The sequence below is a fragment of the Carassius auratus genome, chromosome 50 (genome assembly GCF_003368295.1).
Source record: "Carassius auratus strain Wakin chromosome 50, ASM336829v1, whole genome shotgun sequence".
In the NCBI taxonomy this organism is placed as follows: Eukaryota; Metazoa; Chordata; class Actinopteri; order Cypriniformes; family Cyprinidae; genus Carassius; species Carassius auratus.
The window spans coordinates 6,888,153-7,032,331 of record NC_039292.1 but is presented as its reverse complement, the minus strand read 5'-3'; the positions used below and the strand labels follow the sequence as shown (position 1 = coordinate 7,032,331).

Genomic DNA, 144,179 nt, shown 5'->3' with positions numbered 1-144,179 from the left:
AATAGAAACTACCATAACCAATGAAAAGTATAACAAATAAAATAAAGGAAAAACTAAATGCCCAAATCACTTTTTATAAAATGATGTGCAAACGTTTCTTTATTTTGAAATATAACCTTGACGTCCCCGGAATGGCTGCTTAAAATGTTCATATTTTCGCATACTCTTGAACCTTGTGAAGGTGTTTTTCTTTGGTGTGTAAGTAGCAGGCCAGTGGCTGTTATTTGAGCCCCGTCCTCAGGGCTAGCAGGTGGCCTGAAAGGCAAAATGAGTGGCAGGAGGGACTGTGCTCAACATTCTTGTCTGGCAGAGGGTTTACCTTCCACTCACCCAGGGTGCTCCATCTCCTAGCGCCGGTGCCCTTATCTGTCTGTCTTTGGGAGACTCCTCACCCCCTCCCACAATCCACTGGGCCATCAGCCACAGAAGCTTGAAAGGAAACGTAGAGAGTCTCGTCTTCATCTCCTATCTAAAAGGACAAATTTATTTCGATTTTGGGTATTTCACGAATGTTCCACCGCCCTAACTGCACAGGAAGTGGTCAGTTCTCGATGAAGCCAAATTGAAATATTCACACTGCTCCGTCTCATTCCAAAACGACTAGTACACATCTTGCTGCAGTGCGCGAATGTATCCGTCAGTGTCAGATGTGCTAATAGCTTCTCGACGGCTTAAGAGTAAACATGAACTCGATAAAAACTTTGCAAAGAGGTGGCTCAAGGAATCATTATGAAATCCCAGCCTCTGTTTCCAGACGAGTGCAAGATTCCCTGGACTCGGTGCCCTCTCTTATTTTAGGGAACACAGCGGATGTTTAAAATACAGCCACAATAAATCTGTGCCTCTGGCACTCCCATTGGCGTAGCCGTCCTATAAAAGAGGCTCAAATAATCATATATTTTCTTCTTGTGCACACAGCTTTATTTCGATCAGAAGAACTGTATGTTATGAGTTATTGCACCCAATCAAATGTCAAGAGTATTATAAATTGCACTTTTTCATTTTAATGGTACAGTAGAATGATATAGTAGAATGATTGTTTTGCGTCAAGACACACAAAAATTTTTTTTTTAAACTAAATTTTAACTCAAATTCCTTTGTTTAACAAAGCTAGCATTCTAAATTCCATATGTAGGAGCATGAAACCTCACGCAATGGATAAAACTTCTAAGTTAAGAGGCATTTAAAAAAAAACATTTGGATTTCGCTTGAGCTTTATAAGATCGTAAAGAACGTAAAGCTTGTTCCTGTTACATTTAAAAAAAAAAAAACCTTGGATGATTTGTGAAGGACTTTTCAGAGAGGAATCTAGGCACTTTTTTTAAAACCTCCAAGGTGCTTATGAAACCAGTCTGCAAGCATCAAAAAATCATTTATTCAAACCCTTCAACTGACTGAATGAGCAACAAACACGTCTACTGGTATTAGGCACCAGGAATTCAGTTCACAAAGATGCCAGTGGGATCTGCTGCATAATCCCAGAAAGTCCCCTTCAAATAGAAACGTTTAGCAGCGAGTCATTTACTACAGAAGATAAACTCCCCCCAAAACACAATTCAAATTCAGATCCCTTTTCAAGAGTTAAGACTGTAAGTGAGCAGAAAACCAACCTTCAACTTCAGAATCAGGTTGTTCTTAAAGGAATTTTCCGGGTTCAGTACAAACTAAGCCCAATCAATCCAAAATAAATACAAATTTTATATATATATATATATATATATTTTATATATATGCCCCTTTTTTCGTAAAAAATGGAGGTTACGGTGAGGGATTTAAAAATGAAGACTGCGGAAATTGGGGCAATTTTTGGAAAACATTGTAGCAGACATTTGAGCTTATTGTATCAAAGCACATTTAATTCCTTTTTATGAAAATGAACTGTAAAGCTGTTAAAATATTATACATTTGTTTTTAAGGTTTGCTGAATCATGGCAACACATTTATTCATTTATTTACATTATAATCATGTAACGTTCAAATTTACACCTTGAAACTAAATGACCCCATTGTAAGTAACTCACTGGAACCCAGATTTTAAAAGAAAACGAGGAACTAGTTGAAATTAATCAACATTATGTGAGAAAGCCTATCGACGGAGCACAACTCGTATTAAACCCAGAATATTCCTTTAAAGATAATCCAGCATTAAAATCCAAAGGAAAACGGTTACAAACATCAATACCGTCATCATCCATCACGTACTCTCATGTGCAATTTCTCTCTTTCCCGTTTTGTTTTGACACAAACACATAAATTAAATGCATTTATCAAATGTTTAAACCTTCAAGAAATCCTAAAACGCGAGGAAGTCCACGATAATACATTGTGCTGTAGAATCTATACAAGTTCAGGTTAAAATCCATTTCACAGATACTTAAATAGAAGTACCACAGGCATTTCATATCCTGCTGGAGTAAACTTGCACTTTCCCATGGGGATGTTCTGCATTTCTGTAGATGTTCCAGATGTTTCGTTTAACGCAGTGTCCGTAAGGCGTTTTGAACATGCTGTACTGCCAATCAAAGTGAAGAAGAAAGTTTCACGAAGGAAAAATCATGCTTTAGCTGTCATTTATCATAGTTCACTGGAATGTTCTTGACCTCAATGGATTGCAAAATAGTTTCCAAAGAGTAGATATTGGTGTAAGAGTGTATTGTGTCCTTGTGCCTCTGATTTGGCAATGAACAAGCATGGCATGAGTTGGCGTTGTGCTGTAGGGAGAAGGCCTATGTGGCCTCTCTTCTGGAGATTTTTCAGCTCTTCTCTGTGGCTCCTCTCAACGGTGGATGGGTGGTTTGTTTTCGAGAGTGGCCGTGACCGACCGCAGCCACACCACACCCACCCAAGCAGAGGTGCTTTAGGTCAGCCAATGACAATCCAGCTCTGCTGTCGTCCATTCAGTGTGGCTAGAAGACCATGGCACCTGTAATGAGAGACGGCACAGTTTAAAACCAGGTTTTCTAAGAGCTCAAAGCCAAACGCTGCAATTTGAACCCAGCCAATGCATGCCAACTTGATGCATGATGTCAAATGTATACTATCATTATACCAAGCTTAGTCAATCTATGCAGTAGGAGGAATGGAAACTAAAGTGTAGTTTGATGCATGAAGAATTGAAACGGTTCTTTGTATGCAATGTAAAGAATGTAGTCTTATTCACAAATGACAAATTCGCGCAAATTTGATTCTTTATAGTGAATCAAAAACATACAGCATAACCAGTGTAAACGTATTCTTGAGATGACTCCTCTGAGCTTAGTCTTTTAATGAATAGTTACCAATTTGAATCTGTCTGAAACACGGACTTGAGAATTTATAGCTGAAATATATTTAAAATGATTGAAATCAAGATCTTGTGAATCAGAACTGAATCTGTATCAATACCCAGCCATACAGGGAACACATAACACATACGTTGGAAAACGTAGTAAAATCGGTTGCAAGCATCTTTGAACCTCGTCTGTTGTTGTGTCCGTTGCGAGCAGATGGGATTTGTAATCTCAAAACTCTTTAAAAGAGCCTTCCCCCTAACGCCCTCTCAACATCCCAATGCTTGCAGAAGATTTAAACTCAATCGCTTCCATCAGCTTCACATCCCACTAGTGAAGCTTGCCTCTAATTTAATTCTCATCACCTCCACCACATTGTAATTTAATGCTAATGCCTCCCCCTACAAGTGTGTTAAGCCACAACAATGAAACGATTTCAGCGTCTGCATTGAAAAGGCCTTCAATATATCCATCAAAACTGACTGACGCTTATTATAAACCAAAAAACTAAGTAAATATTTTGCAGATCCCAGCCGTGGATTCCACCAGATGAGTCCATCTGCTTTGATTCATTAAGTGGGAGATTCTGATCTGGCAGAATAGCTGCCACATGCACTTTAAGGGAAAACTGAGATGACTATAGTTTTAAAATACTTTGCAGATGTAGAAAATAAACCAATCTGCAGAATTGCATAGAAATTATGTGCTTATGATGTGCTGGTTAAGGTAAAATCTCAAGGTAAACCCCTGGGGGCAGGTGAATGGAGTGAATAATTCTGTATTGAGAAATACTATACTTGCATTAACATGCATTAAAAGTCTATAAATTCTTGATAATAAAAAATCTGATTGAACATCTGGTTGCAATATAGATTACTCTATTTCCCCTCTCTCTCTCAAAAAATAAATAAATAAATAAAATAAAATAAATAAAATAAAACGAGTAAAAAAAAGTCTTAAAAAAAGCACAAGGGCTACAACAAACCCCCACCCATAACTAAACATAACAAGCCTTTCCCTTTACTCATAAATGCAGAAAATAATTCATGTAGACACAACACAAAAGGATTAAGTCAACTTCCATTCAAAACATTTAAGTGGATTGATTGAAATGAAATTAAGTTACTGTGACAATGTACAATGACTGTTGCTTTTTCAATTAAGTAAATAGAACAAGCATCAAGACCCGTGCCAATTTTAGTCTGATTGATGTGCGTGTATACATGCTGGGTGAACCCAAGCAACAATCGCATTATCTAGGTTTGTTAGTCCAGACGATTTATTTTGGATAAAAGCATTAACCTGGCATTTAAAAAAGATAAATTATTACTTCAGTCCAACTGAAATGCAAATGTACTTGTTTGCTAGGTAATGGTGCCCCTACAGATGGGAAATGCGAATGGAGTTATGTGGTTCAACATTTCCTCAGAACTGGCATATAGTCAATGCCAATAACACCATTCTGTGTAGATCTGTTAAACATGTTGCTAACACTATGTGCTTTTGCTCATCAAACCTGGACTTAATGGTGGGGTTAAAGTAGACACAGCGTTACTCCCTAATACGGTAGTGCTATAGGATAACATTTAAGAACTGATAAGAGTAAAATCCAGGCTTTTGCTACCTGTATCAGCCTGTTTCCACCAGTTGGGAGAACTGTGGACAGTGCCAAAACGTCATGTTTCCTGCTTTAGTAACATACATGCCATAAAGCGAGATTAGATTAAAGCAGCCCGATCCGATTTATGGGCTCTGCAACAGCAAAACAATTAGCTGGTTTAGTTTTTCTAAAAGGGGTTGGGACGGGAGGTTGTGGTGTTTGGCAAAGGGTCAGGACTGTTCCAACTGGCAAATTACCTGGATTAGTTGAACACAATACTGCCCATTGAAACTGCACTGTTGGCAGAAAAAGCAGTAACTAAGTCTTATTGAGGACATATGGCATGTGCTAAAGCGAAGTCAAAGGGGATGTCATTATAGGTCAATGCCTGGATATTCGCTATTGTCTACCTGAAGCTTCTGGTTGTAATTATAGTCCTGCAAAGTCATCAACAAGTTTGATGCTACTTTTAAAAAGCATTACCAGCTCATACTTTGGAAACAATTATGGTATTGTTTGGGCAATTTCTGACTGTTGTTTATCTAGTGGTCACTCTAAGGCAAACACAAAACAGCGCCAGCACTTTCCTTCTGGAATTACACCCGCAAATTCTAGCTGATTCCATCAAACAGGGCATAGGGAGATTCCCAAACAGAAGTGGTTTGAAAAGTCCACGTCAAGGTGTAGTGCAGAGACCTGCCTTTGGGAAAGTAACTCGAAGGAAATGGCCTAAAATATTACTAATTACGTTCACTACACACGGTTACATTGGATTTGGTCTGTCCGAGCATGTCACACTTTTAGGGCTGGACCAGAATATTCAATTATTCGTTCGGTGGGTTGGCATTTGATTTTCAATTTTGAGATTTGAGATACAACCAGAAGCTTTTTGACAAACAGCCAAGTAAACAGCTACGCTACATTCAATATAAAAAAATATTAATTACATGCAGGTACTCTTCTCCTTCACCCTGGCCACTCCAGATTTAAAATGATTTATAATCGAAAGTGGAATCTCAACCCTGCACAGTCCTTTAAATCAGTCATGAAGCTCATTCTTCTATACGTTTAGTTTTTCATAATGACACACAGAGCCATTCCACCATGGAGACCAACAGACATTTTAAGTGTGAGACCAGAGTTGCACACCTCTATTAATTCTTCATACCTTCACTCAATAGGAGTTCTAAACCCACTTAAGTTATTTTATCAGTGGGCGAAGAGACAATGAAAATGTCAGAAAATGTCAGAAAAATGTCAGCTTAGATATAAATTTAAGCACTTTCCAATAAACATCTACTGTAATATGAGATATTTAAATGTTGTTATTTAGCCAAAATACAAAGATATTTTTGAATACTCAACTGAATAAAAAGAAAGTAAAAAAAAAACTTTTTGCAACCAGATGGTGGTTACGATGTCTACCAGCAGAGTCTAGCAGGGCCATGCTAACCAGCTAAGCTTTAACCCTTTGCTTGGAACACGTTTAGCCGTGTTTATGCGCTTCCTGTGGGCGTTTCTGGAGCACACCGCTGCTGCCAACATCCTTCAGCAGGCCTGCCAGGGCGTCCTTCAGACATTCTGATTTTGTGCCCCCTGGGGCTAATTATAAAACCCAGCTTTTGCTGGGCCACCTGCTTCACTGTGAAACGAATCGCTTGTGGTGTGAACGAAGTCGCTGGCTGATGAAAAGTGTTAATGATTACTCACAGAAGTAATCATTTTCTAATCACTAGGGGATGCAATGAGATGGCTCTGGACCCTCCCCAGGCAGTCTAATTTAAATTACACAAGTGAGAGATGTTCAGCTGACTGTTATGACGCATTCATAGAGGCCATTCGACACAATTGTAGTTCCTCAGCATTAGGTTTAAGCAGCAACTACTTTTGCTGTATACATACACAAACCAGTATGCACACACATCATCATTCAGCTCTGACTTCATGCTGAAAATGTAATGACTTCATGCAAATGTTGTTAGTCTGTAATGGCCTATTAGCCCTAGTCTTCATAAGTGCTGACAGAACAGATATTATGATAGCAGAAATGATGATGAGTGTAGGATGCCTGTAGAAGTAAAGTTATAACAAAGCCTAATGCATTTCATATAGTCAATTAGCATAAATTTTTTACAGTTCAATGTGCTCATGCTTTTGTTTGATAGTAAAAAAAGACTACATGCCAGAGAGCTTATAATGTAAAAAATGGAGAATTATATTGTTTCTTTGGAAAGTAAAATAATTGCAATTTATTAAAAACTTAATGGTAAGACACGGTGTAGTGATGAACTGAAATTTTGGCCAAACATTATTAATTCAAATGAGTCTTTGTTTGGAATAAATAAATTCGGCTTTATATATTTATAGAGAGGCTCCATTGGATTTTTTTGAACATTAACTCTGTACATTTAAAAATTTTGCTAATAACCAACCTTTAACTTGTCAAAAATACACAACAGATGGCAATGCATTTTCCATTTCGACAACAAAGGAGGCACGTTTTTTTAAGTAATCAACTTTTCTGCCTTCACACACAAAGTTTTTCTTCTTCTAATGAAGTATATAAATAGGTCTTTATTAATGCACCAAGAGCCAAAAAGATTGATTGCCTTTGGGCATGGGGACTTCAATGCACAAGTGGGAAATGCAAATTCTGCTAATTTACAATTGCATTCCAATTGTGAAACTGTTTCTGTTCACATTGTCCTCCGGGCAGTGAAAATATTCAGCTACTATTCATACCATAAAACAATTTTTGGCAGAAAAATCCCAGTGGCCAAAATTTCAGTGACGGAAAAAGAGCTTTAGATGGTACATTTAAAGGGAAACAAAACAATGTGGCATCTGTTCCGGCAACAGTAAGTACCCTTTCCCTAAATCTCTCCACATTGAGTCCCTCATTGCAGTCTGTAATTACAGAGATTAAACCACTTTGTGCTCTCACTCTTCCTAATAGCTAATTTGACAGTAAAAGCTTTGAAATGTAGGTCACAAATCAATATTTTAATGGTTCACTTGTGCTGACGCATCACTCCGATCCTAAGTAAAGACTCACTAGATGTTTAAACCTCAAACTTCAACCCTATTGAAGATGTTGCCTTTCAATGACAGCTGCTCTATAATACCGCTAAACATCCAGATGGTTTAACACACCAATTTTCTCTTTGCTCAACCACTCTCAAACCCTCAATAAGAAGGGAGCACTCAGCTGCTATCAAAGAAGGTTGCCAAGCCAGGTTTAGCATTTTGGCATGCAGTTATCTTGACATAAATCACTGTTTATGTGTCAATGTCGACAGCCTACTGACTTCAGTTGCTTCTCTGCTTAGAATTACCATTTAAGCAGTTTTCAAAGGAAGCACCTTCAATAAAAAAATATATTTGTGTGTATAAATCAGATAAGGTAGTCGAATACAGATACTTACCTTCAGAAAGAATAATACATTCAGTATACAGTATTTAAACTCACTAGAGCACGTCAAAACTGAGAGATATGCCAAAAACTTACCCAGAACAGATCCATACACTTCAGTCGGAGGCATCTAGGCAGGAAGATGTTTCCAGGTGCTTACAAATGCAGTTGGAATCAGTGAATAAGGCACGGTAGTGATGCTATTCCAGCTATCTGATGTGGGATCATAGCAATCCAGGGTTTTACACCGCTGTGCACCGAAATATCCGCCGACCACATAGAGTTTATTACCAGAGGCCACAGCATGGCAGCTCATTCTTTTAGAAGTCATGTCACCTACACGTGTCCATTGATTGGTCTCGCAATCAAATCGATAGGCAAATGCTGCTGTAAACTCTGTATCACCACCCATTATGAATATCTGACTGCCGAGGACAGCAGCGGCCGTGTATCTCCAGGGTTGAGGGCATTCGGCAGCTATTGTCCAACGGTTCTCAACAGGGTCATAGCACTGGACCTTTGAGGCCTTGTCCCGGTGTATGGTTGTTCCACCAAACACAAAGAGTTTTAGCTTGGCGCTGACCACTGCTGCATTGCTGACACCATCCCTAAGCGGTGCCATCATTGTCCATTTGTTGGTCAGGGGGTCATACCGCTCAACCTGTTTAAGAGATACTGATGGGGAGGCTGGGAAGACACCTGCTATAGCAGTGTGACCCCCAACAACATAAAGGCAGTTTTCAAGTTCAGCCGAGCCGTGTCCAAAACGTGCAATTAGCATAGGGGCACCTTTGGACCATTCTTCATGTACCGTGTCATATATCCAAACATCCTTAGACACTCCATTTTCCGACCCCCTACCTCCTGTCACGTAAACTTTGCAGCCAATGGCACATGCACTGAACTCCTTTCTCGGACTGGGAAGATCTGATTTAGGGATGATCTCTTTTGCTTTGTGATCCACTTGGTAGATCTTATCACACATAAATGTCTGACCCCCCAGAATGAGCAGAGTGTGCCCAGCTTTGCGAGGCCTGGCGCAGGGGCTGGTGACAATCCCGTCATTCTGCAGAATCTTTTTCTTGCACTGCATGGCCTCATCGACAATCTGTTGGCTCCTTTTATCTGACATCACAAGTTCCTCACATGCAACGGCCTCAATGAGGCATTCTGAGGGTAACAGTGCAAGGCGTAGTCCTCGCAGCAGTTCGGGAAGATAGTCTCTGCGACTGTCTAGGTCATGCCTAATCCAGCGCATGACTGCGTTGAACACAACCTGTTCATCTTCAACCTCCAGCTCATCGCTAAGGATGAGATCCAGAAGCTTGTCTTTCGAGAGGCCGCAGAAGTCTTCAGTGTCTCGAAGAGTCTCAAAGTGGATGAGGCACATCCTCCACGACAGCTCATAGAGCCGCTTGCACTGATGGGCGTCTGAGAGCAGCATCATCCCTAAGCAGTTGGATGCATGCAAATTCTTCTCCAGAAATTCTGCTGCTGCATCCCGGATGTCATGAAACTGCAGCATATCTCCAGCCTCGAGAAGTGACTCTGCGTTCTCCTCATTGATGATGACACGCGAGGAGTAAGCAAAGTCCAACAGCAGCTCCAGAACTTCTGGGTGAACACTGTCTCGAAAGTTAACCTCATTGTCAAGGCTTTCACGGAGGCCACCGCTAAACATGGCTTCAAAGTAGCGACTGCAAGCAGCAAGCACAGCTCTGTGACAGGGAAAGGAGCGGTCACCTGCCCATAGTGTCACATCTGTGAACATGCACTGCTTGCGCAGGGTATTCAGGTGGGTGAGCACACTGTCTGGATGAGAAGGCTTGTGGAAGAGCGAAATGTTCATGGAGCCTGTGCTCGTCCTGGATTTGCGGTTTTCATGGACGCTGACTGACATCTTTTCCAGCACGTCCAAATTTTCACCGGTTCCAATACCCCGAACTAAAAAAATACAAAAGCACAACACAGGAGGTTAGCAAGTGCTCTATAAAAGGTATTTTCAGTATTGGGATGACTCAGTGATGTACATGTTTATGCTTGGCAGTAAAATCACCACTGAGAAAGTGGTTACGTATGGTGCTGTATCAACAAAATTTAGAGCCAACTAGTGCAACATTAGTTTTTTTTCAGCTGCAGACTATTGGTCTTGGACTCTTGGATGATTAACATTTGCTTAAATGTGGCCATAGTGTTTGTGTTGAATTGGCAAATAAATATTTTTTAATTAAGATTCTTTCCTGTGTGTAATGTCCAGAGACTGAAAGAATATATTGTATGAATGACAATTTTACATCCTTCATAAGACAAACTTTGCTTGACATTTACTAGATATTCACAGCTCCTTCAGTAATCTTACTTAAACAGCGGAGTTCACTGTACTTAGAACTGTAATCCTTCTTTACACTGTTAAGCCAGCACAAAGTTCACAATTAATCAACTCGGTCTCTAATTGTCACATTTTATGTTGACAGATTGCGATAAATTTTAGATTCATAAATAAAGCAGTAATCTTTTGATTTTGGCAAACCTTGAAAACTATGCCAGAAATCCAATGAGATCAACCTAAAGATGAATTAAGAAGAGCATCTATAATAATCTGAGAAACCTAATTATTCATATTCTGTTTAGGGTCCCATCGATATATCTAAGAATGATATTTTCTTCATACTTAACCATGATCCCCCCCCCCCTTATTTGCATCAGTATATTTACATAAATTTTAACTGTATTTAAGTATTGTTACCAATCACTGACATGTTTATTCAATGCATTACTGGGGTGACGACAACTAGTACAATTTTTAATGCCCAATATACACTGTCTGTAATGCAGCAAAACTAGAAAGCTCCTACTATAACCAAAGTGTAGACTGTGTAAAATGGACAGGTTTGTTGACTTAACATTCTTGAGTTATATAATGCAATCAAAATGTGAAAAGCAGTTTTGTTTATCATGCTGCTAAGAGGGCCAATGAAAACATGACGGCAGTTTAATCACTTGATTTACGGTACAAAAACACAATTAGAAATGAAAAAAAAAATTTGGCATAGAGTTATCCCTGCAAAAATACTTTTCATTTAAATTATTTTAATCAAAATGGATTAAGTTTACAATTAACGAAGGGAAATAATTGACATTTACTGGATGACTTTTTCTTCCTGATGCATGCCCTGCTACAAAGAAAAAAAAAAACCCTAATATTTCAACATTTAATTTGTTAGGTGCAGCACATGATTTGGTGAAATACAGACAGTTCTGCCCTTTCTAGCTGACATTTGACATTTGAAAACTAAGGTTTTAGCAGCAGAGGTTCGATGTTACCAGTGGCTCTTTGAGTGAATGTGCTTGCATGTAAACTGGATTCTTTCATTGATACCATTTGAGATTATTGTGAAGAGAGAGAGAGAGGGGTGCAAGCATGCACAAACATCGGCAGGGTCTTTATGGATCACGCTCTCGGGTTGACATGAATCACAATGCCAGAGGTTGACCACAAAGGATGCAAGGTCACAGCTATCCATGCAGAAAGCTATGCAGGGGGATGCGAGCAGCTGGGAGGATGGTACTGGAAGGGTTGGATGCAGGGCTGTTGATGGCTGAGAGAACAGAGAACAGGAAGCAAGCAGGTGTCTAAAACCACTTACAGCGACAGAAACTGCCGACCCACGCACAGGCACTGACAGTGAGGAACTGAGGTGGGGTCTGCATTGGTCCCAAAAAGTAACCCCTCAACAGGCCAGGCCGACAGAGTTATCCTTTATGGGGCCAGGGAACAGAAAATGCAAAAGAGAATTTTTTTCACATAAAATAATGTAAGAGGGTCTCCAGTTATTCTTTTGCAAGATACAGTTTTGTATTTTTTTTGCAAGATACAGTCTCTTAAATGTTGCATAATTCCAGAACAGTAGTCAGGTTTGCAGCCCAATGAAAGCGAGAGAGCTGAAAAAGAAGCCCAACTATTATTTCACAGCTTGATGAAACTGCCTTGGAGTTCCTGCATGGTTCATCCCCATCACCCATGGTAACCATCACCCAACCACAGCATGATCCATGCCAAAGTTGACTACTCGTTTTATATGAACAAACTAACTACCTATCCATGCGGATATTCTTACCAACATGAATGACACCTTTTACTTGCATCGCCACTGAGAGGTTGAGGAACAAAGGTCTTTATTTCTTTCAATGTTCTTCCTGTGTAAACATCTAGACTAAATAGCCTTTTCCAGGTCCTTTTCACTGAGGATGTTGGTATTCCAGAGCTGTATTTCAGTTAGGCTACAGCTATTTGTGCGTTTGCAGAAAGTCAAAAGCTGGCATCCTCGCTGATTTGAAAAAGCTCAATGAATCACCGGCCTGCAAGAAGTCCGTCATCAGGACTAAGTACTTCTTTTAGCACTCAGGCTAAAACATATTTTACACAAGCATGTGGATGCAGATATTTCTCACTGCGCAAGCTTGATTTCTGCTTTCTCAATTTGTTGCAACATCCGCTGTAGCGGATGAATTTTGGCTTAACAAAATGTGCACAAACTGTACAACAATTTGTCAGTGGGGCAGTACCCTAAAGGGACAACTTTGTACTGACACCTTAAAAGGTCCACAATACTACTTCAAGTACTTTTTAGATACTACTGTGAACTTTTAAGGAGCAAATAAGGGATTTATGTCTTTTTGAGAGTACTGCCCCAGTGACAAGTACTCTTAAAGGTAACATTTTTCCACTTATTTTCTTTTTCAGAGTTATATTATTTATTTTATGTTATATTCACTTAAAATATTCTCATGGACACTAAATAGTTGCTACAGACAGTATTCACTGCTATTGTTACAGAAAGTTATAATAGTGTCCATACTGGTAATTTTGGCTCAAATGGAAGAAAGAAGAAAAAAAAAAAAAAACTTTTGTGAAAGCATGCGAAACAATCTTACGTTTTATTTGTTATTTCTAAACAACAGAAAACTGTTTCTCAACCCAGCAAAAAACCCTAAAACTGCACATTTGATCATCCTACACCAATATTTGACATCCATTTCAGGATATGGAGCCACTAAAATTGACCTGATGTGCTGAATCAGGTGTTTGATTAGAGAGACATCGAAAATTTTAAGGGAGCAACACAGATAACCACTGGTAGTCTAACATATGCACGTACCAGGCGAGTAATTAAAGCGAAAATAATTGTGATGTTGTAAGGGTCATGAACTCTTTACAGAAGTGAACAGCAGCCAATGCGGCAGACCGGCGCTTGTTTACTTGAACTATGATCAGTGCAGAACTAACTAGACTGAACTTCAAATACTGCCGACGTACATGACCCTGAGACCGTGGATGATACATTCACACAAAATTCCCTGACTTTTATATCATATAAACGTTTTAATTGGAAAAATGATAATGTAGAAGCAGGTGTTCTGTTGCTCAGGCTTGGGTTATGCAGTTTTCTGTCCGTCGTTACCTAAGTTAACCCCTCGCCTCATTACACAACGAAAAGTGGTTTTACGTTAACAAGCGTAGCCATTATAGAATTAAAATAGACAAGGCAATAAATATGGATATTTCGTAGTATACGGCGACTATTTTCTACGCCACGAGACTTCAGAAATGCGCACCAAACTAAAGCTACAGTTAGCCAGACCGCTAGTGCGCTAAACAATTTTAAAAAATCACCTGATTAAACTGATAACTTACACTGAGGTAAAATGTAATAGTACGATACAAAGTTAACAGTAACATCTCAAAAATGACAGATTTGGCTGCGCTTATGTTTTTGGCGACCGCTCAGTAACGATACTATGAATGAAAGGAGCTAATGCTGTTAGCGCAGAGTCGTAACTCCGTGTTTTGACATGCAGAAGAAACTCCTTGCGATTAGAGACACGTTAAAACGCTGCTCTCCCTGTAAGCGATCATTTTCTTCCGATTTACACTCATTACTTCTGGAAGAAGCGAGAGGTAGCCACCAATCCCTATTCAGCTCACATCTAATCCTGACTGAGTGTATTGGCTTTTCCAGCTCTGCCAAAAACAGGAAGAACATTGCAGATGTTGGTTAAGAGTTTTATTCATCTGAAGCTAATTTTTCTAAAACAAGACTATTTCTATAAAGACATGCATACTCACAGTGTTCTGGGCGCTAGTGACAAATCCTGACGTTGTGCAGTTTAGGAATTGGGGAAGGAATCATAGTTTTGTTCACCTCTTGTCTGGTTGGCTGTGTCACTTTGTTCACATTCCAGTCCTCACACTGATGATGAAAAACTGTGGAGTCTCTCAGGGTAATATCCAAAAGCAGGGGAATGGGTTGATTGACGTGCCGTTGACCAAACACGCAAGGGGAATTTATGCAAATATAAACTGTAGCCAATAGGGACGTTCCGACCTGAAAGCCTGCGCTGTTTTCTGTACAAAGCAGCCAATGGCGAAACAGTGGGAGGAGCGTCGCGGAAGCCGACGACAGCATATCACAACAATTAGCAGGGAAGTATTATGACTTTTTTATGTGCATATACTCTTTTTAAAAATTGCTACAATGACGAAGGTTCACCTAGATTAGCAGTGTTTTGGCAAATATGTAATTGTATTTGAATAATTGATCTTATTTTTAAACATAATTAAAAAATGACGTATTTTATTGTTATTGAATGAGCACACCTTTGTTTGTTTATGGGTTAATGACATCTATTGTATGCTTTCCATGTATTTTTATTTTATCTGTGTGAATGTAACAATTGTTCATTAGAGATGTTTTTTAAATGCAATGATTTTAGCTCCATCTAGTGTGTGATTTATGCTAAAGCACAACATACCTAGAACTGTTTTGTTTACCTCTCTGATCATAGATGTAGTCTCGTGTTCTAATGCATGTGTATGCATCCAATTCATTGTTTGATGGACTCTGCAGATGTAAACGCATATACTGACTGCATTTAGTATTAATCTTCGCAACAAAATTGTCTTGGTTAATGTGTTAGCTAGAGCAGGTGTTTTCAAGCTTTTTGAAATAAAAATGATCCTTGTGAGGGGAACTTTTGTGCTTCCTAAACAATAAAGTCATATTTCCATTTATATAAAATATAAATGAAAACCACTGAGCAAGACAGATCATATCAAGAAAATGGCATATACTTACTTTCATTTCTCACTGGTAATAAACACAAGTGTCTTTCCTTTTTGTGCAATATTAGGTAAATTAATTTACATCAATATTTTAGGTGGTTATATTGTGTGTAGGCTATCTATTTTATATTTATAATATACATTTATTTTCTTTATGAAATATTGTTTTATTATCACTTGTGAGTCTTTAGTTGCTATCTGATTTTTATTTTTATTCCACCGTTATAAGTTTTAATAATCTCTCTGCAAATGATAACTCTCTGGCATTTGATTTCTGGGTTCATCACTTATTTTCAAGTCTGTCCCTGTGCTGCTGAACCATGTGTAACGTAATCAAGTTCACTTGGATTTGAGTCTGAATGCATTTTCTGGGCCAGTGCATCGAGACCACTGCCTTGTCCTTGGCTTAGCTAAAGAGATGGTTGAATTTCATTGGTGGCAGTAATAAACTATGTTCCATCTGCAAAATCACCAAGGGATACTCCATTAGTTATCTAAATCTAATCCGGGACCAAAGGCTCTTTAAGTGTAGAGAAATGTGCTGATCTTTACTGCGATAATGCATGCAAGACAGCCAGAGTTTTACTGCATATGCTGTGGTCATTAGGAGTCAGATCATGAAATTGTAGTACTATAATAAAGCCACAGACTTACTGCAGCTTTTGCTGGGGTAAAAAAAGGTTTAGGACTTGAAAGGCATGCAATGTGAGACATATCTAATTTTAAATGTTGAATAAGTGCCATTTAAACCAGACAGGGATAGCCAGGTGCCAAAAGAGAGGATTATATAGATTAAATAATATTTATACAAGTCAAGTCCGATTTATTTATGAATATGAAAGCATTCAAAAACAATCAGAACTGCTAAATCTTAGTTTTGGTAAAGTGTCTTTTAAAAGATGGTTCATCATCGTAGGTATTGTGTTTCATGCGGTTTCAACTTGATGGATGACCCTGATGAGAAGACGGTCATGTCCCTCATCATTTTAAACTTTATGCACCACAGATATGCAGCTGGCCACTAAGAGGGTCACAGGAGAGACCCATGGGTTATCCCGACATGACAAATGCCCCCTAAAATAGCAATACTCTAATCCTGTTGATATTTGGTTTTATGTAAATTGCTCTACCCATGGTGCACTTGTTGCCAAACAATAAAATCTGAGCCGCATGACGTACCACTGGCGCTCTGAATTTCGAATCATATGTTCTCGCAGTGGAACAGTATGTAGAGAGGTTTCTATGCAACAGAGGTTAAGTGCGCTTGGTCATAACCCCTGATCTGACTGAAGGCCAGTTTGTTTGTTTCTAGCCAGGTTCTCTGCAAAAACACAAGCTGAACATGGAAGACACACGGGAGGAAGCATCTGGACCTGATGCCCCTGCACAGGTCACCCAGCCATGGACGTTTTCCAAATCATCTTTGATTAGAAAGCTGAGACAGCACTTAATCAGTTGTAAGTATATTATTATAATATTATTATTATATAGCCATTCGTGCAATATAAGATTGAGAATTAATTAATTAATTAAATTGTATTTATGCATGCATCTATCATTTGTTTTTCTACCTTTTTTTTTATTATATGCATTAAATATAGCCTATAATGGTATAGAAAAAGATGCATTCATTTAGCAAATGTGGCATTTATACACTAAAAAGTACAGTAATAAGGTTTATATTGTTACATTTATCATTTTGCATTATTATTACTATATATATATATATATATATATATATATATATATATATATATATATATATATATATATATATATATATATATATATATATATTTTTTTTTTTTTTTTATTATTATTTTTTTTTTTACTTTTTAGCATGCACTTATTTATTTATTTTGTTTGCAATCATTGTGGACTAGATGGTCTTTTGAAATCTTAGATATCTACTATTTTCATGGGAAGTAGACTAGTTTGCACCGTACTGATCCGAGTCTAACTATATGAGCGTCTTCTGTCTTTGTTGCCATCATATGCAACATTCTGTGTTAGAGCCCCTCGTGATTGGAACAGCCTTCCTGCATCCATTCGCTCGCTTAGATCTTTCCCTCTGTTCCGAACTGCTTTGTTAACACATCTTCAGAATACCTGTCTATGTTTTTAGCATTTCAAATTTGGGATCGACATGTGTCATGCTATGTTTGTGTGTATATATGAATATGCTTATGCATATATACGTACATATATAGTGATTGCTAACTTTGTCAGTTGTATTTGGGATTATTGTGTTGTATGCAATATGTTATATCAGTTGTTCTCAAACATATCACATCAAATACCCCTTCTTAAAACGCTTGACTTTTACTGAGTCCTAGATTAAAAAGGTTTTACTTTAAAAAGAGCTGTCGTGTTTTTTTTTTACAAAAAATTTCAAATTGTATCTACTCTGTTGTTCTTCTTTTCTATGTTGTTGGACATGATCCTGAGGACCTTCATGAAAACGGGATGTTTCATATCACGGGGTTGATCCTCTAATAAATGTTTATAAATAAATACATATGCGTGAAAGTTCATTTAGGCGAGCTGCTAATGGCGTTGTGTCTTTCAGCTGATGATGATGAAGTATTTCAAGCATCAGATGAGCCAGTTGTGGTTTTGCAGCCCCATATTTAGACATCTCCGAGTGACCTGTGTAACTGAATCATGTGCTGAGGACACACTGTGATTTGGCACAAATAATAAATAATAAATACATTTAGGAATGTGCTCAGTGGATCTCGGCAGCTATAAAGTGATTTTGTTCAAAATCTATGGTTACAACTATGCGGATGCTCAAACAGCATCCCCACATGTGCTTGGTGATTTCAAAACCGCGATGAGGTAATCTGATGAGAATAGTTTTCTGCCTTTAAACCTTAACTGTGCTTGACTTGGAATTATTCATTTATTTATTTAAAGAGAGCGATTTAGATGTAGGGGAGGGATAGATGCCACACTTTTTAGTCCAGGGAATATTTCTGAATCTTTATTTATTTACGTTTACATTTTGAAAGTTGATTTGTATGTAGACAGTTTGTTTTGCCACCTGAACTTTTCTGATAGGGGCTATCGGCACCTGGCTTGTGAAGCAACTTGATGCAGTTACAAGCTTCATTGCTTCTTTCTTGCAAAATATAAACAATAACTAAGCTCTTTATATAGTATTTTATGTGAGGCATCATGTGTGTCCGTTCTCATCATTTCCCTAGGGTCCCAGTTCAAGTGAAGCACCTTAATTAAAGTAAATGAAACCCCGTTTGAACTCAGTGGCTGTAAACCCGAGACCCGCTCTTCCCATTCCCTACGAGTCTCTTGTAAATCAATGTGTCCTGTCTGCATAAATCTCTTCTGATTGCTGCTGTTGTTAATTGCCCTGCTTATACTGGCCAGAGAGTTCTTTAATGAGCTGGGGCTGAAATACTACAGACCACTGAATCCAGCTGTGTGTTCTGTATAATGTAAGTAGATAGTGTTTACATGTTAATGCCATTTCCTGTCAGACTAGTCTAGAGTCTGGGCTATTAGCTGTCATGACCATGTCATTGTCATGAGCTGTCTTATCGCCCTTCTCCTCTAGTTTATGAGGCTGTAAAGTACAACGTGACCACAAGAGGGAGATAACAAGCCATGTATTGTAAAAAACAAAACAAACGTGTTGTAAATCAATGTGGATTTATTTTTATAACCTCCCCTAAACGTGTGTATACATGTATGTATGTATGTATGTGTGTGTGTGTGTGTGTGTGTGTGTATATATATATATATATATATATATATATATATATATATATATATATATATATATATATATATATATATATAGTTACATATAACACACAGTAGATATCAACTACATTAATGTACATAACATATAATACATTATGATATATTATGTTCTGTATTAGTGCACCTTATTGTCACTGCACTGTATTGCTCATACAGATGAAGTAGATTTGAAAGGAGTTTATTTGAATATTTATTTATTTATTTATTTATTTATTTATCTGCCCAACCCTCACCCCCAATCCCCCCCACTCCACTAACAAACTGATATTTACTCACCGTGTTCCTGCAGCTGCAGTTAATGACTGATGAAATTTCAGAAAGGCCCTTTGCTTACCCTCTCCTTCTTTCTCTTGCTCTCTGTACGTTTACTTTTTTTGTTGTGAGGTGGTTGGTGCAGAATTTGAGTAGATGGGTGGGCGGTAGGACGGGATAAGGATATTGGATTGGGGTGGGAGAACTGGCAGTCCGTCTTAAGGTCAGATTTCAGTGCCCTCTCTCTGCGTGTTTTATGGAAGGTGCTATTTCATCCATCCCCAGCATGCGAGTGCCAGTGCTCGGTCGATTGCTCGTGTTACAGCCGCCGTTTGAGTGACAGTCAGACTTTCTGGCACAGGAAAGAGCCCAGTGGAAAATCCTGAGCCTGGTTGTGGCGGGATACTTCCACCGTGCAGGTCCTGTTGCGTTGGGAACAAAATATAAGATGCACATCCCATTCAGGGTGCAGGACAGGTGGGAAAAGAGTCTGAGGTCCACTGTGGGAGACACGGAATTGGCAGCGAACGCGTGCCCTCCAACCTCGCCGCTCTCCAAAAATACCATTAATGGCAAGAAAAGATGCTTAACGTGGTATTTTAAGTTACTGGACCATGAGGGAATGAGTCATCCTCTTTAATTTGATGTTGAGATTTGCAGATGGCGATTAGACTCATGATCAGCAGTGTATTAAGCATTACTGGCTGCTGTCAAGTAAACAAATTTGACAGATTTTTCTGATAAATTAAAACAGCTAAAATTGGACACCAATCTTTGTGGGTATATATGGAAACCCTTTTCTGTCTTATGTAAAATTTCTTAGATCAAGTTTAAATTCTTGTCACAAAAATATGAAATAATGAGAAATAGTCACAATTTTGAGATATTAAGCCACAGTTATGGGGGAAAAACTGCTATTGTGATATATAGCTTCAATTATGTTTCTAAGTTGCAGTTATCTTGTAAATTATAATAAATAATTGACTTTAAATGCTATTTTTGAAAATTATTTTGACTATGATGAATATTTTCTTTACGAGGCAACTGTGAGGAGTAAATGTTAGGTTGCATGTATTTTAGTTATATAAATGATAATTTATTTACTTTGAGGTTTAAAAGGCCTTTTAAACCCATGGCTTCTCACTGAATCATAACCAAAAGACCTCTGCTTCCTTTGAGATAAAAATGGGAGCTAAAGGGCCAATCTCCCTTTTATGATTTGTTGTGATTACTGCTGTATTGCTCGCACATTTTGCCCTGGTTTTCACATTAAAAAAATAAACAATCATCCACTCTTAAAACCTGAGAGAAATTGAATCTGATAACTGGTGGGAGCAAGCAACTCGAGATGGCTGTCTACGTGCATTTCATACCGAGGTTATGTTTTGCTAAGCACACTAGATGACAAGTAGGCTTGCTTAAGAGTTTCAGTATCCACATTTGCGTAATTCCCCTGCAGGTCTGAGCATGGAATGAAAATTGGCCTGAGATGTGAAATTAAAAACACTGTTGTCATCACTTGATCAAACCGACCTCCTTTAAAAGCATAAGAGTTAATTTATATGTATACATATACATATATATATATATATATATATATATATATATATATATATATATATATATATGTATATGTATATGTATACATATAAATTAACTCTTATGCTTTTAAAGGAGGTCGTATATACTGTATATACATTTAACATTTTAATTAATGCATTTAGCAGACGCTTTTATCAAAAATAGACTTACAGTTCATTCAGGCTATAAATGTTTACCTATCATGTATTTCCGGGGAATCGAACCTCCAACTTTTGCTCTATACCACTTGAGCTACAGGAACTCTATTTATTATTTTTAATTTTGGCTTTATAGTTTTGAGTGTGTCCTTGGTGAGACTTTTAAGGACTGCATCCAGCCCATAAAGTTTATCAATATTTTCTTGATGCCCGCTGTATACTAAATTTTTTCTCATTCACTTATGGATTTCAAGAAACAAATGCTTTAATGCTCTTTGTTTCCCTCTCTGAACCACAGAGTTTCTAACAATGTTTGTTATACTTTTTCTCTGTATCATGCAAAACATTGTAAACCACAGCATCATTTGTGGAGTGTTGCACAAAGAGTGTTGACGAGTCTTGAGGCAAGATATATATTTTAGTTTTTAACCTGGGAATGGCTTGGCATCAAGACTTAAAGATGGATTGTTAACTGACAGCTTCGAGTGCTGCACACTCTTCCTGGCATCCTCAGCTCTGCTCTTATTTATTTATGGGACTCTGAGGAGCTTGGCATAGAAGTATGTCATAGGTGCCCTGCATCACTCGGGCTGATAACTTATTTAACATGTTTGTGCTCCGAATACTAGAAGAACAAGTGCAGTGTTGTTTCTCTGTGTAAAGAGGGTGATGCCACAGGGAAGGTGAAGGAGAAAGAGGAGGAGTGCTCTCTGCTGTTTAGAGATGAAGATAAACCTGTCTCTGTGAGGGACTTGAAGGAGTCTACTGAAAGGTATCCCCAGAAAACATGATTATGCTCCACCTGCTTTGGCTGGGATTAAACTATCCATGGCTCCCAGCTGGCTGCTGGCATAAGCCCCTTGAACCTCTCGAATGTTCTTGAAAGAGCATGTGCACCTTAAGCTCTATATATATTTTGCCCCACTCAAAGACAAACAAAAGCTACAAAAACTGCCCCAGGTCTCACGCTTGTACCATTGAAGCTGCATGCCTATCAAAACCATCTTCTGCTCCCTTTGGTAGGTCTTGAAAAGGTAAAAGCTTTACTTTAGATTATGCATGTTCTCATTTTGAACTGATACAGAGCTTCAACATTCCGTGCTTATAAATCTATCTTGTCCATCCGGCCTAAAAATAATTTAATTGAATTTCCACTCATTGCAATTGTTCTTTGCATTCATTTAGAATTCAAGAAATTCTGCATCTTGTTTACTACCTGAATTCAAATACAAGAATTGAGTTGCAGTTCAAAAGCCATTCTTATTCATTTCTAAATGGTGCACAACTTCGGTAGCAAGGTTCAAACATTTAGCATCTTGCTAGATTAGAACCCTATTGGCGACACCAAAACACTGCTGGTAAACCTTGAAAGTCATCTAAATACATTGGAACTGCAAAATAGCTTTCACTGTATTATCCAAAAACATTGAGACATTTTTCAAAATGCATCTTTTGTGTATACTTTTTTTGCCTTGCAAGGATCTGTGCTTGTGTTTTCTGGGTCCCGAGCTGAAGATAGCTTTCAAAACCTCTGAAACTCAACTGAAATCCAAAATGTAAGGACTGCAAGTAAGTGGTTTGGAAAACAGGACCTAGAGACCAAAAGAGATTTGGCCGTCTGACAAGTTATGCAGCAGGCAGAAGTCACTCTCCCAATGTAAAGTGTTAATTAAAAGGTTGGGAGAAGGCCAAGCAGTTGTAAATTTGTAGTTGTAGGCAGCCACCTTTACAATATATGCTTCTCTAAGCTTCCCGTGCATGTCTAGCTGTGGCATTCAACTGTTTTGTTTCCATCTTGGCAGGCTAATTTTTGAAGTTCCTGTGATTGTTGCAACTAAACATCACTGTCTGAACTTGGCGACCAAGATGACACTAATGGGGACTTTAGATGATGATTTACAGCTGTTTTGCTCTGATGCAGTTTAGCAGCACTCATGGGAAAATAATAATGACCTGAAATGTGGACAACATGGATAGGGTAAGGACGCACACTTGTGCTGTGGTGATACATGTTGGCTGTTGTGTCATGCCGATCAAAGGGATCCCGTTGCATGCTTGCATGAATAGGGTTTATTTTCACTTATACATTCCCGGCATAACATGCTATTCATATTGTGTGGTGTGGATGGACACATCAAGAGACCGAGACTAGTTTGGATATCCTCCACTGACAGGTTCTAAGTCGACCACACATGCAACACCATAGACACACACATTTATAAACCCTGCCATAAGCTTCCTAAAGAAGCTGATTAAAACCACCCCAACCCCCCACAGAAAACCACCGCACCACCCTAGACGACTTGTGCACCCTGGACTGATTTACATCCCATTGGCCTCTACGGTACACTTGGCCCTGTTACTTTTTTGTCAGGCCAGAATCCAGTTGGGGAGTTTACCCAAAGGGAGGGGAGGGCGTTTAAAAAAAAACGGCCAGGTGCGACTCTTACATTCAGGACTCAGTAAGTGGCCTAGAGGCAGAGGGAGGAGGTAAAACCAAACAGGAAAATATATTGTACAGTACATAGTTCCACTTTGTGTTACTCTTGGTCTTTTTTCTGGCCCTATTGACCATCCCAAGATGTACAGCTACAGTAAACCAGGTCGCTTCACCTGGACAGCGACATTGAGGGAGCGTGGAAGCTTCACTGATGGGGGTAAGCGAGAAGATGAATCTCTGCAATGCTCTAAATGCACATCAAGGTCTGCACTTAGCAAGAACATGCCATGTGTAAAGGGAGCTTGCACATGCAAATGTCTGTTTTACTTGCACATAGGGAGATTTTCCAGCCTTTTTCACAGCTTTTGACCAGGTTGCATGAACTTAATGCATCTAGCCTTTTAAAATAGACACAGTAGAGTGATTTGTGATAGGGTTTTGTTGTAGAGGATCACATGGGTACATTTACAAAATTTACAATAGTCATCCTTTAAATGCTCGATAATCGGCCGACTGATGTAGGCATACTGTTGTTGACATGCAAAAATTTGCATATGAGCTTAAGCACTACCTTGAGGTTGGTGGGCCAATGGGATGGGTCTTTGCCATCTTGATCTTGGCATTTCAGATAGAATTTGGGCAACCACATGGAATGTCTCAAGCCCCACCTGCTCTTTCCTTTTAACTGAGCTTAAGATGATATGAGTTATTTCCATCATCTCAAGACATTGCACAACGGCTGTATCAGGGTTTTATTTCTAAAATAAGCTTGACCTCCTCTCTTCATGTCACAAATTGCCATGTCAGTCCTGTCAAAATGACAATATTTATATCTTGCAGTCTCAACATCTAACTCAGCAGTTTTCGATATTTGTCCTCCTTGCCCCCTTTGTATGGTTAACGATCCATAAGTTTGCCTCTCTAACATTGGGATATTTATGGTATAATGGAAATAAACAAAGACCACTGAGTGACAGTTACATCCCACAATGCATTTGTGCCAGGAGAATGCCATTGAGAGAGAGTGAAGGCGCTAAAGCTCTTGTGGCTTTAGGAAGACCCTGTCCCACAGGTGTAAGTTATAATTTATAGACTCTGTCAGTCTGGATTAGAGAGGGATTCAGTGGTATTGTGTGTGATGAAGTCACCTTGCCACTTATGGGGTGTGATTTCTGCAACATTTGATGCCATTTCTTGGATATAGAACTAAATGTTCCCATGTGTTTGTGTGTGACACTCTAGATGTTGTTTATACTTTTCAACAATATTGGTAAAAAAAGATACGACCCCCCTCTGTGTAATTTTAGCCATGACTGTATTCACTGAGGCATTTAAATATTTGTCCATTCTGCCGTGCCATTAGAGGCTTTAGGGAGATTAAGCTGAAAACCCAGCAGACACTGCTGATGTGTCACTAAATCTGAACACTGCTAGGGGACTTCAGGGTCAAACTGTTTTTTTTATTTATTAGCATGTTATTAATGATGGTCAGACTTTGGCCTCTTGAAGAGGTTAATACTTTTTGTACAAAAAAATAAAACATAAAAATAATAATGTGATAATCAGAATTTAATTGAATTTAGATGCTAAAATGGAATGTTTGTTTCTGATGTAGTGGAATAGAATTGTGCTAATGGCACTTTTCAAGTGGACACGATTAAAGTGACTCAGACGGAACAAATGCCAGGCGCATTTTTTTTTCAAAGGTTTCTAGTTTCCTACTTAAGTTCATGGATAAGTCATGCCATTTTCACCTTCCCTTCATGGTGCTTACTTTAATCAGCAGCTGTTACCCTAATGGCAAAAAAAAAAAAGAAAAAAAAAGCAGGAAGTCTTGCTTGAGGCGGAACTTTAAGTGACTCTTAGTAGCCAGCAGGTTGGCATTTATGGTATCTATCTGGCTGTATTCCCACAGCATTAGGAATTATTTACTAAGGACTGAAATAAACTTTTATAGAATGGACATGGCGGTGGTATGGCACAAGCAATATTGTGCAGTGAAAACTTTAAAAGTTTCAAAAAAATTACTGGACAAAACATGGCACGTGATCATGATTAAGGCCCTGACATTGGCATTCTCGAACTGGTACGTGGGTTACTGGTGGTCAGTGAAGGACTGCAAATCTGCAAGTTAAATTAATAAATATTCTATATATAAAAAATATTATATCATGTTTATATTTAAAAAAATATTTAGGTGGTCTATCACTGATCTAAATCTCCATCGCTGACTAGTCCTGCTAATTTACACTGATAATTATTGAATTAAACATTCACTTGACAACTGCTCTTTTTCTTCTTTTTTTTTACGCCTGAAGGTAGAATCCAAGGTGTCAGAATAAGAAAGTAGTGTTTTATATTTATTTATTTATTTATTATGATGCATGTGTTATCAGATGTGACAGTTGCTAAGCGATGAAACGTTGCCCAGGGAACAGTCAATTTGGGAGAATGAGGCGCTGGAAAATCTTTTTTTTTCATTTCGTAATTGCTGGATTTTGATGTAAGAAATGCTGCTGTGCTTCGAACTGAGGAAGGATGAATCATCAGATATTGCCATGCTATTGGAAAATAGATCATTCGTGTCTAGAGTTAAAATTTTGGTTCGGGAACACCGTTTTAGGTAACAACTGTAATTTGCCTCTTAAACATTTTGTTTACAAGATAAGTCAAACAAGAGTTTGTTAGTAACAGGGTATTTTTTTTTTTATCTTTTTTTCACAGCTGTAAAGACCCCATGAGTCCAAATTGGGAGTTTAGGCTAAATGTCGGTTAGCTTTGAGGTCATCTATATGCTAATGTTTTTTTCGAACAGCTTTAGCAGATGCGCATTTAAAACCTACAGTCTTTACCTTCTGGAAAAATGGACTAGTGATGACTGATCTTGTTTGGAAATATATACACATTATAAAAATGCCAGTAAAATGCTCCCTATAATGAGAATGTCCCATCCTCCTACAATCATTTGCCACCAATTAGCAATAGCATGAAACTAGCACATCATGGGTCGTTAGTTTAGCTTTAGCAGTTAGCTTCTGCTGATATTTGTGAAACCACCAGTTACAGGGGGAAAAACTTATGTTTCTCTATTGGCAGCAAATCAGAAGTCGCTTTAAGCACCCCTTTTTTAACATATTAGTTGCTGAAAAAAATTATGTTGTCCTCTTTGCTTTTTCTGCACAGGAACATATAAAAGCAACTGGCTGTAAAAAAAAATGACAGCTTGTCTTGATCCATGATGTTTGAATAGGAAATACGTTAAACCAATTCTTTGAATCTTTTACTAGCTTTTACCTTTCACTCCTCTTAAAGATAGCAAATACTATAAAAATAGGGATGTGACTTTATTTTTCTCTGAATCACAATGTTAATATCACTTAATGGCAGTTAGTGGCATAATTATATATATGAATATAAGATGTAATGGGAATAGAAGGCCCTTTTATCAAGCTGATTATGATCCTGGTTTGTAAAAAACCTGAGTAAGGCCTGGAACAGTTCAGTTCAATCTAGGTATGCAGTGTTGCCATCTTTGGTTTAGTCTTGAAAGTGTATGCGAGGGTTGAATGACCTGTAATATAGTTATATCTCGTATGAGCAGCTGGCCTTTTTAAGCAGGTGCGTTTCTAAGCCTTTGACTCCAGGTACGTCAGCATCGAGGGTCAAGGATCAAGCATGGCTGCCTATAACATTCATGGCTGATATTTAAAGGCATGAAAAAAACGACATGTTCACGTGCAAACTGAAGACTTTCATTCAGAAAGGTGAGAGATAATCTCACAATTCAGATTTTCCTTCTTGCATTCCTAAATATTTAATTTTGCCGTGCCTTTTTTTCCTGTGTTTATATATTGCAATTTTCAATTTTAATGTCAGCTATTTGTCGGTTATCAGTTGTAACATGAAAATAATCTTCAGTTTTAAGAGCATATCTTCAGTTTTACTTCAGAATGAATGCATCTCTATCTAATAAACATAAATGGACCTAATTGTATTTATTTATTTTTACCATCATTGATTCAGGAGTGTGGAGAAATGTCAACACGCACAAGTCCATAACTTCTCTAGCTCTCTCTTGCGCACGCTCTCAGTGGCTCATTACGCTCGGAGCACAGGTTTATCTCTTTTCCATCTGTCTGCCACAGCTCGGTGACTCCTTATTTATCATTCTGGTCAGTAGTGAATGGTTGGGTTTCTTCTTTGGATCTCAGTGCTTAGAATGGAATATCAACTCTTTATGTTGTAGTGTAGTAAGTATATTGCTGGAGTATTTTAAGAAAGCATATGCAGTTACTGACATGCAATATAGGCTTCTACCATTGATCCAGTGTGGGCCTGGAATTTCACTTGACATGATTAATGTTATCGATGAGAAAGCTGATTTTCCATAAATCCTCTGTTGATGATTTATGATTGACATACTGGTTTGCTTTGTTTATGTGGTGTGCTTGAGTTGTGTTTGCATGCATCTGTCCATATAAAATATGCCATGTGTCTGGATGAACCTGTGTCCTTTAACTTGACTCAATGCCGAAGTTTGGCCGCAGTTCATTGGCACTCACTGTACTCCCAGCGGCTCCGTACAAGTTATACAGGGAACCTGTGAACTTCATCGTGTCCTTTCCGTTACAGCTGGAGATGACCTGATAATCCCAACCTATCATTTCAGATTTGTCTGTATAACAGAGGTGCCAGCCAGAGCCTCCCTAAGCACTTACTGAAAGAAAAGTCCATCTATGCTGCACACACGTGTGTCATGCCCAGTGCCCATAAGTGGTTTCAAATAATAAGCAGCTTGATAAAAATCTTTAGCAGATTTGTAGTTTCCATATATTTTGTAGTTGAAGTCAAAAATGTCAAAGTATTTTGACAATAACCAATACATACAGATTGAGCAGTCAGGTACGATTTGTGAACAACAAATTTTAATGAGGCTATCAAAAAGATTCATGAAATAACGCATTTAAAATCTACAGTCTTTACCTACTGGAAAAATGGACCAGTGATGATTGATCTTGTTTGGAAATATATAAACATTATAAAAATGCCAGTAAAATGCTCCCTATAATGAGAATGACCCATCCTCCTAAAATCATTTGCCACCAATTAGCAATAGCATGAAACTAGCAAGTCATGGGTCGTTAGTTTAGCTTTAGCAGTTAGCTTCTGCTGATTTTTGTGAAACCACCAGTTACAGGGAAAAAAAAACTTATGTTTCTCTATTGGCAGCAAATCAGAAGTAGCTGTTAGACTGAAGTCAGTGGATCATTTATAGCCGTTAATGAGTTCACAATTGAGTCAGTATAATTATGGCCGATTCGAAATAAACCAACTATGGCATACGTATAAATACATATAATAGAGAGGATGCACACTAAATGTCCCAGGTCCCTTCATTTTAATGATGGGTAGTTGTGCATGAATGGCAACTGAAAATGAAAAAGGCTAAGTGAACAACAGCATTAGCATTGGTGGAGGTGTGGGAGGCAGCTGGCAGTGGAAGGGGTGTTTTGTTTCTTGTCTTAAGCCTCTTACTCTTTAGCCCAGTCAAACATGAAGGTCAAAAATGTTTTTAAATAGATCTCCGTACTCGAGGGAAATGTCGAGTAATGCTGAGGGGGAGGCAAGATGTAAATAGAGAACATTTCGCACCATCATCTAATTAGTGCAGTCTTTTGCTCTGCATGCGTCAGAATTGATGGCAAGTCTGAGAAATGCTGCGCTCATTAGATATTAGTTTTCTTGTTCATCTTGTGGCATGATAATTTATTTGAAATGCGTTGCAAATATCCATGGACTCAGTACACTGATTTTGACATGTGTTGTCACTGTGGCATGTTAAGTCATGTTTCATATACTGCCCTCTAGTGTTAAAAGAGAGGTTATAAGTTATAAATATATATATATATATATATATATATATATATATATATATATATATATATATATATATATATATATATGTATGTATGTATGTATGTAATATGTATGTATGTATGTATGTATGTGTGTGTGTGTGTGTGTGTTTGTGTGTTTGTGTGTGTATGTCTATGTGTATGTATGTAAATATGTATGTGTAAAGAACAAGCAATTTATCAACATTGCAAACTCAATTTATTAGCATTAGTTTCATAGCCAAGTCGATGTTCATATATTAATCCATATTCAGATGCTATTTTCAGTCTTTTATTGTGATGTAGAACTACAACTACATGTCTCCTCTGCGATAAAACTTCCACTGTGTTCCACTGGGGGTTAATTCACAAATTCTAACAGTTTGTTTTACACATGGTCGACCACAAGACCATATTCCAACGTTGAATGTTATGCCAAGCTTGTTGCGCTCATTATAAAGGTTCATTTTAGCCAGCTAGACTGATTTTCCTTTTTTTTTGTTTTTTTTTTCTTCTCCTTGTAAGCTCCCAGTAACTGTGGCATGGTAATTTTAATTCAAACTGTTCTTCCAAACAAGCTTTAATTGTGCAAAATAGCCAAATTACAGCACGCAGTGTCAAACTTGAACCCTTAGCAGTAACCCTTAGCACAATGCCTCCTCATAAACTCATGTCAGTTCAGATGAGAATTGCTTTCTGAACAATCACAATCATGTTGTCTGTCCACAAATAAGAAAGAAAATAAGTATATATTTATGAGAGTACCAATTACCTCTCATGGACTTGTGCCGTGATCACTGCTGCAATTAGCAAGAGCTGCTAATTCTTATTTTAGCCTGGGAACAAATGGTGGGGTGGAAACTCACTCGGCTCTGAAACCTGAACTTGCGAAAGAGATCTCAAGCCGGATAATGACTGACCGGGTCATTCGGAACAGGACAGAGGTGAAGATGGATGCTGTAGCAGGAGCTGTTGGTAGCATGTTCTATGTTAGCTCATCACTGGACGCCTGGGAAAGAATCAAGCTCCCTTCTTGGTGTCAGGCTACTGCTACCTTAAAAACAGAACCACAAGTCTGGGATCACTAATTTTAGTTTTCTTTGCAATTAATAACACACAGCTGACTGGGTTGAAAATACTTACTACAATTCCACTTGAATGTGCAAAGTTGTGTGTTGATGTCCCCTGTAGAGTGTAAATGCTGTGGCACTTACAAAGTTCCTCTGCTCGTCTGAACATACAGACGTGTCAACCTGTTGATCAACCATTAGCATAAGTCTAGAGAGATCACCAGTTTCTAGAAGATTTTTTGGGACTGAAGTGTTGGTAGAGGTGTGTGACTTGGCAGAATTATAATTATTCTTATTATTAGTCTTATTAAATGTTTAGCTATTATTATTATTACTATAAAACTGTAAATTTAATTTTTTATATATGATTTTAAATTTCACTAGCATGATTATGTTTTTATAAAAACATAACAATAATAATAATATTATTTATTTATAATTATTACTATTATTATTACTGTTGTTGTTATTACATTATTAATTACATATCAATACTGTATTATTATTATTATTATTGCATTATTAAATGTTTAGCATTATCACAACAAAGCATCTGATATTTGTTTTATATTTAAGTGTGATTCTTCTTAATTGTAATAAATTCTCAATAATAACAATAATAATAATAATAATAATAACCTTGATCTTAATAATAATAAACTTCTGCCAAGTAATATGCTAAAGTTAAATTTATAGGTCGAGTCCGGCTCATCCAAATTTAGAATCCATTTTAAGGTTATTGTTGTTATTATTAATTTCAAATTAATAAACCATAAGAAAAATCCCCCTGACTGTAGAGGAAGGACTCAGGTTACTGTCAGCAAATCTGCTCATGAAAACGACGCTGACTATAAACATTCTTCTTTGGACCATTAATGCAAAGCGGTTTGATGACGCACTGCAGATGGAATGGCATGACAGGTGCTGCTGCCCTTGTTGTTGTTTATGTTAAAGACATGATCTGTGTTAGTTAAGCCCTATTCAGACGGGCCTAGTTTACCATAAGGTGGTCAGGTGATTTAATGTTTCGCAAATGTACTTTTCAGTTGAGTGATTTTACAATCTCAAATAAGTTACAATGCAAATAAACTATAGATGTCCTCTTTTACTAACAGCAATTAAAATGGAAAACCTACCCATGTGGAATAGTCTTTAATTCAGGCCAGCTTTTTCTCAGTCTGGTCGAGTTGGTTTGCAGTGTTGCATTTGTAGGATGCTTATTCTCGCTTTGATTTCTCTGGACAACATCTTGATCTCATCAGTTGCACTAGAGCTGTCATCACCCCGGATCCAGGTCCTCTTCTGACGATCAGTGTCCTAGTGGTATAAATAGCTGTGTGTTTGCAGCTGGACACAATATGCTTGCTTTGGCCTGATGGGACATTTAAGCCATCTTCTGCATAATAGTGTAGTCGGCAGATTAAATTGTGCCCATGATTGAGATAATTATAAGGTCTGAGAGATGTAGGGCAAGTGTAAAATTGTAGAGGGAGGGGGGATGGGGGGTTTTAATTGTAAATGCGAAGTGTGAACTGTTTTAGAGTCCCGGGTCATGCTCATTCATAAGGTTTATTTATTGTTTGTTTGCTTATATATTTATTTTTGTATATATATGTATGTATTCATATAAATATATATATACACATACATATATTTATGGTATATGAATTAATGAATGTTATATTACTTAGGCACTTAGGCTATAGTTTGACAATCTTTTAATTCAACATGCCATGGGAAGTTGATCTACTGTAACTTAAAATTTTCTAATATTGATAGTTTATTTCTTACTCCTTAAAGGTGACCTAACAAACAGTTTCACCCAATCTCATGTTAATCTTGAGTATCTATAAAGTAGTATTGCATCCTTCATATCTCCAAAAAGTATTAAGTTTTATAATATTTATAAAAGAAAGATACAGCTTTAAGATTCTCTCTGAAAAAAGCTGAGCTCCTATAGGTGCGCTGTGGGCGGAGCTAAAGAGTGACGAGCACTTGATCACTGATTGCCAACAAAACACAGACTCTTTTGGGAGAAGTGCCCATATAAGGAGCTCCTACCTTCAGTATGTAATGAAGAGCCACGATCAAAAAATACTTTCTGAAACTTGTAAGAAACCCGGAGGGGTGCATTTGGCACAAATATGTCCAAATCGGGTTTTTTTTTCTTTAAACTTTGGCCATGCTTAGCATGAGAATCCAACTTTCTTGTTGCAAAACAACCATCTCATTGCAATTTGTTAACACAGAATGTTGTTATTTTTTCTTAAAATGACTTAAATGCCTAAGATTTAACAAACCTACAGTATATTTCATACTAAAACACATTTTTATAAAGTGCCTAAATGTCAAAATTAGTACAATATCTTTATTGAAAAATTCTAATATTGAACACACTATTGACTCATATTTTTGTGTTGCTGTCTGCTCTAGCTTTCTCCCTACAAAAAATTCATTATCTGTCTGCTAAATTTATTCATGTAACTTTACAATCAATAATTATGCCCTTTAGCACAGTATTCTGACTGATTATAATAATGGAGTGCTCCTGATAGCCTAACAGCAGTTTCATAGCCTACTCAACTAGGTTAATAAAGACAAAACTACAGCTTATTTACTGATGAAACTGACCTGCAATTTTGCTACATTTCACTACTTTGTCTGGCCATTGTAATACAAATCTATAGGGAAAAATCTATTCCCTTAACAGATTATCTAGACTAATATAAATTCTACAACAAGTTAGATTAAATTTTACACAATAAATAAGCCTACAATAAAACATGATAAATTCTAATTAAGGTGGTCTAGAGTAGTTTAAAAAGTTATATAATGCATGTTAGTTCTTATAAAAAAGTTATATAATGCATGTTAGTTCTTATAAAAAAAGTTATATAATGCATGTTAGTTTTATCCTCACTTCATCCATCTTTTTAGTTTATTTGCCTTTTTTTAGATACTGCTTGACTTTCTCCATTGCATTTTAAAGTACCTGTTTCTCTAAATAATTAAAATAGATCACATATTTGACCATCAGCTTTGTGATAGGAACGGCTCGAGCAAATCTTATCACACTTCTCTCACGCGTCGGTAAACATTACAGAGTATAGTGTGATCCAAATTACTACCCTTCCTTTTGTGACTTTCTTTTTTCCATGTAACACAACAATGAGAATTGTAATAATTGTGGTCATTTTTTCCTATATGCGGCTACTATGGGGATGGATGCTTTCAAGCTTACAAGGGCACAAAAGCACCAAATAAAGTATGATTAAAAAAGTATTCTAATGAGTTATATTGAAGTTCTTTTCATTGTTTAAAATGCATTAAATCACTGCGTTGAGGTTCTCCAAAACTGTAAATATTGGGGTATTCACACCTTTCTTGTTTGACTTGACTCAATTGAACTCAATTTCGTTTCCCCCCTTAGTGCAGACCTTTTGGGCAGATGTGAATACAACAGTCGCACCAAACAACCGTATTGAGACCCAGCTGAAGAGGTGGTCTCGGTCCACTTCCAAACAAACTCTGGTACGGTTAAATGGAACCGATGTAAGGATGACCTCAAGCACATGTGTGGTTTTGTTTACAGTTTCTGGTTCACTTGTAGAAAGGTCAGTGTGAAAGCAAACTGCAAAAAAAACAAAACAAAAAAAAAAACAACAACAACAAAATTTCAACATTTTATTTGGTCCAGACCAAAGCAAGTGAACTAGTGGAAAATTGGAATATTGCATAAATCATAATCACCGTAAAAAATAAATAAAAATAATCATCGTATCAATGCATCGAGTTCAAAGAGAACAAAATCGACACTTCCTGATAAACTGGCACTAAATATCACTAATAAAAGTAGGAGTAGCCACTGAATATATACATTTTCATAAATAATAAATTACTTGCACCTCGTAGCGAGTAAATTAATCACAATAAATTCTTTCAGAGGTGGATGCTGCTGTCATGTAAGACGGTTCTGGGAGGCAATTAAACAGAAATGCCTTGAAGACAGATTTTGCCTGGGCATTGAAGAAAGACCATAACAAGATTTCAGATGCTGTGCAATAAGATCAGTCCTCTGGTTAGTCAAGTTATGCCGTCCCATAGTCACATGACTTTTTTTGATGCGCATAAAGGGATTTATTTGCAAAATGTGTTTCCGTCTCCCATTATTCGCATTGACTCTTTTTCCACACAAGTCAAAAAACACCAAGCAAGTGTAAAATCTTTTTTTTTTTTTTTTCAAAATTGGGTGTTTCCATTACATCACACGTTTCAGATGTGATACTTCAAAATGCGCATAAAACAGGGTGATGGAAACATAGCTATTGAGTTAAACTCCAGACCTCCAGAACAGTCATTCAAACCAGATCTGTGAACTGATTTATCTGATTCAAATGATTTGACTCAAAAAAAGTCATCGCTAGTTTCTCATGAACATTAAGAAGATTTTCATTGTATTTTTGATGTAAGCTACTGAGTGTTCCTGAAATTAAAATTTGTGTATGACTTGAAGATTATACATGAGTTGTATGCTTTTATGATGCATTTATGGTGCTTTCTTGTCATCTGGAACTTCCCAACCCATTTTAATTGTTTGATTAATTTATAAATTCATCATTGCGGCTTTTGCTTATGAATGTCTGTATGTTCCACACATAAAATGTTTGTATGACTTCAGAAGTTTACAAAGGGGTCATGTGGACCACGTTTATGATTCCCTCATGGTGCCTTTTGCTTATCTGGAACTTTCCATCCCACTTTCATTATATGAAAATGAGCGGCCAGGATATTCTCCAAGCAAATTATATAAAAGACAGTTGAATAGGTCTTGAATGACATGACAGAATTTTTGTGCATTGTTTAATATTGGAAGTGCTGTGTGCATGCAAATTTTTACTGCTGCAAATGGCTTGCAAAACCTTCCTACTGCTTGAGTTTGAAAGCAGGAACTATCTTGGCATCGATTACCGTACACAAACCGTCCTCCCGCACACTTCTTTTCCACTACATGTAGCTTTGCCAAAAAGCTGTCAGTCACGAGCTTTGGAAATGTAAGAATGGCTTTGCTCGCTTTTTTCCCCCCAAAGCGTCAGCATTTTGTTCTTGCATGATCACACACTGAATACGCCAATTCATGCAGTAGCAGAACCCAAGAATGTGTGGGTGTAGTGTAGAAACACAAAGCTGTTACAATAACCAGTTATCCGTGTGCGTTCACACATTGCAGTAGTCCTTTTATAGTTTGAATATTACTATAACTAGTTAGATTATAATTTTATCATAGGTTTCCATATGAAAGCTCCATTTACATGATATATTCCATGGTGTTGTGTGTACACTTATGAATCTTCTAGATAAATCAATAAGCTACTTGTGTATTCATGTGTGAATGCATGTTTGTGTATTTATTCCATGTTAAAGCACTTCATCATATGTTGATGACACTAGTGGCACTGCATGTGGAAAATTATAGCTGTAACATAACTCGAACACAAGCATCTGTACTGTAATAATATCTGAGCTCTGGGAATCTCTGTATAGAGATCTTCTGACCTGAACCTGCTGTACAGACTGTAGCAAATTACAGGTATTGGTTTTCTCTCATTATTTTCCTTTAGATGTATGTGCAGCGCTTACAACACAAGTTTATTGCTCTTTCATAGCTCAGGAGGCTAGATTTCTCTGATTAGCTTCATTTTAAGTCAGTTATGTTTTAACTTTTCTTCAGAGCAATACAAATAGAAACAGAAGAGACTATTGTTGACATACGTGTACAGTAAATCTGGAAGACATGATCCAGATGAACGAACAAATTATAAAAAATGACACTGCGGTTTGAAAAAAAAAAAAAAAATAATACATTTGCTGTTGTGAGATATGATGTCCCAGTTATACTTTATTTTTAGTTTTACTTCCATAGATCGGTTCACCTGAGAATAGTTTCTGAAACTAGAGGAGAATACTGGTGTCTTTTTTAGGAGGAAAGACTTGATTTGCTCTCTGTTTTATCTTACTGTAGTATTGGAGAAATTGTCAAGATACTGAAGATGTCTCATTTGTAATTTTTCTTTCTGATGGATTTGTGTGTACTTTTATTTCACATCAAAGCAAACGTGCCAGCTACATTTTCATGTTCTTGAAGACTGTCCACATTCGAAGTTTGGGGAACTTTTAGCCAACTGTTGACATTCCCATTTGCTTCGGCATTTAATTTCTCATCTGTAAATCACTCTGGATAAAATAATCTGCTAAATGCAAGTATTAGTCAGAATGCAATAAAGCAACTATAATTGCAAGTCACAACATATTTGTGACTTTCATCTTAAAATTTACTTTTTTTATTCTCACAATTGAGTTTACATTTCGCAATTCTGACTCTTTTTTTTATTTATAAACTCACATTTGTGAGTTACAAAGTCAGAACGGCATGCTAGAAACTCAATTGCAATTTCAAACGCAATTGTAAGAAAATGGCAGAATTCTGAGCTGACTTTTTTTTTTTAACATTATTAAAATGTTTTGACAAAATTATTAAAGACCACCTAACTTTGAATGAACATTCTAATAGTGTTACAGAACCCTGGCAGAATGTTAGCCAAAGTTCTGACAGCGTTCCCTGTTAGCTGGGATGGCAACAAAAACACAGCTGTGAATGTGTATCCCACACTTATCAAGTTCATTTACTCCGTCGAGATTCATTTCAGGGATAGATCATCTTTTTAATGTCAGTGCCAGGCCATATTTAAGCACAGCCTTACTATATTAGCTCTCTCACGCATGTACACACATACTCGCTCACCTCTCTTGTTTATCACACACACACACACACTAGCAGAAGATTCCTCAGCCTCTTGGTATCCCTCCAGGCTCTGTCCTCTGTCCTGTGAAATGTTCGGCTTGGTTTAATCCCTGTGTCTCGTCAGGCCCTTTTAATAGGAGCCTCATCTCAATGTCCGTGCACAACTGGAGCAGCCCATGGGTTTATCTAAGGGAGATAGAGTTTCAGGCGACTAGCTGAACCCCTCTCGGCTTTACCCGTCTATTTTGTTAAAGCGCAGAGGGAGAAGGTGCTGCCTCTGTGTCACTCTAACTGCTCTTTAATTTTCCTTCCTCTTTCCGTTCTTCAGCACGATCAAGGCCCACCATGGCGACGCCGAGCTCCAGTGGACTCGAGGTGCTCCTCAGCACGTTGCAGGTAAGCGCACATTGTTTGTGAATGCATGCATCTGGATTCACTCTTGTTCTTTGACACGTCAAGCATAGGAATGCCCCACTGATGCAGGCAGGCACGCTGGGAACACTACCCACACATGCAGGACACTTTCCATGTGCTGAGTGAGAAAGATAAATGACACGGGCTCTCAGAACCATAAAAGTAGCATGGGATTAATGTTTACATATTTACTCCCCTTGAGGCGAATTTAACAACGTTTATTTTAACGTGCGCACTAGAATGCAGCCACTTAAAATTTCAGCTGGTATTTGCAGACTATTTGGCAATATTTTTGTAAGCGCTATTTTAAATAGTTCATACTAAACTACTTTTTTTCAAGGGGAAACATTGCACGTTTTTGCTTCTTTTGTTTTGTTTAAGTTGCATGCGTATTGGATTATACTAAGACCTAGTGGTTTAGAGGGAACATCACGCAAATACTTTAGTTGGAATTGACATTTAGAAATACACCTTGTGCAGACTTCCATGATAAATATATATTCCCATAAAAAATGTTCAGTTAGTGAGATTTCTTCATGTCAGTGAAGGTGAGAGGTGAGACACTCCATATACTGTAAAATCCAACAGCTTATTAATACTGATATCACTTTAAACATACTTTTTAAGTATACATATGAATCGATAGTTCATATTGGTCTGAAATAAAAGATGTTGTAGACCAGTGAACAACTTTTTTTGTTCACTTTTTTCCATATCTGTTTTGAGTAGATTTGTTGCACTCACAAAATGTCTCATATGAATCCAAATTGTACATTTAACTGTGGTTTTAAACCACTTCCACAGTTTATGGTGACTGATTTCATATCAGTGATTTGTTTCTATCAGTTGCTGCCGATGAACCGCTGAGGCCTTATATGATCACAGGTGGCCGAATAACTTTCTACCTCTTGCATGAAAATCAAACTCAGAAGGGCAGAAATTATTTAGTGTATGCATCAAAGCGATTAATTGAGAGTGAAAACCATAAGATGAGATTTATTCCCACTATGCTGATAAGAGTAAGGAAAAGGAGAAAAGCAAATGCAGTTTGGAAGATCTTTCTGATCTCACCAGAGGGAAAATGTGTACCGCTTTAAAGTTACAGATAACTTAAATACAAATCAAGAGTTTTTTTTAAAAGCCAACGATCCTCACTAAGATCATATGACTCAATAGGTTTTTTTTTTTTTGTGTTAGTTTTTATCTATTATGTAGTCTGAACTACAGTTTTGAGAAATTATGTATTTTTGGAAGTACTGCAATATTCTTTCGTGTCTGTTATTTCAGTAACAGACATTTTGAGTATTGAGTATAACTGAGTATGTAGGACATACATGAAACATGAAATAATCCCCATAACATACATAAAATCACCCCATAGCAGATCTACACTCAAAAAAAAAAAAACTCTTTGAACGAACATAAAAAATCATGGAAAGGATTTCCACATGATTAATTTGATTAATTTCAGCATTATGCAATTCTGTTATTCCCATCTAAAGTACTGACGTTGGGTCAACTTAATTTATTAAGGTAGATTCAACTTATTTACTATGGTTGGGCACAGCTTAATTTAATTGTGTCAGTGTAATGTTATATTGGTGGAATAACTTTTAAGTAAAGCTGACAATACACACTTTTTTGTTGAATGAACTAGATTAAATTAAGTTCACATTGTTAAATTAAATTTTTTTAAGTAATCACAACATGAACAGATTAAGTAAAATTGGCAAAGGTGAAAGTACATTTTTTTGAGTGATACAGGTGGAGCTGGGGAAGGTGGAGGGTTTTTGAAGCGCACCGCAACTGCTAGCAAGCACTAGCCAAGTATTCGAATGTTGAGCAGCATGTATATGGGCTGCTGATTTATTTATTTCAGAAAATGACAGTGTACATTAACATTCATGAATTATCCCCAAGGCTAATTTTCATTGGTGGTGCAAAAGAAACCATTTGACTTTACCTATCTACCCTATCCCATGTCATAAAGCGTGTTTGAACATGACAGAAAATAGCTGTTCATTTTGGGCAAAAAAAAAAAAAGAAAAAAGAAAAGAAAAACATACCTCTTTATGTCCTGTCAGTTCAAATAAGAATTGTTGCTGCTGCTTGGCATTGGCCATGTGGCTTCAGCTCTGAAGAATTGACTCCTTTATTACAACGCAAACTGACAAGGGTAGCTAGTAATACCCTCACGATTAGCCACAGCCAGCGTGTCGCCTTCCTCCAGCCATGACTGGCATCAAACGTAGCAGTTCCAAATTCACTGTCCTTGACATGAAGCTGTTGGTGCCTGAAATGGGATTCCTGCTAATTTAAATTGAGACTGACACAGAAGCTCAGGGTGCTGTGCCTGAGTTTTTTTTTTTTTTTTCATATTCTTCCTTTGCTTTTCTCTTTCTGGTTTATTACTTTCGTATCACCTTATAGAGACACACCATGTCCTGCATTTGGTGTCTAAGATGCACATAATCATTTGTAGGGGTGTCAGAACAACTTTTAGTAGATTTCCTGAGCTACTCAGAATTGTTTGGTCTCAGAGGAGCGGCTCCCCGCCAAAGCATGTTCCTAGCACCCTCTTAAAAGTTAACGGTTTGCACTGAGAGGTATTCAATGTTCCTCATTAGAGAATTAAAAACGAATGGGGATATGAAATGAGTTCCACTTCCAAGTTTAAAACTTTAAAAGATTGTTGGGCAAATAATGCTTTAATGATGTGCCAGCTGGCTGTCTATGGTAGTCACACTCATTAATGTTGAGTAATTAACATGGTTGCATGGAATTAGCCCAGATGGTGATGACGGGGCCATCAATTTCCAAAAAAAGAGCACATGCTCCATTTTACTAGTGTAAAAGTTCATCCTCAGTGAGTTGTAGTTTCTTCATTAAACAAGTCACCTTCAGGGTCAAAAATGAATGGGGGTATATGGAGCGAAAATGCTAATGTGACAAAAATGGCCTAGATATAAATTTTGGGAGGCTGAAAAATGTCTTCACAATGAATTCATTTGTTCTTTATTGGTAACATTTCATATGTTTCATAGTTACAGAGAATTTGCATAAAACATAGGTTTTAATTAAGATTTTTGCCATAAATACAGTATGTGCGTTTTTATGCTTTTATAAAAATGATGTCCTCGTAAAGGTCAAAAAAGCCCCTGAAATAAAGTTCAAGTAATCGTTCACCCAGTCACTATTTTTGTGCTCTAACATTGAAAAAAAAAAAAAAAGTACCATAAAGTTATAAAAGTGATCCATGCTTCCTTTGGGGTTTTGCCGAACAACTTCTCCTTAATTTGCTCCCGTGTACAAAATGTAAAGACAAAAAGTAAATCTAGATATGCATATGTTTTTGCTAAAATAATATAAGTCATGCAGTATTTTCTTCTCATATCTCCAGAGTCAAAATCGTTTTTCATTCATTGAAATACAAATAAATAAACTAACTCCTAAACATTACTAAATGACATAAAAAATAATGAAACTTAAACCGAAATGAAAATAAAAGCTAATTAAAAATATTATTCAGTTCTATAATAGTATGTAAATAACACTGTCCAGAATGCATCTGTTATAATAGACCCAAACGATACATCTCCACACCCACAGAAACTATCCCCGTTGACTTTTAAAGTCCATGTATGACTGCTCTACTGACCCTGCTCTCTTTTATCCGTTCACTAATGTGGGTAAGAGTGACAGCTCCCTGACAGGACACATCTCTTTGCGGTGCAGTTAGCTGTGAAGATGCCTAATAGGATTCAATGGCTACTGTCAGAAAGACACGGCCAGCACAGATGCAGGCAGGACAAAGTTGTGTTCTCTCTCTCTCTTTTTTGCCCTATAATGAGAACAGAAGCTTGAATCCCCAGCTGTGAAGTTCCTTCTCTGAGGATAACAGCCTCCGAGCACCTACCCGTCAACTGCTGCTGCTTTTAACCACGGGGCTCCGGGTCCCCGCCGGGGTACCAGCCTCACTGCGTTCTGAAAACGGACACAATGTCGGATGATTTTTGCTGTGCCAGCCAGGAAGCACTCAACACTTTATATAACACATGGGGCGTCAATAGTGATGTCATCTGTGAATGCTTTATTGGAGTTGCTAGATTGTTTCCTGGATGTTGAGCCAAATTTTGTGTGGACGCTATAGGAAGTCTTAATGCAGAGGTTGAGCTTTTAACTGTGCTGCTCTTTCTGTTCTGTTTTCAGAATGCTGGAGATGTTGAGAACATGCTTAAACATCCTCAATGTCCTGGATGAACTGTTGTCAGCAGGTGAGATGCCCTTTCTTCTTCAGCCAAATGTGTTGCTTCATATTCTGTCACATCCCTGCACTGATTGCAAGTGTGCTAAAATTAGTTTCGTCAACCATGAGTCCTGAAACCACTTGGTGTGTCCAATAAAACATCTTTATTCAAATATATTGGCTGATTTATAGGCGTTTCTTCAACTATGGGCACTTGTATGTCCAGGGGATTGGTTTGTATTAAGTTAAATATATATTAAAAATGTTGTTGGAATATTAAATTATTTATTCAATATGTTATTTGTATTATATATATATATATATATATAATATATATATATATATATATATATATATATATATATATATATATATATATATATATATAACAATAATTTAAATAATATTAAAACACACAAACTCACACACACACACACACACACACACACAGACACACACACACACACACACACACACACATAATAATATATATATAATATATATATATATATATACATAACAATAATTTAAGTAATATTAAAACACAAACACACACACACACACACACACACACATATATATATATATATATAAATAATATATATATATTATATATATATGGATATTGTGTGTGTGTGTTTGTGTGTGTGTGTGTGTGTGTTTGTGTTTTAATATTACTTAAATTATTGTTATGTATATATATATATAATATATATATATATATATGTGTGTGTGTGTGTGTGTGTGTGTTGTGTGTGTGTGTTGGTGTGTGTGTGTTTTATATTATTTAAATTATTGTTGAAATATATTCTTTATTTGATTTATTTATTTATTGATTGATTTAGGTCTCATTAAGACTTTTAATCTTAAAATATATGAACACATCACAAAATGTATCATTATTATAATTTTTAAATATGATAATTTGAACAAAGAGTGAAATAAACAATTTAATATCTATTGCACACTATTATTATAAAAAAAATCAGAAGTTATTGTATTTGGTTATTAAGGAGACAACAGCATCATTTAACAGCATGGTTGAGATTAAATATGAGATGTAAAAAATAAATAGCACTTTTTTTTGTCTGTCATTTCTAAACATGCATAAAGTGTAAAAACATTATTTACTTGTCTGTATTTATAATATACAGAATGCTAGGTATAAAATTATGTTCAGCAAGACACAGAAGCCTTTTAAAAAATAATAATTTTAAAATATTATTTCTGCTAGGTAATACGGTTAAGTCAAAGGGCCAGAAATGCTTGTAGCTGAGAAAACATTCACATAGTTTTCTCATGCACGTTTCAGTTTGTATCTATGCATGCGTGAAGAAACTGTAACAAATCACTTTTCCTCATTTGTAGGTTGCTTCAGATAAAAGCATCTGCTAAATGAACAAATGCAAATAATGTACTTGATTAAAGTCAAGAGAACATGAGATCACAGGAAAAAAGACATGAAAATCTGCAGTAATCCAGAGGCATTAACTTCGAAAGCAAATCTTTTAAAGCAGTCTTAATAAAGTTGAAAATACTGGGGAAAGGAGACATGACGTCAACACACATTTCTCCCAGGATCTAATTATACAAAGTGAGCTGTTTCAGCGCTATTTATTTCCATATCTTGGTCTTATTCTTGTTTATTATTCACCAACAAATCTATCAAATAATACTCTTGTAGAGGTGGAACAGTACTATACTAATCCTGTAATCTGAAATTAATTCACTGCAAAGTAATTAGCCAAATGTATTCACCTGCCTCCAGCACAGAGTTCTAATCAGGACTAATTTTCATAAGTTCTGAAAGAAAGTCGAAAATAAACCCAGACATCATCTTGCGAAAATACGCTAGTGGCAAAGATGGCACCGCCGGTTGGCATCCGAGTTGTTATCAGCCTAAGTTTGACATTTTGTGAAATGATGGCGGCTGTTTCCTGTAGGCACAGACAGACGGATTCATCATATGATATCAAAAGGAGGCAGCGAGGCTCTCCTGACGGCTCTGGTGAACTCAGCCGCAGCTTCACGCCCAACTACACCATCCTACTGCCCCTGCTGCACCTGCTGGCCAAGGTGGGCTACCGAGGTGAGTGATGGAGGAGGAGGGGCTAGGAGAGCAGAGGGAGGAGACAAAGGAATGATTGACAACGTGTTCTTTATTTTATAAAAAAATGTTATTCATGATGTTATTTTACTGGTGACAATGATTCATTGATTCAAGCACCATTAGCTGTAATTTAAAACAGGCAAACATTCTCTAAACTACTCAAAACAACTCCGATACAAATAACAGTGTTTATGTAGTAGTATTTTTTATACAATTATAGTATTATTAATATTTTAATTAGCTTTTATTTCCGTTCAAATTTTAATCTTTAATCTTCAAATTTCATCTTTCTGTCTTTTTATTCATTTATTTTTTAAGTATTCCTATTTTTTTTCATTTTAGTTTTAATAATTTTAGTACCTCAACTTAATTAAATTATATGTCATGTACTTTCATGTAATATATATTCATAAATATATATTTTGGAGGATATATATATATATATATATATATATATATATATATATATATATATATATAGTAGTTTTAGTACTTTGACTTATTTCAATTATTTAAAAAAATATATATATTAATACTATTCATTTTTATATTAAGTCTTTTTTCAGCTTTGTGTCACAGAAAATACTTTTTAATACTTTTAGTTAACTGTCACAATGAACAATAAATAGTGACTTAAATTTCAGCTTGTAACATAAAATATCCGTGTGAACATTATTGAACATTTCCATTTTAAAAACAAATAATAGAATATGGGTTTAGAAAAAATAAATAAATGAGGATGCATAAATAATAATGGCAGAATTTCCATTTAAGCTGAAGTAGTCCTTTAATTGTGAAATATGTTCTGATTTTGATTGTCATTTTGGGCAAACGTTTCAGCTTTTGGTGTGGACCAAAATAAAATAACTGTCTCCAGAAACTTGATTAAGAGACAGTGTAGTGTCCTCAAATTGTTTCAACTCCAGTTCAATTTCACGTTTTTCTTCATCTCTTCATTTCAAGCGGCTCACACTGCAGGATACAGCCAATATTTTTTCATTCTGGTTTATAATTTAATCATCTTTAGTGCTGAGTTCTTTGCTGGATTGCTATAAATAGCACCTCGCCAAAAATAGACATCTCTAATGTGCAGAATGCCCATAAGTCACATCTCGTCTGAGGTGCAGACAGCATGTGTAGGGTCACTGTCGGGTCAGGTAAAAGCCCTCAGTCCTGAGGGGTCAGAGGTTGTAGTTTGAGCACAAGCACGGCCAGTGTTTAGACGCTGTGTAACTTAAAGAGCGAGAGTTTGATCCCTTGCTGGATCTCATGTCTGTCAGCGTTCCACCCTTGCACTTTGATGTCTGTCCTAATGAACCCTGAGTCAAACCAGCAGGGCATGTTTTCCTTCATCTTCACGTCTCCCTTTACCACTTAGACAAAACACGTCTAAAAACAAACTCCATCTGTTGAGAACATAAACTCATCTGCTAGTGGGAATTTATTTTCTTTTTCTTTTTGTGCTCAAGCTGTTTTTGTAAGCACGTGTAGTCATGGTGGGCCTGCGGGATGTTGGGTTTGAATGGTTTCTGTGGCATTCCTCTTTAGGTGGTGGGTTTTTACGGACAGTATTTTCCACCCCACACTGTGTTTTTAATAATCTATTTGCATGGTGCATGGTGCAATGATCTGCACTGATTTCCAGATCCATAAATAGTTGATGTACTGTATGGAAATACTGTAACATCCTACAGCGTTTTCATTACTCTGCTTTTTCTCATCTTTACAAGAATAGTTTACCAAAAGATGAAAATACTGTCATCATTTACTCATTGTTTCGTCGTTCTGAATCTGTGTAACGTTTTATTTGTGGAACACAAAATGAAAAATGATTATGCAAGTGCAACTAATTCACTTTCATGCCTCAAATAAGAGATAAAGTTATTTTTGAGTGCAACCTTATGTGGCTTTTGCATCCCATTTGACTTCATGTGACAAGTGACTGATAATCAACAGGAAAAATCAGAAAAATTGATTGTGGAAAAATTGGCTCTATGAAACCTATTGGAGGAAATGGATGAAAAAAGTGATAATTAAAAAAAAAAAAAAAAATTGTTTGAATAAATGCAAAGTATATCTATATACAGTAACACATTATAATGAATGTATTATTATTTTACATTTATATGTACAGTTATAATTTGGATATTTAATAGTGCATGCATGTGCATTTAGATTGCCATAATCTGATCTTTATTTAAAATAAATCTTTAAAAACACCAATGAATTAATAACAATGTTAATATGATCTTTAGTCATTTTCAAAATGACATTTTGTGTATGTACATTTAAAAATTTCATGGCTTTATTTACCTTTAGCACTTAAAACTGATTTAACATTTTAAACTGATTTTTTTTAGACATATTTCTATAGAAATATAATATCAACCAAATGTTATCTGCCATATAATGGAAAAGAATATTGGCTTTTTGGAATCTTCCATAATTTTAATATTGGTGCATTATTTATTTATTATTATATTGATTTATTTACTAAGGAATTTTGCACGGTTAGTTTAAATTTGCAGATTATGATCTTATATTAATGTTAAACTGTTGGTCTCGTGTATCACTCCAGTGCTTGTGTTCACACTTAGAATGAATCTGCATTAGTGTTTGATTTCGAAAAAGTGATGATGTCCCTTTGATATACCAATTTCCCTATTAGTCATCCCAGTGAATGTGGTTTTGATCTTCAAACTGTTTCATCGCAGCTGCCAACTGCTCAAAAATGTTGCCTTCCCAGATCCCTGTAGTGAGCAAAACACTGTCAGAACAAGACATTACAAATGGACATTTTATGAAGGTCAAAGAGAACCATCATTTTCTTATTTGCCTCAGATCGTCAGATTGGTCTGAAAGCACAGAAGGCAGATGCAGTTCTGGTGGTTCTGGGTTTGCTGCGGCAGAATACAGAGAAGTCCCAGAGAGCCGCAGCCTGTCTTTGGGTCCTCAGAGTCTTCTGCTCCTCTGGTGAGTCGGGTCGGGTCTCAGATCAGTTCAGTTTTGTCTTCCTAAGCTACAAGATCAAGTCATGATTTAAAGTAGATGAGATACAGTCAAATAAGTGCAAACAACTTTTCTGACTCAAAAACATTGAGTGAATTGATTTTTAATCAATTTTGCATGAATGAATCTTAGTATGAATCATGAGAAGCAAACTAAATAAAAACTATTTTCCATTTTTCATATTTTTCAACTTTAGTTTCTACCTGTGTACCGCTGTGGTTTAATATAATCCCTATGAAACAGCTTCTTTTTGATGCACATCTGCTCAATTTCTTGGTATCTGTAGTTATCTTCCCATCTTTCATAACACATTTTCCACCTATGAAAAGTGTTCAGGTGAAATTGCAAACCAAGCATTAGCACTTATTGTGCTGTTTGTTCTGGAACTGCATTATAAATGTATTTATGCACCCACTGTATTCATATCTAAGTTAAAGAAGAATATATTGTGTTATTGCTCTGCATGGGGCAGGGGGAGGTTGGCCTCCACCTTTGATTTACTCTTTGTGTGCGATTCCACCAGTGCTTGTTTTCATGGAAAATGTGATAACGGGTAAGCAGCCATAAAATGCAAATTGTTGGATTTGATTTCAAATGCAGTCGTCTTTTTTGCTGTATGCAGAGTTGATAGTGTGGGGTCTGTTTATCAGTTATGTGACAGCTATCCTGTGAATGATACCGGCACAGGAAGTTTAGCTCTCAGGTTGTGACCGTGAGAGATGCACCTCTGTTATCCTTCCGAAAAGGCATCCAAAAGTCTTTTATGGTTTATCATAAAAGTAGAAATATATATTTTTTTGAAACACTAGACGTAAAAGCTGCATACCCTGGGACGCCGAAGAGATTTCACCGTAGCGGCCATCAGCGTTTATGATGTTAGCTAGCCTTGTAGCATGCACAATGTATTAATAGAAGAAATATCATCCGGGCACATGCTTTTTTTTACAAGCGTGAAGTTTGGACTCCGGTGGTCTCTTAAAGTTCCCCCTTGAGTATATCTTTGTGGAGAACGATCACATCCCCCACCCCCCCAACAAGATTGACGGGGGATCCAGTATATGGTGCTATGAAATGCTATCTTTACAGTAGTGTTGGGTTCAGCAATGTTGCCAAGACTTTTTATTGTTGTGTTAATCAGATATCTGGTGTTTTTAGTGACCACGGCTGACCTGGTGGGGAAGAACCGAGGGCTGGATGTGGTCTTCAAGCTTATATCTCCACACACCACCAAGCACTTACGCACCGTCAAGTGAGTATCACATATCGTGTGGGTGCGTCATTAGCTTACGCTGATCTTGCTTGATAGTATGAATAGTTCTGCGTGTTGAAAGCGCTGGCCATTACATTAATCACACGCTTGCTTACATTAGTCTAAATAAAGACGTTTGCCAGCACAGACTGCTCTTATTTTGATATTAAATTGATTATAATTAACTATAATAATACATTTAATATAATAGTAAATATTACTGAGTTGACTGGATTTTTTTTTGTTTTCTTTTTTTTAACAACAACAACAATAATAATACTACTAATAATTTTATGCTTAACTCGCATAAACTAAAATAATAATATTTTTGTATTATTATAGCCTTAATAATAATAATAATAATAATAATAATAAAATAATCATTATTATTTTATTTTATTTTAACTTTTGTCGATTCTAAACACCGGTATCATCTGGAATCTGTGTGATCCACTAAATGTACAGACATAATTTGACTTTCTGTGATATAAAATTCTTCCAACACCAGAAGGTCAGTGGCCTGTATCACGAAAAAGGCCGGTAAGTTTGCGTTTAGCGGGTTTCGCCACCATGGTAACTTATGCTAAGGAATTACGCTGCTCCCGAGTAGGTTTTTTTTTCTGGGTTCGAGATCGCAAACCCAAACTGGACCAATCAGCTGTGAGCAAAGTGGCATAAAGCCACTCCTCCATCTCTTGCTTCAAATTAAAGCAGTTTAGAGTCAAAGAATTTTACAGACAAAATTGACAGACTTTTGTATTTTTGTATTTATATCTGCCAGATAACTAATATAATGTATTCATATAATTATTCCATGAAGTGGCAATTAACTTTTAGCTTAGAATTTAAATCAATTAAAATATATTTATACATATAAATATGCTTTAATATGCCCAGCGTTTAAAATGACAAAATGTATGTTTTCCTTTTAAGCCCTGGGTGAAACTATATAAATAATTAAATTCAGTTGATTCATTTGCAGTCAGATATTTTCTTTGCTGCTGCAGCAAAAGTTTGAGAAGACAGCAGTGTTTATTATTCCTGAATGGTAAATGCATTTAGATTCATTATATTTTTAATAAAGACATCTCTTAGTTTTTAGCAAAAAGGTAAAGTTCGACTGAATCATGCGAGAAGTGAATCAAACTGCCGCTTTGCTGACGCTCTCCACATGTGCCGTGTGATTGGCTGTTTGCTGCACGTGTCACACTTTCAGGTGCATGCCCGAGTAATCACAAACTCTGGCTCAAACTCTGAGTTGACTGAGAACATTTATATCAAGCTTTGTGATCTAAACTAGGTTGGATTTATTTGGTTTTGTCAACTCTAAACTTACTCCGAAACTGAGTTTGTTAATCTTGCTTCATGCTACAGGCTACAAAAGGACAAAGGACAGTGTGTGGGTTCCTTTGAAATTAGCTGGCCGACTGTCGAGCACTGTGCGTTTGTTTGCTGCGCCGCATGTGGTGTGACATATCAAACCAGAAATGCTAACACAATCATAAGATGCGGTCCTCGGTGCGCTGGCCTTGTATAATTAGTGTCTTATTTTGTAACTCTTAGATTAAATCCTGTCCTGGGAAATTTGCATGCGCGATACAACTCACTTATAGCAAACATGCTCATTGAAATGCTCAGAACATGCTTGTTTACTGGGGTCTGGCAACTGTGCGCTGCATAGATATGTGTTAGCCAGGTGCTGATTGGCAGTTACTAGCCTGACTTGGATAAACAGTGCTTGACCTGCAGTGACAGGGAATGAATTCCCACATGAAGTGTGCAGCACTTGTTGAGTGTGACCTGATGCTGCTGCACATAGCAGCAAACCCTGATCCAAGCTGCGTTCCAATTCAGAGACTCCCTATGTAGTGTTCACTGCTCCCTACACACTTTGTAGGGGCAATATCTATCTGTGTGTCTGTCTGTTCTTTGTTTCAGAAATAGTAGTGTGCTGGTATGCCTGTCTGCGCCTAGTCTCTGAAGGACCATGATATCTCGCCTCATTGTCTTGTTAATTTGCTGCTCACTGCCAACAGGTTAAGTGAAGCATCAGTGTCTAATTGGCGGCCTGACCAATTAGTGGCCAGAACTTCTCCTGATTGTGTAGCTGCTCTTAAATCGGAACTAAAGACTAGAGCTAATCAATGGCTCTGTGAGTCCGTGCGATAACCTGAGGACCCTCTCTGGCTGCTTAACTCCAGGAGCACAGCTCTGCTAGGCAGATAAATCAAATTAAACTGCAATATTGAATGTAAGGCTAGAACTGGATTACACCCACATCTGATACATGTATTTGTCGGCTTGGTGCACATGCAGATTTTCTCCTCTAGTGCGTCCATGCCAGAATTCCCACAAGAAAAGGAAGTGTACAGGAGAGCGAGAATTGTAATTAGATGGCGTTCTGCTGTAATCCGCTGTATGTGTGCAGGGAGCTATCAGCAACACCATATGGAATTGGTCCAGTTTTCCAGCAGCTGGCAGAAGCAAGTACAGCGCCCTCTCTAGGCTTTCCACAGTTACCTGACGAGGCTTGTGTGATGCCAACAGCATGTGTGCTGTGTTTTATCTGCCAGATAATGATATTTGCAACAGTTTCAAGATCAGAAAGTCTTTAATGGTTCAGCTTTTCAGCAGAAGGTCATTGTATGCCACCTGTTTCTGCAGATCTATATTGAACTAGATATCAACATTAAACTGCAATTACCTTACGTAGCATAATTGAAATTGATGCATTGTTTAACAAACTATATTATCATAATTAGAATACAAAAAAATGTTAATTAATAATAATAATAATAATAATATTAAATGGACAGTTCACCTTAACATTTTAAATGTCATCATTTATTCACCCTCAAGTTGTTTCTTACTTCTGAAAATATTTTGAAGAACCAAACAGATGATGGTAGCCATTAACCTTTATAGTATTATTTTTTTTTCAATACCATGGAAGGCAATGGCTACCGTCAACTGTTTTTTTACCAAGATTATTCTTTTGTGTTTAATATTTATTACAAGAAGTAATAATAAATACTTAGGCAAAATGTGTAAATGTAGTAATACCACTAATAATAATTATTATTATTATATATTGATTTTATTGTTTATTGTTACTCCTATTAATATTTATTTTACTTATTTTATCAATTAAGTATTTTTATTAATAAAAATTAAGCAAAACGATTGTGTGCACATGAACAAAAGTTGTTGTTTTTTTCTGCAAACGTCACTTTTGGCTATCTTTTGCATGCAGTATTTACTGCTCACTAACCAGTTTAAGCAAGAATATCATTTTTATATCTTTTAAACACATATAAAAACAATACTCAGCGCACAGGCAACAACAGATCTTCCATATTTTCAAATTTGTCTGCTTTGGCTTTCTGCTGACAGCTCAGCCTCGTTGCTCAAATCCCTGCAGAACATCTGCGCACTGATGCTCGTAGTCCTACCGACTGATACCGCGTGTCATTTCAAAGAAGCGACAAGTCGTTAGCGTGCGGAAACAATGGCATTTGCCTCTGAAATTGCAATATGCCACTGTTTGCATTAACGTCGGCAGCATGGCTCAAAGACTCCGACAGCGTCAGAGGCGAGACATGATATGATTTCTTTATGGAGCTCCCAGTGTCCACAAACAGAGAGGCTGCGGGTAAAGCGGCCTGACTATCCTGAGGACAGAATAGCCGTTTTTGCGTCAGCGAGCTTCTGTCTGCTCCACCGCTGGGCTGTTTGTGCTCTCTTGCGGTTGGTGAACAGGGAGTGACATATTGTCTCTGTGATAGAGACTTAACAATGTTGTGCACTGTAGGGGTATGGCTACATACTGCACTAAATCAATGAGCTTTTCAAGATTTGCCATGCCATGTGACCAGAGAAACAGAGATAGAGAGCCTCTGTCTAAGTCTTTCTCTCTGTCTGTCTATCTATCTACATGTGTATCTATCTTTATCTGTCTGTCTGTTCCTTTTCTTCTTTCAGTCCATCTATTTACCACAATTCCGTGCATGAATTCAGACATTCTCCATTCATTTGAGTTTTTTGAGTTTAGAATTTGCCTATTTTATGTGGGACATTCACCAGATGGACTGTGAACAGACTGTTTGAGTCTGAGACTACATGGACAGCAAACAGTAAGTTAGAGTCTGTTAGTTGAATGACAAGAGCAGCATTTAAAGCCAAATACCCCCATGTGGATAATAGGCCCATTTCTGATGCTCACGGTGCATGCTTTCTCAACACATGTGGCGTTGACATTGATTTGCTCAGTGTCTTGTCTTGATCCCAGTGGCGACGATAATGCTGTCCATCGCTGCAGTGTGACCCCTATCAAAAACTCTCAGAGATGATTCCAATTGTGATGTGTTGAGAGCTGAAATTGGCTTGATAGCACTGTTTGTGCAGATGGCACAAAGGAGACCATTGCGCCGCACAAGAGAAGGACCACGTGTTTTTTTTTTTTTTAGTTGAAGAAAGAGAACCCAAGTGTACAATAAGATGCACAATGAAATGATTAATGATGTGAAATGAGAGGTATGTTAGAATAGTATGTCTTCTTGACTGTGCTAAATGGGATTTGCACAAGGGAGAACATGCTTCTGGCTCTGAAAATAACTAGTAATAGCTCTGATTTTAGGGTTGGGGCTTTGATTGGTTGGGTTAATCGAAGTGAAGCCTTTCTTTGGTTCAGTCTCAAATGCACCACTTGATTTGGTCTTACACAACATTACGTGCGGCAAAGCGTAGATGTAGAAAGCAGAGCGCCTTTCTGTCTTTCTTTCTTGATTAAGCTTTTTCTTAATCTTTATTCCCGGCTTTTCCATCTCAGAAGCTCAAATATGTAGCTTGCTCTCTCCTCATATTTCAAGGCATTGGATTTTGTCAAGCCGACAGGCCGTTGGCAATATTTATTGCCAGATTGTTGCAAAGCCATTCATAATTGTTCTGCGTTTACCCCATGCGTATTGGGGAGAGGAATATGGAGACTCTGCTGAATCAGCAGCCCTGTCGCTGCTAAGTAAATGCTCATGATCACAATGACAGGAATCTTTTTTTTTAATTTATTTTCTATATATATACTGGGCGGCAGCCTCTCCGCCATCCCGCCAATGCTAAGTGCCGCTGGATGTGTGCCCGCGGTACTTAGCTTTATGTGTCTTCGGAGGGAGATAGAATGGTGCACGCATGACACAACTGTAGAAATGAAATGGCTCATATACATTTTGTAACGTGAGATGTGTTTTCTGTTGTTTCACAGGGCAGCCGCTGACGCTTTTGCTGCAATGCTATGCTCAAGTAAGTTCCTTTTGCTTTAACTTTTGTGAACATGCCGGGGCATCACAATAATGTTTCAGGAGACAAATTCTCCCAGTATGCTGAGCTTCACAGCCCTGTTCCAAAGGTTTTATGTTTGTTTTTATTTATTTATTTTAAGGTTTGCTGTCTACTTTATGTAGCGTATATATATTTTATATAATATATAGTTTAATTTTGTTATAATATTCTAGTCCCTTTAAACATGTACATACATAAAGGTTATAAATTATTTATGTATGGAATGTATAAAATATATATTTTTAGTACTCTCTCCATGTATGTAGATGTGTGTGTTTGTGTGTACATAAACACACACACACACGCACACACACACACACAATATCTGTTCAAAAGTTTGGGAACAGAATGATTTTTTTAAGGAGTTTCTTATGCTCATCAAAACTGCATTTGTTTGATTAAAAATACAGGAAAATAATTGTTAAATATTATTATGATGTAAAAGAATGTTTTTTTTTTCTATTTTAATATACATTCAAATCTAATTTATTCCTGTGATACAAAGCTGAACTTTCAGCATCATTCCTCCAGTCTTCAGTGTCACATGATCCTTCAGAAATCATTCTGATATGCTGATTTATTATCAGTGTTGGAAACTGTTGTGCTGCTTACATTTTTTTTTTTTAACCTGTGATACTTTTTTTCAGGATTCTTTGATGAATAAAAAGTTAAGAGCATTTATTTAAAATATAAATATTTTCGGACAATATACACTACCGTTCAAAGGTTTGGGGGTCGGTCGATGTTTTAAATTGATAAGAAGTGACAGCAAAGATTTATGTTGTTAGAAAAGATTTATATTTTGAATAAATGCTGTTCTTTTTAACTTTTTATTAATCAGCAGTAACTGTTGCCAACATCGATAAGTCTAATAATAAATCAGCATATCAGAATGACTTCTGAATGATCATGTGACACTTTATACTGTAGTAAGGGCTGATGGAAATTCAGCTTTGCATCACAGAAATAAATTAAATTTTAAGTATATTTAAATAGAAACCATTATTTTATATTGTAGCTAAACACATTATGAAAAATTACAAATTTTTTTCTGTATTTTTGATCAAATAAATGCAGCCTTGATGAGCATAAGAGACGTTACAAATCTTACTGATCCCAAACTTTTGAACAGTAGTGTGTATATATAACAGTGTCTGTGTGTGTTTGAGTCCACGCTACCTGCAGTTCACCTGTCGTCCTGCAGGGGTCAGTGTGACTCTGTGAGTCCCATCCTTCTCTCTCCCATTGAGAACACAGCCACTGCACCTGTTGATGCTCTGCAGTCAGTGAGCCTGTGAATAATGTTATGCTCTGTGGGGCTTTTAGGAGCCTGCTCTAAGAGAAACACGTCTGGTCAGTGATGCCACAATTAATTCTCCTCCGTCGGGCAAAGCCAAGCTGTCTGTGCCTTTTGTCTGCACACTTTTTATTTCTCCGGAGGATGTGGCGAGAGCTTGATAATCATCTAATGTGGCCATATTTCCTCCAGCAAACTTTGCAGAAGTATTTTCATGTTTTCTACACATCAGATCTGCGCTGCAGCATTTGTCCCAGTGATTATAAGAATCTCCGGAGTCCACGATGGCACGGCATTTCCATATTCTGAGACATCATACTCCACTGTATTCACAGACCCTGCTTTAAACTCCTAGAAACCCTCTGGCTACATTAGCAGCAGCAAAGAATTCTTCAAGAAGTCCAAGCCTGACAGAAAACCATTGCAGATATTAATATTTCAGATTGCTGTACTTGTGCAAGTCATAGAACTGCAGAGTTCATGACTCCCATACTGGAAGGATTCAGGAAGGATACAAGCTAAAGAAATAGATTCACAACACAGGCTTCAGAACTACCCATTTCCTTATATCCTTTTGTTACTCCTTCACTGATTGTTTTGCATGCACGTGGAGGTAAATAACATTGACCTTCATATCGCAAACACGGCCTCCATTAGAGTCCACATTGCGATTGGCCACTTTCCAACCCCTTCATCAGAAGCAAGGAGACTTTGGGCCGAGAGTCCAGCGAACTCCCTCGCATGGAGCCCCCCTGCCCCTTCTCTCAGCGTCTTCGGCTGGAGAGATTTATGGAGGAACCAACTGAATACTGAGCTTGGAGGATTTCTTTTAAAACAAGGAGAGTGGAAATTCTTTTGACAGTTTCACAGGCGGGCTTTCAAACATTGATTTAATAATGTCACTTCAGTCCTGGAAAGAGATCAGCGGAAGACATGCAGTGAATCTGAAACCAATCCTCTGCTCAGATACTGTCGATGCAACCAAAATGAGCTAGAATTGAAATGGCTTTCAAATGTATCCCTTTTTTACTTGGAGTAATACACAATTATTTAAATACTATATTATATTTTTATCTTTGTTTACTGCGGGACTGTTGAATGCTTGAATCTGATTGGCTGATGAAAGTTCTGAGGTGTGCAATTATTTTCAGGGAATCGCACGGCGAACATAGTTCCAGGCAGCTCTCTTGACCGCATTACACTTCCATATCATTTCGCATAGTTGACTGTAATAAGTGTCATGCAGTCAAGAGTTCATATATTTATTAGTGTTTATTCTTTTCATATTTTATATTTATGTGTGGATGTCATTATAGATGTATTGTTATTCTTAACAAATAAAGGCCAAACTCCTTTTTCATAATGACAGCTACAACAAAGATGTATGATGCATGTTACATACTGTAGCCATGTTATTATACTAGCTACATTGTATGTGACCTCATAATTGCATCACGGGTAATCTAGTCATCAGTGTCCTAATATTTAGAAGAACAAGACCCTAGCTAGTGGCCATATTCTTGTTCATGATACACTAATTGCCAGCATGGAGAATAAGGCGTGCTGTGAGACATGACCGTGCTTACCTCAGGCACCAGACCTGTCACTGGCCTTAAAAACAGGAAATTAAGTCTTCGCCAAACGTGGCTCTTTTTCCAGCATCCTTGTTTTTGATCCATTTAACCTTTATGTGCCATACTGACAAATCTTTCGCATGCTGACAGGCCAGAGTCACATGCTTTTTTGATCCCTCTCCATCATCCCAGTGTTATTCGCATTCTGTTGATATGGCTCTTTAGTGCCCTGAATGATGTATCGTTACCTTATTACATTTTATTAATAAACAGGCCACAACAGAGCATGACATGAGAAAGTGAGAGCGAAAGAGAGGTCAATTTGACTATGAATATCATACAGATGCTTCAAATACATATTAGCCTGTTTCTAACTTTGCTAGGCTAGCTAAAAAAGAGCTTCTTTCCGCTCCAAAAAACACAATTCTGGCGTGTATTCATGGAACTGATATGCATTTTTTTTTTGTTACATTAGACAAATAATAACGCTAGTGCGCATGAGCAAGGATTTTTTTAGACTCATATTCTGCCAGCAGTGGTATTAAACAAAAGTAGAGTCATTTTCTTAGCATTAACAGTACTGCTAGCATAGAGAAAAGTGTAGCACTAGATAAACATGCTCCTATATTTACCATTCCAGGCAGCTCTCTTGACCGCATTACACTTCCATATCATTTCGCATAGTTGACTGTAATAAGTGTCATGCAGTCAAGAGTTCATATATTTATTAGTGTTTATTCTTTCATATTTTATATTTATGTGTGGATGTCATTATAGATGTATTGTTATTCTTAACAAATAAAGGCCAAACTCCTTTTTCATAATGACAGCTACAACAAAGATGTATGATGCATGTTACATACTGTAGCCATGTTATTATACTAGCTACATTGTATGTGACCTCATAATTGCATCACGGGTAATCTAGTCATCAGTGTCCTAATATTTAGAAGAACAAGACCCTAGCTAGTGGCCATATTCTTGTTCATGATACACTAATTGCCAGCATGGAGAATAAGGCGTGCTGTGAGACATGACCGTGCTTACCTCAGGCACCAGACCTGTCACTGGCCTAAAGAACGGAAATTAAGTCTTCGCCCATAGTGGCTCTTTTTCCAGCATCTTGTTTTTGATCTCATTTAACCTTTTGTGCCATACTGACAAATCTTTTCGCTCTGACAGGCAGAGTCACATGCTTTTTTGTTCCCTCTCCATCATCCCAGTGTTATTGCATTCTGTTGATATGGCTCTTTAGTGCCCGAATGATGTATGTTCTTATTACATTTTATTAATAAACAGCACAACAGAGCATGACATGAGAAAGTGAGAGCGAAAGAGAGGTCAATTTGACTATGAATGATACATACAGATGCTTCAAATACATATTAGCCTGTTTCTAACTTGCTAGCTAGCTAAAAAAGCTTCTTTCTCCTCAAAAACAAATCTGGCGTGTATTCAAATGGAAACTGTGTTCTTTGTTAAATGGATGTCAGCCTCTACTTTAATTATTCAGGAGCCTTCTGGAAAAAAAATTTGGATGGAATGATGATGAATGATATGCATCTTTTTTTGGTACATTAGACAAATAATAACGCTAGTGCGCATGAGCAAGGATTTTTTTAGACTCATATTCTGCCAGCAGTGGTATTAAACAAAAGTAGAGTCATTTTCTTAGCATTAACAGTACTGTTAGCATAGAGAAAAGTGTAGCACTAGATAAACATGCTCCTATATTTACCATATTTAGCATAGTGTGTTCAGTTTGTTCAGGTGGTTTTATTCAACTGGCTCAAACAGAAATTATTCTCTGATTCACAGAAGTCTCTGTTTGTCATATTGCTACTTTTTAGAGCAAAATATTTAGTTAGCTTTAGCTGTTTACAGTTTGTAGTGCAGCTAGCTGCTTTTGTTATGATTAGCATTTAGCTTGGTAAGCTACAGTTGTCTGCTAAGCATATCCTGACAAAACATTTCAGGCTGTTGGTCACACTGTACATCTTAATTGATAGTTAATTGTTTTAAATGTCAAATCAGAAGTAAAAAAAAAAAAAACATTTTTAATGAAGTAGGCCTACCAGTGTAGTACAACAATACATGCCGCTAACATGTGTTCAAGTCCTTTTTTCATATCCCTGATAGCACATGTACAGCACAGAGATGTCTGCTACAGTTGTAGTAGCTTCTCAAACGCTGCCTGTTAACCATATTCTCTGATGAAACATACAATTTTTAAGGCTGTTGGTTAAGCTCAACAGTAAAGATCAAATCAGCTGTTTTTCAGTAAACTTTGATCTGGCTTGAAACAATTCTTAAGGTGAGGTTTCATTAGCCAATTTTGAGCGAAATTTTTCGTCCTCACATAAAATTTCTAATCACGTGTTTAGATTTCACCTGCGAAAATTAGCAAATTAATGCTAAGTGTGACCACATTTTTTATTGCTTTAGGGTATGATCTTTATATTTCTGGGTCAAAACAAAACCCTTCCCTCTATCATAAAAAATACTGAATGTTCTCTTCATGTTCGTCTACAGAGGTCAACTGTCGGACTGCCGTCGCAAAAGGCTACATTGCAGATCTTCTGAAGCTGTACGAAGACTGGCACAACAGTGACGTCAACCTTATGAGCATTCCTATCCTTAGAGCTCTACTTCATTGTCTGCAGCGTGCTGCCAACTCAGTTGTGGGCAGAGATGCCCTGGTCGCTGAAGGTGGCATTAGTCTTCTCTTCCAGACCACTCAGGTGATATTTCAGCCCACTATTTGGTCCCAAAATTCTCATTACATCTCATATCATGGTATTTATTTGAGGAATTGAACTTTTAATTACATCGCTCTGTTCCTGATGCTTTAATCATTTAACTTTTGAATCGCACTGTGATTTTTAGCGGGACTTGCTAAGTAATGGCCCTAGACATTACCATGCTCTCTCTGCTAATGTGCTGTAAAGAAGCACATTTTTGCTTCTGATGCATATTTTGCCCAGATGAAATGTCACTTGGAGATCACATGTAGCGCCTTGAAGTATTTCTAACTTGCTGAATTTTGTCTGAAGAATTGCTTGACCATGAAAGGCCTCGAATCTCTGGTGGAACCAGCGATCCAGCTGATGAGGAAGTGCAATCCCAAAGTCCCTCTTCCCCTGACCTCAGATAAGAGCGTCTTCAGCTTTCCTCTTCCTGGGAGGCCTGTCGATGACCAGGATGCTGATTTAGGACTTTACGGTAAGCTTCATGTTCCCTAGGCTTATAAGCCAGGTTCTTTATTACACTGCCAAACACCCAACAGTTACTATTATTCTCTTCTCACATTGTGTCCGTGAGGGACGCTGAATCTGTCCCACTAGAGATATTTAGCCTTTACACATTGCCTCTGGCTATTAGTGCCTGACTAAGTCCTTATCGGCCAGGCCAAAATTGCAGTTGTTATCACATAGGCTCTGAGCATTTAATGGAAATTATTTCAATGTCAACGCATTATATTCAAATTTTCCTCTATTAGACTGTGATTGCAAGAATAGTGTAATGTAGAGAATGTGAGTTGGGAAAGTTCAAAGTGTTTATATCCAGACCACTCACTGATTCCTTCAAGCATCAAATTGTTTTGTAATAAATTAAATTCTTATATCATTATCTAAAGATTTAATTCAAAACAAATTAAATTGTTGACACTTTGCAGCTACTGAGTCTTTTTTTCCCCTTCGATATAACAGTTCCTTTTGGAAAATAAGACAAAACTGACTATAAGTAGCATTGGTTCAAAACTGCATTGTTGAGAGAAAAACCACATATAAGTTGCGTCAGTGTATAAGTCACGTTACTACATAGAATGTAAAATACTGGAAAATAAAACAAAATGTTTACAAACATTTTAAACCCTATAATTTTTTTTTTAGTTCAACAAATCCTTTCAATTTAACACCAAAAAACAGCATTAAACAACCATAAATTGTAGTGTAATTCATTTTAAACAACATTTATTATACATGCAACATTTATTCTATACAAATTTTTAAAGTGACTAAATATCAGCATGACGTGGGAAATGCGCAACACAAATAAACTTGGGCTCACATACCTCTCTATAATTCTATATAAAATAGAATATATTATATATATAGGATTTAATATAAAACAGATAAATATTTAAAAAACTATTATTTATATATATATATATATATATATATATATATATATATATATATATATATATATATATATATATATATATATATATATACATACACATGTGTGTGTGTGTGTGTGTATACATAATTTTTTTATTAATATTTCTCAATTTTATATTATATTCTCTCTCTCTCTCTCTCTCTCTCTCTCTCTCTCTCTCTATATATATATATATATATATATATATATATATATATATATATATATATATATATATATAATTTAATATATAATAGAATGATGTAATTTTATTCCTGAAATTTTGCACATTGCTTATTTCAGTTCATAGCCATACAAGCTCCCTGAACCGGTGAAAGCTGTAATTGTTCAGACCTGTGCTGTGAAGCAAATGTCAATACCGGTCCTTGTGAAAGCAGGCAATGTGAGAAATCAGTTGCTCTAAAAAACAGATTTAGAGGCCATTTTGATTTGGCTGCGTTTTTCCGTCTTATGCTGTATAGCAGTATTGTGCATAAATTAACTACCGTGCAACCCTCTCTAAGCATGCAGGTTTCTTTTTTGATTAGGTCATCATATGCAGATGTTCTCTTTGAACAAGGTGTGCGGCAGTAAACACTAGCACAGGAAAACAAAAAACGGAAGACATGCTTGGTCAGAGAGCAGCAGATTGCTCTTGGCTGACCCACAATACAATACAATGCTCACTTGTTTGCAAGGAGCTCTGAGGTGGTTGCCCAGGCAACCCTGCCCAATAACACCGTGGGTGCTGGACTCAATACCACACAGTGAAGTGTGTTAGCGTGCACGTCTGTATGTACTAATACTCCTTTCCTCCCAAACCGATGCACAAGAGTCTAGATTATTATTGTTGATCTACGCACACCTTTCATGCAATAACTTATAGATCCAGACACCACGCGGGAGTTTTCCTGCTGGGCCGTTCTCACTAATGAGTTTCCCGTTGCTTTTATCTCAAACAAGGGAGCTAGAGAGCTGGGAAGGCCGATATCAGACTGAACAAAATGATTATCCGTTATCGTAATAAATAGTGCGGTTTACTTGTTATATCCGGTGGGATGATGCATGTTGCCGGCACTATCTAGCTCTGCGACCCACCATGTTTACTAATCGAGGAGTTTTTGCAGGCTTTTAGGACTGTTATCATGCTAACAGCTAACGTTAGCATGCTTTCTGATGTCAGGGACTTCTAAACTGAAAGCTGCGCGTGGCACGAGTGACCCATAATGCCAAGCCTAGTTGCTGTTCAGTCTGGTCAGGCAGATAAGATAATGTTAATCTTCAAGACGTCCAGATTTTAAGTGGACTAGCTCTATCTTCAAGATTTGAGCGGACTAGCTCTAGCACTACCTTGTCCACTTCCAGTTGTGAAAATCACAGGAAAACACCCTCAGGTGATGTAAGAAATGATGGCAGCAGTTTAGTATCATCTTTCTGTGACATGTACAACTGTTTTCAAACCCTGCTTTAAAAAAATTGCTAGACTTAGGTGGTTTGCTGGTCTTAGCTGGTCACTTAATTTAGATGGTTTAAAGGGTTTTTGGGGCTTTGAGACCAGGTGAACCAACTTAGACTAGCAAGAGCTAAGCAAAGACTATTTAAACACGAAACTGGGTGTTCTAACAGAATCTTGTAACACCTAAACGTGGTTTTGACATGTTAGCAATGCATAAACCGGGTTGTACTACTTCACAACCTCACATTAAAATAAATGACTTGTCATAATTTATCGCATGATTAATTTACCCTGCATTCACGCCAGATCAAATACCTTGAACGTCATTATTTAAAACATTTTTTATATAAGCAGTCATTTGGTTTAGCAGAGAAGGTTGTAAAATTATAGTGATTTTAGTGTTATGTTTTGATCTTCAGTCATCAAATCCGATGAAAGCCCGTGAAGTTTATTTCAGTTCAGTTATTTCAGTGAATATTAATTTATTTAAAGAATAACGTTTTTATTTGAATGAATAGGATTATAATATATTTAAATAATTAATACCATAAATTATTTAGAATATTAATATTTATTTATTATTTATATATACATTTATAGATGCCAATTTAGTGCGTGTGTGTGTGTGTGTAAAACGTAATGGGTATGACACATAAAATTTATAGTATTTTATATTGTTATTTATTGTCATATTATATAATACTGAAAACATTTTATTGAATTAAATACTTTAATAATTTGTATTTTATCTATTGGAAATGAATGAATGAGTGAATGATGTCTGGCCTCTCTGGTGCATCAAACACACTCCAGAGTATGTCTGGCAGATGTCTGCTTTTATGTGAACCCATCAGAGGCAGAAAGAGCTAATGTTTGAGCTCTCTGGGCAGGTCCTGTTTGATCCTACAGATGAACTGCCATATTTTGCTCATCTTGACATTTACGTCTTAGTCTTGCATGTTGTTTATCTTTCGTTCTTTCTTCCTTATTGAAAGATGGCAGTTTGGAAGATGACAGTGACGAAGATGAGGAGCACGAGGAGCCAGACAACAGGGACTACGTGAGTGTTTTGAGATTTGCTCTGGAGGAAGACGTGAGCGGTGCCTTCAACACATGCATGCACAGATCGTGCTCCGTATGATCCTGCGCCGTAATGTTGACAGAGCAAACGATGTGTGCATAAATTCCACTGATTCATTCTCCCTCCTAAAATGTGATTGAAGAGCAGGGTCTGCGTGTGACAGGAGCCTGACACGAGTGACTTCCTGTTCTCACATGACTTCAATAATAGGGCCCCTGATTCAGCCATAAATCAATGATTTGGACGCCAAACCAAAGTGCTTCCTTCCTCTTCTGCACTACACGTACTCTTCACTGCTAATGCTTTTCTTTATTTCCATGTCTGTGCCCCATCGTCTTGCCATGATGGGGTGCTAAATGACTACTCCGTAGTGTAAATGCGTGAATTTACAGTGAGATATTATTCATTTTGGTTAGGTAAGGCCCTAATATGCCCATATACCTCATACCACATTATATTTTTATTAAAAACATATTGTATTGGACAGTCACTGAAGGTCTTTGCTCTGTGAGATGCCCTCAAATCCGGGAAATAATATTTTGGCTGGGTGGTTAATAACACATTTTTCTGTGGTGTGTCCAACTCAAAACACACATTTAATATTACTTTACACAGACTTTGAGTGTTGCAGTGAATACATAATTGTTTAAATTGTTACTGCATTGTGTTATTATTTTAGAATAAATGTTTATACTTAGTTTTAATAAAAATAATAACCTATTAATTACATTGTTATTGTATGAATACAAAATTGATTATCATTCTGGTTGTCTATGTAAAAAAAAAAAAAAAAAAAAAAACACCTGGATACATTATAATCCTGAATTATTATTTATTATTAGTATTATTTTCATTAACTGAAGTAAGCAGGCTCAGAGCATGTCCACAGTCTTCACCCATTTATGATGGTTGAGTTAAATAATAAAATAACATTTAAGCGGCTTTAAATATATATACTGTGTATTATTTTTATTAAAATGTCATTATGAACATATTTATAAAACATCTAGCTTAAATGGACATTGCAATTTAAATTTAAATGCAATTTAAAAGTAATTTAATTCATTAAAGGTTTTTTTTTTAAACATAAATGTATTCTTTGATTTAATACCCACTTTATTGGAAAGTTATTCAGATATCGATAAAAAAACATTATATATATAAAAAAAAAAAAAACTATGGTGGGCTTAAAAGGGTCACTTCTTGATTTCTGTTTTCCTAGTGGCACAGAAGAGAACCGCAAAAATCATTTTGTTTGTATGTATGTGTGAGAGTGACATTTACACCACAGCTGGAGGGGTGACCGCTTACATGTGCCTCACCTGGCAAATAAGGTGTGTAATTACTGTTTTTCTGCTGCTTGACCCACGTGCCATAGAGAAAGACAGAGTAAAGGTCAGAGGTCAGAGCATGCTGCATTCTATTGGCTGGAGTTTGTCACATGACCTCTGGTCCTCACATGCAGTAACAGGGGAAGATAGATTTGTTTCAGTCTGTAGTCAGTCATGCTTAAGACTGGACAGTGTTTATAGCTCTGTGTTTCTCCATGGCAGGAGGATGACCTGGAAACAGATGTGAACAAGCTGCGTCCCCGACCAGAGCCCGACCGGCCCCTAGAGCAGCTGGGTCAATATGTGCGTCTCTGCCCTGAGCTGCACCATGACTTCCAGGTGAACATCTTTGCCTTCTGCGGCAGTAAAGCATTTCACCTCCATACCTACATCAGCAGGGCTTACAGATGTCTAGTTAAGCTCAACTGACAGCATTTTTGACCAATTTCTCTTTTCTTCTTAAATAAATCTGGAGGTTACAGTGAGGCACTTACAACAGAAGTACAAGGGGACAATTTTGAAGGATTAAAAAACTAAGATGTGAAGCTTTTAATTTACAAAAGCACTTACATTCATTTTCTGTCAAAACTTTTTTAGGGTTTATGCTATTATTTTATGGCGATTTGATATAACTTTACATTAAAAAAGCTTAAAATGTGATTTTATCACACTTAAATCAAATGTATATTGATTTCTTTATTAAATTACTTGTGGCTGTACTATTGAAATGGTGGATATTTTCATGTTCTGTTGACTTTCATATTATTTTATTCTATGTTTTTTTTTTTTTTGTGTATGCATCTATTTATTTTTAAAGAAAAGGAAGGACAAGTGGAAATTAATAATTGTGGTGATCAACATTATTGTCCAATCTTTTGAAACTTTACAGACAACATTATAACAGAAATAACTTAGAAAGGGATTTTATCACACTTAAATCAGATGCATATTGATGCATTTTTTATTTTATTACAATTTTCTTTTTACCTCAGCTTGTGGCTGTATTAGTGAAATCTATTTTTTTCACTTCCATTATAAGTGCCTCACTGGGACCCTAAATATATATATACTGTATATACACTACTGGTCAAAAGCTTGGGATTAGAAAGATTTTTAATTCTTTTTAAAGAAGTCTCTTATGCTCATCAAGGCTGCATTTATTTGATCAAAAATACAGAAACAGAAATATTGTGAAATATTATTATGAAATAAATATTCATTAAAATCTAATTTGTTCCTATGAAGAAAAGCTGTCAGTAAATTATTTCTCTTTTTTTTTAATAAATGAAAACTTTTTATTCAGCAAGGATGTTCAATTGTTTAGAAGTGATAGCAAAGATTTATATTGTTAGAAATATTTATACTTATTTATTTATCAAAGAATCTTGAAAAAAGAATTGCAGTTTCTAAAAAAAAACAAAAAAAAAATTGGCAGCACAACTGTTGCCAACATTGATAATTCTAATAATAAATCAGCATATCAGAATGACTTCTGAATGATCATGTGACACTTCATACTGTAGTAAGGGCTGATGGAAATTCAGCTTTGCATCACAGAAATAAATTATGTTTAAAAATATATTCAAATAGAAACTATTATCTTATATTTTAATAACATTTTGCAAGATGACGTTTTTTTTTTTTTAATCAAATAAATGCAGCCTTGGTAAACATAAGAGACTTCTTTAGGCTACAATGCATTTTAGACTTTAAATATACGGTTTGTTAATACAGAAAACGTTGTTTTTCTTTGGAACAATATGGCTGATAATTCATGCACAGTAAGGCCAGGAACATGCATTGAGAATGTAAATGGGGTGAATTTTGATTTCATGTTGAAAAGAATCCACTCTAGAGAAATATTTCAAAGAGGGTTTTCAAAACGATCAGCATCTCTTGGGTTTAGTTGTTGCAGCCTGGCGTGAAAGTAGGAGTTGTACTGCTCTTAATTGCAGACAGCCAGGATAAAGTTTATATGAAGTGTCTCTAAGTGCTCTTGGGGTGAATATGGACCTTGTGTGGAAGCACTAAGAGATTATGATGGGAGCAGGATGTGCTATAATACCTACTGCAACGGCACCACCATGCAGCTTAAGAGCACAGCAGGGACATGGTTTGTACTGAAAACTACCTCATTGCACTCCAAAAAAATCAGACACTTGTGCTTTGGCTCCTTATAATGGCGGCATGTTTGCCTCACTCTTCATCTTAATAGAGGGATTTTGTTCCTGTTTTTGCTGACCTGAAGAGTTCTGGGGAAAAAATGAGGAACATTTTGTTGGCAGAATGTCCACAGGGAATGATTTATCTCATCTCTCAGAGGTCACAATAATTATGCGATGACTTTTTCACTCATTAGTCAAAAAAAAAAAAATGTGTGTATGTTCACGTCACTTGTTTTCACTAAAAAACATCTTGAAAAAAAAATATACTTAAATATATTTAAAATATACACCTTTGGCTCCAGAAACAACTGAATATGTGTTTTCTCATGTAAATTATTATTATTATTATTACTATTATTAGTTGATTAACTAATATGTAAGAATATTAGAATAACTAAATATTAGTGAATATTTAAACTTCAGTTTGTGAATTTGAATGGTCATATATGCTTAAGTTATATATTATATATTTCAAACATTATTATTATTATTATTCAATTTAAGTAATTATACATTTAAATTAAACAAATTATAGTGATCTAGGGATAGTGATGCATCTTAAATATTTCTTTAAATATATCGAAAATGTTTATTTTCAGATTTTATCTTTTTATTTTGAATTTTATTTTCAGTCTGGACATTTTGGCCTTTCAGACCTTTGTATTGAATTAGAATTATTCATCAATGCATGAAGGATCATAAAACAATTTGTACAATAACCATTTTTCAAAATCTCTGGAGATTTTCTTCTGCTGTTAACCCTGCTGTGGGTCAGCCAACCGTAGAGCCATTGACAGAAATGAGTGAAGACATTTCAAGTTGCAGAATATGTTCAGTGTGTCTCTTCATTTTAAATATGTCACCACCCTTCCCATCATGAGTGACTGCTATGGTCTTGATTGACGGCTTCTCTCGCAGCACAATAACGCGCCTGCGGCTGTCTTGCAGAAATCCCTGCGTGGCTGCTTTTAGCATGCGGATGAGTTCAAACTAATAGAAATGTCAACACACCTCCGGTTCATCGACGTTCCACTCCCTCCTTATTCAGATGTCGCCACTATTTTAATTCAAATCATATAACATGATGTACTACTGCTGCTGGAAAGCAGCTTTTCCTCGGTTCATTTCCTGCCGCACATATTGATTTGTAATTCAGGTCCCCAAAGGAAATGACAAGCTACTAATTCACTTTTTTGTTTCAATTGAACATTTTTTAAATCAATTCAGTCTGCAAATTCTAGACAGCTATGTAGTTCTTAGAAACACCTGCTTCTTCCTCATAATGACAAGTTATTATAGGAATAATTCACCCAAAATTGATATGTCATTATTTACTCATCTGCACATTATTAGTCCCATTTATATGTGCAATTAATCTTATTGGTTGACTACTACAGCTGCATTAAAGAGATTAAGTATAATTTTTAATCACGGTAAAAACAACAACAACAACAACAAAAAACAAACATCAAAAGTTTAAATCTGGGTTTTTAGACATTTATTTTAGTAGTGTATGAATTTTACACTTGTTTTTAACCGCAACTTTTACATTTCAATTTATGAATTTGAATTCTCATTTTTTAGAAGTTAAGTTTTATATAACTTTAAATTACACTACATTATATAATGTATACACATTTTGGTCACACTTTGTTTTTGGGTCCAATTCTCACTATTAAATAACCATTAACTATGACTTTTGCCTCAGTTAACTCCTTATTTGCGACTTATTAATAGTATATAAGGTTGTTGTTAAGTTTAGGGTATTGGGTAGGATTATGGATGTCATGCATTATATGTACTTTATAAGCACTAATAAACAGCTAATATGTTAATAATAGACATGCTAATAAGCAACTAGTTATTAGTGTGAATTGGACCCTATACTAAAGTGTTACCCACATTTTAATATTCTAATATATTTTATATTTAAAATTATATATATATATATATATATATATATATATATATATATATATATGTGTGTGTGTGTGTGTGTGTGTGTGTGTGTGTGTGATTACAAGCCCTAGTATAAAAATTATTCACAAATAAAAATTCAAAACCTATACTCGATAATAATGTGCGTCAATTTGATTGTTCATTATGCATTATATCATTATTTTTATTTCAGTTCGTTATATGTTATGATATGTTATGTTTTTCTGTGATTGATCTGAATGCTGATTAAGCTATTTTTCATTTTCTTTTGGTTTCTGCTCAGCATGGAAGCGAGCCGTCCCCACTCCCCTATGTGTCTTTGATGTATTTCTCCCATTATCATGAAATGCCTTTGTGATCTGGAGATGCTGTGACTGGATTGGACGCAGGGGTTGTAATTACATCGCTGCATTATGCATGCTGTGCAAAATACCAAGATGAAAAGAATTTACAGCAGGACATTCATGCCAATCAGTTCCCCGCTATTAATCTTGCATGACGATGATGCTGCACCTGTAATCTTCGGCCCAAAACAAAGTCCCAGATTAAACGGGTTTAATTCATAAAGTCACGCTAGGACTCTGTAGAAGAGAACACTGGTAAAACTGCAAAGCTGTCAAAAAATATTACAGGCTAGATAAAGGGTTAAGACGTGAAACATAAGCCTGAGAGAGCGAGATTGGCACGGAGCTTGTGCTCTCAAAGGGAGGGGAACAGAAAGGTCTCTTCCCCTGAGGACTCGCCTCGGGGAAAAAAAATGTTTCTCTTTGATCTGCAACTGATACTGTACAGGACAGCCAGGAGTTGAAAATTAGATGTGCGTTTCATTCAGCATGACACCAGCATACCTAGTTCCTCTGACTAACCTCAAGACTCGACATGAGTGAGTCTAATTGTTTTGTTCCTCCGCAGTTCCTCAGTCAAGGCCTCACAAGCATTACTGTGCAGTATTAACCTGTTAACTGTCACTCACGTTTTTGAAGATAGACATGAATGTGCATGATACAAACCTAAATTTTTATAATTCATGACTGAAAACATTTTATAACATGATTTGATGTGCCATTTACATCGTAATGCAATGGTTGATTTTAAAATGGGTTTTGAAGGATGAATTTTGAGATTTTAATGTTTTCAAGTGATATATAACTTTCTGATGATTTCTAATTTAGATTTTGTAATGTAAGAATTTCTGAGGGTGCACTCTTGTTCATAAATTCAATCTATTACTTTTCCTACATAACAGATTAACAAAAATATGGTAACAATATATATTTGGGAGTCTAGACTTTCCAACGAATAATAAGTTTGTACAGATAGATTAGATTTGATGTAATATAGTATAGTCAACGTAGGGCGTCCGTATAGCGGACGGGGTAACATTTATAGGTTAAATAACCTTATTTTAATACCTTTAAGTATTTGCAGTGATAACGGATCGTACGAGTTTCAATATTTAGTTTAGTTTCGAATGTATTTATATATTATTTATTTTGTCTAATGCTTTGAACAGATAGCAAAAGTCTTTTTGTGTTTGTGTGTGTATGATCAATATCGCTGAAGCTGTAATTCGGCCGTATGGTAATCATAACGTCCTGGTATACAGCCATATCGCATATATTGTTATCAGTGACAAATTGCATTTATACAACAGAACTACTTCCGCCGTGGATTCAAATCTCAGTTTGACAGTTTAACGGCTGAGCCCAAGCCCATAGATATTTAAAGGTTGATGCGTCATTTGACCGCTCCAAGCACAGAGATGTTCCCATCTTGCAACGGTCAACTTGACGTCATCACATAATAATATATTGGAGATGCCAATCCTGCACACCGATGTTTGTTTGGGATAACCTTTCACAGGTGAGAATGCGTGAATGCTAATTATTATATTGTATATATAAAATAGCTTCAGTGTAACTACTTTTTAATAGCTTTTTAAGAGAGTAGCTTAATTGAAGTTTAAATACACTTTCCAGAATTGTTCACAATGTATGTGGGAACTCAAATTCTGTGCATTTTGAAACTTATTAGCCAGAAATATCTGTTTTGAAATGAGCTTGCAGAAAACTTGCCCAAATGCGTCACAATTGCGCTAATTTTCTGTTATTTTACATGCTGATTTCAAAAACGTCAGGCATGAGTAGCTTTTGGTTGGTGGATTGTGTAATTGAATTGACCTCAAACAGATTCGTTCGTTCCCTTTTTGAATTGAATCTCTGCTTTTCCTTCTCACCCACATGTAGGAACAACCGAGCACACATTCCCAGAGTCCCACTCCCAAAGCTCATCAAAAGGGCCGTTGTACTCGTCTGTATCAAGTTCACGATTAAAATAAGTCTTTGAAAAAAAAAAAAAAACATCTTGGTGCTGCTACATTGTTTTAGTGTTATTTGTGGTTTCAAAAAACTAATATGACAAAGCATGCCTTCTGAGATGCAATATACAGTACTGCCTCAAACCCGAGACGTATTTATACTAATGCATCCCTGCTGTTGGCATTCATGTAAGTTGTTGCATTTTTGTGCTTACACATATTTTTAGAAGTGTGAGGAGGGGGAAAAGTGAAATTTTAAATGCAACGAGATAGCAGATCGTGGGGCAGCACTGAAGTTTTGTATCTAACGAATTCACTTTGATGGTATACCGTTTATGTGCATTGCGGTACAGATCAGAGCCAACTCAGGACGGCGTTCAGAAACTAAGATCTTCCATAGGGAGGTGTGCGCAGATGATGGAGGCTTTTATCGGCACGATGTGTGCAAATTTTTCCCCCAGTCAGCACATCGTGTCTATCATGTTTCTTGGACATTCTCACATTCACCTTAGGGAAGAGCCTGGGAATTTGGCCAATTTAGGCATTTCTCCCCACTACATTTATGGAAATGTACAAGGCGTGGGCTTAAAATGTTATTTTGTTGCTCTGAAAGCAGCCAGGGCCATTGGCTATTTTGATACAGTTCATTTTATGCCTGTCAAAGACTGTAATTAGACGACCCTATTTGCTGTCAGTATCACCCTTTTGAAGTCAATAGAAAGCTGGAAGTGATGTGCACCACTTAGGGCTGCATCCTCAAAACAAGTCCTTATCCTTTTTTGGCTTTACTCTGTCAATAGTCTCTAAAAAAAATGCTTTCATTTCCTTCACGGTTTATTTTGGGTTGTTATTCTGCGGTACCGCATTGAGTGGTTGACGGTGCCAGGGGGAAAACAGGATATCTTGTGGGTGATGTTTACTGTAATCTCTTTGTCTCCTTTTTTTGCAGTTTTTCTCCTACACCTTTGATTTGAGAGTTGCTGATGTGGCCGAAAATGTAAAGAGCTGACATCTATGGATGCTCTTGAATATTTTCCCCCCTGAAAATTTAACATTAGCTTTGCAGCTTCCTCTCTTACAGTTAGACAATCATGTCTTATAGGATTTGGACTCCAGCTCTGAGGTCGATGAAAGCTCAGATGATGACAGCACTCAGGAGGGAGACTTGAACGACAAGATGCCGAGTGAGGAGAGAGACACCGATCTGCCCTTTGACAGAGATGAAAATCACCTACGGACGAGTGAATTCCATAAGCATTACCTCAACTGCTCCAGGAAAGGCCAAGAAGGCCACTCTAGTATGGTGGATAGGCTTCTGGAGAAGTATGGGATTGTCACTCCCAACCACGATCCACGTCTCTACACTGCCACTGCAGCCAATACAAAGTCTATAGCTGGATACTCAATCCTAGCCTTCCCTGACTTCTGGGGACACCTGCCCCCACAAGAGCAAGAGCCCATGGTTAAAAGACCACCACATGTGCAGAGGTGAGGAATCATGGCTTTTATTGTAATTTTGTGCCGCACAAGGAATAGGGTGGATGCACTGTCTAACATAAAGGTTGTAACAACTGGTTCTTCACTCAAGTGGAAACCCGACAAAATTGCTTTCCATACAAAAGGAGCAAAATACATGCACTGACCCAAAAATATGAAAAATGAACATTGCATTGGTTAAATATCAAAAGTGTTTTCAAAATAAATGTGGAAAATAATCAAAGGATTCATTTCAAGAATTAAAATGAGAATGTTTCAAAATGAGAATCAATGTTTAAAAACTACAACATTAAATTAGAAATATTTTGCATTAAGTCAAATTACGAGAACATGGAACATTTAAATGTAATGTAGAAGAAGAAATAAAAATAAGGAGTAGAAATTTAAATGTAACATTTAAATGTAAAAGAAAAAATGTTGTTAAAAATATTTAAGACTTATTTATTTATTATTATTATTATGGTTATGTCCCATTGGTTCCCTTTTTTACAACTTTATTCTCAAAATTAACTTAATTAACTTAATTATAGAAAAATACTTAATAAATCATTTCAACTTTACTAAATAATTTGGCGGCTGCAGAATTAGTCTGGTGTTTTGTTGCTCATAAAAACTGTGCCATTACAGACTGCAACAAGAAAAACATCTGAAAGCGCTCTGATTCCATAAAGACACTTTAAAAACCTCCCAAATATGCCTTTATTTGTACCTTACCTAGTGTCTTGGGTTTTGTACAAATTCTGTGTTCCATACTGCAGCAGTTTCCAACCTTTTTAGCTGCTCGTGTTGCATTTGCATGCTGAGATTGCCAGACAAAAAAACAAACAAAAAAAAACAAAAAAAAACAATGCAGTTATTAGACTTCATTTATAAGCTGATTTGTCTCTAAATCAGACCACGTGGATGCAGTTTAAGACTTATTCTCCATCCTTACATACACATTGTCAAATGCAAATGATGACACTGAGGGCCCTATTTTAACGTTCTAAATGCAAAGTGTAAAGCGCACGGCGCAGGTGCACTCAGGGCATGTCCAAATCCACTTTTGCTATTTTAAAATCGGAAAAACGGTCTGTGCGCCGGGGCGCATTTTTGGAATGGGTTGTCCCTATTCTCTTAATAAGTAATGGGCACAACGTTCAAGAAACCCATCAGAGTGTCATCTTCCATTCCCTTTAAGAGCGTGATGCGCTCGTGCCATGGCAGATCACTATTTAGATGGTGGGATTTGTTGGCGGAAAAGCTGAACGCTTCTAAAGCGAAGAAACCGCAAAGTTAAAGCGTGCAAGCAGATCATCTACGGGACAAGCAGGAATCCAACAAAGCTTCCCGAGGTGAAGAAGCTGTGTGATGAAGTAGAATTTCGTTCATCATTATAAGTAGTAATAGGCTGAATTGCAAATAGGTAGCCTAATTCTAATACACGCAATGAGTATACATCATTACATTTTTATATTTATGTAGCCTACACAATGATATTATTTTACACTGTAATCCTTTTGTTTTTAATATTTGGCATGTTTGTGTGAGGCCCATCCCTGTGTGTAATAATCAAAGTCAACGGGGACTGTGAACCTGCCCACAGGCACATTTTCTACCAACGTGCTCTTTAAATGACAAAAAAATATTGCGCCATTGACTTTAGACTTTAGAGTAGGTTTGAGTTGGCCTATGGCGCAGTCTATTTTCAGCTCCTTAAAATAGCAATGCGCCTGAACACAACTCTTTTTTTTAGACCAGCATGCCCATGGGCGTACAAATGGGCGCAAATCCATTTGCTAATTAAACGACGTGGCGCTGGATGGGAAAATGTGAATGGCGTTGGACTGAAACTAGCAAACACACTTGTGCTGCACCTTGCGTCGCATTGCGGCGGGTGTATGATAGGGCCCTGAGTCATTAAACTCACTGTAAGTACAAATTAATTCCATTAAAATATTCCTCTCTGAGTTAAACTCTCTTGCCTTAAGTGAGTTGTTCTGCTTTCGGTGGTTGCTTTGCTCTACAGACACCCAAAGACTCTTTTCTACTGAGGAAAAAGCCCTTAAATCTATATCTAATTATGGTAGCCCCCTTCGGAAAACTTGTTTTTGTAGAAAACTTTCTTCAATGTGCAAGGGAGAGATTAAAGGAAATAGACATTTATTTCAGTCATTTCTGTAGTTAATTGTGTTTGCTCAAGGGTAAGATAAGTTCATTTATATGTAATTTTAACTTGAAAATAGTCACTTTTGGAGTTTTAAAAAGAAAGGGTCAGACAGCCAGTGAAAAAAATAAATAAAATAAAAATAAGGTTACAGTTTTAATATTGTGTTATCTCTAACATTGACTTCAGATAAGTCTCAAACATTTGCATTTGACATTCTAAAATATTGAACCTTAAAAAATCATCTTTAAAACTGTCTGACACGTCATTTTGAGAACATTTGCAGGAAAATGGTTAACCGTAATTTTTTTCTTACCCTTTGTGAAGCTCTATGCTTAGAATTTAACATTAATGAAGAACAGAATGCTTGTTTATGTCTTATTGTTTTATAGTTCTTTCCATGAAGTAAACATTTTGATGAGAGTGCTCCCGGTTTATTGCCAGCCACGGTGGACTGTTAACTTTATTTTTGCTCATTCATTCAACCCCATTATGATCTGAAATTTGCTCTTGGGATTGGAGCGTCCACACAGATTGTTTCCCCCCCGTGCATTTTGCATTGTACTTATTTGAATCAGGAGAACGGACTCATTATTGTTGTTTATCTGTGACAAAGAAATAATGCACACAAATAACCAAGAAAATTAGCCCGTTAGCATCATACAGGGCAAAAAAGATGAGGCACCATAGGTTTGATTTAAAAATGGCATCATCCAAACCGGAGTTGAGAACGACCAGCCATTATCAACACTTTATCTAGATGTCTGCCAGACCACTAGATACATGTAACACTGGAATAGCTGATAGCTTTGCTTTTTAGGCTACGTTTATATGACAACGATGTAGTACGTATACACGTACGTATATTCGCGTTTGCACATATTCATGAAAACGGCCAAAAACGCTGTATTACGTATGTCATAGAGTAGTTTGTATGTACAGTTTGTATGTCATAGCAGTAGTTGGCACTGTCACCTTGTTAGTAAACAGTAACTGTTATATTATGTGTCTCCGCTGTTGGTTGTAATATTGGTGAAGCAAATCCACACTTGAGCAGCAACGACAGTAGGATGTACTCCATTATATGTTTGTTCACGCTTGTCTGTAAAATCGACACGTACTGCGCATGTCTACATTTGTAACGTACTACGCACTCGCATGACGTCACCGTTTTCACGTTTTGGATGTTTACATGGAAACGAAAACAGTGGCGTTTTCAAAACCTTGCATTTTGAAACCCATTTTCCAAAACGTGTTTTTAGTCCCCAAAATGTTGTTGCGGTGTAAACGTGCAGCCAAAACGCATAAAACGTTTTCCCTTATTTGGCTAAAAACGTAGTCGTGTAAACGGCACCTAATACATTTTATGTTAAAGTAATATTTAATGATACGAATGTCACACCCATTGTTATGCTGTGCGAACAGAAACATACAGTATCACCCCTATCTTAATCTCGCTTCATTGGCTTCCTGTAGAATTGATTTTATAATCTTTTGATTAGTGTAAGAATTTAATGGTCTCACACCGCCCTATCTTTTGAATCTCCTGACTGAATATCAATCTGGAAGAATACTGATATCTACTAGCCAAAGCTATTTAAAATTCCAAGTTCTAGACAAAATCAAAGAGAGGATTGTGCATTTGCTGTAGCAGCACCTAAACTTTGGGATAGTTTGCCAAATTATATTAGAGCTGCCACTCAATTTGATATTGCTTACTTTGGATATAAATCAGAAATAGTAAATGGCATTAAAAAAAGGTTTAGCTCCATATTGCCTCAACACACCTGCCTGGAGGTTTCAGGTATACCCAATTCAGGTATATACATTTTTTATTATGATTATTATTATTATTTTTTATCTACAAACTGTAAACAAAGTTGAGTTATACTTTTGGAAACCAAAGCTGTCGTTCCGTTATGATTTTATTTATTCGTTTATTTTCCAATGTTCCAGAAAGAAGGTTTTCGAGGACATCCAGCGTCTCATCTGTCCAGAGGACATCATCAACAAGGTTGTTTTTGACATGGATGATCCCAGGTAACACTGCTATTTTATTTTTTTTCTGATAAAGCATTTTGATTAGATCATCACGTCAGTGGTACACTGAGAAATTAGATCCATTAAGTGCCTCTGATGGATCTTTCACAGGCATGCTGGATTGATACTATAGCAACCAGAACGTGAAAGATATTCACTGTGCAGCCTTCAAGTCATATTAAAAGTCTTTCTTTCTTTCTTTCTTTCTTTCTTTCTTTCTTTCTTTCTTTCTTTCTTTCTTTCTTTCTTTTTTCGGTCTTTCTTTTTGTCTTTCTTTCTTTCTTTTTCTCAGTCCACAGTGTTCCTCCGATATGTGTCCCAGTTCTCTTCAATTCTTCTCCAAATTTGAGAGCGGGAACCTGCGTAAAGCCATTCAAGTCCGCAGGTGAGACTCTGCGTTGTAATACAGCACACGTACACCTGCGCTCACACGCAAACATGTACTGCAGACAGCTCGCCGAGTGCCCTTGGGCCTCATTTGTAGTGCATTCACAATCATACTCTCTCTCTCTCTCTCTTATGTTTCCACTCTTTCAGCAAGCTTGTCTCGTCAATGCATGCAAGATCAAATCAAAACCGCTTTCTACAGAGCACTTCCGATGTGCTTAAATAAAAGAGCCTACGTTATATTTTTCCAAATGAAATATGGCGGCGTAACAACAGATAGGGATGGAGAGAGAGATTTTTCTCTGTCATTTATCTAACACGCTTCTCTCTCTCTCATTACTTCTCTCCAATTGTCTCTTCCACCCACTTTGTCTGATTTTCTCCTGTCTCTCTTTCGCACTCTCTCTTAGTCATGAATATGATTTGATTCTCAATGCTGATGTCAACTCCTCTGCACACTGTCAGTGGTTCTATTTTGAAGTCAGCGGCATGGTGGCCGGCGTGCCTTATCGTTTTAACATCATCAATTGCGAGAAAGGGAACAGCCAGTATAACTATGGTAAGCCATACAGTAGAAACTACTATGAAGCCATGCGATTTACTAAAGCAGGGCATCATGGTTTTTATATAATATTTTATATTATATTTTTTTTTCACTTGTAATAAACATTACCTGAAATTATATGTGTGTATATATATATATATATATATATATATATATATATATATATGTATGTGTGTGTGTGTGTGTGTGTGTGTGTGTATATATATATATATATATATATGTGTGTGTGTGTGTGTGTGTGTGTGTGTGTGTGTGTGTGTGTGTGTGTGTGTGTGTGTGTGTGTGTGTGTGTGTGTGTGTGTGTGTGCGTGCGTGCGTGCGTGCGTGCGTGCGTGCGTGCGTGCGTGCGTGCGTGCGTGTGTGTGTATAAAACTTAAACTAAATCTGAAATAAGAATTAAAAAAAAACTATATAGACCTTGTTAAAACTAAGATATATTTAACAAATAAAATGATAACTACTAAAAATGACAAAACACAACAAAATCACTAAAACTAAAATTAAAATAAAAAATGCAACATTACAAATTAATTAAAATAACTATAATAGTATCTTTAAAATACTAAAATAACACAACAAAATATTTAAATGTGTATTCTTATACACTTTAATCCAAATGTCAGTCTTACATTCTAGTTTATAACTTGCTCTGTGTTTTTTGTTTGTTAGTTTTTTTTTTGTGGTACATAATCACGTCAGATCACCTTCATATTGATCCAGGGAAATGTTCTGCTTGTGTAAATAACGTTTTTGTTACATGAGGGTTATGAGATTTATTTTTAGAACCATTTTAGTACTTGTTCTAGATGGCATTGATTTTGACATAACCATCTTCTCTCCAAAGAAATACATTTCCCCACTGGCACCAGGACGTCCAGCTTAAGAAGATGCCACAGTGGTAGCAGCTAAATCATATCTTAGCTTCACAATGCTCTCAGACACAGCGGTGGGCCCGAGCAGCTCTAAAATCTGACACCAGCCGTATATCCCAGAAAAATACAGTGCTTCCGCATTTCAGACTTCCTCTACCGATAAAGCCTTTTCAATGGCCCTTGACCGCCTTTTCCTCATTTTGGTGTGCAGCTGGGTATTATAAGAGACTCGTACTGCCCTGAAGTCAGTGTTTTATGTCTTTATATTAAATGAGATGTCCTTTATTGTTGACCTTATGTGAGTTTGAGTAAAACTTCTACTTTGAGCAAATGCATTTCAGGGAAGTCTGTCTACCAGTGTCAGTGTTTTAGAGAAATGCAGTCTTCATCTTATTGGTTTTAAGGAATGAAGGAAGGTCCTACTTGCTCATTGAAAACTAAAGATATAGACATTTTAGATAAAAAAAAAAAAACAGTTTTATTATTTATTTGCAAGCTTGATTGAGAGTTTGGTGGATTTTATATTTCCTCATACAGTTAAGGTTGTTAAAGTATTTTGAATAGAGCTTAGTCACTTTGTGTTAAATGAATAAAATCAATTTTTCAACAAAAAATACTCCTATATCAACATTGCTTCTCATAAATCGATACTGATCATTATTGCCACCAAGCCAAACCTTGAAAGCTCATCTTCAGTAAGCAAGGTTGCACTTATTTGATCAAAAATATAGGAAAAACTATAATATTTGAAATTTGATTGCAATTTCAAACAAATGTTTTGTGTTTTATCGTTTTATAAAATGGCATTTATTCCTATGATGGCAGAGCTGAATTTCCAGCAGCCGTTACTCCAGTCGTCTGTGTCACATGATCCTTCAGAAATCTTCTGCTGATCTTTAATGTGCTGATTTGGTGCGCGAAAAAAACATTTTGTTGTAATAGTTTCAAATCTGAACGGTATTTATTTGTAATCGAAATCTTTCGTAATATAATAAATGTGTTCACTGTCAGTTTGGATCAATGTAACGCATTCTTGTTTAATTCAGTGTAGTCCCAAAAATGATATTTTATACGCAATTTGGCATTGCCATACTAAAAAATTACATTCTGTTGGTGTTGGTGATTGATATTGTGCCAAAGCTAACAACCTGCATGTTTAGCAATTCCAGAATGACCTTTAAATGACTGAATGTTTGACGTGGCTCATTACTGTATGGTTGTGGGATGTTTCAGGCATGCAGCCCGTGCTGTATTCTGTGAGGGAGGCGTTGGAGGGCAGACCACACTGGGTGCGAACAGGCTCTGAGATCTGCTACTACAGGTATCACACCTCTTTATTTCACTTCAGCTCTTTACATTTCACCTCACATGATTTCACTTTGCCTCACTTTACTGTACTTTATCCTCTATGCAGTCCATTTTTTATTCAGGATATATCATCTAAATGTGGTTTTGACTTCCACAGAAACCATTTCTGCCCTAGAAGAGGTCAACAAGGTTCTTTTTACACACTGACCTTCACGGTGACCTTTCGCCACGAAGATGACGTGTGCTACTTGGCCTACCACTACCCTTATACCTACACCACCCTTCAGGTGCTTGACAGGACCCACTTTGTTTAAATATTAGGGCCAGGATGTCACGCTTATCTTCAGAATCAATACTGTTGAGATATTTAGGGGCGTTGATATTAGATGAGTTGATATGTTAAGGCACTAGGTTAAGGAAAATATGAATAGGCTCAAAACCAAAAATTTTGGTGCATCACTACTCATAACGGCTAAAGACTAAAGCAAATGTTTTTACGATATTCTCTAGACCCATTTGAAGATGCTGGAGAAGTCTGTAGACCCACGGAAAGTTTTCTTCAGGCAACAAAACCTCTGCGATACGCTGGCGGGAAACTCCTGCTCTTTAGTCACGATCACAGCCTGCCCCACTTCCAGAGCCTGGAAACATCTGCACCAGCTGCGTAAGTCTGACACTAAAACCTGCAATGAGTCAGATTTATGCTCTTGTGTGTCAACGCACCTGTGAGCTGAACGTCTGAAGCTGCTTTTGGTTCGTATTCGGCAGTGAAAGTGTGTGTGTGTGTGCGTTCATGAGTGTGTGTTCGTACAGTCTGGCAGATCTTCAAGGCACTTGGAGCATCTGAGCTTTGACACCTCCTGTCAGAGGAGGAGTCGAGGAGCTTCAGGGTGGGTGGATGTATGTGGGGAGGACACGGTTATAGATGGGATGACGGTGCTTGACTCACTACCTGAAGCACATGTTATGCCAGAAGACAAAAAGTTAAAAGAACTAGGAGAGCACATATGGATTGAGAGGAAGTCAGTTTCAGGTTTTTTCGGAAGTTGCTTCAAAGGCAACATGAAATCAAAATGTACCCCTTATATGTAATATATTACCCATGTCTTAATGTTTGACTTGTCAGTGTACGTTATTTAAAACATTTCTATTTTCATAATATTCAATATTACCTTATTTTCCAAACACATTTTCTTTGGTGATGACATTACCAAGGCTATACATTTTTAACCAATAATATCATTATTGGTATTTTTCATGAGATACCTTTTAATAAAAGGCAAAAAGACAATAAATAAAATATACATTTAAATTAATATAAATAACGTTTATTTAGTTTTTTGACTCTGTATTGATTTAATTTTTGCAAATAAAAAAGGAAATTTTTGAATCCACAAAGTATTATAAAAGTATTTGATATATGTATACATATTATATATGACACTTTTTTGTATTTTTAACGCACCTGATTCATTTTTTTGGCAGGGAAAATTCAATAATTAAATTGATTGATTGTATTTTTGCCTTTATTAGATAAATCCAGGTGTAAACAGATGCTTAAACACCCCTGTGTAGTGACATAGATCACACTAAGAATAGTTATAAAGAATTTAGCAAAAGCACTTAGTGGTGGGTTCATATCTTGAATCGGTACTCTCGCCCGCTCTTGTATTAGTGCTGACAGGTGTGACTGTCAGCTGCAGGTGAAACTGCAGAGATAGATGTTTCAGACTGAAGGAAGATCGAGAGGGACACACTGGGACATGCTGACCCAGCTGTGGGCCACCTCCACTGGTAGCACGGTGCTCGCCAAACCCTCATCTCCTGATGAATATAGAGGAGAGACATATGCAGCTTGATCCCCATAGACCGATGTAGAGCATCTGGCTCGGTTGGGGGTGGAGGGATGGCCCGTCCCAATCGACTGACTGCTGACAGTCCCCAAGACACTCTGACATACTGCAACGTGACCTGCTGACAATTCCCAAGGACTGTCTCACACAGTGACCTGTTCACTAGCTTGGAACTTGTGCTGTTGATCAAAGACTGTCAGTGATTAGCGCGCTTAAATTCGCTATGCATGCACTTTGTGTGTGCGTGTGCACATTTGTGTATGTTATTGTAATCAAATCACATAATTAAAGCTCACATATGGACTTTTTTCAGTAATTTGATGGCTAATAAAATCAGTGTCGTTGAAATGAGTTCCCATAATTTTAATTCAGGAGCTGTTTTAATTGTTTTAACAGCATTGGACTTTGAATATGACTCATATCATAACCTTTTAAAGCCTCTGGGATTTTAACTTATTTTTAGCAAACAGATGTCTTGCTGTTTTAACATCCTAATGTTCTGCATGTCTGCAATTATAAAGGAAGAAAAGGTAATTTCTTACAGTTGTGACATTTCTCAAAGTGTGATTTTCTATCTTACAATAATACAATTCTTCACAATTGTGATTTTTTTCACGTTTGATTTTACATCTCATAAATATTTCTTACAATTGCAGCCTTTTTTTTTACTCCAAGTGGGATTTTTAAAATATTGTATTACTTCTCACAATTGCAACTAATTTCCTCAGTGTTTTTTATATACATCTCCAAAATTTTGCATTATTTTTCGTAATTACGCATTTTTTGAATAATTGAGACTTTACATCTTACTGTGATATATTTCTTATTTTTGAGAATCATAACTCGTTAATGCAACACATCAAATACAGTTCAGTCTGAATAGAATACTGTTTTCATTCTTATAAGAGGCCAGAACATCCGAATGTTTGTACGCTATTTAAGTCAATATAGTGTTCATTTGAAAATGTAAATAAAAATAATTCTTAAATCCACTTATTAAGTAGAATTTAGTTCTAATATAGTTCTGTCTAAATATTTATAGTCTACCAAATTTGAAGAAACTGGTTTTCCCATCAGTTGACACACAGTAGTGTTGTGACAGCCGCTGCAGCAGTCAACAGCATCCAGCGAGATTCACATGGCTATGTGTAAACATCAAGCCCGAAACACACACGCAGGGCACCTCATCCATCTGTCGTCATCCTGCAGAGTGCGTCGTCCCAGCTGACACCATGTCGAAACATCACAGTGCATTTCATTAATCTGAACATCCTTGCAAAAAACCTTCTCCAACCGGAAAGAGCCTGTATCAGTGAATCAGACATGCTAGTAGATGAACTGATTTCAGATAGGATCAGGATTGTTTCACAAGGTAAGGCCTTTTGTATCCCTCATATACATATGAATGAAATGCTTTTATATTTAAATAGCTAAAAAAAGCATCTTTTCTATCTCAGTCCATCTCAGTATTAAGTGCTATAAATTAAACTCTCTTTGTGTTTGTTTAAAATAAAGGGCATCTGATCTATAAAAGACCCTGTGAACAATTTAAAATGAACATACAGTACGCTTAGGAGTTTAAACCTGTCCATGTGAACTGTACACATACGGCGGCAATCTGTGGCAAAATGCGGCAATAAACTCTGGCATTGGCCTGTTGGAGGATTACACCTTAATTAGCACATGGGGGTTTAGCACATGAGCTTTGCCTTTACACATAGTGGGATTTTCATAATCACTTTGCTGTTTATCTCGAATGCGAGACTTGTGCGAGCTCCCGTTCGCTGCATTATTGAATTAAAGGCCTCTGATATTATTAACTGTAATCATAGTGCCCCACATCAATCACCACAAACAAGTTAAGCCGCTTTTCTAGCCATTGGTGATTATGAGGTGGTGCGGGTCACGGCTTGTTTCTGTGTGTATAAGAGAGAAAGTGACTGGACGTTGCTGTGGAATGAGGACTTGACACATCAGACAAGCCGTTGCAGCTTTGGTTTAGTATTAAAGTTGTGCAGCTGACCAACAGAACAACATGGATTAAAGTGGCAGCTCTACTCTCACAGACTTCTAATTAAACAAATCCCTTTGATTAGCTGTACCTGGAAAATAACACCAGCTCACTTTACGTTTACACTTCTATGATATTCTTTATAACAGCAGGAGCGAATATGTCTTGCAGCTGTCTAAATAACAAAGATGTCACGCTATATAAATAAAACCATTTTAGCTGGCTGTTATTTGTGTGCTTTGCCTTGAGGTTTATATTACTAAACAGACAGGTTATAATTGTTTAGAATTATGTATTTGGGACTTTTCGAGTGCTATACAAGAAATTAAACTTACGTGTACATATATATATATATATATATATATATATATATATATATATATATATATATATATATATATATATACACACACGTAAGTTTAATTTCTATATATATATACACACATTAGGGAACATTTTATATTAACCTGAAAAAACCCTGAAAATACCTGGAAACTGTAAAAAAATAAAATAAATAAATAATAATAATAATAATAATAATAATAATAATAAAAATAATAATAAAAAAGTATCCAGGAATCCAGGAAATAAATAAGAACAAAATTGCCTAATTAAATCTTGGAAATTCTTAAAGAATAATTTTCTGTTAATAATATAATAATAGTCTATATGTATTCATTTGGCATACTGTTATTATAATTATTATTAATAATAATACTACTTCAAATAAAAATAATACATTCAATATTACATTATATATGTGTGTGTGTGTGTGTGCGTGTATGTATGTATATATATTATATATGTGTGTGTATATGTGTATATATACAGGTCCTTCTCAAAAAATTAGCATATCATGAAAAGGTTCTCTAAACAAGCTATTAACCTAATCATCTGAATCAACTAATTAACTCTAAACACCTGCAAAAGATTCCTGAGGCTTTTAAAAACTCCCAGCCTGGTTCATTACTCAAAACTGCAATCATGGGTAAGACTGCCGACCTGACTGCTGCCCAGAAGGCCATCATTGACAACCTCAAGCGAGAGGGTAAGACACAGAAAGAAATTTCTGAACGAATAGGCTGTTCCCAGAGTGCTGTATCAAGGCACCTCAGTGGGAAGTCTGTGGGAAGGAAAAAGTGTGGCAAAAAACACTGCACAACGAGAAGAGGTGTCCGGACCCTGAGGAAGATTGTGGAGAAGGACCGATTCCAGACCTTGGGGGACCTGCGGAAGCAGTGGACTGAGTCTGGAGTAGAAACATCCAGAGCCACCGTGCACAGGTGTGTGCAGGAAATGGTTTACAGGTGCCGCATTCCCCAGGTCAAGCCACTTTTGAACCAGAAACAGCGGCAGAAGTGCCTGACCTGGGCTACAGAGAAGCAGCACTGGACTTTTGGACAAATTTTGCATGTCATTCGGAAATCAAGGTGCCAGAGTCTGGAGGAAGACTGCGGAGAAGGAAATGCCAAAATACCTGAAGTCCAGTGTCAGGTACCCACAGTCAGTGATGGTCTGGGGTGCCATGTTAGCTGCTGGTGTTGGTCCACTGTGTTTTTTCAAGGGCAGGGTCAATGCAGCTAGCTATCAGGAGATTTTGGAGCACTTCATGCTTCCATCTGCTGAAAAGCTTTATGGAGATGAAGATTTCATTTTTCAGCACGACCTGGCACCTGCTCACAGTGCCAAAACCACTGGTAAATGGTTTACTGACCATGGTATTACTGTGCTCAATTGGCCTGCCAACTCTCCTGACCTGAACCCCATAGAGAATCTGTGGGATATTGTGAAGAGAAAGTTGAGAGCGCAAGACCCAACACTCTGGATGAGCTTAAGGCCGCTATCGAAGCATCCTGGGCCTCCATAACACCTCAGCAGTGCCACAGGCTGATCGCCTCCATGCCACGCCGCATTGAAGCAGTCATTTCTGCAGAAGGATTCCCGACCAAGTATTGAGTGCATAACTGAACATAATTATTTGAAGTTTGACTTTTTTTGTATTAAAAACACTTTTCTTTTATTGGTCGGATGAAATATGCTAATTTTTTGAGACAGGCATTTTGGGTTTTCATGAGCTGTATGCCAAAATCATCAGTATTAAAACAAGAAAAGACCTGAAATATTTCAGTTGGTGTGCAATGAATCTAAAATATATGAAAGTTTAATTTTGATCATTACATTATGGAAAATAACGAACTTTATCACAATATGCTAATTTTTTTGAGAAGGACCTGTGTATTTATATATATATATATATATATATATATATATATATATATATATATATATATATATATATATATATATATATATATATATATGTGTGTGTGTGTGTGTGTGTGTGTGTGTGTGTGTGTTTATTATTATTATTATTAAATTATCAGGCTTTATCCTCATCTTGAGGTCAAAATGTAAACAGACATTAATATCCTTTACAAAGTAAAATCAGGGTAACGGTTTTAGGCAAATACATGACCTTACTTGACTCAAAAACAATTCATCATGTTGCAAAAAAGGCATTACACAATTATATAAGTGCATTTACATTTATTTGGCTGTGAAAATTTTCAATTTAGAAAAGCCCTTTGAGCATGTTAAACAGAAATACAGGGTTCTTATCTTTTAGTCACATTGCCCATGCCTTCTGCTGACAGTCAATGATAAATCATATTTGCAATACCTTTCTGCTTGCGTTTGACTCTGCATTAACAGAGTCTGTGCTCCATTAGCATGCATCCTGCAGCCTACATGTTTCTTTCTTCCTCTCTCTTTTAATATCGCAATCTGTGCTGTCGCTCTGTCCTTCATGTTCACACTGTCTCTTCAAATATACATCATAACCCCCATTTCACCCGACGGAATCCAGAAACTGGGCTATGGTATGTGAAAATGATGACTTCACTGTTTGATTTTACACCTTTATTTCAACTGAAATGCTGCTGGAAAAACTCTGAACCCATATATATCTTTTAGCTTTTCAATAATTTACCCAACAGCTCGACTCTATTGTTATGACTGTGTTGAAGTTATGCGTAACGAGAATAAATCTGTACTCATAAAATCAAGATTATGAGTCTAAATGAAGTATGCGGTTATAAAACCAGAGAATGTAGTTGTAAAATACAAGTGACCTCATTGTAAAAATAGGATCACCCCATTTATTAAAAAATAAAAACACACAGACACCGTGAATACAGCGACTCCTCTTGTCACTGAAAGTGTCTCCCTGAAGAAGATCGCTTTTGGCAAAACTGTCACACTAAACAGGATTACGCTTGATAATTAACAAACCAAGAAATGAGCATGAGCTAGACTCCTATGAAACACTTTTAATTAATAAAAGGCTAAATTAAAAGCTGCATTTTCATAAGCTTTGCGGGGCAAATTCATCTCATGATTACAAATGGACAAGTCTGATATGTTCTAATTGGACCTGATTTGCATATACAGGAAAGGATTACAGAGATTGGTTTTGATAGCTTAAGGCTGCCTTTGTACTTTACGATCAAGAGGCGGAGACTTTTTCTCCTTGGGCGTGTGTGAGTGAAGAGTGTGTTAGCGCGTTGAACTGCTGATTAAAGATGTATGCCGCATTTGAACAAAATGTATTATATCATGCAGATATATATGGTTTTTAATTAAAGTGTTTAATTCGAGCAACTTAGTTTGTTACTCTATTGATATTCAGTGTTGGAGTCTATGTTTAAGTGTAGGCCTAGGTTTATGACCATTTAAAGCATAACATTACCAGTCAAATGTGTTACTCTGTGTTCAAAAGCCTCCAACCTGTGCCTTAGTCCTAGGCTTAGTACTAGAACTAGATTTAGGCATACACCCAGAATATTTCTGCTTCTGCAGGCATTTTAAAAGTGTGTAATACTTAAATTAAGTGCTGCAGTGCCTAGTAAATCATGATTTAATTCTGGGTCTTGTCTGCAGAAATTTGTCTGGTTGTTCATCTGCAGACATTTAAAAAGGTGTAAAACTGAATACATATTGTAAGTCAGGATGTAAGTCTGGGTCTAAGTTTTGATTTAATGCTTGCAGACATTAAATGTAAGACTAATTTAATTTTGTTTGTGTCTATGTTGGGTTCTAAGTCTGGTTGTGGTTGTGCATCTGCACGCATTTTAAAATCTGCTAAATTTCCCCCTGGTTTTTACAGACAAGGCTTAAGCTAGTCCCAGACTAAAATGCCTGTTGGAGCTGTCTCAACTGAAAATGTCTTGCTCTGGCATATCTTAAAATATATCAGTGTCATTGTTCTTTGTCAAGATGCACACCTGTAATGTTTTCTTCGATGTCATTTTTGCTAAATTTGCTTAAACATCTAATTTAACCAAGGTGTAGTCCTGGCTTAAACTAAGCCATGTTTTTGAAACTGGGATTTAGTTTTATAATTCTGAGTCTATGTCTAGTTCTACATCCACATCTATGTAAGGATCTGGTTTTAAGTTATTTTTAACTTAATTGTTAAGTCAGGTCCATGTGTGTAAGTTTGGTTTTATGTCCGCAAACATTTTAAAATGTGTAAAACTAACTTAAATGTATAAGTCAGGGTATACGTCTGATTCTAAATATGGTTGTACAACTCCAGACATTTTGAAATCTGTACAATTAACTTATTTTTATAAATCAGGGTGTAAAGGCCTGTTCAACGACGATAACTTTGAAGATAACAATAAATATATAGTTCTAAAAATCGTTCTTAATGTTAAGGAATAGCAGAGTACACACTGCAGCTATAACTATAAAAGGCACAGAGAAATAATAAAGTTAGAATCACTTTCAGAATTATTCCCCCCCCCCTCCGGCTGATAAATGATAAAAAACATTTACAGCCAAACAGAATCAAGCTGTAATGATGAGCCAAAACGTTCGGATCCAAATGCAGCACTTTATTAAAGAATGGTCAAACAGGCAGAAATCAGGAAAGGCGTCAGGTGTGTCAGGGATAACCAGAGTCAAAACCAGAAACAAGCAGAGATCATATGCCCCACTTTCAAAAGCCTTTCCTTTGAACACCATAAGTGCTGTTCAACAGAGGCACATAAACCTGGCTATTTAAACCCTGACACACACACACACACCACACATTCAGAAGCAAACACGTGCATGCACACTTAGAGGAAACCGATAGACCAGGATGTTTTTAGGCAATGTCAGTGGGAGGTAAGTTTGCACAGATAGCCGCGAAACAACAGGATAGACAAAGGCACTATTTGCCCTCTCATCTTTCTCTTTCCTTTATAATTTCTGTTTTCACTTCTCTAGCTCTTTGTCTGTATACTGTTTGGGTTGAAGTCTACTGTGTGCCAAAGACTCCTCCGTACACGGAGTGAAAGCCCGACTCTTAAAGGATTGGGCTGTACTCTTCCCACTGGGAGCGTGGGAAGACTGACTTGTGTGGTAGCGGCAAAGAGATCTAACCAAGGACTCCATTCTCTCGTAGCTTCACGAAGCACTCCCACGTCTTTGTACACTCACTTTGCATGTGTGGCAAGCAACATATATTTTATTGGGCTTTTAAGGATGCAAACGTTTAAATGGGATCAATGCAATAATACAAATGGAATGGATATGTGGAGGTTTATTTTCACAGATGGATAAAAATAGCTCATGCAGCTTATTTGTGCAGAGCAGATTGCTGTCGAATGTAGAATACTGCATTTCGTTGCCTTGTACCTACATGTGCAGTGACAATAAAGTTGAATCTAATCTCATCTAAAAAGAATAGAGGGGAAACGGTAGTTTATTGCACAAAAATGTTCTTTTACTGGTAAGGTGGAGTAGTGACAAATGAATATGCAGGGATTCAAGTGAACGAGTGTGAACGCAGAGATGAAGGGCAGATGGAGTGAAGGTTTAAGTAGCGAGGACATAGGGTTTGCAGGCAGGACTTCATCAGATCAGCCGAACACATTGCAAGACTCTGATTCCGACTTGAATAAGAATTTCAATTATCTCTCAATTTTCTTCTTCTTTTTTGCAGAGCTGGAGCAGTCACCTCTTGAGGGAAATTGAGTGTGTGCAGCTTATGTGATATTTATAAAGCATATTTTTAGAGCTGAAACAACGAATCGATTTAATCGATTAAAATCGATTATTAAAATAGTTGTCAACTAATTTAGTAATCGATTCGTCGCTGCCATAAGCGGCTCATTTCGTGCATATTTCAAATCTGCGGTGACCAAAATGTGGCAGTAATGAGCCACCGGAGGTTTTACTCAGCCAGTACAGCAGGTGAAATAGCGAATAGCCAATAGCTAGCCTCGTTTTATGTCACGTGCTTCCCGAACAGCGTCTCTGCAGCATTCAGCGGGAAGTGGGAGTACTTTACTTTGAGCCTTCAAAATGAAGAGTAACCTGTAAACTCTGCACTACTGAACTGTTTAAGGGGCCGTTCACATATCGTGTCTTTTGCGTGCTCAAGTTCGTTATTTCCTATGTAGGCACGCAGAATGCACTCTCGTAATGGAAGCGACGCGGTCGCGACACGCACGCGGTGCGATGCGCCCGTTTTTCCAGGCGCGTCCACACCGCATCCATTTATCCTTTGCTGAAATTTCCGGGTCTTCATGGAGAGGGCACGTCATGGTTGCTTAGCAAAGGCAGACGCCTCAGGGGCGCTTCTGCCCGAGCGCTTTGGAAAGAAGGAGAAAGCGGCGCGACTAGCGTTTTCCACGTGTTTTTAGATGCGATATGTGAACGGCCCCTAAGAATTTTATTTGTGCAGATTCTCCAGTACAAGGTTGTTTGCAAATGTTTAGTCGTAAAAGCTGATAACATTGCTTTTTAACAGTTAACATTTAAAGCTTTACAAACATGTTATGTGATCAGTTTGTCGTTTACCAGTTCATAATTCAGACTTGCAGCTTAATTATGACTGAATGAGAGAGGTAAATGTTTGAGTATATTTAAAATGCACTTCTTTTCTAAGTATTCACTGCTCTTTTTCACACAGCAGGTTTTTTGTGTGTGTCCCAATTTTTTTTTTCTGGACAACCTTCTGATGGATTTTACTTTAAATTGTGAGTTCCATTCAGGTTTCATGCCATTGGCACTTTTTTTCGAAGGATTGTTTACAATTTCACAGCATAAGCTATAAAGCTTTTTCCCAGTAAATAATAAAATACAATGCACTGCAATTTTATTCTGTTTTATCCTTATACTTCGTGAAAATATGTTCTCAAAGATTCCTTAAGCTTTGTTTGGGATGTTAAACTACTTTAGGAGCTCTAAGGACTGCCATGGTGAAAACAATATTTGAAATCTCCTTGTGAATTTTGCTAGAGTATGGGTCAGTGTTTTGATTGCAGAAGAGTTCGACAAAGGATTACTAACATAATAAAACAACTCCAGGTATATTTATGATGAGGATATGACAATGCAAAATGGTTAAAATCTCTTAAAAATCTATGCTGAATGATAAAGACCCTTTATTAATAATTTACTTGGGGAAAAAATGGAAAAAACTAAAATATAAGTACATAAACTGATTAATCGATTAATCGTAAAAATAATCGACAGATTAATCGATTATCAAAATAATCGTTAGTTGCAGCCCTACATATTTTATGTTTAGGACACTTTTGTTAGGTTTACCTGCTTTTTCAGTATCGTTTTGGAATGGTATAATTCAGTCGTTCCCAACCTTTTTCAGCTCGCGGCCCACACAACCAAACACATATGTTTGTGTGGCCCACTGCAAAAAAATCACTGACCCCGCTATTGTTGGGTTAATAACTTAGTACTCAGAAGCTAGATTGTTAACTGTATTTATTGAATGGACTAGGGCTGTGCGATATGGACAGAAAAAAAAAAAAAAAAAAACTTTCGAGATTTCTATGATCAATTTTGCAATTTCGATTTTAATCCGAATTTTGACACACACAGATATGCTTTACAGTCATAAATGCATTCAGGATTAATTTGAAACATATTTCCAAAAGAAAACCAATAAGAGCTTTATCAAAAAGTTGTAACGTCTCTAGAACAGATATGTCAAAATAATCACTATAGTAAAGGTGTAACAAAATTTAAAGACTTATGGCAAAAAAAAAAAAAACCTTAGGCCTACTCCGTTTGCAGTTTGCAGTAAGTGTACGTGGTGCAGAAGCAGCAGCGAGAGTGCGTTAATGTAACGCGAAAGCACATTTAAATAATGCACGAGTGTGAATCTCTCTGTTCACACGAAGATTTCCTTTGCTCTGTCACAAAACCAGATGTGCTCTGATACACGCTGTCCTCGCCCGGAGAGAGTTTGTGCACTTAAAACGTGTCTCCTCTCACTTAAACTGCGTCCTGTGCGCTCACAAATCTCTCTATGCTCATGTGCTAGATATTAATTATTTTCGCACGTTTTTATTTCTAGCCTTTTACCTCATGCAGTGTGAACGCTCTGATCCGTTAATATGGGCTCTGAAAAAAGGCGCATCACAGACAGTCTGTGAACCTGGAGTAGGCATCTGCCCAGTCTGTTCTGTTCTCGCGCTTGGCACGTTGCATTCTGATTGGATCAGATAGCATACTGCGGGAGGCCAGGGCTGCGAAACATCATGCTATAAAGCGATTTATTTTACAATTAATTTTATGACGATTTCTATTAATCACACAGCCCTAAAATGAACTGGCAATGAACAGAAAATAACTCTTGCTGGCACCGCTCAACAAAACGAGAAAACCAGATCCAGGCAGAGCTCGGCAGCGGGTAGACAGTCAGCAGAGCAAGCAGTCAGGGGGGAACATGTTGACAGCCATTTATGTTGACCTTGTTGACAGCCTTGATTTATGCATGTTTGAATTTGTTGTTCTGAAGCATATGCAGCAAAAATATTAATTGGTGGTTTATTCTTAAACCAATCAGCGAGCTTTAATAGTGGAAGCATAGTTACAGTGTAATATTTATTTGTTGTTATTTAATTATATATATGAAAGTATGTTATTGTGTTATGACTTAGACATTTTTACATATATTAATAATATTAATATATGCTGTCCACAGTTTGAAAACCACTGGTATAGTTATTTTGAGTAGTGAAACCAAATAAAACCAAATCATGTGTTGTTGTGTAAGTGTCAATAATGTAACACATTATCTACATAAATTATATTTTATATATTATATAACAATTAGGGCTATCATTTTAGTGCATTAATTTAATTTATTAGTTAGGTATAATTACACAATTAAAACATTTTAATTTATTTGTAATTGTAATTGTAATTAACACCCCATTTACCTCCACCTGCTTGGCAGTTGTAATTTCTTATTTAGAATATCATTCATTAAAACAACAACATTAATAATAATGGTAATAAGTGATAGTTCACCTGAAAAGAACAATGCTGTCGTCAATTCTGTCACCCTCATGTAATTTCAAACCTGTGTCACTTACTTTCTTTTATGGAACATGAAGGAAAAAAATTAAGAATGTTTAGAACTAGGCTGATTTGGTTACCAAATGGCTTTAATTGTATGATTTTTCATTGTATTGATTTGTATCCAAAAATACTGAAATGTTTCTAAATGATCTTAAAAAAAAAAAAAAAAAAAAAAAAAAAAAAAAAAAAAAATTCTCTTTTGGGGTATTTTCAGAGCCAAATTGAAATAACTATTAATTTGATTAGATAATTGCCACATCATCTAATAATCTATATAAAAAAATTTGAATTGATATAAAATAATATATTAAATAATATTATTAGTATTATTAATATTATATTAGTATGTAATAATAATATGAATAAATTGATATTGTATAAATAAATATATAAATATTAAATCTCATCTATAGTTTTATGTTTATTTATTTTCATAAATACATTTATATACCATTTATAAATACCAATATATTAAGCCTCCGTTTATATTGAATGTTTGAATGGATCTAGGAACATGATTAACTTGTGTTTTATTAGTTTGTGTTTATATATACAGTATATATGTAATCCATAATATATTGTGGCAAAGTGCAAAAAAATATATATTACATTATATTGTGTTGCACGGATAAAAAATATTTAACATTTATTTGAGTACTTTTTGAATTGGGTTTAAAGTAAAAAATAAAAATCATCAGTCAAAGTGTAATAATCCTTTTATTGCCTGTTAAATTAGATTACTTGAACTTTGATATTCATAAAAAAATAACAAGCAAACAAACAAACAACTTGAAAATAGTTTTGAAAAGGAAATTATGTACATTTTTTACAGCCATTATAAACTTCTCTTATATGTGATTTAAAAAAGTTTTTCTATAAGGTGTTAAACTGACATAAATGCAGATTTCTTATTTCAAAATAATTGTCTTTTCATCGTCTTTGACTATCCTTATTTCTCATTGACCCTTATGCTGAATGCAAAATTGTAGGTCACTTGCTATTCACGACGAATGTATGACATTCATTATTATGGGAAAAGGCAGTGATAATGGTTCTCATTTATGGCTCAAAAAAAAAAAAAAAATCATCTCTCCAGCCTAATTGCATGGACATATTCAGATTCAATTAAATACAGAAAATGAAACTGAGCCGGTGAAAGAGCGCATAAACAGAGGCCATGCAGAAACTCATTATGAAATCATCAATACCAGAATCACACAAATTAGTCGCCCCTTCTGCTGTCTTTTGTGGGGTGTCAGCCAGGGCCATAATAGTCAAGCTAAATTAAATGTTAATGTGTTTTTGATAAGCTTTGTCCATCTCTTTTGGCTTTGTAAACTTGCTAAGCAAGGTGATGTAATTTTCCCGTCCAGATGAAACGAGTCAAGGGAGACGCCGACCGAAAATTTGACGCGCAGTAATTGCTGTATAATGTTGTGACAGCACAGTGTCACACTGATTTGGTGGCTTTCTCCTTTTTAAAAAATGAGCAATCCACAATGCAAGCTACACACTAAATGCCACAGGTTACTATTTACAGGTATTAAATACATAAATGTATGGTAAAGCAGTATGTTTATAAATTAAAACCTGTTTTCTCATATTCATGTTTCTTTTAGGTAACCGGCCATGTGTGGTGCTGACAGCAAGGGTTCATCCAGGAGAGAGCAATGCCAGCTGGGTACTGAAGGGCACGCTGGAGTTCTTGTGCAGCAGTGATCCTTTAGCCGAGAGCTTGAGAGAGGCCTACATCTTTAAAATCATCCCCATGCTCAACCCTGATGGGGTCATTAATGGCAAGTATGTATATATACACAAACATACCCGCATCGTGTGTGAATGACTACATTTAATTCTTGCAAAACATTGAATTTATTAAAAAATATCTGTGCTGTTTTTTTTACACAGTTTTTGAATGCAAGAATAAATTGGTGTGCCTTTGGCACCTTTGCTCATTCTGTGTTATTTGACCTTGGTAAGGGACCCTGATTGAGGAACATTTGTGACCCTGGACCACAAAAGCAGTCTTAAGTCGCTGGGGTATCAATCAATATCAATAACCAAAAATACATTGTATGGGTCAAAAAATATCGAATTTTCTTTATGACAAAAATCATTAGGATATTATGTAAAGACCATGCACTATGAAGATATTTTGTCAATTTCCTACTGTAAATATATTAAAACTCATTTTTTTTTTTTTTATGCATTGCTATGTACTTCATTTGGACAAATTTAAATATTTAGATTGTTGTAGTTTTTTTGCACCCCAGATTTTCAAATAGTTGTATCTCTGCCAAATATTGTCCTATCCTAATAAACCATACATCAATGGAAAGCTTATTTATTCAGAAAACATTGACCCTTATGAATGATTTTGTGGTTCAGGGTTTTATTTACCTCTATTATAGGAAAACCCAGTTTTATGGAACTAATGTACAGAACAGGGAGCATGATTAGTGTTAGCTTACAGCAGGTGGCGCTTATGGAACAGCATCGATAGAGTTTCCTTGGATACCACTGTAAACAAAGCAGCTGCGCTTACTTTTACACCCCTTACCCCAATATATTCATGAATCAGTATTGAATGAAATAATTTGCTCTGTCATAGCAACAAGGTTAAGAAATTATGACAATTGTGATTATAATTTTTTTTGTCTTTGTCTAGATAGATCGATAGATCCTTTGATTGATTTCCTTTTTCACAATGGCAGGTCACACCATATTGTTTTAAACTAAAAACCTTTTCAACATAGCCTGCTGGTTATAAATTACCTCTCGCTGTAATCTCAGTATAGCAGGTCCCTGCTTTTGGCACTATTCATGATTGCCTTAGGCATCTGTAAGCAGGCTATTTCTTCCTGTCTGAAAGTTCAGTCACCGTCTTGTCCAACAGAGCTGCACACATTAAGGCAGTCACCTTTTGCCCTTGGAATTGAGTGCTGAAATGAAAAAGACAAATGCCAGCGTGTTTTAATCTACCGGATATCGCCATATCTCCCCTGCTGTTCCCAGCTAGATAGTATTTACATGTGTAAAACCAATACAGAGGTCAACTCTGTGGCCATCCCTATTTAAGAGCTCTCCTACCCGGCTTATCAACACTCTATTCACAGCCAGGGAATGATCGATTTTCCTCGCAGCTTCCTCACTACTGAGAGTGACCTGATTTCCTTGCCAAGAGAGCGGGGTCTCCTCCGTTGCATGGCCTCTTCCTTATCACTAGTATGTGAGCTTCTGTATGCTACACTATTGATCAGGCGTGCTAACTGTATTAGAGAGGATGCTCAGAGAATGGAGGTGTAGAGCGAGGATTTATTCCTCCAGTGTCCTCATAACAAATGTGTGGATGATAAAGACAAGATCTCCTGAAGTTATAAGCTCCAAGTCCGAAAGTGTGCAATGACCAGATTGGTTTTTGTGAACTTTGTGGTATTTATGGACAAAAGAATAGTGAGGTCAAGACTCGATCGGTGTTGGTGTGTTGGTGATGTGTAATTTCTTTCTTTCTTGTTTTTATGTCCTGATTCTGATCCAGATTTTGATTTCGTTCATGATTCTGGTTTTGATGTTTGACGTTTTGAACATGCTGTAAAACTGGGACATTCCCGGGAAGTGGAGTTGAGATTTGAATCTTTTTAGAAATAATCACAGTTCTAAGCCATTAAAAGGTTAATTCACTAAAATTATTATTATTTTTTTTTTTTGATGAATTACTAACGCTTGAGTTGTTCCCAAACCTGTATGACTTTCTTTTGTGGAGAACAATATGTTTTATTTTTGCCTCTGCACTGAAAATCAATAGGGTCCAATTTGTTGTTGTTTTGGACCCTTTGACTTTCACTGTATGGACAAAAACAGTTGGCACATTCTTCAAACTATCTTTTTATTATTTTTATTATTTATTTTTTTAGCTGAAGAAATACAGGTTTGTAATTACATGAGGGTGAGAAAATTAATTTTATATTTTTGAGTGAACTGTCTCTTTAAATGTCACAACACATGCACCAATACAATCCACACTCTATTGGAACCCATTCAGAGTTTGTTTTCCCATAAGCCTTCCCAAATTACTGTGACAAATTTAAATTTCACTTCAACACAGCGCAAATTCACCTTTAGGGTATTACTTCCTGTGTGTGAGGACTTTATTAACAGTTTCAGGGCAGCTTGTTGCTTGGTGACAGGTCTGAAGTACGTGGGAGAGCATTTGATGGCTTTAGTGCTGATCTCACATCCTCAATAACACAGACGCTAGGTCTGTCGACATTGAAAGAGATGTAGTTGCAGTCGGAAAGCAACATTAATGTATGCATTGTGTATTTAGATAAATAACCTTGTAGTTTTATTACATTTCTTACTGTTAGTGTGTTCAAAAGCTGAAAGCTTAGCAACAGAATTCACAAATGCACCTCCATAAAGTCCACCGCACACTTGGAAAGCGGCAGAGCTCACTTTTAAGATTGGACATCTTCTAAATATGGGTACTTTCGTCAGTTTCATTTATATGGTAATGCAGTATTGCATAGATATAAATACAGCGGTGTTGCAAGCCCTTTGAAATGGAAATGACAATGTGCGAAAAGGTCACATTTGCTTCCATCAAATTCATCACAGACTTTAGAAATTTCAAAGGGAAATGTCCATTATGTAGGTCAAGGGGTCTGAAGTTTTGTGAAACCCTGTGTCCATTTTGAATCGAATTTTAACATGGAGGAATAAAGTGTTCATGAAGCGGCGTTCATTGTGAAATGCTATTAGCACTAGCCATTTTACAGTACTTTTAGATAATATACTATGATTATGATTACTCATATTTGTGGCTTACTGGCAGTAAATTAGATAATAATCAGTTTTATGACTTGTTATATAGAATACTTATGCTTTAAAATTTATTTTAATTAACTTTATATATTATATACTTATATAATTATATACTGGCCATTATTTACTACAGAAAGCTAAAGTTTGTGGCTAGTTTTACAATATACGCTTATTAATTTTAAACCTGTCAAACGTGTAGAGGAACCCCTGAGAAGCATGCAGATGTTACACCATTTGTTTTCAGTTTCAATTTCAAATTTTCAGCTTCAGTTTGCTGACGAAAGGTTTTAAGTTTAGCTCCCTCTGTACTGTTTATGTAGCATGTAGCATTAGCATTCACATAGATCTGGGTGAGTCTCTTGTTGAAATTCGAAAAAGACAATCCTTTGAGCAATCTTTTGTTGACTGCAGGGACAGGGAGAAGTAAACAGATGTGACTTGTGACAAACAGCAGTTTGGCGTCTGGCGTTATCTTGCTGAGCGGCATGTTTGGGGGTGAAAGAGCTCACTTTCTGCTTTGGCTTAGCATGAGACAAAACAAGAGGTGTGAACAGAGAGGCTGCTGTCAAAAGCATCTCTCGGTAATATCAAATAGAATTGGGTTTCCAACATCGTGAACTCCCATATGAATTGCACATCAGCTGTACATAACCCGCGGCGCCGTGTCCCAGTGTTCCACATCAGCTTTGCTGCTTTTAAGGCTCACAATAAAAGCTGGACAGGTAAACATGAAGCATCTATCTATCTATCTATCTATCTATCTATCTATCTATCTATCTATCTATCTATCTATCTATCTATCTATCTATCTATCTATCTATCTATCTATATATATATAAATTGTATTGACCCCAATATAAATTGTAATATAAATTGTATTGACCCCAACTTTGGTAGGGTAGTGTATATGCAACAGTGCTTTAAAGGGTTGAATTTAGCGATGCAACTTCTTAGAGAAGCTTTTAACCAGAGAAGATGCATTTCTGCTAAAATGCAAATTAAAGAAAATAAAAATCCATATACACCAGCGACCAATTGTCCATATTCGAACCCTAATGAATTCACCACCTTCAACAATTTAAAGTTCCCCATAAAATAAACAAAATAAATAAAAAAATCCCACCGATTCACATTTAAAAACTTAGATGCAAGACGGTTTCATAGAAAATAAGTGTGGTTTTTATTTTCATTTATTTTAGATGTGATCTACTTTGAATTTGAGTGTCGTGTTTTAGAGTGTTGTAAAAGCCTTAAAAAGATGCGAGATGTGAGCGGTCAAATATGTCCATCTAGCTCATGTTTACATAGAAAAGCAACAAAAGCAGACCAGTGAAATGCAAAAATGCATTATTTGTTATCTGACCTTACTTGTGACTGACTAGTCAGCTAATTGTTAAGCCAGCCAACTAGTCCATTATCAAAATATGTCCTTTTGTACATTCTAGAGATTACACTTGCCAGAATCAAACCTGAAATTGTCCTTTGCTATAGGCCACATGGCAGAGATTTTATTTCTATCTTCATTTCCCACAGCCAAGTGCTTTGCATTCACCAGAGGGGGACAGATGTATCTGATTCACTGATTATTGGACATATTTGACAACTATTCCACACCTATTCCCCAGGACAGCATCAGCTTGGCACATTGGAACCATTTAGGACAATTCGCATGAATCACCGGCCCGACGTCTGGCACGGATCAGGCTGCGCTCAGCACAGTTGAGTGGGCATCTGCCAGTGCTTTCTCTAACCGTGCCGAATAACCAGGTGAGATCTCTCATAAGCCGCCAGTGCTTGTGTGGGCTAACAATCCAGATATAGTGTTGGATAGGAACGCGATCGGCTTGTTTGCTTGAATAAAGACTCTTTAAAACGAACCGACAAGCAAGCAGTAAATCACGCTTTGTTAGTTCAGATGCAAGATGGAGTTTAATTATGCCTGAAATTGAATTTGTTTGACCATTGTGACTAGTGGAAACTTGAAGACTGTGATGTATAATCTTGGTTTGGAGAGTCAATGGAACTTTAAAGACTTTTCACCAGCCTGTCAGATCACAGAATGGTTGAAAAGGGTTTAAGATGTAGCGATCACAGCTGTCTGCCCATACAAGCTGGGTCAGTGTACCCGCACCAGCATATGTACCTTTGAGGCCTCTTTTGTGCATATGAGCTGGGATGCAAGTGCTTTTGAGTGTCTTCTGTTCACCCCATGCAATGTTCAAGAAAATCGGTTTTGAAAAGATGACACACATATCTGCATTTCTTTGTTATTTGTTTAGGATATGAGCTCTTTGAGTAGATTCTACATTGCGATCAGTCGATCTGACACCTTATATTCATATAGTGATCATCAGTGTAGAAGGATTCAGTTAGGACCATTTTCTCAACCGAATGAATACAGCCAAGAACAAATTTACAGTGCTGATCCTAAAATTAGAATTTTGTCTTTCAGATATTCAGTTTTAACACTTGGATGTGCATTGTAAATGCTTTGTCTGCTTGACCAGTTGACATAAATCAACCGATTAGTCAAGAACTGAATTGGGAAAGATTTTTGTTATTATTATTGTTTATTTATTTGCACTGTACAATAGTTAATTATTTTAAGAATTTGACATGACAGTGTACATTTAGAGTTTAGTAAAAAGTTTTTCACGTTTTTTATTTTTTATTCTGGACCAATATGAATTTTATATTTATATTTATATAAATATTTGTTATTTCATTTATTTATTTTTATATTTTACTTTTTATATTTTATATATTAAAATTATGTATTTAATTGCATTTTACTTTTTATGTTTAATTTTAATATAAAATAAAGATATAAAAAGTAAAAAAATAATAATAATATATATTAATTGTACTTATTTCATTTATTTTAAATGTTTTTATGTAAGATAATTTTTTTACTTTTTATGTTTTATTTTAATATAATATAAAATATGTAAAAAAAAAAAATTATAAAAAGCATCTAGATATTTCCCTCCATTTCTTATTGATCTCAATGAGAAGTTAGTATCGTTCATTGAAGACATTTGTTGTTACTCAAATGCAGAAAACAAAATAAATATTATACGCAACTCTGCTATGAAATGAAGTGGCCATAATATTATAAAGGTCTTTGAGAAAGTTTCATTGCAACTGACTATGCTAGTAAACTTTATGGAATTAAGCTAAGCTCATGGTTTTCAATGGTGTGACTCTCAATTCCCATCAATTTAACCTTACATGGATTATTTCAGAAAGAAATTATTTATTTTTGGGTCACCTTGTTTTATCTGCAAACCTCTTATTAAATCAGAACTTTGAAGAAAATTGTCCTTGACGTTTGCAGCTTGCCTTTTCAGCTCCATAACAAAGTGCCACTAAAACCTCATGTTCCGTTCAGTCTGAAGTAACTTGTTGTCCATTATCAATTTGTTCATTTCTTGCCCATGCCCAAATGTACTCAGTCACCATGACGACATGAGTCAGTTTCAGCTGTGCCCGGCACCACACCGAGCACTAATTCACTTTTGCAACTTTCTGCCTGTTGCTGACACACAGGAACTCTCCAGTGACAGCTTTCAGGTAATGAAATAACCCAGCTGGGATATTCTTTACCCCTGTCAGGGACACAGAGTACACTACTGTCACGTCAACGGAAATGATTCAGCTTCGTAAAGCGAGAGCAACGCTGAAATATTTGGCCCCAGCAGGATACGCTTTCTCTGGCTGTTGAAGTCTTGGGGCGTGAAGTACCCTTGCCCCTCTGCAGACAGGAAATTTGAGATCGCCTGACCCTGTTCAGCTGCTGGTGCTGACGCAGGTTCTGCCTTTATTCTCAAGGTACTGGCCGCCTGGACAAACACAGCACCAGCTGCAGAAGAGGAGGTGGGATATAATATTGTGCATCTTTCATTCCAAGGAGAAACTGGCCTTGAATTTGCTCAACTTTGCTCTATTCATTAATATATACCTAGCTACATCACAAGTTAAGGTTGTATCTTGCATGTTTTGTTTGATGAAATGAGTCAACCGGCCATTCTCTCTGACAACTCTCTGTTTGGTTCTCTCAGCTTGTCTGTTTTCATGTATGTGTGTGTGTGTGTCTATATATATATATATATATATATATATATATATATATATATATATATATATATATATATATATATATATATATATATAAAATATAAAATATATGTGTGTGTTTGTGTGTGTGTGTGTATATATATATATATATATATATATATATATATATATATATATATATATATATATATATACATTATATATATATATACATTATATATTAGGGCTGTTCAAAAAATCGAATGCGATATTCATGCACATCTCATCAGTAAAGATGCTCCTGTGATTAGAAGTATATCTCAAGCACGTGTGTTCAGATCACAGTTGCCAGGTTTTCACAACAAATCCTGCACAGTTGCTTCTCAAAACTAGTCCAAAACTAGCCAAAATCGCGTTTCCAGGAGGTTCCCCGATAAAAAAGAAATGCTTTGCGGGGTTTATTTTTAAGTTTAATGGCATGGTTGCCTTGGTAAAATTCGCATTTTAGGGGCTAAATATCATGTTATTGGTATTGTCGCTTCGACCTGCGGACATAAAAAAAACAACCACAGACTTGGCAACACCGGTTGGCATTTACTACAGAGAACTGTAATTAACTGACAATCTACACAATATCAGTGGCGATTCTTTGTTGATTTTGAAAGTGATTTTGTGTTGGTTGTCGGTAGACTACGGCTCTGTGTAGTAACTGCTGCTCCGCCTGAACCAGTGTTGCCAAGTTTGCGGTTGTTTTCCATGTCCGCAGTTCGAAGCAGCCCCAATACCAATAACATGATATTTAGCCCCTAAAATGCGAATTTTACCAAGACAACCATGCCAAAAAACAAAACGTATATTTTAACCCCGAGAAGCTATTGTTTTTTATCTGGGAACCTCCTGGAATCGCGATTAATTTTGGACTAGTTTTGAGAAGCAAAAGGGCATGAGTTGTTGTGAAAACATGGCAACCCTGATCTGAACACACGTGGTGGAGATAATACTTCTAATTCAAGGAGCGTCTCCACTGATGAGATGTGCATGAAAATCGCATTAGATTTTTTGCACAGCCCTAATATATAGCCTATATATATATATATATATATATATATATATATATAATGTATATATGTATTTTATATATTTTAGAAGAAGTAGGATATAATGTTTTTACTCATTATTTCCCTCTATTCATTATTAGCTACCTAAGAGTCCTGCAAGAGGTGGGGTCCCCTTTAATTAATTATCTCCTTGCTGGCGGGTAGTGGTGCGGATGGAAAATATGCGCAATATTTGTATGTCTAAATTGCCATTACACAAAATCAATAACGAAAGTTGAATGTTAAAAAGCGAAAGTAAATCCATAATTGTTTAGCGTGTGTGATTTATCGTGGGCGCTGGTCGGGTAAACGTTCAAATATTAATAGGTCTGTGCGGGTGTGGATTAAATGTTTATATTATCACGTGTGACTGGTTGGATCTGGTGCTGAACTTTGTGGGTACGGGCGGGCACGGGTCTCCAAAAATTGACCCGTGCCGGACTCTGATCTACCTAGCTTGATCATACATTTTCATGTCATATGACATGAAATTCATTGCGTTTATCCTCTCCACAGAGTGTCCTGCTGGCCTTCATCCCTAATATCAAAACAAAAAACAAACTGAATCAATCCCTATAACAAGGATTTGTTTCCCAGTTGTCCCTCTGGAAACAGTTTTTGTTTGAACAGTCTCTGTAATCTGCAGTGCACACCCCATCTGTCCTCTCGGCCTGTTTTCTGATGCCTGCAGCCCCTCATTTCCAGCCTTGTTGTGTGTTTTTCCTTTCATTCGTATGTTTTCCCTAGACAGGATGGAAAACAACAGAATGGTTGAAACTTCTCATGATGAGACGGTTTGCTCAGCTTTTGTTCTCGTCGGGAGTGCAGCGATCGTTTTATGGTTAATGCTGCATGAAAAGGCACCAAAACGTGGATTGATTCATACTGTGTCACACATGAGGCGAACACAGATCAGGGTCGACTTCCTGTCCACAGTCTCAACCTTGGAGATGGGTGGAAGTGGGCTGAGCTGTATTAAAATGTTTTGATGCATGGAGGCGGTCCAATATACGACAGTGACATATTGTGGAGGCCCCCGTGGGCTGGAGGCAGACAGGTAGAAGACAAATGAATATCAGCCTGTGCTGTTCATCATTCTGTTGGGCTAAAAGTGACCACAGCCAAGCCCCCACCATCTTCAGCTCCTCCTTTCTTTTTCACCTCGGGGGTGCTTGGTTTTGGTACAGATGATGGCCACCCAGTGTAATTTGTACAGTTTTATTGCAGTTGTTTTTGTCTTGGTGAAAATGTCCTCTAGTCATACATTACATTAATATTAAACCTAAATTGGGTTTGTTTTTTGTATATATATGTATATATATAGGCCTACAAAAATTTTTATATATTTTGTGTGTGTGTATATATATATATATATATATAATTTGAAATATTATGCAACATTGTGATATTAACAATTAACATGACAATATATCACAAATATAAGAAAATAAATGTAGATGTCACAATGTTTAGATATGAAGTCACAAATGCAAGAGATTAAGCCAGTAACAAAGGTAACATATGATATACACTACCATTCAGTAAGATTATTTATTTATGCATTTAATACTTTTGAGGATAAAAGGTACAGGAGAAAGAATTCAATGCTTTTATTCAGCATGGGAAATTAACAGTAAAGACATTTATTACTTTACAAAATATTCATATTTAAACATGTTAACTTTCTGTTCATCAAAGAATCCTGAAAATAATAATAAAAATAAATAAATAAATAAATAAAATAAGAGAAAGAAAATCACTGTTTACACAAAAATATTAAGGATCTGTTTTTAACATTTATAATAGGAAATGTTTCTTGATCGCTTAATCTGTATATTAGAATGATTTCTGAAGGATCATGTGACACTAAAGGCTGGAGTAATGTGTGACTAAGATTATTATACATTTGTAATAATAAATTATTTTTTTCCAGTCATTTTGATTAAATAAATGTTAATTTACAAAAGAGAAAAAAATCTGATCACCCCAAAATCCTTTATGACAATATACCAAGTATGTTAATATAATTCATATATAAAAACAATAGTAATATACTGTAAATTACAAGTTGATATATGACGTTTTAATGGCAATAAACTAAGTCACAGTTACAAGAATTAAATGCAGAATAATAATAATCATTTTTAAATTTTAAAATGTATTATTATTATTATTATTATTATTATTATTATTATTATTATTATTATTTTACCCTGAGGCATTTAAATACTTTTATAGAAAACATTTTGAAAGATATAAAAAATTAGATGATAGATGATAGTGGTGTTTGTATTGGTCATTTATTTTGGTTTCTGTTCATTTATATCCATTTATTTTCTCTGACTAGAACGTAATCTCCATTCTCTAGGCTCAGACCACTTTCATTTATAATGTTGTCTTTGAAGAGGGTTTTCTGATGGTTTTAGCCCTTATTGGTAGTTTTAAGAGACTAAGAAACCATAATGTGAGTCAACAATCAATAGTCTTTTAATATTGACTAGCATGAGGCGTAACTCATCAGACAGGCCACGCTTCTCACATGTGGAGGCACTCATTGTGTGCTAATCTCTCATGGTGAGCCCTCATGTTTATGAGCCGCTGGATGTCACCCTAAAAGAGAAACACACGATGAAAGGGTATTCAATGGAGGGGAATGGAGAGGACACACACAACTGAAGAAGCCGCCCCATCCAGAACAAATGGCTGTGACCTGGGGACATCCGTCTAACTGCTCTTCTGTATCTGCCGATGGTCGAAACCAGAGGCGTGAAAATGATCCACTAGCCCGATTGGATGAAACAACACCATCAAGAACATCAGTTGATTTATTTAGACAAGATGTCACTATCCATACCATGCAAGGTAAATTAAACCTAACCAACACCTTAAAGTGCAATATCTCCAGGGAGTGATACTTGATCCGTATCGAACGTCTGGCCTTTATAATCTATCCATTTGGGTTCTCCGCTTGGATCTGAAACCAACCATCACGTCATCAGAGCGCTGATGCACGTTGGTTATTTTTTCTAAGCGCCTTAAATTCAGATTATTGATTATCTATACTTACTTCAGAAAATATGTCGATGGGATTCTAATGGCTTCCAGCTGTGTTACAGATTAAAGATGCAGAAAGCCAGGTGGAAATGTCAGTTAATCTGATGAACAAGCACAGTTCTGTTGCTGCGTGCACTGAATTGTGAAGTCCTCTTTGGGTACAATTGGTCCAATAACTATATACAGGCACATAACCCACCAAGTTAAAAGGACAGTTCACCCAAAAAATTTAAATGAGTGTGCCTCTTTATTTTTACTCACCAATGGATCAGTGCTATCAGAATGAGAGTTTAACAATTATATATATATATATATATAAACTTATATATATATATATATATATTAGGGGTGTAACGGTTCACAAAATTCACGGTTCGGTTCGATACGATACACTGATGTCACGGTTCGGTTCGGTTCGGTTCGATACGTTTTAGATACAGCAAAATGTAAAAACATCTCAACTTTTCAGAATGCCGCAAGCGCACCGCGGGTCATGTGACAAGAACTAACCAATCAGCTTCATCCTTTCCCGTAACAACGTTGAGAGCTCAGCCAAGATGAAGGATCAGCTGATCATAGTTGTATATGGATTGCAATTTTGAAATAAATTTAGTAGCAGAGCTACTGCAAGCGATTTTTAGAGCTGCAAATCCATTTATCCTTCTCTGAAATTTCCGCGTCTCATGGAGAGAGCACGTCATTGTTGCTTAGCAAAGACAGACGCCTCATGAGCGCTTCTGCCCAAGCGCTTTGGAAAGGAGGAGAAAGACGCGCTTAGCGTTTTCCATGCGTTTTTAGGCACGATATGTGAACGGCCCCTAAGGCGCTCGCTCACTCAGCAAGCGCTGAAGGCTCGTTGCAAAATGTCGAATGCCTTTAACAGACCAGAAATATAAGATCCTAAAATAACCAACAGGTCTGGTGTTTGGGTTGGATTCCCTGTAAGCTATAGTTTCTAAATGCTGCAGGGATAGTTTGCTGCGTGCATGTTTCTCCTTTTTTTCGTCTTTTCCCAGATAGTTCCCAGTTTTTTTTTTTTTTTTTTTTTTTTTTTTTTTTTTATTCCCGCTGGTGTACCCTGTCATGTTGCAGATGCGACATACCGTTGTTTTTTTATCTACCACTCTCTTGCCATCACCATTATAGCTTAAAGGGAATCCAAAGTGCACCCAAACACCAGACCTGTTGGTTATTGGAGGATCTTCTCATTTCTAGTCTGTTAAACGCATTGGCTATTTTGCAACGAGCCTTCAGCGCGTACTGAGTGAGCGAGCGCCTGCTGAGTAGCCTAACATAAACATATAAGATGGTGTTTTTTTCTTCTTCGGGAGTGTCAGGGGCGTTGCCTGTTACGTTGTTTGGGTTATTGGGCTACCTTGTTGAACGCATATCATTATATTTCTCTCTCTCTCTCTCTCTTTTTTTTTTTTTTTTCAAATATAATTAATTACTCCAACGAACCGTTCGGTATACATAATGCGTACCGCGTACCGAACCGAAAGCGTCGTACCGAACGGTTCAATACGAATACGCGTATCGTTACACCCCTAATATATATATATATATATATATATATATATATATATATGGGCGGCTAGTTACATTCATCTTTGGCTACCAAAATCTGAAGAGTGGCTGCATGAAGGGCTACCAGGGATTTTGAAATCTTGCGAGCCCTGGATGGTTATGTGGGCAATTTATGACAGACTTTTCATTTTTGGGTGAACTATAACCCTTGAAATCTGGGTTTCATTGTGAATGTAATTGAATCAAGATGAGCAAAAGGTTTTGAACCTGTGCTGAAATAAATCACCTTCAAATACACTTCAAGGTCATGCATTTGTTCCATATTGGATTAGATCTTTTATAGATGAAATACGAACAAAAGACGTTTGTTTTGCACCTTTATGTGGAGGAATAAAGGCTTGCTTCTACAAAAGTTCACACTTGATATTGCTTGAAGACGGGGAAATTTCAAAGCACGCAGTGAGGCATCGGCCAAATCAAAGCTGACAGAAAAAGATGACGGGCGAATACTATTCTGAGCTTATCTTTGCGAGAGAGCACAGTATGGTCCATTTGTCATTGAGGGGAAAAAGACAAGGAGGATGATGAAACTGACCGAAGATACTGACCGGCATGTAACTTTTCATGCTTGGAGAGATGTTTATGATTTGATGGTATGCAAGATACCTTTTGCCTTATTTTTATTCAAGCCACCCCCCATTCTGAAAGAAGAGAATGCATTTTCGGTTTGGGCTCAATGTCCCTTTTTTGTTGTTTCACAAGCTATCTGGCTGTCAGAGGCTGTGGGACCTGTTGGCTCCAAGATTAGGATTGTGCTGGCAGCTTTATCCATTTAGTTTACACCAGAGTTCAGCAGACCAGGCCCATGATCAGTCACAATAGATGGGACATGATAAAACAGAAAAAAGGGTCTTGGGTCCAATCTCAAGGCCCTTGCCCCCGGACTCTATTTAAAACCTTCCATGTAGTGATTAGAAGTCTGATTTATTTCTGTGAATTAGTTCTTATATACGGTTAGTTTCAACCTTTAAAAAATGATTAAAGGGTTCCATAATTACAACAGCATGTTGTCCCAGATATCCTGGCATTGCACATTAAATGTTTTAAAACGCATAGTGCTGTTTATTGCTTTTTATCAGTTTTATTAGCCTTATTAAATTTTATTAGTTAGGCTATGTATTGTTGTTTTATGTGTCAATTCATTTTTGTTGCATTCATGATTCACCTCATAAATACATAGTAGTGCAATAAACAATACTTACATTTATTTATTGCATGTTTTAATAAATCGTTTAAGTGCTATTTATTTAATGTTGTTTTATTTACTTGTTTATTTAGCTGATTTTTGTTTCATTTTTTATCATTAGAATTTTATACATTTATTTGCAAATAATTTCAATTATAGGATTTTTTTTTTACTTATTAGATTACTAGTTTATTTTAGTTTTGTTGATACAATTATATTTCTTAGTAATATTTGTTCATTCATTCATTCATTCATTCATTCATTCATTCATTCATTCATTCCTGTTAATTTACTTTTATTTACTTGTTATCATATTTTTCTTTTTTTGCTTAGTTGTTCATAAGCATTATTTATTATGTATTTTTTTTATCTATTAATTTGTTTTTTATTATATATTTTATTTATTATTAATTTTTTGAATCAGTTTTTTATATATTCTATTTTCATTTTCATTTTAGTTTGTAATTTTATTTATGTTTTCTATATAATTTTGATTCATTTTATTTCAGTTTTTGTTATTTTAATAACTTCAGCAACTATCTGTAATAAAACAAGATTGTTATACACACACACATATATATGTGTGTGTATATATATATATATATATATATATATATATATATATATATATATATATATATATATATATATATATATGATTTGACAGCATTACGATTTTATCAACATACAATGAATGAGTGAGTGAATTAATAAATGAAAGAACCAGTATTTCAGAATGTTAATTGAAATATGTATATATACATATTTCAATTAACATTATAAAAATACAACAAAAAAACAACAACAACTGGTTCTTTCAATATAATAATTCACTCTCTCATTCATTGTATGTTGATAAAATCGTAATGCAGTCATAAGCATATTTCCAGTACACTAGTTTTTAACATATCTGATTTTTTTATTTAATTTATTATCATTATTTTTTTTAAGAAACTTCTTGTGTTGGTTGTTTTTGATTCAGACCTTGTTTTGTCATCGGTTATAAGCCACAAGTTATTTGAGGGTTGTAATTATCATCACCTTTAGGACATATGAGTGATAAGGACTTGAGAAATGGCTAGCTGAGTGTCACAGGAAATTGCATGTGCACAGAGCCTATCAGAGCTGTGATACAGAATCAAACATCTGGAAAAATTTATTCATAGGAAAACTGACCTTTTGTTTTCTATTTGTTGAAGACGCTTCAGCACTCATCTAACTGGCTTTATCAGCTGTGTGTTGGAGATGAAGCTACTCAGAAGTATGTTAAAACACAGTCAACAGATGGAAAGCACAGACCGGGGGCTTATGACTAAATTCCACCAGGCATTCTATGATGACCCGGATTAATAAATACTCTTGCGGATGTAATGCAGATTCATAACATGGCATCTGTTCCCCTTCTGGAGCCCGGCTACCATGCTGACGTATGGAAAGCAAGCATGATATCCCATAAAAGATAATTCTAAATAAGTGGATTAGCGCAAGTGGATGCATCCTGCATGCTCCAATATATTCGGTAACACTCTGGAAATGCTGGGAAATGTGATCTTTTATTTATTATTATTTATGTTTTTTTTTAAATCTGTTTATTATGCTTATTTTTCATTATAATTAATTAATTAATTTCTTTCTTCTTTTATTTTATAATAATCATTTTATTTTTTTGCAAGTTGTTTATAAGCATTATTCATATGCTTATTTTTCTTGTTTATTTGTCAATTTAGTATTATCATTTATTTGTTTTAGTTATTTTGGTTGTTTAATTTAAATTATTTTTGTTTTTCTATAAAATATTAATACAACTATTTCTTTATTTGCTTATTTTTGTTTTATTTCTGTAGTTGTTTGGCTTGTTTGCTAATTTTACTATTAATTTATTATTACATTTTTTTATTTGCTTATTTGCTAGATTTTTGTTTATAATCAATATTTTTTATTTTTTTATAATTTATTTTTATTATAGTTGTATTTAAAAATATATATATATATATATATTGTCAACATCAGTGATGTGAACGATTATATATTTGATTGTTCTTTTTGACCATGTAACATTGTTTGTTCTTGTTTTTCACTTGTTTTTCTTGTGATCCACCACTTGAGACACCCAGTGTACGCTTTTCACTGATAGCATGCACCTTTCTACCAGATTTAATTGTAAACCGACTCTTTCCATAATACTCACCCTCAGTTTTGATAAAATCGTGTCGTTTTACACAATAACTTTCCCGTAGTTTTAGAGCATACTGTGCTTTTGCTGGACCCAAATTCAAGAGTTAATTTAAATAGGCACTGTTATTTTACTGTCAGAAACTTGTCAATTAAACCTTGGAGGTCATAGATTGGTCATGAAAAAGTCATAAAATGAAATGACAATGTGAATATTTTTCTCTTTCTTATTTGGTAAGACCAAATGAATACAGTGCTCATTATAACCTGCAGGAAGAAGCACTTCTCGGTTGCTTTTGCTCCAGGGTGGCCTGGTAATGTTTTTTTTCAGACCTGCAGAATACAAAAGCAATATAATTTAGCATGGAGCCTGGAAGAATACACACTATAAGTGCCTCTCAAGTAATTTGGGAAGAAAAGTTAGCAAAAAAAAACTGGATGACTTCATACTTGAAAGTTATGGAAAGTCGTGGCCTAGTGGTTAGAGAGTTTGACTCCTAACCCTAAGGTTGTGGGTTCGAATCTTGGGCTGGCAATACCACGATTTAGGTGCCCTTGAGCAAGACACCGAACCCCCAACTGCTCCCTGGGCGCCGCAGCATAAATGGCTGCCCACTGCTCCAGGTGTGTGTTCACAGTGTGTGTGTGTGTTCACTGCTTTGTGTGTGCACTTTGGATGGGTTAAATAAAGAGCACGAGTATAGGTCACCATACTTGGCTGAATGTCACTTTAGTTTCTTTTCTTTTTTTTTTTAAGTTAGCAAACAATAAATAATGACACAGTTATGATGTTAAATGGAGTTTACTTAAAAAATAGAAATTCATACTCACCTTCTTGTTATTCTAACCCTGTATTACTTTTAGTTTATGTACATTCAACATCAAGACATATCCCGTGAGGGACCAGATATCTCTTGATGTCAAATTAAAAAAATAACATAAAGCTCCATAGTGAAGCACGTTTTTATTTTTGTTTCAGAAATGACTTGAAGAGCATTTTCCTCTGCACATGATCATTTCCTTGTGTTTTAAGTTGAGTCTGGCTCATTTTTCCCCTCAGGAAGAAGTTCCTGTGCCAACTCTTGCCTGTGGACAAATTAAGACACAGTGAGCTATAACTGAATAAAACTGCAGGCTTCACAAAATGCTCTGTCGTCTGCTAGCAAAATCACCAGAACTTTACAATAGCATTGCCATGTATGTGTTTAGATTTTTACACAGCCAGACATAAGCCAGTATTACAGCCATGCTGTCCGGGCAAGATAACACTGAGTGCTATGAGTAAGCGAAGCACTTCGTTTTATCCCCTTCAACTCATACAGAACTTTCTGGGACTAAACTCTGATCCAGTGATTGGCAGGCAAAAGCTGAATGTAGGAGTGTAAATGTACGATAAAACTGTCATTTCGCAAATGATGGATGTAGCTTAGGTTACATTTCATTTGAGAGCAAAACAAGAGTTTAATCCTTTACTTGTGTTGTGATGGTGTGTCATGTTAGTTGTTTTGACGCTACTTAGTCTTAGCAGATGAGTGTCAGGAATAAGCAGGTAACAACAACACTTGCATGTTTGACGTCGCTTTCATCTTTACTTGTTAAGATAAGTATTACGGCTGAGAGGAGAACAAATTATTATCTAGATGTTAGCCTGTTCTGCTTGCATCAAAAGAGCCAAATGAATAACCAGCAACCCCAGTTAACCCACCAGAACAGAACTTCCACTAGTCATAAATGTGAAGCGACAGCTTCATGTCAGTAACACATAATGTTCCTAATGAAACTGTAAGTCTTTATTGCCCATGCAAATTGAAGCCTGTTTAAATAACCTAAATGTAGACTTAGACAGATTGCTGCTGCACATTTTGTCAGACAGGAATTTTCTGTTTCTGTTAGAAATAATAGCTTGAGATGAAGTGAGGACTTTTATCTCAAATTATTTGGAGGTTTCATTATGTTAAGATCTTAAACATACTTTAATTTTACTTTTAGTATACTTTACTTTTAGTACTGAATGAAAGTTCTTGCTGCAAATACATGCTGTTGTTTTCTGAAATGTGCCAGAATGTGTTTTATAACATTAGACTTGCCACAATATTAATGTAAACAATAATTAATGTAAACAAGTCTTCAGCTGTCAGCTTCTAGTAAATTAAGCCGTATGCATGAATTGGTCGCATTAACCAATGATAGCTTCTTTTGAATTGCTTCTGATTGAATTGATTTATCAGTTTCTCAATTGGCTATTCCATTTTACATATAGTCCTCAATAATGTCTGGACAGAACAACAATTTGAAGAGAATCCTGTAGAGCAAGAGCTAGCATACTTAACATGGTTTAATGCCGCAGACATTTGAAGGCAGCTGTAGCACCCCCTTGAGTAGTGGAGGCTTTTTTTTTTTTTTAATGAGACATTTATTATTCTTATTATTAATTTTTACTATCCTGCATGTTTGTTTGTTTTTTTTGTTGTTTTTTTTTTTTAATGTTTTTTCAGTGACTTAAAACCTAAAACGTGAATCATTTAGTATATTTGATCTTATTTCTTCTTCTGAGTTATGGAAAACATTTCATTACAGAAGCTGTTACACTGCAGCAGTGGAAAATGAAAAATTTGTAATAAAAAAAAAAAAAAAAGGATTATTAGGAATATTTTTTTTTCAACAAAAGCACTGTAATGAAATGTCTTTGAAGAGCAAGGTGCTCTGTTAAACATGCATGCATATTCAAATTAAGCTGAAACCTGTGTATTTTACCTGAAACTCGTTTGAATTCCACGGTGTGACTGTTTGGCCATAGAAGGCAGTTGTAGTGATTTATTCCAAGTCGAAGTGAATCTCCACATTTTTCAAGATTCAAGCGTGTGTGTGGGTGGTCATGTGTGCTGATGTACTGTTTTACAGTAGATGTAGAAGAATACATCTTTCAGTACATAACACACACAGATGCAAGTGAGCAAGAGGGAGATTTATGGCTTTTGCAGTAAATTTTTTTGACTACATGCATGCCCATTTGTACTACAGTAGTCAACATCTGAAGTGGATCAAAACTTTTTATCAAAGTTGTCCTAAAACCAAAAAAATACCTGTTCTTGTCTTAGGACAACTTTGATGATCTTTTTTTATCCACTTCAAATGTTTACTACTGTAGAGCTCTGTGAACCTATTGTTTTATGTATATATATATATATATATATATATATATATATATATATAAAGTGAATTAAAGTCTACACATTTTGGGATAGGAGAGGGGCTGGTGAAATGAACTGTGAATGGACAATAAATATTGCTTATTGATATTGATTATTAATCAACGTCAGGTGTTGCGCAACCCATGACTTTCAATATTCATTTAACTTTGTGAATAAACAAGCCTAAATTTGCATATATTAAACAGTCTCATTTCATTCACGTCAATTAAAAAGGTGTCTGTCCTGATTGAATGTGGGTCACGGAGTCATGTTTTCAAAGTACCATAATCCCATCCCTGAATATTTGAACTCAAAAGCATTTTTCGGTTGCCATGGTGGTATTTTTCTTCTACGCGTTATGAAAATAATTGAATATTTTATCTTTCTCTGGCATCTTACACATTATATGAAATTAGAATACAGAGCATGTGTAATGAAGATTTCAGTCCTCATTACAAAGGGAATATGAAACGACCACTTGATTAAAAAAAATCCAAGTTCATCATGAATATTTGAATTCGCAAGCGAGCGAGCCGATCAATGAGCTTCAATGAGTCTTTGTATTTGCTTCATCTTCTAAAATTGCCACGCCAAACAATGGGAGATATTAAACAAGCTCCTATGACTCTGTCTTCCCCATGATAATTTGTGTGCCCTGCAGGCATGAATAAAGTAAAACATGAATATTCAAGACAAGGCCACTTCTGATCTCCCTTATGCAATCTGCACAGGTGATAATATCCAGTCGTGCATGACAAAAGGGCATTTTTATCAACCCCGCTTTCATTGCTACCTTTTAGGAATAATCATTCTGAATGAAGAAAAACCATCAGTAGCAATCTCACACTCAGTACTTGCAATTAAACATCATTCTTTAAGATTAACACTGTGTAGGATACTTTAGAGACATCATTACTGTCTCGGGTGAAAGCAGGATACTAAATAAGCACATGGCACCGAACGTGGGGACCTGCCAGCGGTGACAAATTGCTGGTAACCAGTTGCAATGTATGTTAACCACAGCTAAGGAGAGCTTAACTTTTAACTTTATATTTCTGAAAGAGGTGCCGTCTCCCTATTATGTTGATGGATATTAACAGGTTTTGGCAATGCAGATTCTTGAGGAATGTGTAGGCAGTGTGTTTAGACCTGAGTGACGCCTCTATTCCAGTAGAGGAGAAGGGGGCGTCTGGAAGTGCCAAGTGGCTCGTTTGTTTCATCGTTTGTGTTGGCCTGTCACTGAAGCTGATTACCTCGCACTTTAGACATGCCACACACATGTGATACATATAAAGTGTTCTGGAAGAGTACGTAGGAAGCTGGAAGGTCAAATTTGACAGCTGAATTATACGCGACTACAGTAGGATTCATGCTACCTACATGGTCCATTTACGGCGAAATGTAAATTGAATTTAGCTTGGATGGATATTTTAGGCTGTTCAAATCATCATTAGCTATTACGGGTTGATGAAACTTGTCAGTGGTTCTCAACTGTTGGCTTGCAGCCCAGAAAACAATGGTAAATGCAATTAAAGGCATGGTTCGCTTTTTTATTAACAATATTTGTTGAAATAAAAAGACATACTGTTTTGAAATTATAAGGTTGAGTAAATGACAATGAAATGACGTAGACACGATATTCATTAAAAATATTCATAAAAAAATTAAGCTATCTATATTTTTGTGCATAGTTATGCGTCCAATCAGATTTGTCATTTTTGTGGTATACTGGTACAAATCCACTGGAACCTAGCAACATTAGGCAAATGTCAACATGGGCAGGGTTGGTTAACATGCAAAGTAAAATAAAATATGGCATTTAGACACCAAAATGATCAATTTTCCAATTCAGAATTTTCAGAATTTTTGCTTATTGTTGAGCCTATTTAGTTAATAGTTACTTTAATAGATGTAGATGCTTGATTTAAAGGGCATTATTGTTACTTTTGTTCAATTTTGGTATGGTGCTGTGTGACCATTTGATGTTCAGTGTCAAATATGCTAGATGAAAGCCATCATGACTGCATTGGTTATGATGGATGTGTGCTTGAGGAATTGCATGATTGGTTATTTTAACAGCACAGCCATTTTTAAAAAGGTTCATATAATGCGATTTCAAGTTTCCTTTTCTCTTAGGAGTGTTACAAGCTGTTTGTGAATAGATAAGATCCCTAAAATTGCAAAGACTAAAGTCTCAAACCCAAATAGATATTCATTAGAAATTTAAGACTCGTCCATGACCTCCTTAAACACCTTATTTAAACACACCCCCACATGTCTACATCAGGGTTGGGGATGATTTTCATAGCGCTGCCAAAATGTTCACGCAAAGAAAGAAAGCATAACTTTGATTCTCATTGTAGTATTGTTGCTGCTGGCGCCGCCATGTCAAAGAGATGCTGTGTGTTTCGTTTCAAAAGTGATACAATTCTTAGTTTGGTCTTCCAAAAGAAGAGACAACTATAAATCAGTGGTTAAGTTGTATTTATGACCCTGTTCCAGAGCAGTTCATCCAATTATTCAGATGTGTGCAGCAGTCATTATAATCAGTAATTATGTCCCCACTGGATGCAACAAATGCCTTGTTTATAATGGGTTTTATTGTTTTTGTCTCATCGTGCAGGGACACGGCATAACAATATGGGAAGGGGCATACTATTTCCATCACACGCTTTAGGCATTCGCCCATTCACAACGCATTGGATAACTGGCCAATCAGTGTACATCTCACTTTTCAGAACGATGACCTTTGTAAAAATCGATGTGTTTCAGATAGGCAGCACATAGAGGAGAACCAATAATGTACAGTATGTGGAAAATAATGTGTTTTTTGAAACTTAAACCACATTAACACATTCCATTACACCAAATACACAAAATAATGTTCTTTTTAGCAACATCATATGACCCCTTTTACAAAATAGTCTCTGTTGTAGCTGTCATTTATGCTTGTGTCCTACATCTGCTCCCCTGTTTCATTCCCAAGGATTTGTCCTGCGGAGCACGTCAGTCATGCAGCCTCTTCTGCACTGGAACGGTAATTCCGCTGGAGTTTTGAATGGAAATGAGAGACTAAAGAGGCAGATGTTGTATTGGAAATTATATTTAGCTCAGAAGCAAAGAAGGGACAGTTACCACTAACAAGAAGAAAAGCATCTCATTTTCATTGTTCAAGGTTAGTGTCATGAATGTTTGAAGAGGTTTAATGAATCTAATTTGCAGAGTAATTCAGGACAGGTATGTCAATTCAAAAATAACAGATATTAGACACTTTTTTTTTTTATGTAGGTTTTAGTCCAGTGGTTTATTCTTGAATATTTTGCAATACGTTTTATTTTATTTTATAAATACACAATTATAATTTTAAAGGGGGGGGGTGAAATGCTCGTTTTCACTCAATATCCTGTTAATCTTGAGTACCTATAGAGTAGTACTGCATCCTTCATAACTCCAAAAAGTCTTTAGTTTTATTATATTCATAAGAGAAAGATAGTCTGTACCGATTTTTCCCGGAAAAACAAGAGCCACTGGAGGTGTGGCGTGTGGGCGGAGCTAAAGAATCACGAGCGCCAGTAGGCTTTTGCGTTGAGAGCGTTTAGAAGCTGTGACATTACCGTGAGGAAAAAAAACATCCAAAACAAACCATGGCTAACAGTCAGATTCAGCGTATATTTATGATCCAGAATCAGATCCAGAGGCTGAAACTGAACGAAAGCAGCAGCAGCAACACTCGCTCCGAGAGGGGCTCGAACCCGGGTCTCGGCATGAGAGGCGGACGCACTAACAAGGAGGCAGAGATATTTGAAGCAGTTTTACTCACCGCCTGCGGTTCCAACACACTTGCATCATCCTTAAGAAATAAACCATACGCAAATCCGTCGTCAAACTGGGCCTTGTTTGTAAAACAAGCATCTTCGAAATGCAGGGAACAAACAAAAACACTTGCACAACTCCGTTGATGCTCTGTAAAAATAAACTCCATCCACTGGTCCCTTAATGCTGTTTTTTTTTTTTGGTAATCTGTGCAGGTTTGTCTTGCCCTGGCAACCAAAAACACACTTCTTTTGTGACTTTTCGCGACGCTCTCGCTCTGATCAGTGAATCGCTCTGATCAGTGAAATGTCTGTGCTGCTCAGCCTCGCTATACTGGAGCGCGCGCTCTTCCGGCAGAAGTGCCTTAGGACCCATATAAGGAAATTCCGCTCCATCTAACGTCACACAGAGCCATACTCGAAAAAAAATATTATTTTGCATTTAAATTGTATTTAAAATCCACTTGGCTCAAAAGTCTGAGGTAGTCTGATGCTTCTGTCAAACTGCATACATTATGTAAACACAGTGCTTTCTTTATGAACACATTTGTTTGTAAATTTCACAGGCTCTAAATTTATTGTTGTACTCAAATCCGTCTGTGACCTTGAACATTTCTTTCATAATCTGTTGTGATGAGAACTCAAGGTTCGGCTAATGCTTTCCTCTTCTCTCCACTGTCCCTGTTGTGTTGTTTATGAAAAATGGCGCCCCATTTTCTTTTCCTCTGATTTTCTGTGGCAGAGTCAGAGTCAATCAGTAACACTCTACACTATTCACCGGGGAGACAGATTGTTCCCTCTGCTTAAAATGATGCAGAGCGTCAGAGTGGAGGTCATTAATTAGATTTAAAATGATAATAATAGAATATCAAAAGATTTACTGTCTCTAAACTAAGCAATTCATTCATCACTAAGCAAAGACTGTTTTGTAACACTTCTATTTTTGACGCACTGAAACATGACAGATTCCCAGAGAGACATACAGAAAAGTTAGCAGAACAACTGAAATCAGTTTTCTTTATTGATTAAAAATTGTTATTCATTTATATAACCCATTAATTTATTTATGAATTTCTTACCATCATGTACAATCTTCTAAATTAAGTTAAGTTAAGTTTGCACCGTTGTAAGCTACTTTAGTTCAAAAATCTGCATTTCTAAACACACTAAATGCAATACTCTGCCTCAAGGGGATAACGCCTATCATTTAATGATTCATCATTCTGTCTTCCTGTAGTTTCATAGTTGAATGGAGCGTCATTATAAACATGATAATCTTGCAGCCTCACTTCACAGTTATATACCATTACAGTCACATCTCACTTTATTCATTTTTCAAACACACTTCACGCTTGCTTGTCCCTTCACCGATAAGAAAGTGTGAATATAAAGGTAGAGCATAGTTACATTCTTTTAAAACAATACAGTGTATGTTTAATGTGTTATCAATTCCGTGTGGCTGAAAAAAACAACTCTTGATTCTGCTGACCAAAGATCCATTCACATTTGTTTTTCACCTTTACTTTTTTGATTATATTCCACACATACTGATTCATTTTCTATCTTGACTGTTTTTATTACTATTTCCCGAAGATTCGTTTAAATTTCTTCACTGATTCATTATGAATTATATTTTTGTTTCCATTAGCTAAAGATTTATTGTTCACTGATTCATTTTGTAATGCAACTCTATTGATTCCATTCACCTTAGATTGATTCAGATTTGTTCAATAATTCACTGAAGATTTGTTTATATCTTTACTGATTCATTCTCTGGTCATTTCTGTAGGTTACTGTAGCTAGTAACCAGTGAGCACCTTATTCTCAGTCTTCGAATGCAGAAAAAAACAAGCTCCTATAGGCAGAGACTTCTGTGAATGAGTCAAAGATCCAAAAATGATTTGTTTAAACCTGAAAAAATCCCACTATATTGTTGAGAATCATTGAACTTGATGTGAACAGACCTTTATTCACCAACTGAAGAGGAAACTTGTCAAAACTGGCCTGCAGGTTTCTCTTCATGAATCAAACGATAGCCAACAGCACTATCCATTATTGATGGCTGAAATACAAAAAAACACTGTACTTTCGGCTTGAAGGTGAACCGAGAGACAACCGTTCCCTTAAGTACAGATGAGTCAGAGGAGATGTGTGGAAGAAAGGGTTTACATCATCAGATCTGGGCTCACAGAGTCGGCAGCTTTTTCTCTCACCTCAGCCTCTTTCATCCGTGCCACTTTTACATTTCTACCCGTTAATGGAAGTTCCTTGTGTCCCACCAAACACTTTAAATACCGACTTGTCCTCCTTGTTTTTGTTGTACCATGCAGTTACGAGTACCCTCGTTGTTTTATACTTTAAAACATAAAGGTGAACCAGGTGATACAGTAAGTCATGTAGCTATATTAGCGATTATAGAGTTCTGTACTTCATACATTCTTATGGTACCATTGACCAATCAGTGTTGCATTCAAAGTATCCCTTTTTTTGTGGAAAAATCCAGTTCCCTATTCTAACAACTTTCACCTCTTTTCCTTTTTTTCCCCTCTTCTCTCACACTACTTTTCACTCGACTAAACGTCACTGATTGTGCCCATCTCCAGCTGATGGAGATTTGAGTAGAAAACGGAGATATAACCTCATTAGCCGATGCGACGAAAAGCTATCGAGACTGATCCAACTGATCTATCTGTAACCATGGGAGTAAATTGAACTGTCCTGGTTCAGTAAGTTGATCAGGAAGTGTCTGTATGTGCGCACACACACAGTATAATAGTGTGTGATTTCATGGGGTTAGTGTTGGCTTATGAGAGCCGTATTTCACTTTACTGTCACCCAAAGACAAGTGTGTGAATATTATAACAGTCTGTAATTGAGTATTACAACAGTCCGAATAAGATGCGTGTATTTATTATTTATTAATGGTGTAATGGTCAACCATTTTTTTTTTGTTAACTTACAAATGATTATTATATTATATTATATTATATTATATTATATTATATTATATTATATTATATTATATAAAAAATCTTCATATTATTGTAATAATATTTTAATTAATATCATTAATGAATAAATGTAGGTTATGGTTTAAATATAGACTAATATATTTTATTATATTATTTTATATTATGTAATGTGTGCATGTGTGTAAATAGTTAAAAATAAATAGTTAAAAAACATAGTTAAAAAACAATATAACTGTGCAATATAACTGTGTAAATAGTTAAAAAACAGTATAACTGTGCAATTTGTATATTGATTTATATATTTTATATTTAATTAGAAATAATAATTATATAAATTAATTGATTTAAAGAAATTATGTATTCATTATTACTATTATTATTATTATTATTATTATTTATTGTTTTTTTTTTACTGTTTTAATATTTTTTTTTTTACTTTTAAAATATACTAAATTGCATTAATAAGATGACTATTACATATTTTGTTAATATTATTAATAAATATAATAGTTATATGTATTCATATGTTTAATATTTAACTGAAATAATTCTATTTATAGTATTTTAGTATTTTTATTTATAGTATCTATCGATCAATCTATCTATTATCGACTGATAGATAATACATTTATTTTTACTAATATTCATTTGTTTTAATTGTTATTTATAATGTATACCACTGTTTATATATTGATTAATTTTTTTAATAAACCTGCTCAAAATTAATAGTACACGAAAACATAAATATATATATATATATATATATATATATATATATATATATATATATATATATATATATATATATAACATTTTATAACACATCAAAGCTCACTGCATAAGTGCTGCACACCAAAAATAATACCGTTTAAGGAACTCCAGGATTGCTTATCGATTTCAGGGATTATTGTTGCATCAGGTGGCACAAGAAATAGTTTGTGTACCCTTTCCTAATCGTGATCATAAGCAAATTATACAGGGTCTATAACGCACTGCATAATGCTTAGCAGTTACACCTAAGACCAATAAAATAGATTGGGATAGGACGAATGTGGCTGTAAGAGAGAAATGGGGCCTTGATAATCACCCCCTTTTCTTATTTATCTATGTTGTAGCTGAACTGAGTGTAAACTGTAACTCCTGTCTAGATGAAGTAATGTGTCTGGTCAACAGAGCACTACAGCGACCGCTGTTCCTCTCTGAGGTGATACTTGCGTGGATTCCTCTCATTGTCAGCCATTTCATATCCTTATAAATAGTTAATGTGAACAAATGTACAAGATATAGTTTTCTTTCCAAAACTCCCACTGTTCTGTCATTTCTTGTCTCAGTGAGCATCAAATGCTTTTCTATTTTTCAGCGGGTGATTATAAAGGGGGAGTGACTTGCGTTAATGGCTTCATTCTAAGTTTTTGGATCATAAAGTGTATAAATAATGATTGTATTATAATCCGTATATGCTTGAACAATAGTATTCTTAATTAAAGCCTTAACTACCTCTCGCCCACTGTGAATTAAATGTTTTTAGAGCAGTTAGCATTTGCATGCTGGAGTGTGACGTGTTTGCTTTGGACAATGAGTCAGGAGGCATTTGATTGGATGTTTTTGATGTTGGCGGAATCAAATGTCTCATGGGTATTTCGTTTGTGAAGTCTCGTTGTGTCAGTTGTAGAGTTTTTGAGGTAGGCGAAGTATAAGTGATATTTTGGGATTCTGCTTTTTAAGGTGGGTGGAGTTAAATAGTCAAATTAGCATTAGGTGTTTTGTTGAGTTGGGAGTCAAATGCCCATATTTTACATGAGTCGATTCCTTTTTGATAAGCACCCTTGAAACCATGATATATATGCTAATCCTACACCTTGTAGACCAGGATTGCTTTCATTACATTTAATATTGGTGAAGTCCAAATTGAAATTGAAAATTGTGTTTTTATGATGGATAGAGTCAAAGTCTTACTAGATATTCTGTATTTGAGATGGGTGGAGTCAAATGCCCAACCTGTGCTTTGTTTTGAGGCTGATGAGGTCAAAATTATCATTGTCTGTTTGGTTTTTGAGGTGGGTGGAGTGAAATTTACATTAGACATTCTGTTTTTGAGGTAGTTTAAGAAAAATGCCTAATGAGCATTGTTTTAAGGTGGGTGGAGTCACAATTATTGTAGAGTGTTCTGTTTGAGGTTGGGTGGAGTCAAATGCCCATTAGACATTCTGTAGTTGAGGTGGTTGGAGTCAAATACCCAATGAGCGTCAAAATTGACGTAATTGTATGTGAGTATTCTATATTTGAGGTTGGGTCAACTTCCCATTAGACATTGTTTTTGCAGAGGGTGGAATGTATAGACATAGTTTTTGAAGAGGGTGAGTGAGAGTGTAGAGCACAGTGAGTTTTTTGTTTTGATGTGGGTGGAGTCACAGTTATTGAGGGCTTAGTTTTTGAGATGGGTGGAGGCAAAGTTATCATCTAGTGTTCGGTTTAGAAAAAGTCTACACCACTCTTTCTAATCTGCTTGAAATTTATATCGGATTGACCTCAGTCGGATCAATGAAGGTGTTTACATGAAGGCTTTTCAGTTCAATTGAGCCATGCAGTTTTAATGCATGCAGCCATTGTTTTTGAGTTGGACGGAGACAAATGCCCAGGTAACTTTATGTTTTGAAGTGGGGGGAGTCAAATTCTCATTTGGTTCTATTGTGAAATAAATGGAGTCCAAATTATAATTTGAGTGTTCTGTTTTTGAGGTTTGGTGGAGTCAAATGGCCATTTGATCATTTAATTTCTTTTATTAAACCTGAACTATCATTTGAATGATTTGTTGGCCTTTGAGACCAGGGCTGCTTTGGGCTACTTGCAAAATGTGTCATGCACTGCAGTGCACTGGGTGAAATATTGAAAAGTAGACATTTTAAAAGCAGGACGTGTTAGAAGGGCTGTCAGTTTTTGGGAAGCCATGAAAGGGGACAAAATACTGTTCCACCTCCAGTTGTCATCAGACGCAAGAGCAGAGAAGTGTTCATAAATGATTTCTGTCAAGAACAAAATGGAGCCCTCCCCCCAAAATGAGAGGAAAAAACATGAAGACACTGATGTTGTTCATAGCAGAAGCCTCAGTTTGGTTCATTAAATATTTACAATCTAGATATCCGGCAATGAATACATAATGACACGATGAGTTGGAAATCCAAGTCAGATATTGCCTAGTGTAAACATGGCTTGAACAGACAGACAGGTAATATTAAACTCTATTGAACTCTCAAATCATCTCAACTGACATCCAGTATTTCAGATTTTCTTATTTTCTCCACAATGGTGCACTTTAAACTATAGACAGCTGTAGGGTAGAGCAATTTTCTTGCCATTTCTGCTTTGCTGCCCCCCCTGGGGTGCACTGTAAACTTTCCGGAAAACCATGTTTTGTCGCCTCAAAAATACAGTAATTTGCTTGTCTCAAGACCCCAAGAAATATGGTATTTTTGTTTAAAATGAAATTCTCTGAAGATTGTGGCCCTTTGCTTGAACTACTTCAGCAGTGAGCTGAGAACAGCTTTTCTGAGACACCTTAAAAAGTGGGTTGTATTTATAGTCATGTGGTTCTGTTTGTGGTTTCCGTTAATTTTTAATGTACCTAAAGGCATCTTAGTCCAGTTGCCAATATACTCTGAAACCAGTCTGGTTGAACAAACTGTTCAGATGGAAAGAAGACTGCAACTTCCATCTCTTGTTTTTACGCAGCCATTATTGATGTCTATGAAAACAGACATAGCATTTGATAAAAAGCCAGTATATTTTACTGTAAATGTATTTTCAGATGGCGACTGTGTTTTACGTCATGCTTCCATTCATACAGGACCAAGAATGGCCCAAAGAAAGCACACACCGAATCATCACACAGAGCACCTGTGATCAGAGACTCAACAGTCACGCTCAGCCGTTTCAAACATGGCTTATCAATTTGCTAATGTTTGAACATTTGTGTCTTATAATTGGCTTTCAGGAACTGAATGTGGGGAAGTCTGTAGTTGCCAAGCTACCTCCAAATGTCAGTAGGATTTTGTTAGGAGATAAAGCTCAGCTGCTGCTTGTTCTCTAATCAACAGACTGGTTGTGTGGTGCGCTAGATAGCTCTGCTCACCACCGACCTTTCAGTAACCTGTAAAGGTAGACGCTGATATGGGAACGTCACAATTCCAGCGTTTTAACATTCACACAGATGCACAGGCATGCACAGAGATAGACAGATTGGTCATCTTGTCTTCAAACAAACGGGTAAGCTAAATCAGATATTGGATCGCAAAGATGGTTTTTGATTTTAATTTGATCCCTGGAAATGCATTAAAGAGTTCATGAAATCCAAATTGGACTTTTAGTTAGTTTAAAGATGACTTTCTGTTCTTTGTAATCCCTTTTTTCTTTTGATTTATTTCAGTAATCGCTGTTCTCTCACAGCGGAGGACCTCAACAGACAGTGGCTGAAGCCGGACCCTACTTTAAGCCCCACAATTTACCACGCCAAAGGCTTCCTTTATTACCTCAACAGCATAGGCAGGACTCCAATGGTAAGTTTCCATAAAATCTCGCTGCTCTGTAACTGACCTATTGAATCCTAAAGTTCCATGAGGGGCTCACTGGAAATTGCTCCATGATCTCGGAGCTTTCCCATTTTAAATGCAGGTCAGGGGTGACCAAATCCATAAATATGGGTTTAAGACCATATAGGGTGAAGCAGGCCTGGATGGATCTAAGTGCTTTGTTGTTTATCAGGATACAATTGCAATTTGAAATGACTGCTTATAGCGATAGTACTACTTATACTACTTAAAGTGATAAAATCATGACTGACATAATGTGTGACCAGATACATTACCATTGCTCCTATTTAAAAAAGTTTTAATTTACTAAATGTGACCCATGCACACAAAGACACAGATGGTGCACAATCCCGATATAAACATACACACAGGATTGTAGTAATTCACAATATGTCATTTCAAGTTTCCATACAAACTTAAACTGTTATGCCTCAAGGGAATGCTCTGGTTACTAACATAACCTCGGTTCCCTGAGATAAGAAAACGAGCGTTGAACGCTATGGGCACAGTATGAGAGGAACCAGGGTTGCATACGTAACCTTAGACGATCACTTCCCTGATGCTGTTAGAGCACTAAAGAATAACTTGTAAGTTTTATTTTGTCTCTATACACTCCCTGTCCTTTTTGAAATGCTTCTCAGGAAATAGAGTAATGGACCCATTCCACTGTGTAAGTCAAGGGGGAAACAAAGCAACAAAAGTAGTTTTTGAGAGAATACTATTGAAAATGGTCAAACATTCTAAGACGTCATAAGCCAAACTGATGCTTACTGTTCGAAAGCTACATTTGTACTTCTTGCTTAAAATAATTCATTCAATTAAATGAATGAATTTGATTCAGAATAGCATGGAAATGACCATTGTCAGCCCTGTAATTAAGCAGGAATTACCTGTTGCGAAGAATCAAAGAACATTAGTGTTAGCTCGAGTGCTTTGATACAATTAGCCAGATTTACATATAAATTACGCCATAATTCTTATTTGATCACAGTAATAATTATGCACCGAACCTGGTCAAAGGAACATTGTCATTTCCCCAGAAACTACAGTGGAAAAAACGTGACCTGTGCCATTAACGAATGAGGAAGGAGCCCTTTTTTTGAGCCTTTACAAAAAGGTTCATCGCTATGCAATGTCTCCATTTAGCGACCACACTGTTAAAAGACTAAATTTGAATTAGAGGCAAAAATGCATTGCATTGTCTAGCATTTAATTCCCCTTGTTGTACGTGTCTGCTTGTTGTTTCCCAAGATTAATTAGTTTTGACCCGGCCTAAAGTTAACGTTGCATTGCTGTCGTGTCAGGAAAGCTAAAAAAAGACACCTTTGTTTTCGCCTGACAGTGTGACCTCCTTGGCCATTATTCATTTACAAAGATGCAGAAATACAACATAATCTTGCTGTTTCACTATATGCTGTGTTATCACATTCCACAGGTGTTTTGCGATTACCATGGTCACTCCAGGAAGAAGAATGTGTTTCTGTATGGCTGCAGTATGAAGGAAACCCTGTGGCAATCTGGTTCTCCCATTAACACAGCCTCCCTGAAAGAAGACCCGGGATACAGGGTGTGCTTACTGCCTATAATCTGAGTTTTTATCCTAAGAAAGTTTTACAGATCACTTGGCTCCAGTCACAATGAAATCTATAGTCTCAGTAATGTCTCAAAATGTTCGCTGATTTGCCAAAATACCAGTCTGCAATTAAAAGTCTGATTTCAATATGGCCTTGATCATTTCTTATCAAATTCCAAAATGATCAGAGTTAACACGGTTGTATTGTAAACAGCAATATTTTAAAATATTATTAAGATTTCAAATAACTGTTTTCTGTTTTAATAAATCATAAAATCCAGTTTATTCATTTGATGACAGCTGAAATTTCAGTAGTCAGTACTTCATTCTTCAGTGTCATGATCCTTCAGAATTCATTTGAATATAATTATTCTAATAACTATCTATATTGAAAACGGTTGTGTTTCTTTTTAAAGGATTATTTGATGAACTGGAAGTTCAAATGAACAGCATTTATTTGAAATAGAATCAATTAGATCAATTTAATGCAAACTTGATGAATGAAGTATTAAATTCTAAAGTAAAAAAAAAAAAAAAAAAACTTACTGTCCAAAAATTTGTGAATGGTAGTCTGTTACCCGCATTCATTTTACAGCTCTGTACTCTTACTGTACATTCATTTTGATTTGTTTCTATTTTTATTGCTCCTATTTTAGGAGAATCATCTGAAACAAAGTTCTTCAAAGTCACACCACTAAAAACTCAATTAAATCTCCTGAGCTATGTAAGAGCAGCCTTGCAATTGTTTTACAGCTATTGCTGTATCTCCGTAATCTATTTTTGCTCCCACAGGAAGAGCCAACAATGCATGATATGTTTTAGTGTCATTATTTTATCATTATATATCCAGTCATACAGTTAAAATACTTTTTTGTCTCATTTATTGTTTTCTGATTGGCACAGTTGTTTCCATCCTACATTAAACTTTTATTTGTGAGACAGTTTTTGAAGTTTGTTGCTGAAGGAAGTTTCTCCCCAACACACAGGCTGTGGCGAATTGAGTTAAAGGATCGTTTAAGGCATATGTAAATCTGTGGAATCTGTAATGTGGAAAATATTGCATCCCTAGCTGCTGTCTGACTGATGTCTGCCATCTATGCAAAGAAGTCTCTTAAACTAAATATACACAAAACTAGAACTGAAAACAGTGGCATAAAAATGCAAATACAATGAAATGCATGATTATTTTTCAAAACTCATACATTGTTTGTGTTGACAGACTATCGCTAAAACTCTGGACCGAATAGCTCCTGCGTTCTCCTTCAACAGCTGCAACTATCTGGTGGAAAAGTCTCGGGCATCCACAGCACGAGTGGTTGTTTGGAGGGAGATCGGGGTCCTCCGAAGCTACACCATGGAAAGCACTTACAATGGCTGCAATCACGGCATCTACAAGGTTAGGCCTTTTAGCTGAAATGACTAGTTAATTTTACTTTCCTATAGTTTTGATAAAGGTCACTAAAAGGTTGCACTCATTTTTGCATGCAGCATTATAACACAAATATAGTCTTATTCACTAACCTGCCATAAAACCGTTGCTAACCACATGCTAAATGCTAACTGTGCCATTTTTTTCTTTTCTTTTTTTTTATATGTGAATTAAGATCGTAATTCACAAAATAAAACCCAATTTGCATGCAATTAATATAAAGGGCAGTCTTTTTATTTATTTATTTATTTATTTATTTATTTATTTATTTATTTATTTATTTATTTTATTAAAAAATACTTGTGTACTCTACCATTCAGAAGTTTGAGGCAGGGCTCTCAAAACACAGTATAAACTGCTATTTTGTGTAATATTTTTACAATGTTAAAAATCTTTATTTTTTATATATATATTTTTAAATGTCTTTTATTCCTGTGATGGCAAAGCTGAATTTTCAGCAGCCATTACTCTAGTCTTCATTGTCACATTGTTATTCAGAAACAGTTGTGGTGTTTAATATTTTGCTGGAATCTGATTAATTTTCTTCTGTATTCTTTGAAGAAAAAAAAAAAAAAAATCTTAGTGACCCCAGACTTTTGCCAGTACATATTTTCTTGCTATCATGGCATCAAATGATGGAGAAGAGTATTCTCATATCGAGACCTACATTATAGTCAAAGACCTTTTCATTTATTTTCATACAATGTAACTTTTATATTTTTGCTGAAGCATACCACAGTCCATTTTTGAACTATTCAGCTGCAAGAGCACCATCTCAAGCCTAGCTTAAATCCGACCTTCTTTTCATCCCTTGGCATTCTCCATCTGGCCTTCTCACAGTCTTCATCTTCTTTAATGATGCTGTCTGAGGTATTCAGTATCTACTCATCCTCTCCTCCATTTACAAGTTTAATAATCATTCATTAACCTGATTATTTAGCCACATGCGGTTTTCCGATCATAGACCAGATACCTGTGTATTAGCTTCCCTGAGAATTAATTTTCAGAAGTTTCTTCTTTTTCATTTAAGTCTATGTACATTTTATGCAGATGTTTTACTTGGTTTGGTTGCTAGTATGAGAAGCAGAGGGAACAAATATAAAGTCTTCTTCAGTGGATGGGTACCATCAGAATGAGAGTCCAAACAGATGATAAAAACATCACAATAATCCACACAACTGCGGTCTATCAATTAACATCTTGTAAAGTGTAAAGCTAATAAAAGTCCTTTATACATACTTTTCTTTCTCTGAAAGGTGACCATTTACAAGTGAAAACAGTCCAAAACATTTCTAAGTGAGTTGTGTGTATTACTTGTGGTTTATTTTGATGTTTTTATCAGCTGTTTGAACTCTCATTCTGACGGCACCCATTCACTGCAGAGGATCCATTGGTGAGCAAGTGATGTAATGCTAAATTTTTCATAGTCTTAGAAAACCTTTCATAGTCTTAGAAAACTCTTCCTTCAAAGGGACTTAAAGTTTGGAACTCAAACTAGCTTAGCAACCAATAGTGTTATACACGGCCAGACTTGGTAACATTAGAGAAACTGGCAGGTGGTATTTAGTCAAAGTAGAGTGATTCTAGTGCAGTGACATTTGCAAACGTTCTGGGAGGTCTGGCAGCCCTTTAATAAAGGACAGGGTGCCGAATTACTCTTGACCATGAACCACCTTTAAAGGTTCTGCAAGTGAGAAAAATGTTTTCGGAATGTGCTAATGGTTAAGGAATAAGGTCTGATATGAGAATGTCAGCTCTAGAGGGAGAAATTTTATTAAGTTTGAAATCCTTATTCCCTGTCAAAATTGTACATGTAGCTCACAGAGACAGGATTTGCACCAGCTAACAGGTGGACGTAAGCTGAGAGCAGCCCTATTCTTTCCTCAGTAAAACAGGATTGACTAACAAGAACTTCGACTTGGATTTATCCAACTGTGGTTGCAATCCAATTTCTGTTATAGCTCAATCTACTGTTTTGTCCTTATGTGTCATTGTATTATATATACAAGAAAACTTCATCAGTTGAGAGGATGAATATAATGTTAATAAAAATGTTAATAAAACACACACACACACAAAGGGGCTTATACAAAGTACTGTAAATATCATATAAATAGTATATTTTACATTTTAGAAAATTACAAATGTTAACCAGACGTATTATTATTAATGTTATTTTTATTTAGTGATGTGTCATTCGTGAACGAATCGTTCTTTTTGAACGAATCTTTTAGTTGAACGAATCGTTCTTGTTAATATAATCCACTAACTCCTATTTCTCGTTCAGTGAAGTTCCTCCCTCCACAGCAGCGCGGCGCTATAAGCATTGCATGCGCAGCTCAGTGAAATGGGTAAAAACAATTTAATCCTGTCAAAGAATTACTCAACCTCGAGCCAATAGCCTTTGAGTATGAGATGTGACAGAGTATGTGATTTGTTGAATGAAGTGAACGAATACACCCTTCAGTGAACGAGTTTCATATGAGTCTGAACTAGATCTAGAGATCGTTTGTGAACGAAATGACTGAACTGGTACCCATGTCGTTCGTGAACGAGCTGAATGAACAGATACATGTTGTTTGTGAATTAAATGAACTGGTACATAGCTTATCTCGTTCGTGAACGAAATGAATTAGAGTAAACTGGGTTAGTCTGCCATTTAGCATGTCAATCTCAGAAAATGCAAAGCGCAGTTATAGGTACAGTACTGTGCACATACGCTTGTATTGATATTTAGCAACTCCACGTTTAATCCCCGATTTATGAATGTGAATATATAATATACAAACTGTCTGACCAAACAATTAAAATGCTAATTAGGCAAGAAAACCTTGTGCTTTGTTCATCTGAACAACTTAATTAGACTTTATATATTGCATGCGATTATACACACATTTTAATTAAAGCCAGATCAGTTTTTGTAACAAGTGAATACGTTCGTTGAATAAAGACACATAATACACTCTTTTTTTGCCACCTGCTGGCATATTTTGTGTATGATGAAGAAACGATCACTGAACGAATCAGTGAACGATTCTGAACGAATCATTTTGGTGAACGAACTGAAAATGAACAAATCTCTAGAAAGAATCATAATTTCCACCACTATTTTTTTATTGTAAATCTATATTTTATTGACAACTACACATCATTTGAAGTCAATTATTGTGTTTCCAAACCTAGTCGACTGGCCAGTGTCAGAGTAAACCGCATCCATGTTGGTGTTTGAAGAGCGTCTCGGACAATATGCAGGACGCATGAGCTTCTAAATGTGTATAGATATGGACTAATGGATCAGAAAATCAGACATTTCATTACGAGCGGTGCATGCAAGTGCAGCTGGCAGGCCAGATGTTTTGGTACATGTACTTTTAGCAATGGGCGGCAGCCCGAGAGTCTCTTGATTAAAAAGTCTGTACTAATATTCACTGCCGATGTCAAGAACTTGGCAGACCATTAGACTGTGGAGCCAATTCAAGTGGGTCCTCTAATGTGAGTTAGACGATAGTGGGAACGTAAAAAAAAGAGAGAAAAGAGTGGGAAATAGATAGAAACACTCCCTCTGTTCACAGCTAATTCATGCCAATTAGCAGCTCAGACGAGCTCTGGGATTCAGGAATGGAGCGAAGCTTAATTACATTCTTAGTCAGTAAATCAGAGCCGGGTCATTCAGAGTAATGCCGTCTCTGAAATGGCATCACTGCCTAGTGGAATCCCCGATCAGATAGACGGCTACATGTGTACCATAAAAGAAATGTCGCGCTAAATCTGAGCATTGGCTGGCGGTGCCAATGAATAGTTTATGCTTTTGCATATTTTGATGGACAAGCAAGTGATGTAACATCGCCAAATCAGTCAGCTGTAAAACAACATAGCCTGCGGTTGTTGATTTCATGAGGAGTGTGGGAACCTGTATGTCATGGTTTTTTTGTTAGTTTTTTTTGTGTGTGTGTGTGTGTGTGTGCTCTAGACAGAAAGTGAAGTGAAATTTCACCATTCTCCCAGATTGCCAATGACACCGCTGGGACCTTTACTGATGGTCTCCCACTCAAAGCAGAGGTGTCTTTTGCCAAACGAAGGATAATCTTCAAAAAGAATCGCATTTGCATCACAAAGACGGAACCTTTAATCACCTTAGCTTTGCAATTTCAGACTGCCGAATGAAATTCTCCACTTCCTTCCCTTTGCACTTCTTTTTTCCTCTGAACTTAATCAACTATTGTCGTTTTTTGAAGGAAACACATGGATTAAGATAAACGAGAGGCTTGATGAAATTGGTACAAAGTTCGTCTAATTAAGAATGCCGAGTGCTACATTCTGATTAGGTTCAATTTAGTCGCAGCTGTGATAAACACTTTTGTCTCAAAGTGAAACTGTGAAGCAAAGTTAGAATTTTAGCTTAGTGAGTCCTAAAGGGAGTTTGCAGCAACAGTGTAACATTTTTAGTGGGTAATTACACTCCTCATCTAAAAATCAACACGTAATGGGCTGTAAATACTGTCTGACTCAATGTCAGATGTTTAGACTGGGTGGGATTTTTCCAGTTTGAAGGTTGAAAACAAAGCTTCAGCATACACATTTTGTGTTATAAAATAATAACTGAGAGAAAAACAAAATCTTAATTCATATTTTATGTTATTATTATTTACATTTACTCATTTAGCAGTTTATTCAAAGCGACTTAATGAGGACAATAAGAAGCAATCAAAATCAACAAGAGAGCAATGAAATGCAATTGCTATCCTCAGTTAGCATTACGCAGTACACGTAGCAAGGTTTTTTTTTTTATTAAATAATAAATAAAAAGAAAATAGAATAGAAAAAAAATAGAGCAATATATTTTTAAAGAAAACAAGCTGTTAGTAAATTAATAGAATGCAAGTCTATTATTATGAATTATACATCAGTCCACAGTAGTACAACAACAACAAAAATGTTAGTTTTTGCAGTCTTTGATTATCTCAAACAACTCTCCTTTATTGATGACATCATCGAGGCCACCAGTTTTCAGTCTAGTCCCTCCAATCACTTCATAACTTAAACTTTTACCTATCCAGTCGATTCAAATCAATCCAATTCTGCAAAAATGAGTGCAGTTTCATGTTCACTTTGGGATAAATGTGTCATATAAAGTGAATTTTGGATTAACTGCGACAGGCCGGAGACATGAATTAGATTGACTGTTTGGATGGGCCGCTCTATGGCTGCCGCTGAGAGGCATTTCATAGAAGATGACTGATCTGATAATTGTATTTCAGGACAGTAAGTGGAGTTATGACCCATCAGATTTCCAGAAATTTAATTGGGACTCTAAAAGAAAAAAGAAAAGAATGTAAAAAAAAGAAAAAAAGAAATAATGATGGCTACAGCCATTTTGAGGAACATATGCTGGAGACATTAATTTGATGTTTGCAAATTGATTAAAGCAACTCTCATAATATGTGATTAATTTCAAAGGACGCCTTTAATTATGGCCACAGTAATATTTCGCAAGGCACAGCAAACTGAGGACACCGACTGTGCTGAGTGTGCAAGTCTGACAATCAGCCCAGAACAGCTATTAAACTCTACGCCAAAGATGAGTCTATGTAAAAGCGGACCAGTCCCATTTTAAAAATCACCCAACTTTTTTTTTTTTTTTTTTTTTTTGCTTTTTCATAATATTACAATCAACATATCAATATATTGTCATATAATACCATATTTTAAATAAATATGATGACATTTAAATATAAATGTAATGTAAATATATTCATTTTCTGTAAAGCTGATGTTCATCTGATGTTCATCTAGACGACACCTGGTTTTGTGATATAGGGGAGAGCAGGGGCGAAAGTACCATTTTTCAGAAAAACTTCATTTTAAAAGATAATGTTGTAGACAGAGATATATTTCTGCTGTTGCCAGTAACTCAGAAGTGTGGTCTAACAATACCAGGTGATATTTTGTAGAAATGTAGAAAGACTTCAGTATAATTTCACTTTGAACATAAGTTGAACATTGTTACTTTTGACCCCATCGGTTGGGACGAAAGTAACACAACAATATAAGCTAGATTTTTTTCTGTTAGTCTTATTTTTCTTAAGTATACCTGATTGCGACCTTGTTAATAAATAACTACAAACATATTTTGTCCTTAATCTTTGCAAAAAAATATTAAATTACATTTTCATATTTTCATTAAGTTATTTTCATCAGATGTCTTAAAACCTGACTGAAATTTACAATAAAAAAATACAACGTATTTGTGTATAATCAAAAAAAAAAAAAAAAAAATTCTACAGAATGCACAATATAAAAATTCACATTAGCATAATAAAAAAAAAACTCTAAACATAATGTAACAGTAGGCCTATTTATGTTTCCATCCAGTTGTTTTTATGCATGAATTGAAAATGTGCATTAAAACATCTGGAAACACTGCAAATTCATAGGTGGAGGTGTAAAGGCTGAGAAATGGCTAAAACCTGAATATAAATGTGACGTAGCAGCTGCCCAGAGAGAGATCTTCCTCTACGTCCTGAAACACCCTCTCAAAAACATCTGGATAAAACCAGACCTCTCTCTGTCTTTCTGAACCTCACTCAGACATATTCTTTTGGTATAATATGACATAAACATTTGTAAGACATTGTGACTGTAGCGGGACAAAAGTAACAACTGTTACTTTCGTCCTGACAGGAACTCCTGACATTTAAAATCGATTTAATTTTATATAAAAAAAAAAAAAAAAAAAATCTGAAAATGCAAACTTAAGGATGTGTTAAAGCACTAAATAACCTGTAGATTGATCATTACTGTGACACATGAAACATAAAAACAACACGACTAATAAAAAAAAAAAAATTACCACTTCAACAATTTACTTTTTGTACTCGAAAACAGTTTTACGGACCTAACTTCCGGAAACGATGAGGAAATCACATGATATTTCTCAGCTCCGTCAAGGATTGCATGCTGAATATGCTGTCATAGCTGGGAATGCAAATGCAGAAAGAAGCTCGGAAAAAATCGCTTTGTTACTTTCGTCCCACGTTACTTTCCACCCAGCTCTCCCCTACACTTAGTATACTGTATGTTCTGGATGCCTCCAGGATCTCCATCTCAGTGTTCTCCAAGGTGAAGGGAAAGCTAGCACTTCAAACGCCAAAGACCTCTCTAAATCATTTCTGCAGGTCAGGCTTTTAGAATCGGATCTCTGTTTGCATTCGATATTCATCGGTTGCTGATGTTAAATGATGCTGTCACGCAGGAATACGAAGGGAAATGTCAGTTGCCTGGTCTACTGGAAGAGAACATGGATTTAAGATGAGGATTCATTTCACACTGATGCACAGCACGTGTGCACACACACACACACACACACACACACACAGATAGACATCAAGTGTTTCAGAAAGGTTAAAGAAAGTACTTTTAAAATTCAAAGGGTCAAGAAGTAAACACATAATGCATATTCAAATCTAAAAATTCGAAATATAATTTAAATCTTTAAATAAACACCATTTTTAGTATTTTGAAATATTTAAAAAAATATTAAATATTAAATATTAAAAATATTTAAAAAAAAGATTGCAAATTGTGTGAATACATAAAGCAATTGTAAATATATGAAAGATATAATTTACTAAATAACTATAAAATTTGAAGAAAAAAAGAACATGTTTTAAGGCTATCAACCTCATATGCCCTTGCCTTTGATAGATAAGGATAAGAGAGGGAATGACTCTTCTTAAGTGTTTCTGACGGTGAGCATTTCCAAAGAAAATAATTCATGTGCAATACGGAACAGCTTTCTAATTTGATAAAGCAGGTTCAGGAAATAAGAACTAATTTATTAAATATAGTTTTTAGGCTATTTAGTGTATTTTTAGACACAAAGTGCAAACCATAATTATGGGATTGGATTAGAAAGCATGGTGTTTACTGGATGTGAACTGCTTGAATGAACAGGTGATGTTTGCCTGAGCTTAATTTCATTATCACCTTCATTAAAGCAACTGAATACCGCTTAGTTTGTAACTATCATTCTTCAAAAGTTTCTAGCTGAACTCTGGGGGCCATGTGAACGCATGGCCTATCAAAACCAGCTCTGGCTGTCTTTAGATTTTCTGTCCAATGAAACAGGACTCCTCTGATCCTTGCATTTAGTAGGATTTCATGAAAAACAAACTTTTTTTTTTTTTTTTACAAGGCTCTTTTCAAGATTCTTCATTGAATTATAAATGGTTTATTATTTAGCATCGTAAAATACATCAGCCTCTTTTTTGATTGTAAGACTGACAAAGAAGTAACAAAATCCTGCTAGCAACTGCATTGACTGTGTTAGTGTTGTGGGCCACGGAGAGCAGTGATAAAACAATGCTACATAAATGTTAATAATAAATTGCAGCCTATCACATTATTATGCATAGACAGAATAGCAAAACAGGACTGTCTGGGATTTGACCAACTGTTATTTTTCCCGAAACGTTGGCAAAAAGGCCTAAATATATAATGAACGTGCATGAGGCAGCTCAATGAGAAAATTGACTTTTAATCACAGTATTCAACGAAGGTCAAAATAAATGAGAAGCATTGTGATTAAAAATATATACATGTACTATGCGTTCAAAGATATTTCAGATATTTCTCAACCCGCTAGCCTGATTTAACTGAAAAACAGTACGTTATTTGCTGTTATTCTTATAGGGGTTGTGTGAGGAAAAACGTGCCTTTTTTTTTTTTTTTTTCATTGGTGCAGTGAAACAGCTGAAAGCTAGAGAGAGCCGCTGAGTCAAAACTCCAGTCCCATCATGACTCACTTCATCAATGACACAAAGGCTTGCTAGCAGAGCTCTGTTATACTTGGGCCTCTATTGGAAAAACAGTTCTGTGTTACCAAATGTCCTGCAAGATTGTTAAACCACAGGACTAAACTACAGAAGCCTCCAGGGAAATAAAGCACTTGGTTGAAAGTGGCCAGGTAGCTACTAGTTAGCAATTGTGTGACTTGTCATTGATTTATGATTGCAGGCTGAATGGAAGAAAGGTGTGTTTTGTGCGTATATGTTAGGAGGAAAGTGGTGCAAGACCAGAAAGTTTATATACAATACATCAATGTCATCTGAAATGTCGACAGTGGCATTAGCATGTGACATGCTAATTAGTCAAGTTACTGTGTAAAAAAAAATAATTGAAATGTACAAAATCACACAGAGCATGCAAAAATGAATAATAGAAATTCACAAAAGGTAGAATAGGAATGGGCCAGGATGAACAACTAGTCATTTAGAGTTTGTCTAGATGTTTAAAAGATGAACTTTTGGATTGCGGTTCCTATTGGTTGCTACTTTTGACAAGTAGCTGTACTATGCTGTTAGCATGCTAAACTTCGAAATCTGTCTAAATGAATTTGTTCAAAACACAAATCCGCCTATTCATTGTCTATTTTAGTCAGAATGTATATTTGTCGAATGAGTCTGAGATCTTTTTTTTTTTTTTTTGACATATTTTTTACTTCAAGACCCATGTGTTCTGGTCCACTTTTTCTTATTCTGTCCAGGGCTAAAATCACCTCCAATAGCCTTATATAGTGTGCTTCTTGAATGGACAGCGATTTGTAGTGGTTTCTGAAAACCATTATGGGTGTTGAGTTCTCTTTTTGAGTGCATTCATTCGATCCTATAATGCACCTCAATAACAAGTTACAACCGTTTAAACCCTATTATGTCAGTTTTAAGGTTCCTAATATTGTGTTGGGAGCCTCCTACAATAGGTTTACATGCATGCAAGGTCAAAAAACTCACAATATGCCTTTGAGATCACTTCTTTTTCCAGTGTTTCTCAATTGATTTGTTTTTATCTGAGACACTGCATGAAAGGAAATATTATAGGGCCACTTTAAAATATTCTTCATACAAAGAAAAACAGGGTTAATGTTTATTAAAAGCTTATTTGGCAAAATAAAGATGGTTATTCTATGGCATTCACTGTGAAAACCCTGTTTTAAAAACGTTATTTTTAAGAGTAAAGCTATTTGCACAACAGTGCTTCAGCTTTTCTGTCACCATCTGTGGTTAAAAGAAAAACGTTTTTTATGGAGTTGAGGTATAAGGTTGCCTGTGATCTCCATTTAGGCTATGTGAAAAATATTTAATCTGATCAAAATATTAGCATATCCGCCACCATAATAGCTGGATCTTCTTTTCTATACTTATGGATGATGTAAACTGTCAAGTATGAATGTTGTAAACCTGATATTTCCCACCAAATCTGACTCGACCATTCAAAATATAAACTGTTATTGTAGGCCTAAAGCTCATTCACACCCATCATAACTATGTTTTATAATCATTCTAATTCTATGAAATATGGCCTTCCTCACCATATAGTAGCAATAACAACAATGACACAGAGAAAAAAATACTGTTGCTGTTTTCCAGCTGATGAATGATACAAACATTGACAGCCAATCAGAGGAGACTTGAAAGAGCTTGTGCGTTTAAAGTGACAGACAACATGACGGCAGCACACTGTAAACAGAAAATTATTGTGCGTTAATGTGCTCGCTAATAAAGTTGTCATTATAGTTATTGTCCATGGTGTGAGTCCATAAAAATTATATATAGAATTTTTTTCACATCCCATGCCTTCATCCATACAACAATAATGCTGCAGTAATAATAGTAACAATAATAAAATAGAAAATAATAATAATAATAATAATGTGCTGCCATATGGCCATTTTCTGTGATTGATACCAGTCTATTCAGTGGCACAGAGCCATGGTGATCAAGCCGTATGCCACTGAGATTAGCTTAGAGTTAATAAGAGCTATCAGGAGGGGTAATTTACCTCTCTAATGGCTTGGGCCCTCTGAAAGGGCATGATAGCTGCTATGCCTGTGTGCGGTTTTGGCAGTCTTCCTGCTGCCCGCTTGGCTCTCCTCAACTCTGGCCTTATCAAAGGGAAAAACTGTCACTCCAATAAACAAGAAATTTGCCCCCGCCGACCGAAACGCTTTACTGCATAAGTGAGTGAGTGGCTCTTTTTATTTTTTCCCTCTCCCTGTCACACAGAAATAGAATATAGGATCACAGTGATTTAGATTGGTTAATTTGCACACTGGAGCATGCAAACTGTGTGTATTTGTCTGTGTTAGGGAGTCATCTGTTATGTTAGTCATATTTTTGTTTCATTTGTAGTGCTTTAATGCCCCAGCAGTTATATCAGTGCTTCACATTCGTGTTAACTGCTTGAAAACTTACTTGATTACTTTATGTGATCAACAAGTTAATTGGGTCTGATAAAAAAAAAAAAAAAAAAAATTATATATATATATATATATATATGCAAGGACACAACCTCAGACAGGAATGCTTGGCCAACTATGAACTGAACACTTCACATTAAACATACATTTTCATATGTGGCAGTAACAAGTGTAATTCAAATTGTTATCAAAATAAATAAATATAGATTATTTGCAAAACTGCAAATATTTGCAAAATATTATATATAATATTGACACACAATCCTTAAAGGGAGTTTCTTCCAAGCTCATGGTAAACTTGAGTAATAGTATTGCATTATTCATATCTCTGTAGAGTCTTGAATTTTTTCTGATTTATAAAAGAGACACAGCGTAACACTGTCGAGCTCTTGGAGCGTGTCGTGGGCGGAGCTAAAAACTCAAAAGCATGCAAAGCTTTTGCATAGTAATTGTCTGCATGCTGTGAAATCTATTTAATAAAAACGGGAACAAAAACTTTACTGAATTAGATTTGATTTAATTTTACTTATAAAAACATTTTTCACCTAATTCCCAAAAACAATCAAACACACTTACTGCCCACTGAGAGACAAACTGTTCCCTTAAAGCGGTTTGTTTTTTAAAAGCTGAACAAGGTTATCTTTCAATCACAATCAAAAACACACTTCTTTGGGGGCATTTTGACTTTGTGGTCTAAAAACAAAATGACAAATCCTTCTCCAGGCAAGTCCTGTGCAGCTCTGTCGACGACTTAAGCAACCCAAATGAAGCATGTTGATGGGAGTGTTCGCTCGTTTTTTGAAACAATTTTTTTTAGATAAGTGTAAAAAAGTCAGAATACATGAAATAGCATTATACCTCCCCTTTAAAAACCTGAAACAGTCTGAAAAGTTAATACTAAAACCTGAAACAGTCTGAAAATAAAAGTGGGTTTTTTTTTTACTAAATTTTATGGTAATTAATTCAGAACTCGTACTGAGCAGTTCTCCCTCCCTTTTGGCACCTTAGTGTTTCGTTGACAGGTTACAGCAATGCTGCGATGTTTGCGGCCGTCTTGACGGAGTGAGTTTGAGTCTGCAGTATGAACATGTGTATGCTTTTGTGTCTCTCGATCACAGAAATGTCAGGTATGGGTAGGTGTTGCTCGGCCATCATTCTCTAACTTACACAGCTTCCCATTAATTTGGCCGCTTCCCCAGAGTGTGGCGAGATTCGGAAGTTATTAGTGCTGACGCCAACTCCCTTCTGACTCATCTGGCCTGCTGAGTTCACAAACCAAGACTCACTTATCTACAGCGTCAAGGCTCGTACATGAGGGAAGAGAGAGAGAGGAGAGAGAGAGAGAGAGAGAGAGAGAGAAGGGATGTCGCATTACTCAGGGGTGGAAGATGCAGACTAAATAAGGGAAGTTATGACACCTTTTATCTCACTGATTTCTACATGACCCTGCGAGCCGTGGTTGCTCTTAATGAATTGTCTCTAATGGAGATTGTGTTGCAGTGAGACAGGGGCTCAATTTCCACCAGGCTGAGGTTGCAGTGTATGAAGGGCTCCTGGGAATTCGCCGCAGCATGTTCCTCAGGAGAGAAGCGTGCAGCATTCACACGCTAAATAACATGCTCGAGCGAGCAGGTTGCAGCTGCTTCTTGGTGAAATAATCTGCAATCAGGTATTGTTGTTCGAAAGGCGTGATCTGACAGTAAAATGATCGTTGAAACAGGCAAGGTTAAAGACTTTATTTGGGGTGAGAATCGATATGATATGGAAGGAACAGCTTGTAATTAGAACCATTTTCATTTTGTTAGATTGTTCATTTTATGACTGACTGCTCTGATGCATATATTCACTGATGCATGTCTGTGTGTACAGTATGTGTGTACAGTATGTGTTGTGGTGTACATATATTTTAATTATATATCCTATATATATATATATATATATATATATATATATATATATATATATTATATGTGTAATGTGTGTGTGTGTGTGTGTGTGTGTTGTACAGTATATATTTTTTTCAGTGGCACCAAGGTGTCTTTATTTGTTTATTTATTTATTTTTTTTACAATTTTTATTAAATCTTTTGTCATTATTAGTTTGTTTTACTGAGTCTTATGACTTCTTTTTTTATTACTTTTTTTTAAGCATTCTGAAATCATATGATCCTACTGAAGTTTAGCTGTTTTTTTTTTTTTTTTTTTTTACCAAAAATCTTCCCAATCATTTTACATTTCATTTACATGTTAACATTTCAGCGAATTGTTTATGTATCTTTTAATTAACACACATCAAGGAAAGTAATTTTAAAAATGGTCTAGGCCTTTGAAAATTCATGAAAGTGTTAGCTGGGGAACCTACAGATGCTTTTTATTTACTAGATTTTACAAATATGACTTTTGGAGGCATTTGGACACATAAAGTATTGATATAAATCTATTTAATAAATAACTTTTAATTAAAATAGTTATTATGAGTGAATGGAAAGTGTAATGGAAATATCATGGAATTCTCCAAAATGTTTTGGAAACCATGAAAGCTGCATGGCATAATAATTATAATAAATGATTAAAATATAGATTAAACTAGTTTTAGTTAGAGTACAGTAGGCCTGTGTCAACTTCCCCAAAAAATATTGAATGTCCACTACTCACTTGAAAACGAAATCATGCCGTGGTAAAAAGCCATGGACACTGTTTATATTTTATGAAATGTCCTTTATTCCAGACATTTATTGTATACAATAATTACATATGGATGTTTTGGTTTTTTTTTTGATTGAACATGAATTTGATGGAAACAAGAATACTGCCGTGGATGAGGAGGATAATGATCCACAAGCTTTTTGTTTTGGTTTTCACTGGTGAGTGGAGCACTGAAGAAACATGGAGACACTGTTGATTTAATTGATTTTGTTAACCTGCAGTATTCCACAGCTCATTGAAACCACTGGGTCAGGACTTTCGGGTTATTGCAGGGTTTTGTGTGCCTAGAAAAGCAGTGAACGTTTCAATACGCTGCGCTGTGTTTGTTTACTAGGGGCAAAAATATTAGTGTCTGGATTTCCATTTAATCGTTGTTTCCGAAACAATGCATTATATGAGAGGAGAGTTTTGCACAGCATGAAGTGTGCAATTAACATTGTGGTGTCAACGTGGATTCATTTTGGGACCTAACTCAATGCTGCTTTTTATCAAATTTTAAAACTGCTACAACAGGGCTGCAAAATTTTCTTTTGTGTTTTTATTTTGGGTTTGTGTTTTTGTTAGCTTTTATTTCATTTTAGTTTTTTGTGTGTTTTTGTTTTTTTATTTTTGTCCTGAGTTTGTTTTCATTTTTTGTTTGTCGTTGTCTTTTGTTTGTAGTATTTATTTTTGTTTTTTTTTTGTGTTTGTTTTTGCCTGTTTTTTGCTTTTATTTATTATCTATTAGTTGCATTCTTTTTTTTCATTTGTTTTGTTTTGAATCAAACTTATTGTCTAATGATTAGCTTGACTTGTAGTTTACCGCATTTTGTGATTTAATTAGTTTCATTCATATATTTTCTTGTACAAATCATCTCCAAATTAAGAGAAAAGTCTGTAAATGTAGTTTGACAGCCCCAATCAGTCAGTCTGTCAATTCCAAATTTCAACTGTCAATCTCGAATGTCTTCACCTCGCAGGGGTTACAGACAGGGACGCGGGAGCTGGAGGAGATGGGAATGAAGTTCAGCCAGAGTCTTCTCACCCTCAGGAGTAATACCATCCATTATAACAGCCATCTGATTCACCACACATATGCCCTGTTAGACGTGGACGAACAGGCTACTCAACCACAAATCCAATAAGTGAGTTTTAAATGAATGTTTTTTGACCAGACACATCTAGGACTTCAAAACTCATCAAAAGAGACCACTATATAATATATATAGTTTAAAGCAAAGGTTTAAAAGCAATACTTTAAAACATTGCTCCTCTATACCGTGTTTGCTTCAGATTTTAAAAATTTTAAAAACAAAGGATATTTGAATCATTTTTCTGTTCCTTTTTATTAAGTAAAACATAAAAAAATAGCACTACCATACACTTTTTACTATAATGTCACATTCAGCTGGCCTTGTGGATTTATATTTGATAACTATAATTGTCTGTAACTATATTATGATAACATTTCTGCTTCAGTGGAGCAGAATGAAAATAAAGCTAGATGTACATTTCCTGAAATAATAAGCCCACAGCAGCCAAGGAATAGCAAGGTTTTGTTGAAATTATC

The 144,179-nt window shown here is 36.2% G+C and overlaps 2 protein-coding genes across 3 annotated transcripts; one reads left to right on the top strand and one right to left on the bottom strand.

Moving 5' to 3' along the window:
- Positions 1 to 1,353: 1,353 nt before the first annotated feature.
- On the bottom strand, positions 1,354 to 14,539 carry LOC113066821 (kelch-like protein 25). 2 transcript variants are annotated; one of them, XM_026238865.1, is made up of 4 exons: positions 14,409 to 14,528; positions 11,929 to 12,039; positions 8,378 to 10,225; positions 1,354 to 2,923 (listed from the first exon to the last, which is right to left on the bottom strand). In XM_026238865.1, exons 2-3 carry the CDS (start codon positions 11,990 to 11,992, stop codon positions 8,412 to 8,414), a joined length of 1,878 nt encoding a protein of 625 aa, XP_026094650.1. In that variant the 5' UTR covers positions 11,993 to 12,039; positions 14,409 to 14,528; the 3' UTR covers positions 1,354 to 2,923; positions 8,378 to 8,411. The 2 variants fall into 2 exon arrangements, with proteins under 2 accessions (XP_026094650.1, XP_026094651.1); XM_026238866.1 differs by lacking the exon at positions 11,929 to 12,039 and having other exon boundaries at positions 14,409 to 14,539.
- A 9,116-nt stretch (positions 14,540 to 23,655) lies between these two features.
- LOC113066391 (cytosolic carboxypeptidase 4-like) lies at positions 23,656 to 143,758 on the top strand. The gene is given in 26 exon segments (XM_026238298.1): positions 23,656 to 23,838; positions 37,713 to 37,780; positions 42,008 to 42,031; positions 42,033 to 42,072; positions 43,988 to 44,059; positions 44,062 to 44,133; positions 46,996 to 47,127; positions 48,319 to 48,412; positions 53,670 to 53,707; positions 59,150 to 59,358; positions 59,671 to 59,839; positions 63,233 to 63,297; positions 64,872 to 64,988; positions 72,172 to 72,557; positions 76,669 to 76,752; positions 77,045 to 77,137; positions 77,550 to 77,698; positions 79,810 to 79,897; positions 80,042 to 80,171; positions 80,395 to 80,548; positions 94,752 to 94,932; positions 125,507 to 125,636; positions 127,105 to 127,236; positions 128,462 to 128,638; positions 143,590 to 143,727; positions 143,729 to 143,758. Coding segments are annotated over 26 exon segments (3,048 nt in total). The 5' UTR covers positions 23,656 to 23,762.
- The last annotated feature ends 421 nt before the right edge of the window (positions 143,759 to 144,179 follow it).

Coding starts and splice junctions, on each gene's coding strand:
- LOC113066821 (XM_026238865.1), bottom strand. CDS start 11,992: ATGCAGACCCCACCTCAGTTCCTCACTGTCAGTGCCTGTGCGTGGGTC. Junction 10,226..11,928: donor GGTCGGCAGTTTCTGTCGCT/GTAAGTGGTTTT, acceptor GTATTTTTTTAG/TTCGGGGTATTGGAACCGGT.